Source organism: Mustela putorius, unplaced genomic scaffold (genome assembly GCF_011764305.1).
Source record: "Mustela putorius furo isolate JIRA1106 unplaced genomic scaffold, ASM1176430v1.1 tig00003896_pilon_pilon_pilon, whole genome shotgun sequence".
NCBI classification, from domain to species: Eukaryota; Metazoa; Chordata; class Mammalia; order Carnivora; family Mustelidae; genus Mustela; species Mustela putorius.
Window position 1 is genome coordinate 6,936,638 of NW_025422045.1, and position 122,294 is coordinate 7,058,931.

Genomic DNA, 122,294 nt, shown 5'->3' on the forward strand with positions numbered 1-122,294 from the left:
GTCTGTGGGGGGGGGGGGTACAAGGAATGGATAAATGTTTAATTATCTTCAAAATTAACATTGCCATTAATTGTTCAGTTAGGATTGTACACATTTTACATATTGCAGCAATTTGACGTTAGATATCTTATTTCACAAGACTTTCTGATCGTCTACAGATGTCAGAAATCATAGCTAATTATAAATTATATTAATTTTGTCTTAAAAATTTTCAAGTGCAAAACAATTTTTTAATGTTTTCAGCAAAAAGAAAAATTGTTTTTAATAAGTCCACATGTAACTTAATGTTTGATGTGGCGTGGCTCTGGACCTCCAGAAGTAAGAGATTTTTTTTTTTTTTCAGAAGTAAGAGATTTTAAAAGGGCCTTAGGGAAATGGAAGGAGCTGAAATGAGGCACAAAGAAAGGAAATGGCAAGAAGGAGTGAGTCCTAGGGGCCAAGAAGATGCCTACTCAGCGGCTGCTGTTTGCCAGCGCTGTTCCAAGAGCTGATGATCCAGAAGTAAAAATCACGACTCTCTAAGGAGGGCAGTCTGGTAAGTTCAATGAAACGAAGTGTTAAGTGTTATTAAGGAGGTGTGCGCGCTGACGGGTCAAAAAGGTGTGGCGAGTACTCCCATTTAGATGCCAACTGGGAGGGCTTCTCTGAGGAGTTGACACTTGACCCGAGCAGAGGCAGAGGGAAGAAAAGCTGTGTGGGGTAAGATGAAGAAACACTGAGACAACGCAAAGAGAGAAAGGGAAAAGAGGAGGAAAGGCTCGATGCGATCGACGCTCCGGCATCCGGCGTCGACTGCTAAGGTCTGCGCGCGGTACCGCCCCCTCCCGTCTATCTAGTCCCCTCCCCTCGCCGCGCCTCCCCCGCCCGCCGGCCTGCGAGAGCTCTGAAGCTGCCGGCTCTCGGTGGACGCCATGTACCGGCTCCTGTCAGCCTTGACGGCCCGGGCCGCGACCCCCGGGGGTTGGGCCTGGGGCTGCGGAAGGCGCGGAGCCCACCAGCGCGCCGGGCTGCCGCCGCTCGGCCCCGGCTGGGTCGGTGGCCTCGGGCTGGGGCTGGGGCTGGCACTCGGGGTGAAGCTGGCGGGCGGGCTGAGGGGCGCGGCCCCCGCGCAGTCCCCGGCGGCCCCCGACCCCGAGGGATCGCCCCAGGCCGAACCGCTGCCGACACAGGAGCAGCCCCTCGCTCCTTGGTCAGCACAGACCCCGATGCCGCCCCCATCCCGGCGCTTCGCCAGAGCCATCGACAGCAGCCGCGACCTGCTGCACCGGATCAAGGTGCGGAGACGCGGGCGTAGCGGCCGGGAAACCGGCGCTCCACCGCCCGCGACCCCTCGGAATGAAGCCCCTTGGTGATCATCTCCCGGGCCCGAGCGGACCCCATCCCAAGCGGTGGGATGCCCGCGGCCGGCTTCCGAGAAGGACTTCCCGTTCCCTGGCTCCCCGGCCGTGGTCGGAAGCTCCTGCGGGTTGCCCAAGTCGGGGCGGAGGTCACACCGCCCGCCCGGGGAACCTCCCCTACGCCCTCAGTGCAGACCAGGCACGCCCCTCACCGTTAGAGCCGGGGCTGGCGGAGCCGAGGTGGGCGGGGCCCGGGCCGAGGGGCAGGGCCCTGACGGAGGGGCGGGGCCTCGGGAAGGCCCCGGAGCTGCGCGGGGTGCGCTGTGCGAGGCGTTTCGGCTTGTGTTTGAACTGTGTCCTTTCCCCTTCGCTTTTAGGATGAGGTGGGCGCCCCCGGCATAGTGGTTGGAGTCTCTGTAGATGGAAAAGAAGTCTGGTCAGAAGGTGGGCTCAGAAAACCGTTACTTACTGGCTTGTTTTATGCCAGCTGATGAATGAAATTTTGATTTCATGAAATGAAGTGAAATTTACTGCTAGGAGTAGATCCCATGAAATGTTCAGTTTTCATAAAGCCGTACTTATTGTAGACAAAACATGTCTAACAGTCAAGAATCGGGCTTTCTCACAGTCTTAAATGTGACTCTTGAAGTCTTAAAGATGGCTTGTTTCTAAGGCTGGATTTGTTGTTCTGAAACTTGTATATAGAGCAATCTGTTACCTGCATATTTGTAGGTAACTCTTTCTTCTGGATAAAACGTCAGAAGTTTGTTTTCTTTTTTAATTAACAGTTTCATTAACAGGTTATTGAGTCCCCTATTCTGTAAAATCCACTGTCCCAAGAACTAGGGCCATTCATGATTCCTTGTCTAAAGGAGTTTACGATCTCCTTTATTACTTTTTTTTCTTTTTTTTTTAAGCCGGGCAGAGGTGTTAGCTATTTTTTTCGAACAAAAGCTAGAAGCTTTGGGAAAGAGATTTCTAATCATTTTATGATAATTTTATCAAAGTGTATTTTATAATTTGATTTACTTACCCATTGCACATAAATTGGTCCAACTGGTCATCCCAGGTTTTTAGGAACCCTACTTTTAGGAAGTGTTTCAGACATCATGTAAAGGAATTAGTACTTTTAGAAGGTTTAAGAGCAATAATGTTTTGAATTTAAAGAAAAATGATTCTTCCCCCAAGTATAGCCTAGTCAGCATACCCAATTTATGGGAAATGCTATAATCAAAAATTACATAAATGTCAGCTTTATGGGTGAGGGCTTTTTTCCCTGCAAATATTTTTCAGCATAATCTATATTTATAGTTTAAAAACAATTATTACGTATCTTTTCATTCTTTTTAGATCTCAGGTCTTATCGCTTAGATTTTCACACTTTCAGCCTCCAGAAGATGAAACCAGACTTTAAAAAAAAAGTCTCTAGGAGGTTTGAATTACTAGTACTTTTTTTTTCTGGCTTGCAGCTGAGGTAAACTGATGGTTACCAAGATTGGGTTTGCAGGACACCTTTTCACATTACCTTTTATTGGGTGGTTATTCTAAGGAATCTAGTGGAAACTCAAGAATCAAAGTAAATATAACCTGAAGAACAATGATGTTTTTTTTAAAGAACATAGAATAACTTATGTTAAATGTGGGATGACTAAATTGTCTAGATAAACTAAGAAAAATTAATATCTGAACCAGATGGAAAATTACTATTGTGCACAGAGTGCAATTTCAATTTAGTTATAAGATTAAGTTGTTAGGCTTACTGTTGCCAGCATTACTAAGACTTTCACCCACTCTTAATTAGCTTATAAAAGTGAAGTATCTTTTTCTTTAGATAAATACATGGGTTGTTCTAAGATAGAATTGTTTCAGTTTTTGAGGACTTCTTTGACCATGAAGCCTGTTATTAGTGAATTTTTGCTTTTCTTTTTCTAAAGGCTTAGGTTATGCTGATGTTGAGAACCGTGTACCATGCAAGCCAGAGACCGTTATGAGAATTGCCAGTATCAGCAAAAGCCTCACCATGGTTGCTCTTGCCAAACTGTGGGAAGCTGGGAAACTGGATCTTGATATGCCAGTACAACATTATGTTCCTGAATTCCCAGAAAAAGAATATGAAGGTGAAAAGGTAATGAAACTCACAGTTCATTTTACTAACCACATGTTAAATTGTTTAAAAGGTTTCATAAGATTCTTTGGTTTGTTTTTAACTATTGTTAATGGATTAAAGGGGTTTCTTAATTCAAGTGATAATCTATTGGGTATTTTTCTGAAACTTAAAGCTGAAGATGTGCATATGACATGTTTTTCAGTAACAGTTTAAAATGGAAAATATTACTGAGGCATTATTCCAAGGCCACTAATTTCTTATTTTTTTAAAGATTTTATTAACTTATTTGAAAGAGAGAGAGAAAGAGAACAAAAACAGGGAGAGATGGGGAGAGGGAGAAGCAGTCTCCCAGCTGAGCAGAGAGCCTGACGTGGGGCTCCATCCAGGGACTTGAGGATCGTGACCGAAGCCAAAGGCAGACACTTAACCCACTGAGCCACGCAGGCGCCCCTGCTAACTTTTTATTTTACAGTTTAATATTGTAATTGAATTTCCATGTTTTTATGATTAGGTTTCTGTCACAACAAGATTACTGATTTCCCATTTAAGTGGAATTCGTCATTATGAAAAGGACATGAAAAAGGTGAAAGAAGAGAAAGCTTACAAAGCCTTGAAGATGATAAAAGGGACAGTAGAATCTGACCAAGAAAAAGAGTTCAAAGAAAAAGGAGGCAAATGCAGTGAAAAGAATGACTTTGTTAAAGCTAAGATAGAGCAAGATACTGATGCCAAAGGCCGGAACTTAAAACCTGGCAAGAAAAAGAATGATTTTGAACAAGGCGAATTGTATTTGAAAGAAAAGTTTGAGAATTCAATTGAATCACTAAGATTATTTAAAAATGACCCTTTGTTCTTTAAACCTGGTGAGTGTTAATTCCTTCTCTTAACAAAGTCACCATTATTGAAGTATTAATTTTCAGAAAATCTGAAATGATCCCATCCTGAGGGCATTGGATGTGGTTGATGGTTGTAGCATGGGTTTTGTTGTCAGCCCAGTGTGTGCCTCCGTGTCTAATTCTTGACGAAGCCTAGCATGCAGGTAACTAGTTGTTTAGATTTAGAGCCTCAAATTCATTTAGTGGATTTTCCCGGATCAAGCTATTTGTGGAAAATTATGGAGAAATGTAATAATTGTTCTTCAAATAAAATCTGGACCAAAGAGGGCATGATAAAATATTGCTAATATGTCAGCATTTAGTTAGTGATCAATTTAGTATTTAAATTTCTCAACTTATTTTGTGCCTTTGTTCCTTAAACAAATTGGTTTTCGTCAACTAATTTTATTTCCAAAAAAACTGATCTATAAAAATAATATTTTAAATGTATTTTTTGATACAATGCCTATCAAAACCACTTAATGTCTTTCAATTTACCATAGGTCTATGTACTTGTATTCTTTTTTTTTTTTTAAGATTTTATGTTTTGTTTTGTTTTGTTTTGTTTTGTTTGACAGAGACACAACGAGAGAGGGAACACAAGCAGGGGGAGTGGGAGAGGGAGAACAGGCTTCCCCGCAGGGCAGAGAGCCCTATGTGGGGCTCCATCCCATCACCCTGGGACCATGACCTGAGCCGAAGGCAGATACTTAATGACTGAGCCACCCACAGGCCCCTCCATTTTCATTTTAAAAGTTGTTTTTTTTTTTTACCATGAATAGATATAGATATAATTAAAAAGGGCAAAGAAATATATTTATGGATTTTGTCTTAAAAATATAAGGTTCCAGTTATTAGTACAGATCATACACTCTATGTTTCTAGAATCCCAAATGATACAAAGGTATTTATTTGAAACAGTAGCTGTATTTGAGTATGTATTTGTATTTTAATATTTATTTGAAATTGTTTTTATACTTACATATACTTTGTTAAAATAGGAATGTGCACAACTAATTTATGCCTTGAACAATGAGTTTAAGATATATTAAGAACAAAATCATCAACTCAAGAAATCAAATTTGCTTTTCTTTCCCTTCCTGTTTTAGTACCTTTTTGAAGGATTTTAATTTAGTTTTGAGATAGGATTGATTTGCTTATTTCATTATCATGGAAAGGAGTAGAGTCATATTCTGATCAACATTAAATCATGGAATAAGCAGGGTCATTGCAAAGTTGACTAAATTTGTTACTATATCATCCGTGATCTATTTCTGAATGCTGAAGTAAAAAGATAAAGGTATGTCAATTTTCAGTGGGAAATATTTTACATGTTTTTAAATAATAATGAACCATTTTCTTTTCTTCCCCCCTTTGCAATGATGTCTCAAGGTAGTCAGTTTTTGTATTCAACTTTTGGCTATACCCTACTGGCAGCCATAGTAGAAAGAGCTTCAGGATATAAATATTTGGACTATATGCAGAAAATATTCCATGACTTGGATATGCTGACAACTTTGCAGGAAGAAAATGAGCCAGTGATTTACAATAGAGCAAGGTAAATGATACCTTTGGTGTGTCTCACTATATCACATTTTAACACTGTGCTGTTCATTAAAAGTCAGACTTTCATTGTCTCCATTCCAAAAATCATACTCACCACATTTTGAGAGCTTTTCTACATGTCTGTTTTTCCATCTATAAAGTAAGGGAAATTGAATGTATTTGCTGCAGAGTATTCCAGGATCCTTGGATGAGAGAGAGCAATAATAATTTAAACTCATGCATAATTAAACCAAAATTGCTCCTATCATGTGTATTTATCTATAATTTGCTCTCCCATCATCCCTTTTTTTATGTTGTAACTAATATTTTGTTTATCTGTTACTGTTTTTAACTTTTTAAAATTTTGAAATGATTTAACACTTAAAGATAAATTATAAAACTAAATACAAAGAATTCCCATATACCCTTCACCCAGAATCCCCAAATGTTATCCTTTTACCACATTTGCTTTATCTGTTATTTTTTTCTCAACCATTTGGAAATAAGTTGCAGACAGACCTTTCACCCATAAATAATTAAATATGTGTTTTTTTTAAAAAAAGGACATTCAGGAAACTAATATCAGCATAGTAATTATATCAATTCTGTAGACCCTATTCAAATTTTGCCAGTTCTTCCACTAATGTCCTTTATAGCAAAAGAAAAGGGAGAGAAAAAAAATTTCTGCTTCAGGATGTAGTCCAGGATCATACATTACATTTTGTTGTCATGTCTCTCAGAAGTCACATGAAGTCGTTTTGTCCCATTATTGGTGGTGGTGATTTAATTGCTTTGTTGAAGTGGTACCTGCTGGGTTTTCTCCCTGTAAAAGTTTAAGTCGTTTCTTTGAAATATATCAAATTAAATTTGATCATAATTTTTTCTAAATTATGATTTGTAAAAGGGGCATTGGGAGAGAATTTTGAGACTAATGACTACTATGAGTTTTATGGCTATGTTTTCCATTTTACTCATTATTATTTGGTTCACTAGAAAGGTAAGGTTTTTAACAAATCAACTGTTACTTTTACTTTGCATATTTTTCTTAGTACATGCTTTGCAGATGGCTTAATGGTACTTGAAATAGATGAAATTGTGGGATTATTTTAGCTTTATCTTATCCCTATATTAGGTTTGTTCAGTCTTCTGTTATATTTAGTTAAATTACCATTTTTAAATTACGAGTATATTTAAAAGGATTAAATATGCATTGCAAATCAGCCTGAAGGAGGTTTTTTTGGACTTAAAAGAAATTAGGTTAGCAGCAAGCAATGAATTTTAATTTTAAAATGGCCTGTAGTTCTCAACCACTTCAATTAGTGTTTATTATTTTGGGATCCAATATTACATTGTACTGGAAAGCATAAGAAAAACTGACAAATACTGGAGATTGTCAATTGAGTATAAAAAAATGCATACATTGTCAATTGAGTATATTTAGTAAAGGTGGTGTGGATGCATGATTTTTTTAAATCATTTTTTTTTAGATTTTTATATTCCATTGTCATACAACACATTATTTTTTTTTAAGACCTTATTTATTTATTTGACAGACAGATCACAAGTAGGCAGAGAAGCAGGCAGAGAGAGAGGGGGAAGCAGACTCCCTGCTGAGCAGAGAGCCCGACATGGGGCTCTATCCCAGGACCCTGAGATCATGACCTGAGCCTAAGTCAGAGGCTTTAACCCACTGAGGCCCCCAGGCTCCCCAGGATGCATGATTTTATTTTGATTTAAATCTAGGTGTTTGATAATGAATGCTTACACTTATATGTAAGGGAGAGAAGAACATTAGGTATCATCACTGAGCTGTTTTCTAAACTGAAAATTAAGACTCTTTGAATGTACAGAACTGCAAAGCAGTTCTTTTTTTCCTAATGAGTAATTTATGACTTGCAAAAACATCAAAATATGGCATATGATGGTGAGTTAATTTCATTCTATTGCCCATTCTTTGAAGAAAAAAAAAGACAGTGGGTTTTCTTTTCTTCTGTTAAAGGTTCCTATCAGCTCTGAGTTTGTTAGATTTGGAAGTATCGAATGGTGCTAAAGGGGTAGTTGATTCATATTAGTTATATTAAATGGGCTGCTGAAAAGGGCACTAAAAAAAGAAAGAATGTTACCTGTGAAAATGGTCTGTCCACTCACTTCACCTTTATTTTACTTGATGCAGTATCTACTTGGGACTCTAAAACTCTACTTTGATTCTTTTTTTGTTAATAATTATTTTAAAAGAACTTAAAGGCACCAGCTTTTTAAGGGAGTTCAGGGAGTAAAAGGAAACTTCAAAGACAAGTATTTAAAAAAAAAAAAAGCTTAAAGTAAAGCTTAGTAAATCCATATGTTTCTATTCGTTTATGTTTGTCATTTTGCAGGAAATAAAATTTCCAGCAAAAGTTTGCAGCTTTGTTAGTGTTTACTCACTCCTTCATAATAATTATAAATTAAATATAAATATATTATCCTAACCTAGGCTTTTTAGAGTTATTGTAACCCAAGAGTAAATACTTAGCATCTTTTTGCTCGTGTGTGTGTGTGTGTATGTGTGTGTGTGTGTTCAAAACAATCAGTCCTAGTGTCTGTCACCTTTTTAAGATATTTCCCTAGAATCCTACCCCAAAATACTACTTATATTTCTTTGGCCAGAATTTTAGCAACAGGCCACACTTAGCTGTAAGAAATACAGAGAAATTAGTTTTTAGCAGGGTACATTGTCCTGAATAAAACTGGAACTTTCTTAAATGGAAGACTAGGAATATTGACTTAGTATACACAAATAGATATATTGATTCTATATAACAAGTATGTTCTGTATAGGCAAGTAAACTAAAATAACCCTTGAAGCAAATGCCCATGGGGAGTGGACTGATTGTTCTTGACACTGAAAGACATTCTGTTGATAGGGGAATCCCTAATCAATGCATTAGCTTATTTTTAGACTCTGTTCATATTCCCTGATTTTAGCACAATACTTGCAACAAAAATATCTTTTATAATTGGATGGGACCAAAAGCAAATACAATGCATATTTTCTGAAGTGTTTGCTGTATTTTGGCACTATAGATATGGTCTTTACTTCCTATTATTACCTTTGTGATTATTATTATTATTTTTATTTGTGAAAGTGTTTTCTAAAATTAAGCATTTTTTAAAAGATTTTATTTGACAGAGAGAGAGTGCAAAAGCAGGGGGAGTGGGAGAAGCAGGCTCCCACTGAATAGGGAGCCTGATGGGGGCTTGATCTCAGGACCACACAGGGGCCCCTTAGTCATTGGTTTTCATGAGAGCATATTTAGATTCTCTGTGGGCTTCTTTTTTTCTTTTTAATCTTCAAAGCACATGCCTTTGGCCACCCTTGGTTCACCCAGTATTATGACTTGGACTTTTAGGGGACATGGAAGATTCTTGAAGGAAGAAAGGAGTAAGTTTTCAAATTATATATGCCCACAGACCTCCAAAGTTATGAATTTTGAGGGAAGGGTACATGTTGAGAGAGGAGGCCCACAGGTGATTCTGAAAAACAACTGTCCTACCCTTCTCCATACCAGATTTGAGAATTACTAATGCTAGTAGAGAATCTGATCGGGAAGAAGGGTTGTGGTACTAATGCAGACCTAAATTTTCTCTGTAGAAGGGAAGACCTGGGCACATGGGGCTGCAGTGATTAGGGGGATGTAGGAAATCATAGGTTTGAGATCTAGAAGAGAGAGCTCAGAGCTGCAGACTAGCCAAGATTGGGTATCAAGGAAGTGCTGGTTAACAGTGCTGCAGGAGGCAAATAGGATATCGACTATACAAGAGAATTAGAAGAACCTTGAAAATCCAGAAGAAAGCTGTTTAGTGATGGTGGACCAGAAGCCAGATTTTAAGGAGTTGAGTAGGACTAGAGAGGGTGAGTGCCTGGAAAACAGAAGGTCTGAGCTATTCTGTGTAGTTTGGCAGTAAATGATGAGGGAGAAAGGACTGGCAGCTGGAAGATATAACAAGGATAAAAAGATAAAAGTTGTTTTTCCTGGGACACCTGGGTGGCTCAGTTGGTTAAGCTGCTGTCTTCAGCTCAGGTCCTGATCCCAGGATCCTAGGATCGAGTCCCACATCGGGCTTCTTGATCAGTGGGGAGCCTGCTTCTCTCTCTACCTCTACCTGCCACCCTGCCTGCTTGTGTTCTCTCTCTCTCCCTGACAAATAAATAAATAAATTTTTTAAAAAGTTGTTTTTCCCTTAGGATACAGAAAACAGAGCATTTTTTAAACTGAAGTGAAGGAGTCAAAGTCAAAGCTTCTAGCATGGCACAGAGAGAGGACAAAGGACTTTTCCTTTGTGACCTGTCCCCTCTCCGCTCTTCCAGCATCACCTTCTACCACTTACCCCACAAGCTCTCTGCTATAGCCAAATGGAACTGCTTTGCTCCCCAGCTTGGCCTTTGTAATCAGCCATTTGAACAAGGCTCACTCTCACTAGCGCTCAGGACTCCTCCCATCCATCTTGGTAGTCACCTTACAACCTGTTCCTTGAAATGTGGTCCAGGCTCCAACAGTATTGACATTACCTGGGAGCTTGTTAAAATTGCAGGATTTTGTGACCCCTTCCCAGACCAACTAAATCAGAATCTTCATTTTAACAGGATCCCCAGGTGATTCATGTAGTGCTTTGAGTTTAGAACTGTCTGACAAGTCTCATAGTGCCTTGAAAGCAGCTACAGAGTATTTTTTACCTCCTTTAGTCTCTCCAGTGCCTTGCAAGTTGTCTCCATTAACTATTTGGCCAACAAATGATGCTTTCATGTATTGAATTTTTTTTTGTTTTTTTAAATTTTTTTTAAAAGTTTATTTACTTAAGAGAGAGAGCACAAGCTGGGGGAGAGGCAAAGGGAGAGGGCAAAGGGACTCCCCACTGAGTGCAGAACCTGCCACCACTGGGCTTGATCCCAGGACCCTAAGATCATGACCTGAACTGAAGTCAGATGCACCCCTAAACATGTTTAATGAGCACTTAGTGGGTGGCAGGTACTGTTCTAGGTAGGGGAATCATCAAGGAGCAATACTGGTAAGGCTCCAGCCCTTATGACTCTTACATTCTATGGGAAGAGACAAACATGTAGACTAAGAATTTCAGATACTGATATGAAGAAAATAAAACAAAGCAATGTTATATAGAGTAATAGGAAGAGAATGTAGGGGATCTATTTAAAATACATTTTAGACATGACTGATAAGGAAATCTAAATTGCCTTGTTGCAAATACAGAAATAAGTCTGACATAAAAAGAAGCAAGGCAAGATGTTGTAAGTGATGAGAACATGGAAGTAAGTAGGGGCTAAATTGCATTGGACAGTAACTTTCAATGCCATTAGACATCCCCCCCCCCTTATTTGAACAAGTATTTTATACCTCCTTTAGTTTCCTGAAATGATCTATTTGGTTATATGATCTATAACCTATACTCACTACTCCTTTTTTTTTCTTTTTTAGAGATTTTATTTGACAGGGAACACAAGCAGGGGGTGTAGGAGAGGGAACAGTAGGCTTCCCACTGAGCAGGAAGCCTGATGTGGGGCTCGATCCCAGGACCCTGGGATAATGACCTGAGCCAAAGGCCAATGCTCAACGACTAAGCCACCCAGGCGCCCCCATATACTCACTACTCTTTTTTTTTTTTTAAGATTTTATTTATTTATTTGACAGAGAGAGATCACAAGTAGGCAGAGAGGCAGGCAGAGAGAGAGAGAGAGGAGGAAGCAGGCTCCCTGCTGAGCAGAGAGCCTGATTTGGGACTCGATCCCAGGACCCTGAGATCATGACCTGAGCCGAAGGCAGCGGCTTAACCCACTTAACCCATTTTATTTTAACTAAAATAAAAAATAAGGGGCATCAGGGTAGCTCAGTCAGTTAAGCGTCTACCTTCAGCTCAGGTCATGATCGCAGGTCCTGGAATCGAGCCCTATTCCCTGCTTAGCAGGGAGTCTGCTTCTCCTCCTACCTTTGCCTCCTGCTCATGTTCTGTCTCTGTATCTTACTTTCTCTGTAAAATAAATAAATAAAGCCATTTTTTTAAATATGTAAAATAAATAAAAATTATAATTTATAATTATAGATATTTTGATATATAAGGTTTACTCACAACATTAGAAGACATGATAAAGTCAGATACAACCTAACACATAAAAGGATCATAAATGTAACAACTGTAAATGCAGACCAATATAGGTGTGTCATATTGGTGCCTTTGGTGGCTACCTCTGGCTAAAGCTGTGAGCGAAATCCAGTGCAGTCTTTCTTCGGTTTTCACCATGGTTACTTTCAAGAAAGTTAATGTAGAATAAAAATGTCCAAAGACTACTTTGTGTTTATAAATAAAATGGAGAGGATTCTAATCTCAGCTCATTATAAACAGAATCTTTACTTAAATGATTACCGGTAGGATAATTGAAGGTCTTCCACCATAAGGGAGAATATACACTACTGTGTGGGACTTTTCCACACGTCGTAAGACATTAGGACCCTTGAGCCCCCTGCCCACTAAATGTTAGTAAGAGCTTTCTAGTAATTGTGACATCTAAAAAAAAGGCCTCCAAAAATTTCCCTTAAAGAGTTGGCACTGCTTCTGTTGAGGACTGTTGATTGTATTGTAGGCCATCATAAGAAGTTCAGGTTTTGTAATTACACTGGTAATCATTGGAAGGTTTCAAACAGATGGAAGAAGGGTAAGACAAAATATCAGGCTTCCACATGGAGAATGGACTGGAAGGAGATAAAATAATCTATGAAGTATAACTGGCGAAACAAGGTTGTTCAGGCAAAAAGGCAGTCAGGGATTCAGGTAGTAGAATTAGTCATAAAAACAATGGGAAATTTTCTTAAGTGACTGGAGAGAAGGAAAAAAGAATGCATGATAATGTAAATGCATTTTATTTTTTTCTTTAAAGATTTTTCTTTATTTATTCGACAGACTGAGATCACAAGTAGGCAGAGAGGCAGGCAGAGAGAGAGAGTAGGAAGCAGGCTCCCCACTGTGCAGAGAGCCTGATGCAGGGCTAGATCCCAGGACCCTGAGATCATGAACTGAGCCAAAGGCAGAGGCCCAACCCACTGAGCCACCTAGGCACCCCCATAAATGCATTTTAAGGTAAAGATGGGAGTTTGAGGCCATCTAAGTTGTCTAAAGTACTCTGGAATCTTCACAGTAAAACAAAGGATATAGTCGTCTGCCGGCTGGCCAGAGGTGGGGCTGAGGACTGGAAGAGATTGGGACTAGCTGTTGTGAGGAATAACCAGGAAAAGAATGAGATTTGGTAGCAGCAGTGAAGACCCTTACCAAGTGTGAATCGATACCAGTCAGCTTTGTGATGTGAATATCTGCAGCTTTTCTCCCCAGATAAAGAACCAAAGAAAGGGGTACGTAGATTTATTCAGGATTGGCAGATTGGTGTTCTGTCAGGTTGGGTTGGAAGAGTGGGGAACCCAAAGATGCTAGTGAGACCACAGCTGAAACTGTTCAGGCTAGAACAGAAAGTTCAGTGAAATTAGGAACTAGAAGACCTAGGAAATTGGGAAGAGTTAAGGGGAATAGATGGGGGTCACAATGAGGGCACAGAGCAGGCTCAGTTGGAGAGTTGGCTGGATTGGATAACCTTAGTTCTAGGAAGAAATGTCTGAGTTTGAGACCTTACCCATACAGTGGGTGAAAGTGATGGTGAGATTCAGTCTGACAGTGCTTACGAACAGCCATGGTGGGATGAAGATGAAGATCCTTACGGATGAGACAGCACTCTGAAAACCTCAGGACACATTTTATTAAGAATCTTGAAAGAAAGGATTCTCTTAAGCTACATTTCATTTTTGGTTTAATTATTTTGTAATTTCATTTCATTTACATAATACTAGAATAGAAACCTTATGAAGTCAGGCAGTTTGTCTCTCTTGTTTAACACTTTATTCCAGCATTTCAAGCAGTGCCTCCCACACAGGAAGTGCTCTACCAGTAATTGTCGAATGCATGAGTAAGTAACAGCTGTCCTTTATTAGGTAGCTACCAGAAATATGTAACGTGATTGATACATGTTTTCCCATCTCTGCAAAGAAAATATTTTTGTCACCGCTTCCCAAATTAGGATGTGGAAGCAGAGAGGCAGCAGACCACCTGGGTTCAAATCCAGGTCTGCCACTTACAAGCTGTGTAGTCTGGGACAAGTTATTTCTACTGTCTGTGCCTCAGTTTTCTATCTGTGAAATAGGAATTATAGTGGTACCTACCTGTGAACCTTGTTACAAGAATACATTAGTTCATACTGATACAGTTCTTAGAACAATGTCTGGCACGGAGTCGGAGTAAGAATTTTCAAGTGTTAATCAGATAAAACCAGCATATTTTACTAGCTAGAAAGGGTATGCTGCGGTTCAAACAGGTTTGCAAGCTCCAGCTTCTCTCAGTACACCAAGAAAGTCCCACGTCACATCATGACACATCGTATTCCTATGGCATTTTTAACCAGGAGGTATAGTGTCCTTACAAATATTAATCTTAAGTGTCTCAGTGTGTACTCTTTTCGTTATAAAACTCACATGCAACATATGACTCACTGAGCCCAAGGACTATAAATATCTACCAGACAGTAGTGTTTCCGCATATGCACCAGGCAAATGTATCATATGTAATATTAATTCATTTTTATAGGGATTGAAAGTTTGATACACTCAAAATGGGCAAGCCATGCCAGTAGATAAAAAAACAACAACCGCTTTCTATACTTTAATTACTCAATTATCGATGTTTTATTAGAATCTGAATCAGACTGAAATGAATATTTTCTCAGAATGTATGATCAGTACATTGAAACAACCTGTCTCATGTACATATCTTCCTATTCGTCCTCATATGTAAAGTTCATAATAGACTATTAAGTTTTTAATGACCATTCTTATCTCATTTTAGATTTTATGTTTACAATAAAAAGAGACGTCTTGTCAACACACCATACGTGGATAACTCCTATAAATGGGCTGGTGGTGGATTTCTGTCTACAGTGGGTGACCTTCTGAAATTTGGGAATGCAATGCTGTATGGTTACCAAGTCGGGCTCTTTAAGAACTCCCATGAAAATCTTTTACCTGGATATCTCAAGCCAGAAACAATGGTTATGATTTGGACGCCAGTCCCTAACACAGAGATGTCCTGGGATAAAGAGGGTAAATACGCAATGGCATGGGGCGTTGTGGAAAAGAAGCAAACATACGGTTCCTGTAGAAAGCAGCGGCATTACGCCTCACACACCGGAGGTGCGGTAGGCGCCAGCAGTGTCCTGCTGGTCCTTCCCGAAGAACTGGATGCGGAACCTATAAATAATAAGGTTCCCCCAAGAGGAATAGTCGTTTCTATCATATGTAACATGCAGTCTGTTGGCCTCAATAGCACTGCTTTAAAGATTGCTCTGGAATTTGATAAAGACAGAGCTGACGTATCTTAACAGGTGCAAAAGGAGCTGTTTTGTTCTTGTTCTTGCTGTTGTTCGAAACATTCAAATCCCAAAATACATGAGATTTTTAAAAATAGATTTGTAATAGAGTATAATTGAATGCAGAGAATTATGTACTTCTAATTGCTTAATTTTGTAATTGTCTTTTATTGTAGGATTAGTTCTTTATACTCAGGGAAGTAACTATATTATTTTTACTTTTCAAAAAAAGTGTTAATTCTTGAAATAAAATATTCTGATAAAAAGAGATTTTTTGAATGTGTAATATTAAGAAAATCTCATTCAACAGGGAACTTTAAATATTACTATTTTAATATGACAGCAGAAACAAGTTAATGAGAAATGTATATTAGTTATGTATTGCAGCTTCAAAGAACAAAAAATTACCTCGTGGTTTCCAAGGCTCAGTAGCTTGACTAGGTGAATCTGATACCATTCTCTAATGAAGTTGCAGACAAGATGTTGTGATCATCTAAAGGCTTCTCTGAGGCTGGAGGACATGCTTCTAAAGTGGCTTACTCACTTGACTGGTGGCAAGTATCAGTCCTCTGGCTTGTGAGTAGCAAGAGGTCTCAGTTTCCCTCCATGTGGGCCTATCTGTAGGACTGCTTCAGTACCTCAGTGTCACGTTAATTGGCTTTTCCCAGAGCAAGTGATTCAAGAGACATTGAGAAAGGGAGGGAGGCCAGGAAGGAGAGCCATGAGCCAGGCAGAAGCCAATGTTTTTGATAACCTAGCCTCAGAGATTACATACCATCACATTTGCTGTATTCTCTAGCTTTCACAGACCAACCCTGATAACAATCTTGGAGGGATTACACTGGGTATGAATATCAGGAGGTGGGGATCATTGGGGGTCATCTACCATGGTCTGACCTCTGGTCCCTAGTGATTAATGTCCTTCCTACCTCCTCCCAAGTTTTCCAGAAATTTCATTCCATTATAGTATCAGCTCAAAACTATCACGGAAGTCTAGGTGTAGATGAAGTTCCTGGGGGTAGTTCCATAAGTATAGTTCCTCTTTATCTGAAGACCTGTGAACTAAAGACAAGTTACCTGCTCCCACATGGGCAATATACAGCAGGCAGCATACAATGGCACAACATAATGCAGTTACTGCTATGGACCCTATGGGGGGAAATGGAAGACACATTCTTGCAATTCTGAAATCCAACCAAACACAGGTTGGCAGCTCCTTGGTTGGTACTCAGGGCCTGGGGATAATTCTTGGCTCTTGGGCTATATTCTCCGGCTCACAGTTCTACCCTCTGACTTATTATTTTTTCATGAAAGGTAGCAGGTGTTTGTAGCTGAGTGGTTTTCCCAGCCTGCTTTCTGCTTATATAAATTTGGAGGTTCAAAGGCCTCTTTTGTATTCTGTCTCTCCTTTCAGTTTGAGTAGTGTTCCTGCCCATACAATTTGTTTAAACTTGGTAAGTATTCTACAGATATTGGGGGCCATGTTAGTAAACAAAAGGCATACCACCAAATGTCTTCAAAGAAGGCCCTTCTGTAACTTAGGATTCTGCTGGGACAATTGGAGAAAAAATGTTGTTTCTAATAAACCCTGTTGTTTATATAGCTCTCTGAGATATCATCTTGGTTCTTTTCAGCAGTCAAATGATTTTAGTCAGACCCTTGGTTTCATTTAAATTTTTTTAATATTTATTTATTTTATAGAAAGCAAGCATGTGTGAGTGCAGGGAAGGGCATTGGGAGAGAGAAACTTAAGCAGCCTCCTCACTGAGCTTGGAGCCCAACGTGGGGCTGATCTCACCACCCTGAGATCATGACCTGAGTCAGATGTTTAACCAACTGTGCCACCCAAGCACCCCTTCAGCTTCATTTTAGAAAATGTTTTCCTGGAAGTGCCCTCAATTTTATCTTTGCCCTGAAGCCATTTTGGTTTCATTCACCATCCAGAGATTCTGGGAATTTTCTAAACCATCCAGTATTCTTTTTGTCTAGTAGTCCTTCCTTTAGCTTATATCTCTCATGTATTTTGATATAAGCAGTAGGAAGAAGCTAGGAGACACATTCAACACTGGACATCTCAGCTGGATCACCCAGTTCATTGGGCACAAGTTTTACTTTTCCTGTCCCTGCAGGCAACAGTGTTGCTAAACTTTCTAACACTACAAAATTCCTTTTCCTCCAATTTCCAGTAAGATCTTCCTTACTCTCATTTAAGTCCACACCTGCAGCCTCTGGAAAGGCCATCATACTTCTGAACAGTTTCTTCAAGGCTCCTGGGGCTTTCAGTAAGACTTCAAAAGACTTCACTCCAACTTCTAACCACTGCTCTGTTCCAAAATCACTCCCATATTTTAGGTTTTGGTTAGAACCTCACTCTACTTCCAGGTAACAAATCTGTAATGTAAAAAATGCATATTTCAGATATAATTCCAAACTCATATACCTTAAAGTGTACAACTCAGTAGTTTTTAGTATAGCCACAAGGTGTATATCCATTCCAAAAAAACCAATATTCTACCCATTAGTCTTGCTTCCTGTGCCTTTCTCCTTCAAGACTCTGGAAACCACCAGCCTACTTTCTGTATCTTTGGATTTGCCTATTATGGACATTTTGTATCAACAGAATCCTACAATATGTGGCCCTTTGTGTCTGGCTTCTTTCATTTGGTATAGTGTGCATCAGTAATCTATTGTGTAACAAATTATCCCATCTCACAATTTCTGTGTTTCATAAGTTTGGAAGCAGCTTAGCTGAATTGCTCTAACTCAAGGTCTCTCCAAGATTTGCAGACAGAGTGTCAGTCATCTAAAGGCTGGAAGATCTTATTTTAATATGGTTCACCCAAGGGCTATAGGTAAGAGGCCTCCATTGCTGACTTAATGACTGTCCTATAACTTCCTCCAAATTGAGTAATTGAAGAGAGAACAAGGCAAATATCACAATGTCTTCTGTAAGTTAGCCTTGAAAGTCATACACCATCACTTACACGAAATTCTCGTGATCACACAGACCTGCGCTGATTCAGTGTATGAGACTGGCTCCACAGATGGCTTGCTAGAGTGTTGACATCTGAGGAAATTTTGTTGTAACAGCCTTGGATGAGTGTAGTGGAGATTACACTGAATTCAGGAAAATTCAAGAAGAAACCAAAGTTTTCCTACACTCTACTAAAGGAGGGGTTTTCTATATTTATGAACCCTAAACCTGTTCTTCACTTTCTGCTTTGATCTATAAAGGTAGATGGATGGGCAATTCTGAGTTGGTTGAAGTGTAGAGAAAGCAGCTCCCTAAAACAGATCTGCTTCATCTCCTCTGATTTCTTTCTGGCTTCTGATCTCTATGTCTTCTATTTGTATTTGTCAAAGTTTTCTATCTGTGCCATTTTTTTTATTAAAGATTTTATTTATTTATTTGACAGAGATCTCAAGTAGTGGAGAGGCAGGCAGAGAGAGAGAAAGAGAGAGAGGAGGAAGCAGGCTCCCCACTGAGCAGAGAGCCTGATGCAGGGCTTGATCCCAGAACCCTGAGATCATGACCTTAGCCAAAGGCAGAGGCCTCAACCCACTGAACCACCCAGGCACCCCTCATCTGTGCCATTTTTTATAAACATAAAAAGGTCATTCCTCCCTTTAATTTATTAGATTAAATTTAATATTTAAATTTTAAAATATGTTTTGACTAAAAATAAAAATGTTTCTGATAGTGAAAGAACCATGGTTCTAATTTGATCATGTGATATCAGTATAAGCTTTGAACTTTTATGTAGACCACAGAGTGAACTACTTGGAAGCTCCAGAGAGGGGATCTTTAAATTGGGAGAAAAGGATGAGGCAAGAGCATGATCTAGGTGTTGGGGAGAAGTGCACTGTGACTAAATTATAGGTGTGGGAGAGTCCACAGAGTGTGAAGATCCCCATGAATTTAGTGAATGTGTATTATGAACAAGGCACTTGCCTTCATTGTTTTTCATCTTTTTTAGGATTCTTGAAGCTCTGAGAAGAGATGGGAACTTTTTCAGAAAATAAGATGATATGCAAATGTCAGGGATTTACAGACCCTAGATTAGGAATTCCCGTTTCAGGTATTTCTGCCGTGATAACTTCTTTTCTCACTTAATATTGTGAGAAATTGTACTGATAAATTCACATATCTCTCAAAGTAGTATCTCGATGTGGCTGATCCTTAATATTAGGGGAAAGAACGTGGCACAAGTTTCTTGTGTTTGGATTTTTGGGGGGGGGGTTGTTTTGTTTTGTTTTTTTACCCCTGTAATTTACAAGTTGCCAAGGCTGTCATTAGCTACAAATGATTTGCTTTACCTCCCTGTATCAGACTGTTCTTTTATTTTGTGAAATTAAAAAGAAAATGCCAGAAAGCACAAAAGATTCACATGGCAGATGCTCAATATAGTCTCAATACCCTAAAATGTTAACATTTAGTTACATTTCTTCATTAAAAAATAATAAATATAACATAAAAGATAAAGCTTAAGACCCCTTTCACTGCCACCCAAAGTTCCAGTCCCTTTTGCCTTTTAGGCAGCGGCTATCAGGAGTTGGCATATACCCTTCCAATTCCCTGTTTAATTCTCTCATAGCCATGTATGTATCCATATCTAATAATAGTATTAATTTGTATTATTTACAGCCATACAAATAGCATCATAGTATACATGCTTTCTACATTCCCTTTTTAAGTTTAACATTATTTTGTGGTCTGGTCAGTGTATTTTAGCTGCTATAAAATACTACGTTTATGACTATTTCATACCGTTTTCTTATTGACAATTTTTTTTAATAGGCATTGCTGTAAGGAACATCCTTTTTTTGGTTGAACCATATGAAATTGTTTTTTTAGGTCAAAAATATTTGAGTAGGGACAATTTTTTGTGGTTGAACATAATTCTGTTGTTGTATGCCAACAGTAACTTATAATTTTGGACTATACGGTGAATGGGAAATGGTACCTGATTGTTTCTACTTGCATTTACCTATTGGTAAAGTTAGACTGTTTTCATATGCTCATTAGCCATTTTGATTTCTTCTAATGTAGATTTCCCACCTATATTCTGTGCTCATCTGGAATAGGGGAAATGAATACAGCATTTCTTTAAGTATTTATTGTGGACATGTTAATGGACCAGGAAATGAGTAACCTCGAAGTACTCCCAAAGTGTGGTAGTTTTCCAATGGCCATAAATTCCCCTTGTTCCATTGTGTGTACTCCTTTGTAATGTGCTTTTACCTTTCTTCCAAGCCAAAGATGGAATCTATTTCTCTACTCTCTTCAATCTAGGCTGGCCTTGTGACTTGCTTTGACCTATAGAATGTGGTGGAAATAATGTTGTGTAAGTTCTAGACGTAGTCTTTAAGAGCCCTTCCAGCTTCTCCCCTGAGAATACTGCCCCAAAACCTTGTTTAAAAAAAAAAAAAAAAAAAGCCAGATTAGTTTACTGGGGCATGGGAGGCCACACAAAGGAGAACCGAGATGCCCTAGCTGACAGCCAGCACCCACTGCCAGACCTGTGACTAAAGCCGTGTAGACCTTACAGTCCAGTAAGCCTCTTGCTCAATGCGGCTGCTTGAGTGAGCCCAAGTGAAACCAACCCACAGAATCATGAGAAAAAATAAATCACCATTAGTTTAAGTCATTAAATCTGGGGGTGGCTTGCTTTGTAGCAGTAGTTAACGTAACGGTGCTCACAAGTATCTGGTTGGCTCACTTGGTAGAGTGTGTGACTCTTGGTCTCAGTGATGTGAGCTTGAACCCCATGTTGAGTGTAGAAACTACTTAAAAGTAAAATCTCTTTTATAAAATAATTGTGTGGTAGCGAGATGGGTAAATAATTTGGGAGAGAAAAAGAGAACTTTGAAGTACTTGATTTTTAATGGTATCCTTTTTTATTTAAAAAAATGTTATTAACAAAGTGCTTATTATGTGTTACACATTGTGCTAAGCACTTTGTATATTATCTAATTTTATCTTCAAAACAACCATATTAAGTAGAAGTTATTCTTTATGATTTTATTTATTTATTTGAGAGGGAGAGAGAGAACAAGAAGCGGAAGGTCAGAGGGAGAAGTAGACTCCCTGCCCAGCGGGAGCCCGAAGCAGATTCAATCCTGGGACTCTAGAGTCATGACCTGAGCCGAAGGCAGTCACTTAACCAACTGAGCTACCCAGGCGCCCAAGTAGAAATTATTCTTATCTTGCTGGAGGTCATACAACCATTACCATTGGAATGGATTAAAGAATGAATAACCTCATATTTTCAGAATCTCTGTTTTCAAATCTGGGATAGCATTTTAAAATTTGGTTTTCTGTGATAGGCAGAACAGTGGCCCCCTACAGATGTCCTAATTCCCAGAACCTGTGAATAGGTTACCTTACTTAGCAAAAGGAACACTGCAGATGTCATTAAAGTGAAGATCCTGGATAGGGAGATTGTCCTGGATTTTCTGGGTAAGCCCAATGTAATCACAAGCATCCTTGTAAGAGGAAAGTAGGGGTACCTGGGTGGCTTAGTTGGTTGGGCATCTGACTGTATTTTGGCTCAGGTCGTGATCTCAAGGTCCTGGGGTTGACCCCCAGGTCAGGCTCTGTGCTGAGTGGGGAGTCTGAAGGATTTCTCGCCCTCTTCTCCTGCCCCTCCCCCTGCTCACACGTGCAATCTCTCTCTCAAAAATAAGTAAATCTTTTAAAAAAAATAATAGGAGGAAGATAGAGTCAGAAGAGATGTGAAGACACAAGACACTACAGGTAGGACGATGTAGTCCACAGACCAAGGGATGCAGGCAGCTTCTATAAACTGAGAAAGAAAGGAAATAGATCTTCTCCTAGAGCCCCCAGAAGGAGCATAGCCACACCAACACCTTGATTTTTAGCCATTTTGGACTTAAAAAAAGAGAAAAATCATATATATGTGTTGTATCTAGAATATATAATAATTCTTTTTTTGAATATGTAAGAATTCTTATGATTCAATAAAACCCAACCCTATTAAAAATGGGCAAAGGATCTGAGTAGACATTTCTCCAGAGAAGAAATATGAATAGCCAGTAAACACATAAAAAGATAATCAACATAATTAATCATCAGGGAAAGGAAAATCAAAATCAAAGTGAAATAGCTCTTCACCCATACCAAAATGGCTATGATCCAAAAGACTGACAAGACCAAATGTTGGTAGAGGGGCACCTGGGTGGCTCAGTGGGTTAAACCTCTATCTTCCGCTCGGGTCGTGATTTCAGGGTCCTGGGATCGAACCCCACATCGGGCTCTCTGCTCAGCAGGAAGCCTACTTCTCCCTCTCTCTCTGCCTACTTGTGACCTCTGTCTGTCAAATAAATAAAATAAAATAAAATAAACTGTTGGTGACGAAGTGGAAAAATTGTAACCCTTGTGTATTACTAGTCAGAATGTAAGATGGTGCAGCCTCTTTGGAAAATAGGCAATTCCTCAAAAAGTTAAACACAGGATTATTATAACCTCGCAATTCTACTTCTAGGTGTATTACCCAAGAGAATTTAAAATGTCTACATAAAAAAGTGTTTGGGGGGTGCCTGGCTGGCTCAGTGGATTAAGACTCTGCCTTCAGCTCAGGTCATGATCTCAGGGCCCTGGGATTGAGCCCCACATCAGGCTCTCTGCTCAGCAGGGTGTCTGTTTCCCCTTCTCTCTCTCTCTCTCTCTGCCTACTTGTGATCTGTGTGTCAAATAAATTTTTAAAAAGTTAAGAAAAAAGTGTACATACATGTTTGAAGTAGCCAGAAAGTGAAAACTCACTGTCCATCAACTGATGGGTAAATAAAATGTATATTCTTATGACAGATATTATTCAGTCATAAAAAGGAATGAAGTGTGATGGCCATCTTAAATATTATGCTAAGTCAAAGAAGCCAGACACAAAAGGACACATATTACATGACCCCATTTACATAAAATGTCCAGAATAGGCAAACTGATGGAGACAGAAAGCCTATTATTGGTTGCTAGGAGCTGGGAAGAGGAAAGGGGAGAGAATGCTAATGAATATGGAGTTTCCTTATGAAGTAATGAAAACTGTCTGGGATAACAGTAGTGATGGTTTACACAACCTGTGAATATACTAAAAATCACTGCATTTTACATTGTAAAAGGTTGAATTTTATGACACCTACATTATATGAATAAGAGCAAGAGCAGGAATAAGAACAAGATCAAGAACAAGAAGAATCTTTACTGATGATTTCCAGGAACACCAGGTAAGAAAACCATTTGTCATCTGATCAGGCCAGAAGCCAAGAATTCCATTTTCATTTTCAGTTATCTTTATGTAACCGGATTTTCTACTTATAGACATAGAAGTTTTCCTTTAAAAAGATGTTTACAGGGGCGCCTGGGTGGCTCAGTGGGTTAGGGCCTCTGCCTTTGGCTCAGGTCATGATCTCAGGGTCCTGGGATTGAGCCCCGCATTGGGCTCTAGGCCAACGGGGAAATTTTCAGGTTATTTGCCCTCTAAGTTAGTTATCATAGGTTTTGCTCCTTTCCATATCCATAGCCTGCCATCCCCACTGGTTCTTCTTGGGGCCAAGGTTCCTAAACTATGCAAGCTAAAGTGAGTTGGGGCACCATAGCAAAAACACTGATACTTGATACCTTTTGTATAGGATGCCTAATTCCAGTCCCAGGTAGTTCTGTTACATTACATGGTACCACGTTCCTTTTGATGATGTCATATCTTTGTGAAGCTGGGTTTGGGGACATTGCTGTGATAAAAAACAAGTACACCAGAGCCACTCAACACACATCTGTAGTCAGGAGTGCTCATGTGTCTGGACCAGAGAATTCCATGTCATCTGCCATTCTGAGCCAGTATATCCTGGCTACTCCCAATGCCTCCTCTCAAGTTGCCTACCCCAAAAGGTGCTTCCTACCATTCAGACCCCAGCTGCAGTTATCTACTAAATTATGCAATATGTTAAGGCCACATAAATCCAAGGCATTACACTGTAATTACTGTGTAATTATACTGATTGTTAACTGCATTAAATATGTACTTCTGGACATGTGTTTCCATAGTTACAATGGCAAAACTGTATTTAGAATTACCAAATAATGGACTTCTTTCCATTTTTTAATTATTTAACCCATTCACAGCAATTTGGAAAAGGTCTGATAATCAAATATTTATAGTTTCTACTCCTGAGACAGATCAGAATACACTTTTTTAAATGCTTATAACGAATCCACAGACACAGTATATATAAACATATAGCATATTCACACACACTAAAGATAAAAAGGGGAATTTGCCCATAATCAAAACTTTATTGAAAAACTGACACCAAAATAGGAGATCACTGTTGTAAACCTTACAAAATTAAACGTAATTACATATCTTGGTAGATTAACTGGAATTACTGAACTGATAAGGCTTTCTGCGATAGAACACAAATTCAAGAGGTTGTGTGGATCATTAGTGTTGCTTTCTTCTAAATGAACACCCTGCAAAGGAATCATGAGAACATGTTAAACACAAGTGTACACCATCTCTGCTATAGTTTTAATGACAAAAAGTATGTTTTCGGTAAAAAAACAAAACGAAGTTTTAGGAATATTAGAACAATATTCACATACAGGTTATTTATCCTTTTATGCCAGAAATTTACTATAATAAGTCTTGTATATTTGAATTTATTCTGATGTGACTATAACTGTTATTCCTGCTTCTCAAACGCTGTATTAGAGTCTATAAACCATGAGCCTAAATTCAACAGTTAAAACTTTAATGCAAGCTGTCAGGAAATGTAATCTTAATTTTTAGGAATTATTCTGAATTACTTTCCTAAGAAACTGATTTTGATTAGAATTCTCTTCAAATCTATTAGGAAAACAATAATACCCTATTAGTCATCCATGGGCACAAAACTCCAAGACACAAAGGCTGAAAACATCTTGCAAGTATGCTTTTGAGAGCAATGCTGCACTTAAATATCATATGCCAACTCTGTACTTACATCTCACCAGGACACACAAAACAGATCTTGGATTCACTGCCAAATCTACTTATAACTCTTCTGGTGAGAACATGGAATTTACAACACCCCTAAAATTCACAAGCAAACTTCAAGTATCATTATGAATCATTATAAATCTATAAGTACTACTATGGAAAACAATATACATAATTACTATTTTTTTCTTAATGCACAAAAGTGAAAGAGGAATTAAAATGGGATTTTTAGAGGCACCTAGCTGGCTCAGTCCGTAGAGCATGTGACTCCTGATCTTGGGGTATTAAGTTTGAGCCTCGCATTGAGTGTAGAGATTACTTAAAAATAAAATCTTTTTAAAAAATAAATAAAATGGGAATTTTATTTAACAATTAAGTAGATGCTCTGACAAATCAAACTGCTGGCATTTTGATTGATACCTTAGTTATCTGTTGCCTAGCTAGCAATGATAAAAACTCTTTAGCCAAATGTGTGAAATACATATAAAGCAAAATATTTACAAGAGAATTTTAAAAATTTATGGGTTTGGGGGCGCCTGGGTGGCTCAGTGGGTTAAAGCCTCTGCTTTCAGCTCAGGTCATGATCCCAGGGTCCCACATTGGGCTCTCTGCTCAGCAGGGAGCCTGCTTCCCCCGTCTCTCTCTGCCTCTCTGCCTAATTGTGATCTCTCTCTGTCAAATAAATAAATAAAATCTTAAAAAAACAAAAACTAAAAATTTAAAAATTTATGGGTTTGAAAATCCATTATGTCCTATTGTATGTACTTATTCTTTTGCTCCATTTGGGCTTACATTTAATATTCCAAATTAAGCAAACTAAATAACTATAGAGAATTAGGTGTTCCAAACTAAGAAAAACAAGTTCAATGCTTTGCGAAATTAAAGGCATAAACTTACCCATCTGAGCAGAGCACTCTTTACTGAAAGCATACAACTAATGGTACTAATGAATTTAAGATTTCTTTTAAACTGGCTTTTAATAAAGGCAGATATTTAGGGACGCCTGGGTGGCTCAGTTGGTTAAGCAGCTGCCTTCGGCTCAGGTCATGATCCCAGCGTCCTGGGATCGAGTCCCGCATCGGGCTCCTTGCTCCGCGGGGAGCCTGCTTCTCCCTCTGACTCTGCCTTCCACTCTATCTGCCTGTGCTCACTCTCGCTCGCTCTCTCTCTGACAAATAAATTAAAAAAAAAAAAAAGGCAGATATTTATAATAATAAAACATCAGCACTGGGTTAGAAAATGCCAAATGAATACCCTCTGTGAGTCTGGCCTTTCCTCCCGTTGGCTGGCACAGCACTGTTGAACAGCCTACACAAAGAACCACCGTCTGAGCATGGCTGAAAACCGTGGTAATCTTGTAGCAACCTAGAAAAAGGGCAATGTTAAAAGTGAGAAGCAGAAGAAAATAAATCCTATTGTTCACCAGAGTTCTAGCAAAGACCTTGTAAAAGATGAAGAACTTGAGTGCTGTGCAATAGCAAGCCACATATTTAACTTAAACTTTTCCAGTCATCACATTAAGAAAAAAGTTTTAAAAGAGCCAACAGGTAAAGTTAATAATGTATTTTATTGAACTCAGTATTTCCAAAGTATTATTACCATTTCAGCATGTAAGCAATATGGTTTTTATGTGTGTGATATTAAAAATTGGTATTAAAAATCCAGTGTATATTTTATACTTAAAAAGTATTTCCCACTGGGACAAGCCACATTTCAAGTGCTCAGTAGCTACATACAGCTAATGGCCACACACTGGGCAGCACAGCTTAACAGTAAAGCATCAACATACTTTTCACCGCATCATGAAAAAACTGATGATCAGAACAGTTTAATGACTTAGTAAGTCGAATGTCACCTCCCCTTTGGAGTCTCAACCACCACCCCCTCCCACCCACGAAGTTTCTACAATGGTTTGGGTAGTTCCTTAGGAAAATGTCCCTTTTGACATTTCCAATTCTGTGATCCCACTTCTACTCAACACAAAGTCCTAACACTTGTAGCTATCTAAACATAACACACCACACTACCAATCCCTTTAGAAATTTTCCTTGGGAAAGGAATTAAGATCTGAAATTTTACCTGGGCATTTTACATCCATAAAATAGGAATTTGGGCTTTGCACTAGCCGTTTCTTTTTATGTTTTTTCTTCTCCTCTTCCAAGGACGGGTGTAGTAAATCCCTAGCCAACTGAATAAAAAAGCATATTATTATCGCTAGAAGGAATCCACAGTTCTGGCCGATTTAACCGTATGTGAAAGATACATGCAAAACAAGGAATACCAGTCACACTCGGCAGATGCAACACGCCAGATGTTATTTATTCAGCCTGTTCAGCAACTTTAATCAGGACTTTTTACAATGCTCGTGTTCTCCAAGTCCCGGTAAAGGAACTCTATGACGATCAAGCAGCATATGGTACGGTTAATCCCGCTCTTCTTTATTCAGCGGAGTACTAGTCTCCGATAAACACACTGTGGTGCTAAGAACTTGACCCCAGCCCTGCGCCAGCCGAGGGCAGAAATCGCTGAGGCAGACCCGAGAGTGCCAGCGCTGGGGTGATTTCTGCCCCCTGCCCCCGGGGTTCAACATCTGATCTGACAGGAACTCTGCGTGGCTGAAGCGTGACTGCCCTGACGGAGTTAACATGCCAGGCAACTGCGAAAACAGTTTTTTAAAAAGGAAACCAGCCGAAAACCGCTTCCGAGAGGGGGCGAGAACCAACCAGCGCAAGAAAAGCAAAAAGACTCCAAAGACTGCAGTCTCACGGGCGCCCACCAAAACCCCAAATTGATATTCTGGGTGTCACCCGAGGAGCTGCCCCCTCCTAGTCACTGAGTCCAGACTTGAGCCCAGGGCGGCCCCGGGTCCTCTCCGCTCCACGCCCAGAATAGGGCCCGACACGCCGCGCTGCCCGGGCAAGTCCCAACAAGTCCGCCAGGCGCGGAGGAGCTGCGCGGCTCGTAGCTACCGAGCCGTGTTCGACAGAGACCTCTCCCCCGGCCCGCCGAGGCGCCGGGCTAACCCACCCCCGGGACCCTCCCGACACAGAAGCCCGACACAAACGGAAAGCCAGAAAGTAAACAACTCACAGGCATGTTGAACCTTTCGCAATCCCGGCCAGTCCAGATCTCTAAGGCGACACCTCTAGCGAGCAGCACGCGATCTGGAGAGCGGCATCAACTTCCGGGATGGAGGAGGCGGGGCGGGCGGGCCCGTCCGCTCTAGGCGCTCCTCTCGGTGGTGGGGTCAGCCTCGGCCGGGGCCGGAGATTCCCGGCCACGGGGGTACATGGGGGTCGCGTAGTTACGAAAGCTTGGACCGCGCGCGGCTCCGGGGCTCCCGGGAGAGGGCCGCTGGCCCCTGGGCTCTGCCTCGGACAAGTGGTGCCCGGGGCGAGGCTTAGGCGGTGTGGCCGGCCTGGGAAGCCGCCTGGGGCTTAGGTTGCGGAGAACGGATTGCCCTTGGCCACCCCAACCCGGCGGCGTAGCGGAACCCGGGGGGCCCAGTCGGGCGGTCCCTCCACGGTCCCGGCCGGCGGACCCCCAGCTCTGCGACGGTTCTGCGGAGCCGCAGGTGTCCGCTCGTTTGTTGAAATTGTAGCATTAATCAAAACTATTAATCCGTGTCCGCGAAATTATGAAAGTTTTGTATACTTGTACATCCAGCTTTCAAGGGACCGGTTAAGTTCGGGGAAGGCGGCTCTGCCTTGGGTTTGCATCGCCCTGAGAAAGTTTTTAAGCACCGGATTCGCTACCGAGCTTAGTTCACCGCTCGACTCCTTCATGCCTCTGAGAATTATACTTTACAGAGCGGACAACTCTGACCTGAAAAAAAAGGCACGGAGAGCCACACTTGAAAATATTTTTGATGAGGACGAGCTTGAGGGATGGGTGTGAGGGAATATGATCAAAGGCTAGGAAACCAGGCTCTCTCTGACAAATAAATAAATAACACCTTTAGACAAAGCGTAAGAGACTCTTAATCTCAGAAAACAAACTGAGATTTGCTGGAATGGAGGGGAATGGGAGAGATGGAGAGGCTGGGTGATGATGGACCCTGGGGAGGGTATGTGCTATGGTGAGCCCTGTGAATTGTGTAAGACTGATGAATCACAGACCTGCACCCCTGAAACAAATAATACATTAGATCTTAATTTTTAAAAAATAATAAAAGCTAGGAAACCAGGGAAATGCTTGACCAGAAGAATGTCCTAGATAACATTCTCCATCACCTTTTATTTCACACATTTTGGGAAATGCAGAAAAAAATGAAGAAAATTAAACACTTTTGACAATTTAACCTATAACCTTCCAAACATTTTTTATTTACTTGCATATAGGTTTGTTGGGAGTTTGGGTTTTATATATCATCTTGTACATATTCTTTTGTAGACTTGATCCCCCCCCCACTACTTCTAATGAACCATGTTATTATGTATTTTCCTAGATTATGACTTTTAATGAGCACATAGAATTCATTCTATGAATATATATCCTCCTTTCATCTGTACACTAAAGTGGACATTGGGTTTGGGTTTTTTAATATTTTGTATTTTAAATATGACAAAATATTAAATATTTTGAAGATAAGTATATGGAATAATACAATAATGTGTCAGAATAATGACCCCCCTCCAAAGACTTCAATGGCCTAATCCCCAGGACCTATTCATGGCAACTGGAATTAGGGTTGTTAATTAGCTAATTAGAAGTATTATCTGGGTAGGCCCAGATCACAAGGGTGATCTCAAAGTAATCAGAAGGGTCCTTAAACGTGGAAGAGAAAGACAGAAAATGAAGACTTAGAGAAAAAGATTCAGGGATGAAAGAAAGGTCTGAGAGATGCTGTGTTGCTGGATGTGAAGATGGAAGAAGTGGGGCCAGAGCCATAGAACGTGGGCAGCCTGTAGAAGCTAGAAATGGACTCTGACCTGGAGTTTCCTGAAGAAACACCGTCCTTCCAGCCCCTCAGTTGGAACCCAGAAGAACCCAGGTCAGACTTTGAACTGTAGAACTGTGAGATGAGAAATTTATGTTGTTTTAAGCTGCTAAATTTGTGGTAATTTGTTACAGTTGGAAACAAATGCAATAATGAAAACCCATGTAGCCAGTCCCCAACTCTGTCAAGTCTGACCATTCAATACTGCCTCTCTCAAGGATTTGTCATTTTAAAAATAATACTGTAGTAAATACTCTTGTCAGTAAGTCTCTAGGCACACCCTTGATTATTTCCTTAAGATAAATTCCTAGAGGGGGCTCAGTCGGTAAAAGGTCTGCCTTCCACTCAGGTCATGATCCCAGGGTTCTGGGATTGAGTCCTGCATCAGGCACCCTGCTCAGTGGAAAGAATGCTTCTTCCTCTTCCACTGCCCTCTCCTCTGCTTGTGCTAGCTCTCTCTCTCGCTCTCACTCTTTAAAAAGAGATAAATTCTCCCTCTAAAAAAAAAAAATCTTTAAAAAAAGATAAATTCCCAAGTCAAAAGTTATGTATATTTTAGGTTTTATAATATAAACTGACAAATTACACTCCAGAAAAATCAAACCAATTTACATTCTAATTGTTGTTGTTGTTGTTGTTTTAAATTGTATTTATTTGTCAGAGATGGGGGGGTTGGAGAGAGCAAGCACAAGCAGGGCTAGCAGCAGGCAAAGGGAGGGAAAAAGCTCCCCTCTGAGCAAGAAGTCTGATGAGGGACTCCATGCAAGGAGTCCAGAATAACGACTGGGGCAGAAGGCACACACCCAATCCACTGAGCCACCGAGGCACTCTTATCTTTCAGTTGTAAAAGTTTGAGAATGCCCTCTTTCTTTGTACCTTTGACAATAGTGATATTATGTTGTTCCTGACGTCAGTCAATCCTGAAGAACTGTATGGTATTTTATCATATTTTACTGTTATTTTAATTAATATTTTTCATGAACTTATTAGTGCCCAGCATATTTCTATTGAGAGGATCATCCATTACTTCCTTATGTATCCTCGTTGGTTTTTTTTTTAATTAGGTAGGCTCCACGCCCAATGTGGGGCTTGAAATCAAGACCCTAAGATTAAGAGTCACATACTCTACCGAATTAGCCAGTCAGGCACCAGCCCCCAGTTATGTATTCTTTCATATTAAGGCCATTAACCCGTAATCACATATGCTGCAAATATTTTTTCCCAACTTGTTATTTCCTATTAACTGTATCCTATTAATTTATGGGGTGATTTTAAAACTATACAGAATTTTTAAATTTCACATACATATATTTCAGACCTATTGGTGTTTCCTTTTTTGCATTTGTGTTTTAACAAGCCTTTGCCACCTTAGCATCCGTTAAACTTTCTGCGCATTCTTTTGTTATGATATTTATCCTTTAACTTTTTGGTACTTGATGCGTAGTCTCAGAACACTTTCCAATGATCACATTTAATTACTGCTTCAGTTCCTTACTGATGCCTGGGGCGGTGTCGAAACGCTCAACTTCTAGGACGCTATACCAGCAGAAGGAATAAAACTGAAGGTCAGGGAGACCTGGGCTCTATAACTCTGCCTCCTCCTCCAAAGCTCAGTGTCACCTACAGTGTCCTCAGGTCCTTGCAATGCTGGCGGAAAAACGGACCTGGAGTCACTTTGCCTTTGGCAGCCCGCTTTCAAGGATCTCCTGGAAGGATCTCGCAGAAGGATCTTCCACTGGCGCCCCCACGAACCATGAAGTGCCCGCGGGAGTTCTGTGTGCTGCTGAGAACTTCCCCGCTGTTCTATCTGGCCACGTGTGAGAAGGTACATTGTTATCTCCAGTTGTGCACCAGCCGCCTTCACCTGCGAAGTGTGCAGCCATCTCTGCTCCCTTCCGCCTTCATCAACTTCAGACATTGGGAAAGCTCACAGGTGTTCCAGCTAAGCCAGGAGCTTAACTGGTGCTAAATTTCAGGCTAACCCAAACCTGTTCTAAATAGCTCAGAGACCTATTTGCCTCTGGGCTGGCATGCCTACCTCAGGCTTGTGCCTTTCTTCTCCCAGAAAGGTGGTCGGAAATTTAGTTGTAAGAAATTCAGGGTGTGGGGGCGCCTGGGTGGCTCAGAGGGTTAAGCCGCTGCCTTCGGCTCAGGTCATGATCTCAGGGTCCTGGGATCGAGTCCCGCATCGGGCTCTCTGCTCAGCAGGGAGCCTTGCTTGCTCCTCTCTCTCTCTGCCTGCCTCTCTGCCTACTTGTAATCTCTCTCTGTCAAATAAATAAATAAATCTTTAAAAAAAAAAAAGAAAAAGAAATTCAGGGTGTGGGGTGGAGCCCCAAAGATAACTTTTCGCACTCCTGCCTAAGTATTGTTCTGAGAGACTCAGAGAAATCTGTGTCATCAGCAAACTCTATAACAAGGCTGCATTCTTTTTCTCTTCCTCTGTGGTTCATTTGTTTGTTGTCAAGAATCAAAGCATGTGTGGCTTATTCTCACGTTCCTGAAATCAACGGCAACTGCTGAAAGCCTGCCTCTTCTCTGCTCCCTAGTTCTCTGCAAGGTCACAACCTTTGTCCCAAAAGCTGCGTTGTCAGGTTGAAATCCATCTGCCACTCATGAAGATGTCTGACACGCTCAGGTAAACTCCCATCTATAAGGGGTAAGAGTCTCAGGTGTAAACGCTGTTGTCCTGTTTTTTTCTTTTCCATGCCAACTTAATTTCTGACTGAAGCTGAGCCAACTGGGGTGGTACTTTAGGCTGGATGTTTGTGCCCCCCTGAAATCCGTATGTTGACTCTTAACCCCCCAGGGTGATGGTATTGAGCAGTGAGGCTTTTGAGAGGTGGTTAGATCCTCAGGGTAGAGCCCTCATGAGTGAAATTAGTGCCATTATGGAAAAGGCCCCAGAGTGCTCCCTCACTCCTTCTACCCTTTAAGGATACAGTGATAAGACTTCTATCTGTGAGTTAGGAAGTGGGCTCCAAATGGGCCCACACTATTGATCTTGGACTTGCCACCCTCCAGAACTGTGAGAAATAAATGTCTATATTTAAGTCACTCGGTCTATAGTGTTTTGTTAAAATAGCCTGGACACACGAAGCAGGCTGGCCTGGTGGAAAATGTCACCTCATTCTTGGAGACTGTGCTGGGTTTTCTCCATGTGTCCCTCACCTGATCTGCTCTCCATCTGTCCTTCATCCTTCTCTGTGCCCACGAGGCTGATCTCGACGGGCTGCATCTGCTGAGTTCTCTTGTCCTCTGGTTTCTAATTGAGTTGGCCCAATGAGGTGCATCAATAGGAAATCACAAAGTGGGTGAGGAGAAATATTGGGGTATTTACTCCCCTGGTTCTATCCTTGGTGGGCCGTTTTCTTCCCTATGGTCATGTTACTCTGAAGGAAACAGTTGCTTCTGGTGTCCCTTTCCTACAGCTCGTAAGGGATTCCAGTCAGTACTTCCTCCCCTTTTGGTTCTTTTGCTTAAGGGGTGGTATTACATGGTTTTTTGTTGATTTCTGTTAACTGTGCTCAACCTTGTAAATATACCTACGTGAAGCTATCTTCCGTCATCTCTTTTGAGTGGGCCGTTTGCGATCTGCCAGTATCCTGACATGAGGATCCCCTGCCAGGATGTGCTCCTCTTTAGCCTGCAAGGCTTTGTAGATTTGTAGATGGGCTCTGTCTGCCCTTCAGCCATCAACCCAACCAGGTCACTGCAGGGATGTCCATTATCCCTGACTACAGAATCCTTCATGTGTAACAGGTTGTGGCTTGAGATGAAAATGGGAATCTTGAGACAGCCTAGAGTCCTAGCCATGAAGATCTTTTGCCACATTACAGACAGCATTGGGACCACCTAGGAACTTGTTGGAAATGCAGACTCGGGCCCCAACCCCAGACCTCCTGAGTCACAATCTACATTTTAACAAGAGCCTCTGGCAATATCATTCACATCTCAGTGTGAGAAACACTGTCCTAGGGGCGCCTGGGTGGCTCAGTCTGTTAAGCATCTTCGGCTCAGGTCATGATCCCAGAGTCCTGGGACCAAATTCCACACCCGGCTCTTTGCTCAGCCAGGGAGCCTGCTTCTCCCTCTCCTTCCCCTCCCTGTGCTGTGCTCTCTTCTGCTCTCTCTCTCTCATTCTCTCAAATAAATAAATCTTAAAAAACAAAGAAGGTCTTAAGAAAAAATAGAAAGGGGGCGCCTGGGTGGCTCAGTGGGTTAAGCCACTGCCTTGGGCTCAGGTCATGATCTCAGGGTCCTGGGATTGAGTCCCGCATCGGGCTCTCTGCTCAGCAGGGAGCCTGCTTCCCTCTCTCTCTCTCTGCCTGCCTCTCCATCTACTTGTGATTTCTCTCTGTCAAATAAATAAATAAAATCTTTAAAAAAAAAAAAAGAAAAGAAAAGAAAAAATAGAAAGAAAGAAACACTGCCCTAGATTTACCACCCCAGCATTCGCAGCATTCTCTCTGGAGTCTTCTTACGTTTCTGTGTGACTATAAGGAAGCCAGAACCTAGATTCCACGACTCCAGGTAACAAATCAAAGATGATTCTCTAAATTGGAACAGGGAACCCCCCTCCCTTCTCCAGGATGTTTTGTCCATTTCAGCAAATCTTATTCTCTCTTACTATGTTGAGGAAACCTTTAAGTCAATGATACTCAAACTTGGTTACACATTAGAATCCCTAGAGGAGCATTCTAGGTTAGTTTTAAAGCATTTAGGGGTGGTACCCAGGTGGTAGGGTTTGTTTGTTTATAGGGGGAATGGGGCAAGGAGGGGCAAAAGGAGAGAGAGAGAATCTTAAGCAGGCTCCAAACTTACCACGGAGCCTGACGTGGGGCTCAGTCTCACAACCCTGAGATCATGACCTGACCCCAATCAAGAGTTGGATGCTCAACCTACTGAGCCATCCAGGCGCCCCAGGCTGCAGTAGTTTCTAAAACTCCCCAGGTGATTCTACGGGAGGCAAGATTGAGAGCTACTATTCTCAGTTCCTCAGAGCGCTCAACTGTTTCAAAAGCAAAGCCCAGGGGCGCCTGGGTGGCTCAGTGGTTTAAGCCTCTGCCTTCGGCTCGGGTCATGATCCCAGGGTCCTGGGATCAAGCCCTGAGTCAGGCTCTCTGCTCAGCGGGGAGCGTGCTTCCCTCTCTCTCTCTGCCTGCCTCTCTGCCTGCCTGTGATCTCTGTCTGTCAAATAAATAAATAAAATCTTAAAAAAAAAAAAAAAAAGCAAAGCCCACAAGAACTATAGGCAACTCCTCCTGAAAGGTGGGGGGGAGGGGCGGTAAAACCATTGCTGTTCAGCTTGTCCAGAGCAGGTAGCCAGATGGGGTGTCCCAGCACTGCACTGCCTGCCTTGAGGATCAGGTGGCAGGTCTCCTGGTCTCTCCAGCTGCTGCTTCCTATAAACGCTCTCAGAGCCTGCCTGAGTCTCTAGGGAAGACAGTGAGCTATTCAGAGGCCAGAGGCCAGGTGCTCTTTCAAACTTTCTTGTCTCTCCACAGCATCCAGTGAAGACATTTTACAAAGATGCTGAGGTCAGCAAAAATGTATGCAAATGCAATTGCTCCCTTTACTGCAGCACTTACCACCTACATTAATCCTTTCTCAATAACCACTGCTGTATCCGGTGGTTTTTCTTTGCATGTTCTTGTACTACAAATTCATGATCCTTATGTCCATGTTTCCTTGGGTTCTCTTCCCTAAAAGTCCGTTGGCTTCTTAAAATCAGGATGTGTTCATTCCCCAACTTGCCTAAGTAGGAGAGCAGGTGCAGAAATCTGTCCCCTGAGCTCCATACTCAGTGTAACTGGTGTTATGATCTTTCTTTGAGAACTAACTAGTCTGCCTCTGATTTATCCAGAACTTTGCTTTTCCTGTGAGAACTTTCTAGGTCCTTCTTGAGGCATGCCTTTTGTTTTCCCTCTGCCTCCAGTTAATGTGATGGAAAGACTGAAGGACCACAGAGTCCTGGCTAAGCCCCAGTTTACTTGTTTCTAAAACTGGAAAAACAAGTCTAAGTCATTATAGGGTTAATGGGATATTATAGTGAGCTCTTCCCTTGGAAAACATGTTCTAGCAAAATAAATGAAAATCATTCTGTTTTCCCATTAGATAAAAGCTGATTAAAAGGCTAGTGGGTCAGCAGGCTCAGAGTATTTAGAAGAACGGTGCTCTATTTATTCACATTTTACAACATATTTATGATTTGTAGAATGTCTGCTATATACAAAGTGGAAGAAATGTAAGCCCTGTTACCTGGGAGCACAGAAATCTTTTAAGTCTAATAACCACTTAACCTTTGTAAGCTCTTTCCCCATCTGTTAAATGAAAATAATATGCATGTCTATTTCATAAGGTTATATGAATGCATAATGAGATACTGCTTATAAAGGGCATAGTATTCTACAGATGTTCAGTAAGTGCCAGCTGTAATTCCTAGAGCTTGTTGATGATAAAGAAAACAGTTGGCTCTGGGAATCTTGGGCTGCTGGTGATTTCCTTCGTGGTGACTTGTAAAATGCAAGGTTTATAGAATAGTTCTGACTTAGGGAAGATCATGAATTTGTTCCATCTGCAGAAAAGACTTGCTGGAGTCTTACCTCTTTTTTTTTTTTTTTAAAGATTTTTTTATTTATTTGACAGAAAGAGACACAGCAAGAGAGGGAGTACAAGCAGGGGAAGTGGGAGAGGGAGAAGCAGGCTTCCCACTGAGGAGGGAGCCCCATGAGAGGCTCTATCCCAGGACCCTGGGATCATCAGATGCTTATCAGCCAAGCCACCCAGGCGCCCCTGGAGTCTTACCTTTGAATAAAAAACGAAGAGATTGTTCTTTCAAAGTCCAATAGGTGGCACAAGGAGCCACTTGTCATGCAGGACAAGCACTGGCCAGTAGAGAGTTTTATCTTCCCTTTTCCAAAGGCCTTAGTCCTGGCTCTGTCCCTCTAGTCTGTTATTCAGTCACTCCCTAAGCAGCTGTGCATAATAGACTCCAAGTATACAGACAGGGGTTATTGTGAGTTTTTTTTAAAGGAAAAATACATATAAGACTGAGTCTAATCTCCAAATATTTTCCCCTAAAAAAATCCATTCTTCTGAAACTAGTTAACTGTATTAAACTATTTAAGTTCCAGATTGCCACTAGGTGAAAGTTAAATACCATTGGCTCTACATATATTTTTCATAGAGATACTTAGTCCAAAAATCTAGTAGAATTGTGCCAGCTTTGTGGTCTTTATGTAGCATAGACTCTAAAGCAGTGGGACACAAGGAGCTAGGGGAGAGATGGATTGCTGATCTGTAGTGTTTGCTGACTTCATAAATGTTTGCACCATGGTCAATTTCAAGTACTAAAGTGAAAGGACTTCATACAGAGTGGAGAAGAGAGGGACACAATCCTCTTGATCAGATAATGCCAGAGTCTTATTTTAGGAATATTTCCAGTAATCAAACTGCTAATAAAATATCCATATTGATGCTTTGGCATATCCTTTTCTCTTACATCAAAAGCAGGAATGAAAAATGGGAGGGGCACCTGGGTGGCATAGTGGGTTAAGTGACCAACTCTTGGCTTCAGCTTAGATCATGATCTCGGGGTTGTGGGATTGAGCCCCAAGTCATGCTTCAGTTTCTCTCTCCCTCGCTCTCTGCTCCTCCCCCCTGCATGCTCTCTTTCTCTGTGAAATAAGTAAATAAATCTTTTTTAAGATTTTATTTATTTATTTGACAGAGATCACGATTAGGCAGAGAGTCAGGCAGAGAGAGAGAGGAAGGCAAGCAGGCTCCCCGCTGAGCAGAGAGCCTGACGTGGTGCTCAATCCCAGGACCCTGGGATCCCGACCCGTGCTGAAGGCAGAGGCTTTAACCCACTGAGCCACCCAGGTGCCCCTAAATAAATCTTTTTTAAAAACAGGAGAAAGAATGGGCTATTAGACAAACCCACAAACTGGATGTTTGGCCTTGAATAAAGAAGAGTTGACCGACTTGATCGTTTTATCCACCTGAACACAGCCCATTACTCAGAACAAGAGCTCTACAAGCCATTGCTCTCAGGCTTGCTAATAATATAGTAATATATTAAATATGGAATTTCAGCTTAGGAAGGGACAATGCATTTCTCTTTTCAACAGCTTTAATTGTTCCTTCTATCATGTCGAAGTCGGCTTGCTTTTAAATTCACCTATTGAATTTCTGGCCTAGGAAGGGGACATAAAAAACCCATGTCATTCATTTTCCAACCAACAGCCTTGAGCTAATTGAGGACAGGGTTTAACCCCTTCTTAGAATTTACTTCTCTAGGATGCATATCATAGTATTCACAGTTTCTCATCACCCTTTTTATATTTCTTTGGACATGCTCCAATTTGCCCACATCCCTCTTAAAATAGGCCCAGTGACCAAACACATTGCCAGCTCTGAATCACAGGGAACTTGGTACTTGCCTTGTTCTGATCATCACATGTGTATCAGTTCAGCCCCATATCCCATATGCTTTTTTGGCAATGTGATGGCATCCCACTGTTGATTTACATAACCTTGTAGCTGACTAACACCCTAAGTCTTTTCAAGTGTTACTAAACCTCATATTTCTCATGCTCTAATTGCATTTTAAGAGATCTACATCCAGTGAATATTCTAAAAACCAGTGAATTGCACTCTTTGTCAGTGGGTTGTATGATATGTGAATATCAATAAAGCTGTTAAAAAGTATAAGTGCAGGAAAGAAAAGCCGATGTGTTTTATGAAATAACCACTAAATCTTGCCAAACACAGTATTTCACATAATCATTACAACAATCCTTTGGCGTTCTGGAGGAACTAAGATCCTTGTGTAAGTGGGGGAGCAGGGATTTGAACCTAGATCTCCTCAAGATACCCATGCTCCTTCCACCACACTGCTTCCCAGTCACCCTGCTACGTGCTAGGCACCGTGATCGGTGCCCAGTTGAAGTTAGAGGAAGGAGGTCTTCCAGGCAAGCAGGACCGCAGGACCGTAGGGACCCGCAGAGTGCTAGCAGTTGACAGGGTGATTTAGAGAGATTCAGGCACGAAAAGGAAGGTGTCCCATAAGTGAAGCAAATATGATTGCTGAAAGTGGGGGTGGTAGAGCTGGGGGAGGTATTGGCAATAACTGTGTGATTAACCCAGAGTGGCAGTGTGGGTCACACAGGACAGATTGCGGGTAATAGGGTCTCAGCTTGATCTGTGTTTCCAGTGGGTTACCAATGAAGAATAGCTGTATGCACACGGGAGTACTGATTTTGAAGGGGCCAGGGTCCTGGCAGGGTTATGGCGGCAGAGACTGAAACCTATGGCATCCAGGAGTCAGGTCCTACGACACAGAATCAAACTGACTCAATCCCGGGATGAGGCTGAAGCCCAGAATCCAGAACCAGAGCATTTGATGAAGCAGGATAAGTCCCAGAGTGACCTGACATTGTCCCCTGAACTTCTGTACCAAGGCTCCTTGAAACCTTCAGCTAGAGGAAGGATTTGCCACTGAATCTGGGGCAGAGCCAAAGCTACGGGCAAATGTCCAGTGGCCCAGAATGGGGACTGACAGAACGTTAAAGCGATCAGTGCCTATCCGGTGTTTGTTTTGTTTTGTTTTGTTTTTTCCCTAAAACATGCATGACCAACGACAGCTGCAGTTACACAAACCCCTGCAGACGTATTCAGGGTTAAAACATTCTGGGTGGGCTTTTCAGATGCCACTTTCTTCCCTACTACACAAGAAAGGGTATCAGGAAGTGACAAAAATGTATTTCAGGAGTAGCCGTGAATCTGTCCCATCCATTTCTGTCATCAGCAAACATGGCTGGTGTGCGTGTCCGGTTTGGGCAGCCAGTGTGATGGGCTCTCCTGGGTGGGCAGCAGCAGGCAGACCCTGCCTGTACAGCCAGAGTCTCTGACTTAGCCTCTCTCTCTCTCTCTGCCACCCACTCTGCAGCCAAGCCTCCTTGGGTTTCACGTAACAGATATATCTTCAGCTTGCCTGCACTCAAATGGAAAGAGTGCTGGAGGTAGGCCAGGGCAGGAAGGGCAGCAGGGCCTTGGGGTGGGGGTGGGGGGCCAGAACAAAACCCTCAGAGGCCCTGGGAGGGAAGACAATTCTTATCTTGCCACCTCCTTTTTCCTCTTAGGGGCGACCTGGTTTTTCATCTCTCTGTCTCCCTGCCACTCTTTTAACCCACTCTCCCAAACCCCAGTTTTTCTGCTTCTCAGGACACATAGTGACAGTGGCCATGCTAGTCCCTCATTATATGCTTTCCTCATCCCAGGGCCAGTAGTGACCAACCAGAAGACCTGGGTCCCAGTTCCAGATGTGCTGGCGAGGGAAGCTGGTTGTCTCAGCTTGGGTCAGGAGTGTGGGTTCCAGTAGTCTCTGGGCACTTGGAATTATAGTGACTCCTAGGGCCTACCCCAGTGGAAGAGAGTGGGGGGAGCTCTTAGGAAAGGAGGCATAGGTTGGACAGAGACTCCATAAGGTTGTCTACTCTCTCCAAACCATTGTCACTACTGCCTTTAGCAAGGCAGCTGGTGGTCTAAGTCCTCTCCTCAGGCTGCCTTGCTATTGCTCTGTCTTCTCCCTGAAGCAACAGGTTATTGGCTAGATGAGATCTGTTGACTAAAAACACTTTCTCCACAAACTTCAGTATTGAAGTTTGTATTCAGCAATGAATACATATGCAGTAACATTTTTTTCATGTAGAATAATCAAATCTAGAGACCACGTTCGAGGAGAGATACCATTTTTTTTTAAAGATTTTATTTCTTTATTTGAGAGAGAGAGAGAAAGGGAGAACACAGAGGGAGAATAAGAGGGAGATGCAGTCTCCCCACCAAGCAGAGAACCTGATGTGGGGCTTGATCCCAGGACCCTGAGATCACGACCCGAGCCAAAGTCAGATGCTCAACCGACTGAGCCACCCAGGTGCCCCAAGAGACACTATTTTTAAAAAGATAATTATTTTAGAGATAGAGAACAAAAATGTGGGCAGAACAAAGGAAAGAGACCAGTAGATTCCAGGCTGAGCATGGAACCTGATGCAGGGCTTGATCCCACGACCCGAGATCATGCATGACCTGAGCCAAAATCAAGAGTCCCATGCCCAACCAACTGAGCTACCCAGGCACACACACACACACACACACACACACCTTTTTTTAGAGAGAGAGACGGCAGCGAAGGGGCAGAGGGAGAGGGGAAGAGAGAACCTTAAGCAGGTTCCACCCTCAGGTTAACCAAATGAGCCACTCAGACACCCCCAATGGGATACCATTTTAAAGACATCCCAAGTACATTGGAAATGAGCCCACTTATAAGGATCCACACTGCCTGGCAATGTATTTTTACAACCAGCCAAGTGCCTTTTTTTTTTTTTTTTTTAGATTTTACTTATTTATTTGACAGAGATCACAAGTAGGCAGAGAGGCAGGCAGAGAGAAAGGAGGAAGCAGGCTCCCCACGGAGTGGAGAGCCCGATGTGGGGCTCGATCCCAGGACCCTTAGATCATGACCCAAGCCGAAGGCAGAGGCTTTAACCCACTGAGCCACCCAGGCACCCCCAGCCAAGTGCCTTTTAAAACAGTCCTCATGTTATGTCTGAATGAGAACTATCTTACCCATACTTCAAGTTTCTAAAGAATAAAATCTGCAAGCAGGGGCTAGGAGCAGAAGATTTGGAGTTTCTAACCTAAGCAGGTTCCTGCTTCATATTTCTAAGCCGGCATTGAGAGGAACTCTTGGGTAAGCAGTTAAATCTGACGGCTATCCTTGAAGGCTCTGCGAGCAACCAAGACTTCTGACCCTATAATCTCCAGTGGTGATGACAGTGATATTATCTGAACACTTATTTCTTGTCAGGTACTGTGCTAAGCACTTTACCTGGATTTACCTCAGATAATCTTTACAACATCTGTAGGAAATAAATAGTAGTGGTATTCCCATTTCATAGATAAGGAAACTAAGGCACAGAGCTTGTTAAGTACCATTCCCAAGACCTCATGAATGCTAACTTGCAGAACTAAGATGTAAACCTAGGTTTGGCTGAAGCTCAAGAATTTTGATCTTAACCAATATAATATACTTAGAAATTCAGATAAGAAATCTTTTTTAAAAAAATTATTTGAGGGTAGGGCACCTGAGTGGCTCAGTCACTTAAGCATCCAGCTCTTGGTTTTGGCTTGGGTCATAGTCTAAGGAGTCATGGGATTGAGCCCCGAGTCTCCATCTCCCTCTCCCTTTACCCCTCTCCCCCCATCTTTCTTTCTAAAAAAAGTTATTTGAGGGGTGCTTGGCTGGCTCAGCCCATTAAGCATCTGACTCTTAATCTCAGCTCAGGTCTTGATCTCAGGGTCATGAGTTCAAGCCTCGCACTGGGCTCCATTTTGGCATGGTGCCTACTTTAAAAAAAATTATTTGAAAATGAAGAAAGAGGAAGGAAGGAAGGAAGGAGCCCCCTAGTTTTCCATCATTTTCATTACTCCTTAGGTCTTTTCATTTTTCACTGTATTTGATTAAGTGAATTTTTGTGTATCCTATAAAGAAGGCACTGATGTCAGAAGGGATGTAAAGATGACTAAGACCCTCTTGGGATTTTCAAGGAGTTTAAGGTCATCTAATAATAAGGAAAGGGCTGTATAAACATAATTTCAATGTATGATACACCATCCTAGAAACATGAAGTCTAGAGGAGATTAAGGGAAGGGGCAATCATGTTTATTTACTGTATAAAAGTAGTGATTTAGGGTACCTCAGTGGCTCAATTTGTTAAGCGACTGCCTTCAACTCTGGTCATGATCCCAGAGTCCCAGGATTGAGTCCTGCACCGGGCTCCCTGCTCAGCAGGAAGTCTGCTTCTCCCTCTGACCCACTCCCTCTCATGCTCACTCTCACTCTCTCTCTCTCTCAAATAAATAAAATCTTTTTAAAAGTTATGATTTGTTGCACATGAATATTGTTAGATGAATTGTAGAAGAAAGACAGAATCCCAATGTTAACCAAAGTAACCAAATTTAACCAAAGTAACAATTAACCATTTAATCAAAGTAACAATTCTGAAGTGTGCTGCTTAGCAAGACTAGGGTGACTTCTGGTAAATCATGCAGTTATGTCTTAAGGAAACCATGGAATGTCACCCTTATAAATAAGACCATAACTTTAAAGGAAGAAATGCGTCCTCGATGGCTTGATCCTTGTTGCATATTTTCAGTAAACACCTCTAATGTGAGCTGTCAGCCAGCAAACCAAGGCAGGGAGAAGAGGAAGAGGGGGAGGGTTGATCTTTGGAAAGAGCTCTTTATTCAATGTGACCCTTTAGATCTCAAGAATCTTTCTAGAATGGTCCCAGAAATAAATGGATACACCTATTTCGGTACTTTGATTGCAGAAACTGGTCTATCATCTGCCACCAGCTGGGCCCAGTGGGTCTTGGTGCTGCCTGCTATCCAGGAATCTGAGATGTGCACTGATTCTTTGCCCTGTGCTCCACTCCCATTGCCAACCCTGCTTTCTTTTCAGGTAATGCAAGCCCAGCTGCTCCTCTCTGTCCCCCCTGAAGTGTGTAGCTTCACCATGGCAGTGTAAAGCAGGATGCACTCCAGACTTTGGAAAAAATAGCTATAGTGCTCCTTTTCATTTATGTACGACTTTACATTACAAAGCCCGTCACAATCATCATTAATTAAACCTGCCACTCATGGCCCTCTGAGGTAGGACTGAGTTAGTCTGCTTTTTTTTACTCCTGACAAAAGAGACAGAAAGGCTTAGGGATTTGCTGAAGTGAAGTGGTTCAATCAAGGAAGCTTGGCCCAATTCTTTTTTCTAGTTCATTCCTTTTTGCCTGGAAAGAGGCCTTCACGGTGCCCAGCTCTTAATTCCAAGCAGCTTAAGGAAGTCAACTGGGAAGAGCTTCTTGGCAGGGAAATGGCAGCAATCTAGAGCAGAGCAGCAGTGTGGGGCTTGAATTATTTGAAGACAGCCAAGTCATATTCTTCTGGTCCCACTGGATGTTAGATATGTGAGTACATGCACACACACGCACACGCACAATTTCTCCCTCAGCCCAGGGAGCCGGGCCAGGACACGGGGACATAGTTGGAACATTGCTTTTGAGTAATGCTACATCTGACCTGCTGACAAAGCAGCCCACACACCACCCATGTTTGAACCCTCTGTTACCGATCCTTTGTATTATGATTTTAAACAAACTCAGAATCAAACCTATTCCGAGAGCAGGCCTAGTCCCATAATTTGTGGGGGTTGAGGTGAAAAAAAAAGTGAAAACAAACAATAACAAGAAATAACAAACACAAAGAAAAGAGTGAAAATGGGGTGCCTGGGTGGCTCAGTCAGCTAAGGTCTGCCTTCAATTCTGGTCATGATCTCAGGGTCCTGGGATCGAGTCCTGCATCTGGCTCTCTGCTCAGTGGGGAGTCTGCTTTTCCCTCTGTCTCTGCTGCTCCCTCTGCTTGTGTTTTCTCTCTATCTCTCTGTCAAATAAATAAATAAAATCCTAAAAAAACAAACAAACCAACAAACTGAAAACAGGCCCACATATCTTGTGTCTAAATATTTAAAAATTGTAAGTGAAGATAACAAATTTCCTCCCTTGACAGATACATGTTTATAATGGCCTAAAGAATGATAAGAAATTTAGAATATTTTGGTTCTGCAGAACTCCCTACCAGAATGTGGTGATTCAGGGAGAGCAGTCCCAGTCTGCCCTGATGCCCTGCTTTCCCACCTCCAGGCAGGACATGATCACAAAGGGCCTCATACACAAACAGTGAGGATGCCAGACCATATGTTCAAGCTCTGGCCATGTTAGCACCCCCTTTTGGCCATTGCTTATGCCTGTGGGGCCACACCAATGGCACAGTGAGGAAAAGAGGCCCCTACCATTCCTGGAAGCAGGGTTTTTGGCAGGGAATTCTGAGGTCTAGGTACCTAGAGTAGGTTCTAGAAAGTGAACATGGCTCTGAATGAATACACCCACCTAGCCTGTGGATTCTTCACCCAGTGGGGAGTAGTGACCAGAAGAGGGCAAGAGTAGAGCTCTTTAAAGAACTGGCCCCAGGGGAGGGGCCCGTCTTGCTTAGACATAAGAGCAAGTAATATCTGGCTAAATAATAAAGAAACCAAAAGTGTGAGTTAATATTGGAGTCTGCACAAATCTGGATACCATAAGAAATTGCTACCTCAACTATAAAACACACGGGCATGAACTGCTTCAAGTGTTTTGCTTGCTCTCCTCCCACAAATAATTTATTCTGGGCAGTAGGCATAGTCTCCAGTAGGTATAGGGCCAGAAATCAAATGAATAAACTCCATAATCAAATATTTTACTGGAGAGGTTGTGCTCCCTTGAGAACCCAGATACCAAAGCTCTAGGTGGTAATCCTGGCTTGGGTGACCTTTTTGTTGCCTCCCCAAAATGACCAAGTAGAAAGAAGAAGAGCAGTGACTTCCCGGGCCCTGGGTGTGTGCTGCCCTGCTCTTGGGTCAGCCAAGGTTGCAAAGAGCTATGGGACCAAACCAATCCCTCCATCTGCCTGATTTCCCTCAGAATCAGAGTCATGATCTCAGTCTTGGCTTGACATACAGAAAAGTTAAAATTATGAGTTTCTTTGTTAACTCATTTTGATTTCATTTAACGATCTACAACATTTAATTAAAAGAAAACTGTCTGCTCATAAAAAAATATTTTTAGTCTTCAATTCTCAAGGCAAAAGAGGTAAAGAGTAGAATGTATACGATGTATACTTTGATGATAGTTTGTTGTTGTTGTTGTGTATTTCAATGGTAAGAGCCTTGGATTCTGGATTCTTGGCTCAGATAAAGGCTTTAGTTCAGCCTTCTCTGACATCATCGTTCCTAACGTGTGAAAGACCTATTTCCGTAATGATGTTTGGATGTTGGTTACATAAATAAATTCCTTAAAATTTTTTTAACGGAGGTAAAAACACAGCCCCAGTCAGAAATAAGGAGTTAATTCAAACCATCGGGTGGTGGTCACTTCTGGGGTGTGGACAGACAGATTGTCCTCTGGCTCTCCCAGCCTTCTCCCTCACAGATACACTTTGTTCAGACAGAGCCACTCTGTGAGCCAGGGACAATTCATGGTGCTTATGTTGACCTCATTTCTGGTTGTCACTTGACAACTTGACCCATCTATTACTAGATGATCCAACTGTTATGGCATTACCACCGAAAGTACCCACCTTCCTACAGGCATTGCAGGCATGCCCTCAGCCTCCCCACCAGTTCTGACTCCCATGGCATTGTGATTGATCCTCCTTAACCAACCGTTCAAGTGAATTATATGTCCAAGTAAGTGACTTAAGGCCGGTCAAAAGATCTTGCTGGGATGGTCCTGTCCGTCTCTCAAATAAGAAGCATAGCTCTCAGATGATGCTGATGACCATAAAGCTTGATGTCCAGGATGCTCTTTATCTAGAATAATCTGGGAATGGAGCATTCTAATACACTGGGGAATCTGCTGAACTATAGACTACCAGTTTTGAAAGAAAAATAAACTAATTAGGAAACAACTGCAAATTAACACAACAGTGCATTACTGGCTTATCATAATTTTACCCAGCATTGTAATTATGTTCACATGTGCCCCATCTCTCATGCAGGCTTCTTGAGGGATGGTCTGTACCAATTTCATCTTTGTTCCCCTTATAGTACCTATGGATCGCTTTATGTATTGTAGGTGCTAAAAAAAGATTTTTATTAAGTGAATGAAAATATAGAACACAAATTATAATTTGCCAACACCGACTTAATCCTTCTCTGATGACTCAGGCCTTCCAGGGTTCAGGCTTATTATTACATGTGTTATCTCTGGCAATATTTAATACAGGCCAAGTGGCTGACAGGGGAATTCGACAATAGCTGGAAGACAGGACTTGGTGTCTACTGATTTATTCCATTTCTAAGTCTATGTGCATGTATTTAAAAGTAAAACAGAAGTGATCCCACTTATTATTCCCTGAAAGAAAAGCCACATTACATAGAAGATTACAAATAAAGAGTGTTAACTAGCTTCTGCTTTTAAACCTTCACCAGGTCAAGGAATTTATCTTTGAGATTTTTGTAAAGGTAGGATGTCATTAGTACCATTAATGTATTGTAGCTGTTATTTTATTAAAGTCTAATCATCAGATTATAATTTACTAATGAATGCAAACATATTTATCGCTATGTACCTAGTATATGCCAAACCCTGTGTTAGTCATTAGGGACACAATATGAATATAATTTATACCCTCAAGAAATTTAAATAATTTATCTTTAAGAGCATTTTATTATACAGATTATTTTACAGAACTTTAGATGTCACTGTAGAAAATTAGCCTGGCTGTTATGTGACCCTCTAACATGTCCCATAACTCACTCAAAATACAGAATAATACAAAAGAAAAAAAGCAAATGTTAGCTGAATTACTTGACAGTAGCCTTTTTTTTTTCCTGAAAAACTCAGCCTCCAGAATGTTCATTTAAGAATCTAGTTTTTTGCATTTTTTGAATACTGGGTAAATTTCCTTCTGGAAATAAGGCGATTTTCATTTCCATTCAGAACCATGTCTGTCCCCCAGAACTTGGGGGCAAGGCAGCTGTCCCAGGGTGGGAGAAAGGAGCCATCCCATCAGCCCTGCCCCCTGGCCAGTCTCTCAGTGGGTGGGTGCAGTCCTGAGAAATGACAGGAGGGAGCCCTGCCCTGGGATTCAGGAGAAACCAGTTCAGTTTGTCAGCTTCCTGTAAACATGCTTATTTTCATCATGACAGTAGGAATTTACATTATTCACTCTTCATATCTGGTACTAAGGGTTTAGATGCAATCTAAACCAACATATATTTTGCTAAACACAGGTCCCAGAAGGTGTTCCATCAAAAAGTGCCTCAGAGCACAAGTGTGAGGAAGGCCGCGCTTTGCAGCCAGTTTGAAGAGTCAGTCACAGAGCACATCAGCATATTAAGGACTCAGAGAAACCATATCATCAAAACACTGTGAGAGCAGCATCTCTTGAAAGCATTTGGCCATGAAACCCATCCTTCTGACTTCACCAGCTGATGAACACTGGGTACTCCGAGGTACAAACTTTGGAAACAATAAGTGATCTCATATATTCATTGGTTTTATAGCATCTTAAAACAGAAAATAGTTTTAGAAATAGTCAGTCAGTGGCCAAATTAGGTCCCTTTCATTTGTCAATTTCTTACAGTCCATATGCCAATAACTCCAGTGAATGAAATTCTATTGCGAGGAGGACTCCAAAGAGCATCAGTAATTGAGATCTACAGATTTTCGCTAAGCTCCAGGGTTTCCACTTTGGGTTAAATTCTTGGTTGAGGTTATTCTTGATTAAACAAAACTAATGGTGCATATCCATAGGCTAGGGAGATGTTACTGAGCAGAGAATTATCCACAATTCAAGAAACTAATGAGAAGGGGGAAAAGTGAAACAAACATCAGAGTCCAAAGCCCAAGTAATTATCTCCTGGGTAACTAAGAGTAAATTCCTTTTTTTTTTTCTATTCTGACACTGAGTTCAAGGCAATCCTTTGATTTTTTTTTTTTTTTAACAAGTATTGAGTCATTTATTCCTTTGGTTTCAGGATTAAGAAAAGAGAACTGATATTTGCTATACCAGCCTCAAAGTCCAGTGTTCTAGATAGTGTCTCCTTAATGCTTACTTAAAAATAGTCTTACAATCACTTCGTAATGGACTTTGCCTTGAGTTTAAAGGACAAAGATAGTTTTAGGCTTTGCTTTCTTTTCCTGCTGTTTGGTCGTAAAGAATTCTGTAAGTTGGTAACTAAGTAAACAACTGTAGGCTCCTAGCGGTGAATTGGGTGTCCCACAGTACCAACTATAGTGTAGCCTAACCCCAAAGCAATTAAAGAAGCAAGCAATTTGCATTCTTTTTCTACAAAACTACTCTTGAGTAGCAGATGGCAAACACAAATGTTTTGCTCTAGAGACATATGGAAACCTCTCTGTTTCATAAAAGCCTCAATGAATATTAAACGCTGAATGATGCCATTCATTGCAGAAATAAGATGTTGTGATAATCTCCCAAACAGGCCTAATTAGGCCATATAGCTACTTGAGTTTCAGAGAGTAATACGTGGGAAATTACTATGTGATTAGGATTTCATTAGCAGTTTTTCTTAATCTGAATATTCATCCTGGCCCCAAAGAATCACCTATTCATCCTTATTTCTAAAACATTCTGTTGTATTGCAACCATCACTGATAATTGTAAATCTTAAAAATGAGTGATCAAAGACTTCTGCTTGATTTCATATTAACTGCTTCAGTTCTGTCTGAACAGTGATAGCAAGGAATTCCAGGAGAGATCTGGTGTTCTGTCATAGGTTCTGGAGCGATCGACATGTTCCCTAATTAACTTCGTTTAAGAAGACTTGCTGCTGTTAAATTAGGGGAAAAAAGGAAGTCTATGTGTAAGGTTGTTCAGGAAATGATTATCCATATTGGTAGGAATTGGAGGCAGGAATATGACTGGATATGGCTGAAAATACAAAGCAGAGCCTCATTTTTCTCCTAAACTTTTAGATTGGCACTGTCATAAATTGTTGTTGCCATCACAGAGAGGACTGAAACGTTGTACTCCTTGGAAAGAGAGAAGTACCGGTAACTGAGTCATAGGGCGAACTAAATTCTCTTTGGAACAAGGAACTAGGTATCTTGGGCTCCTTTCCCAGCACCACGCCCTGCCTGGCCTCCAAGAGACCTGCTAGGCCTTGAGGCTGTTGATAAATCCCCTTGATTCACCAGGGTGTTTGGTCGGCCTGGGAGGGTCACCTGTTATGGGGTTTGGATTCAAGAGCCAAAGTATTCCACAGATAGAAAGGGATTATCTAACCCAGCCCCCCCCCTCACCTTACAGATGAGGAAATTGAGGCATAGAAAGGTTGTTGTCCTTGTTTAAGGTCACAGAGCAGAGCTAGTTAGTGGCAGAGCTGGGAACAGAACTCAGGTCACCTGGGGCTTAGTTCAATCCTCTTTCTATTACAAAACCCAGAACTTAGAAAGTTCGAGCCTGAGATGCCTGGGTGGCTCAGTAGATTGAGTGTCCGACTCCTAATTTCAGCTCAGGTCATGACCTCAGGGTTGTGAGAGTGAGCCACTGTCAGGCTCCTTGCTCAACAGGCAGTTTGGTTGAGATTCTCTCTCTCCCTCTGTCCACCCCCCCCCCCCAGTCTCTCTCTCTCTCAAATAAATACAATAATCTTTTAAAAAAGAAAAAAGAAAGGTCAAGGCTGGCAAAATGGTTAACCTTTGCTGCTTGCTTTGAGTTGAGAAAGAGTAGAGAGGGGCCAGGTGGCTAAGTGCCTATGTTAATCTAGATTTGGATCACCTATCCCCTCTTTAGGCAAACATTTATTTGCTTCTTGCCTCTTTTTTTCTGGCTCAAAATCAATCCACCTGTTTAAGAGAACAAGTCAGAATTTTCCTGGATTTCAGCTCCATTACTTCTCTAGAAATTCCATCATAACCAATCACTTAACAGTACTCAGTGAACATATCAATGTGCATTTGACACTGAAACAGTTGGTAGTATTCATTTGTTGCTTCTGTAGTCTTGTCTCCTGTTTCCTCTGTTTCTCACAGAGACCATGACTTTCGTTGAGCTTGACCCTCTGCTCAGCCCCACCCCGGTTTGTCCAGGCCAGTCTCTTGGACGCTAGGATTGTTCCCTGGCAGGGCAGTCAGGTCCCAGGGAACTTGATTTTAGGGGATTTTTAAAGAACTTTTGAGGATGAGGATTCGTGGAAGCAAGGAGTTTGGGGAGTTTCAAGATGACATCTTGCAACCACATTGGGCTGGCCTGTTGAAATATGTGTTACTTTGAGGAAGCATTGCTAAGAAGATGAGAGAGAGAAAACCCAGGTCCCAGGCACGTTATTTGAGCTGCTGGATGACTCACCTGTCATTAGTTTTATATCTAATTATTTCAGTATGTGATTCAGTAACTATTTCCATTATTTAAACCATGCAGTGTTCTATTATTTATTGCCATAAGCATCTCGGATCTGTCATGATACTGATTGTGAGTTTCAGTGTATCTTCATTTTGCCATCAAATCAGAGTCCATTTTAAAGTTGGTCCTAAAATGCTTTTTTAAATTACTCAAGCTTACAAGGAACTCTACCCAAATGCACAAGATTTGTTGCATATGTCTTATTTGACACAAAATCTTGCATAGCAATGTCTAGATTAGTGAAAGGAATGGATTTTACTAAAATATTTTATCAATTTTGTAAAATATTTTATTGTCAGAAACTTTATATCAGAGAAAGAAATAATGTAAGAGGTGTTTTTTTTTTTTTTTTAAAGATTTTATCCATTTCTTTGACAGAGACAGATCAGAAGTAGGCAGAGAGGCAGGCAGAGAGAGGAGGAAGCAGGCTCCCCGCCAAGCAGAGAGCCCGATGCGGGACTCGATCCCAGGACCCTGAGATCATGACCCGAGCCGAAGGCAGAGGCTTTAACCCACTGAGCCACCCAGGCACCCCTGTAAGAGGTTTTTGAATGGATTCTTTAAAGCCCACCCTCTAGTTGAGTACAATATTATCCCAATTCTCTATGCAGGCTAAGCCTGACTTCCCCTTTCTGTCAGCTGGACCCTACCCAGAAATGGAGCCACTCAGAATTGTAGCAACGCGGGTGGCTTCCTCTGCATTCTAGATGATTAGGTATTCACTCCTGACACTCAAGAAAGAGTTTTACTTTCATCTGGGCATAACCATGGTCCTCGCCCATATTCTAAGGCCTATGCCCTTAGAATATGGCCTCCCATTCAGTCATGTTCATTAATGCATCCCCCCTCACCTCTGTTATACACCTACTGACTCTGTTCTAAGAAGCTATGTTTGTTGAAATGTGTTAATCAAGCAGATACCGTACTTTCAGGCAGCAATTTTTGGTATTATATCATTTTAATCTAACTTTTGCGTCTAGTCAAAATATTTAATAATCTATTTGGCATGAGCATTTGATCAATCAGGTTGGAAGCCTGACCAATCAGAATGTATGCCCAAATAATAAAAATGGACACCCAACCAATCAAAATGGATGCCGACCAGTCTGAATTAAAAGCCAACCAATCAGAATGAATACTTGACCCATCCGGATAAATGAAGTGTATACAACCAAATGCTTGTCTTCCATTTATCACTGAACTTTTCACTTGTGGATTCTCCTCTCAATTAACTGGGAAGCAAACTGAGGGCAGGAACCACATGATAGATCACTTAGTATTTTCCAAGTGGCCTTGCTGAGCTGGTTTCATAGTGAGCTTAATGGATATTTGTTTGAGTGGACATTATTCATCCTGTGATTACTCAGAAAAGATCAGTGGGTGGGAAGAGTACAGTTTGTCTCTCTCTGATGAAGGTGATTATAGAGTTATCCTACTGGAATATCACTAAACAAATAGCATGTTTTTGGATAACACACAGGTGATAAGAGAAATTGGTATTTTTGAGGGATTATCATTCAATATGATCTTGACAAGCTAGAGAAGTAAGATATAATCACACTGACTTCTTAAACACAACAATGTATAGTATACTTACAGAATGAATAACATTAATACAAGATAGCATACAACCAGAAAGGTATTTGAGAGGTCAAAAATACCTAGGTCTTACAGCGAATAATAAACTAAAGGTATCCCAGCTAGTTAAAAAATTAGAAAACTGGCATGATAGTCAGATCCAGATAGTTTATTCATTTATTTGACAACTTAATTGAGTACCTGCTCAATTACTGCATCATGCTAGGCATGCGGGGGACACAGTGAGAAATTAGCAATGTCCTTTCCCTCAAAGAGCTCAAGTTTTAAGGGAGAAGACAAAGAAGTACACAAAGTATTGGATAACAGAGAACTTTATTCGATGTCTGAGTCATCAGTCAGTGAAAATAATCACCATAAAGGACATCTTTGTAGCCCACCGGGGCAGCTGTGCTCAACAGATGGCAGAGGACCAGAATGCAAGAGTATTTAGACAGAAGTGTCAACACTGACGGGTGCAGGCTGATGACCAGAAGCTGCTTTGCCCCTAATTTTTCAGGACCATGTAAGCTCCTGATTCTTATACGGTGCAGTTAAGAGAAAAGCCCCAGTAATGATAGATACCAGTTTTGCCAGCCCTTGACACGTAGGGGTCTCAGCCAAATTTAATTTCATGTAAGCAGTTAAGAAAGGTAACTTTCCTTACACTCAAGTTTTACAGACCAATTTAAAACAGTTGAAGAATGCTTGAATTAATTTGAAAAATTTCCTAGCGAACACACCAACCCTCAAGAATATGTATAGATTCTTGGGGGGGGGTGTCTTTGATCCCCAAATGAATAAACTGTAAGAAGTGAATAATCCCTTGGCATTGTGAGACATGGGCAAAGGCAAGGCAGCTCAAGGACAGAGTAAACGTGCCGAGGAGGACAGGGAAAGAAAAAACAGGAAAATGAACTAAATCTCGGATCAAAACCAGTCTGAAACTCACACAGACCTCCTACCATTCAGACTTCCTTTCAGCATCTTTACCCCACCTCATTAGAAGATTCACAGGGAAGAATTCAGATTGAGCCAGCCTGGTCTTATGTCCATCTCTTTGGCTGGAGGAGTGAAGTACCATGATTCACAGCCATCAGAGGGAAAGGAGGAGCTTTCCAAAAGCAGGAAGAAAGCGTGCTGACCTGACAAAAATCACAGAGGGTGAGCTCCTTGGACATCCAGATTTCTGTAAGTCAAGCTGCTATACCCACGTTAACCTTATCAAAGGCTTCAATAATCATTTACGCAATCAGATTGAATGTGTTAGTCATCCTAGTGCTCTGTAGTGATGTAGCATTTCAAAGATGGGTTTGGGCAACTGGCAAAAAACATTGATGTGGTTTCCTCAGAGCACAGTAGCACGGATTTTTAGAAAGAGGGTCCTCCAATGCCATTTGGAGAAAGAAAAGAAGGTGGCAACCAGGAACCTGTTCCATGTGATACCCTCAGCTCTACAGATATATTTATTGTCCAATCCTTTGAGCAAAGTACCTTGACTTAGTAGTATTGTTACTACCACCAAATCTGTATTCTAAGAACATTGCTGTATAACTATAAAAATATTTATACAATATTTTTATACAATATTCATACAATATTTAAATATAAAAATAATCTATAAAGGGAAAAATTTGGATTCTTCTTGAAATAGTATCCATATATCAAAATTCTTAAACTATGATGCACAGACTTACCGCCTAGAAAGTCCCAAAGTTATATACACTTGGTAGCAAAGAAAAACCAGGGAAGTGAAAATAAGACAGAGTTGGGTTTTTTCCTTTAAATTCCCATCAATTAACAAAATTCCCCTAAGGAAATTTAGGGACTTTAAAATTCCTAACTAACTTCTTTCTGAAGTTCTGTACCACATCAGTGTGTTCTTACTCATTCTGAAAACGAATGCCAACAGTTGCATGCAGATAGTGGGACTGAAATTTATTTTAATCAATACACATTTTAATTTTTTTTTTTTTTTGACAGACAGAGATCACAAGTAGGTGGGGGGGGGGGCGGGGGGAAGCAGGCTCCCTTCCGAGCAGAGAGCCTGATGCAGGGCTTGATCCCAGGATGCTGGGATCATGACCTGAGCGGAAGGCAGAGGCGTTAACCTAACACTGAGCCACCCAGGTGCCCCAATACACATTTTATAAAAGAAAGATTTCACTGGTCTTGGAAAATTTTTTCTCCCTTCTTTTCCAGAATGAAGGTGAAGGTATAGAACTGAACTGTTCATGGTTGTTCAGCCCCAGTTGAGGCCAAATTCACAGACTTGTCCAAGAATTGGCTGGGGCAAAGAGGCAGAGGAAAGGGCCCTTCTCTTGAGGGGACAGAAAATGACATTGACATCCTTAGGAGCTTTGTTCCCATCTGTGGGCTTTAGGAATTAGTTATTAGATTAGCAGCAACTCTCTGGGTACTGTGTTATCAATAAGTGTGAGTAAATCACACATTTCCTCTTCTTTCCACATAAAAGGTGAAAGCCAGTACTAAGACCAAATGAATATTCTGACACAACAAGACCAAGAATGGAATATCACTGGCACCATACATGAAGTCACAAGGCACTCAAGATGTGTTTCAGAAAGCTTGTCTTGTTTAACTAATTGTCCCAAGTTTTTTCCTTGTTCCACTAATGGTTGAGCCCATTGCCTCCCTTAATACCCTCCTCCAACCTTTCAGAAAGTTTTTACTTAGATCTAAGGTAAATGCCTAGGATGGTGGTTCTCAAATATTTTGACTTCAGGACCCCTTTGTCCTCTTAAAAATTATTGAGGACCCTGAAGAGCTTTTGTTCATGTGGGTCTTATCAATAGATATTTGGCATATTAAAAATTAAAACTGAGAAGGGAGAAGAGATGAGAGACAGAGCCGTGACTGGATAGAGCTTCTGGTTCTAGACGTGTGTGGCCATTCCTTGCCCTTTGGCTTTATTTGAACCAGGAAACCTCCTCCCTTCTAAGAGAACTTGATCTGGATGGGTTTCTGTCACTAGCAAATGAAAAAGGGCTGACCACTATATCCACAAAACAAAGAATAGTCTAAACCAGTAAATAAAGTTGTAAAGTGAGTATAACAGAATGCACCCTCCCCCGCCTTGTCATCCATTGAGAGGCTCCAGAGGGTTTAAGAAGGTAACCTTCAACACTAACATTTCTACAATGCCTATGGATTTCAAAGTGCTTTCATTTTAAGCATCTCATTTCATTTTCTCTACAACCTTAGGAAGTAGCTTGCTTTATACCCATTTTACAGATGAGAAAACTGGGTCGCAGTTTTATGAGAGGGAGCAGTTAAGCCGCCGAACCAAAATCCAGATCTTGTTCTTTAGATTCCCACAGTCATAGTTCCTGCCTCACATAATGCATGCCACTTTATAGGACACAGTCTTGTAGCGCAAGTTTTAATATTTAAAAATCCCAGATTTTTATCCACCGTCTTATTGGGGGGAGGGGAGTGGTTTACATAACAGATCCTCTAAAATACCAATCCTATTTGCCTCTGGTCTGTATGGCGTGAAGAGAACATGACTGGGGTTCAAGTTAGAACGGCACTCATTCTTTTCAAGATCTGTAACTGAGGGGCTGAGGAAGGGGACACAGAGGTGGTGCCGGGCAGGAACTGCAGGCGAAGCCAGATAACGCACCCTGCAGATAATCCACAGGCTGCGCCACAGCCGCGTGAAGCAAAGAAAGCATCTCTGCTCCGGGTCCGGGCGGAAGAGATGCGGTAGTCCTGGGACTCAGATTCAGAGGTCTGGAATTGAAAGGCGCCCACACACAAAGAAACCGTGAAGTTGAGTTCCGGCGGCAAGACACGCAGAGTTCGAAATCGAGCCTTCCTTCCCGGCCGGGGTGGAAACGTCTAATCACCCACTCCCCCAGCACCCAGCGGATCTTCTTTTATCCCCTGGGGTTGCTCGGACAGCCGGTGCCGGGCACGCCCGAGGCTCCTCCAAGGAACTACAAGTCCCATCTAACCCGGGGACGCGGGCGATGATGACGTAGCCCCAGCCGATTGGCCGCGCGGGGCGGGGCGCGCAGGCCTTCTTCAAGGGAAGGGGCGGGTCGCAGGGCGGGGCGAGCGGCGGTGGCGAGGCGGACACGCCCCCTCGTCCGCGGCCCCCTCCCCGCCTCTCTCCGCCGCTTCTCTAGCTCCCGGGTCAGAGGGCCGGAGCGAGAAGATGGCGAAGACGTACGATTATCTGTTCAAGCTGCTGCTGATCGGCGACTCGGGGGTAGGCAAGACTTGCCTCCTATTCCGCTTCTCCGAGGACGCCTTCAACACCACCTTCATCTCCACCATCGGTGAGGGAGGGGCCGCGGCTGGGGACGGGGAGTGAGAGACATGGGGGGCGGGTGCAAGCGGGCCGGGGAGAGGGCTGGAGGAGAGCTTGGGAGCCCCAGGGAGGGGACCCCGGGGACGGCAGGGTGGCTAGGGCAGTAGGAGAGAGTGAAGGAGTGAGGGAGAGGGGCGGGCGGGGACGTGAGGTTGGGGGGGGCGGTTAAGAGGGAACTTGGGGGCAAAGAAAGGGGAAGGGGAACCAGAGCAACAAGGACTAGGGGTATTGGGGGAAGTGAGAGGGTTAGGGGAGTGACAGGGAAGGGTCTTAGCGGGACAAAGTGGGGGGCGGGAGACACGAAATCACATAGAGAAAGAGAAGGGGATAGTGGGTGTGAAATGGATTAAAAGACAGGAAAGAGGAAGGAAATGCGAAGGGGGAAATGAAGCTTCGGGAGGAATGGGAGGGACGTGAAGTAAAAGAACAGAGGACACAAGGGACAAGAGGCGAGGACCCAACAATCGGAAGGGAATTCAGAGGAATGAGCTATCTGGAGGTGAGGGATGAGGGGCACTGGCCACAAGAGGTCTGGATCTCTTGTCATGGAGGGGGTGCAGAACAAATATTGCAGGATGCGGAGAAGAGTTCAGAGGATCAGAGGTCAGAGCGAGGACAGGTGGTGGAGAAACTAAAGGAAAGCTGGGTGTGAGATAGAAAGGAAAAGGAGAAGCAGAATAATATACAGTCCAGAGGTTAAGCAGAGAAGACAGAGAAAATGGGAAAGGGAGAGGACGTGGAAAACGTGGGGCACGGGACTTTCTCCAGTACCTGGGAACCCTGGTTACCATTTTCTCTCTCCCTTTCCTTTGGCTCAAGTGCAGGAAAAAGATCAAAACGTGACTAATGGTGGAATAATGCCTACAGAGTGTGAAGTGTTCTGTGAGCATTAACCGGTGTTAGGAGAATTGGCGACTCTTGGGAATGGTGTGATCAGGAAAATACGGTTCACTCCTTTACTACCATCTCCTGAGAAGCAACACTTCTCAACTTTGTAAATTCTTGGGCTTGAATGTTTAATAACTTCTCAGCGGAGGAATTGATCTTACATTCTGCCTGACTCCCTATGCGTTTTGCCTTGGTTTTAATTATTACTTGCTGAATGAATCACAACACAACAGTGTACCCCCAATTACTTTGAATTGATTAATCGTTTTACCTGATCTTGGCGGGGAGCTGGCTTTTCTACTTTTGTCCTGGCTGACTTTGTGTTCAGGTAAGGAGATAAGTAACCATAAACTGAAGAGCAAATCAAGGCTGGTTTTAAACTGCCTATGCAAGTGACCTTAACATCATTTTCTTTGTTAAATAGCTGCAGTTAATTAAATACCTTAAGAATCTTATCTTTCAGTTGTCTGGGTGTTGTTTGTAGTTTCTAATAGTAGCTCACTTAAGCACCTTTCACATGGTTCTTATAGCATATTTCACTGTGAATTTTTGGGATTATTATGGTGCCTTGGTAACAATTGTATTTGAAGACTGTGTGTCTTAAGGATAATTTACCATTTAAAAAAAAGAATATTTAGGTATGAAGCGCTCTTAAAATTGAGAACTAGGGAAGTCTATGGTTGGTTTGTTTGTTCTGGCTTCTTTCTTACAGACTGAGTGCTCTGAAACCTCCCCGGTGTTATGCTGTCTGGGCTTAGGGAAGTTTGAGTTGCAAGTTCTTGGCAGTCATTCTTGAGTGGGACTTTTTCTTTTCTGAGGAAGCAGATTTTAAATGTCATGTCTCAAGTATATTCCTAAGAGATTTGGTGGGAGCTGTCACAGCAACTAAAGGACGTTAGTTTTGGATGCTGGTACTAATTTCAAAACCCCGAATAAACCTTTTACATTGTTGAATGCATAGTGCAGTCCAGATGGCAAAGGACAATTTCTAACAAGTTGAGTGGGTAGCCTTTTGTCGTTTCTCTCTGTGTGTGACCCTCCCAGAAGCATTCTCCTGTGTCAAAAGTGAGTGAGTCTCAATGATGCGGTTTCTCTTAAGCTCCTTGGTTGACTTTCAGTCATTTAACATAGCTTTATTAGCCCCCACCCCTTTTGCCTTAATTTTTGTCCCATATTTCCTGTAAGGGTATCTGCTTCCTTTTGTGATAGTAGCTTTTAACAATTACTTTTCTTGGGGCGCCTGGGTGGCTCAGTGGGTCGGGCCTCTACCTTTGGCTCAGGTCATGGTCCCAGAGTTATGGGATCGAGTCCCACATCAGGCTCGCTGCTCAGTGGGGGCCTGCTCCCCCCCCCCCGCCACCCCCTGCCTGCCTCTCTGCCTACTTGTGATCTCTCTCTGTCAAATAAATAAATAAAATCTTTAAAAAAAAATACTTTTCTTGCAGTTGGCTTAGAATCTTTTTTGTGTGGATTTTTTTTTAATTGAAATTGGTTCTGTAAAGGGTTGCAGCTATGAAGGCAGGAAAACCAGTGTCCTGAAACTGTGTTGAACAGAAGGCAGACATTAGTCGGAATGAGTCTCAAATGTGATCTTGGTCTTCATATTTTCTGTGAGGTGGATGTGGTTAAAAGAGGCTATGAGCTGCATTTTCAGTTGACATGGAGGAGGGGAAAGAGCCCTCAGAGGGGAAAGGAGCCACAGAGCCTGACAGGAAGTGGTATCACACTGCCTTCAAACAGCAGAAAATTTTTTTTACCTGAAACCTAATGCTTTGCATTTGAAATTAAGCTGGGAAAAGAAGATGAATATTAACAACATGCTCATGAACAAAGTTCTACACATTCTTCACTAACCGCACACGTAGGCATGGAGTGTCCACATCTTTAGCAGCAATATCCACTCCCTGCCCCCCTCTCCCCCATCCACTGGTCATCTGAAATTGTTGAGGTAAGAGTTGGGACTTAAGAGTCCCAGTCATAATTATTTTTTGAGATACCTAGGTGTATAAGTTCTGGGCTTCTCTGACTGGATTTTTGACAGGGTCTGCCACAGCCTTGCTGACTAAACTTGATAAGGTCAACATCACAGGAAAAACTCATTTCTTAATACCTGAGGTTTGTGTGTGTGTGATTTGGTAGATATGCATGTGTGCTTGTGTCTTCCCATGCAGATACGTGTTTAGTTTTGATACTGCTTTGTCAAAGTTCAAGTCATTGTTTAAAAGGCATTTGCCGTCTTTAGATGGTCTTTGATAGTGGTTAGGCCATCATGAAAGGAAGGAGACAGTCATTTTGATTACAGATAATGGCTCTCTCACAAGTACTTTCTTCTCACTTCTTTAAGGTTCTGCTACCTTCTCTGAGATCCCAGCTCTCCTCATTTCTTTTCTGCTTTTGGGGTCGGTGGAAGGTGCATTGTCTTCCACCTGACCCTTTGCGAATCTTTCAGTTTATCAGTAGGATAATACTCGTTAACTACTGAGTAGGGAGGGTATATCCATTTGAAATTATAGGCCCAGGGGTGCCTGGGTGGCTCAGTGGGTTAAAGCCTCTGCCTTTGGCTCAGGTCATGATCTAAGAGTCCTGGGATTTAGCCCCACATCTGGCTCTCTGCTCAGCGGGGAGCCTGCTTCCTCTTCTCCCTCTCTGCCTGCCTCTCTGCCTATTTGTAATCTCTGTCTGTCAAATAAATAAATAAAATCTTAAAAAAAAATACATAACCTCTTAACATGAAAAATACATGTTTCCAAAACAAAAATAATTAAAAAAAAAAAAAAGAAAAAAAAGAAAGAAATTACAGGCCCAGTGCCTATGACCAACCAGCCTTCCAGTTCAGAGGTTTGAGAACTGAAAGAAGTTTTTCTGTTTCTTTCTTTCTGTTAAGATTTATTTATCTATTTGAGAGAGAGAGAGACAGCAGAGTGAGAGAGAACACCAGTGGGGTGGGTGTGGGGGGATAGTGGTGGGAGGGATAGAGGGAGAGGGAGAAGATAGATAGAGGATAGAGGGAGAGGGAGAAGCTGACTCCCCACTGAGCAGGGAGACTGATGGAGGACTGGACCCCAGGGTCCTGGGATTATGATCTGAGCCTAAGGCAGAAGCTCAATCGACTGAACCACCAAGGCGCCCCTGAAAAAGTTTATTGATGAGCTCCCCCAAGCCTCCTGCATAATCATAATTAATGTTTTAAATGTCTGTCAGATGTGATGTTAAGACAACTAGGAAACAGTAATACAGTCACCTGTGCGTTATATTTCCTGTGGGACGTGGGAACAGTTTACTGTTGATAGGAGGCCATACAGACACCTTGGAATGGCCTGTACTGTGCAAGGTGCTGCTAGAACAGAAGAGAAAACCCAGCCCTGTCCTTTAACTGGACAGTGTGAGCGTCATTCCTTTGCTGTCTTTCCCCACCCCTCCCCCCTCTTCCTGTCAGGGTATTTCCTGAGTGGTTTCATTATTTAGTATGGTCGTAGTTTGACAGTAGAAGAGTTGGAGATTATCAACTTTCTAGCCCTGCCCCACTTTTGTAAGTAGGAAAGCTAAGGTTGAATTAACAGTGTCAAGATCACACAGCTGGTTGTAGCAGAACTTCCCATGAAGCCCCTAATTCAAGTCTGCGTGACTTCTCACTGCTGCTATTTCTGATCAGTCTGTCAGTCTGATCGTCTCCATAAATCCAAGTTGCCACCTTTCCTCGGGGAGGAATTAGGTTTTGCACTTACACTTTTCTGTGAGGATTTCTCCTAGGATAACTCTGCATATGATAGCCCTCTTTTGCCTGTTTCTTTTGTGTCCCTAGTTACAGGTTGGGAGATCAAAGTGCATCCTGTCATTAAAATTCCTTCCACGTGCAAAATAGCTAATGAAATCATGTTAATAGCAGTATGCTGGTTAATTGTTGCCGCCTGGTCTCATCAGAGCACTTTTAGATATTTTATTCTGTAACGTTGCATTTTTTTCTTGGATTCACTTTTCCTAAAATCAGGGGTTGGCAAAGAATGGCCCTGGGGCCAAATGTGGCCTGTAGTTTTTGTGCCCATTGACAAGCGAAGAATGCTTGCTAACATTTCTAAGTGGTTATTAAAATGTAAAACAAGGACTATGCAACAGAGACCATATGTGTCCTACAGAGCTTAAAAATATGTACTCACTGTTCCTTTACAGAAAAAGTTTGTCGACCCTAACCTAAAATTAAAAAACTTTTTTGGGTGGGTAACAATTCAAGGCTGTTATCAAGAATTACTGACTGAAAAACAAACTTTGTCATATTTACATTTTTATCCAAAATGTCATCAACATTTGACTAAGCATCAGCCAAATATGTAGAGTAAGTGGATTTTAATTTTCATACTTGTTTTCCTTGGTTTCAGCCTTTCACACAGAAATATGCAAGGAACATGCAACTTCAAATTGAACATTTTGTACATAAAGCCTAATTTTAATGTCATTGTGTTCTCTCGAAGCTGTCAGGAGATTTTCCATCCAAGCCGTAGCTTTCCTGACAATACTGTTTCAGAAAAAGTAGAGCTTAATGTTTGATAATAAAGGGTTAAACCTAACCTCCTCAATTCCTGTTCTAGTGAGGGAGAAAAGCCATTCAGCAAATAAAGAGTGGGTGTGGGGAAACTGAGTCTTGGACACAATATGGATATGTTTTAAGACTAAGCGTACTTTACAAAAAAGAGTTTTGCCAGCTGTTCTGCCTGGCAGCAAATCAGGGGGAAGCTTTGTTTTGGACCCACTGAGAAAGCTGTGGGGAAATAGGTTTGGATATTGTCTTCAAGGGAAATAAGCCTAGCCTTTGAAGACCAGAAAAAAATTAGCAGTTGATTTTTGAGTTAAATCCGATAACTGCATTTGAAAAGAACCATGGAACCAGAAGCAGAAGACCTCCGGGGAGCTGCTGGCACGGCCTGAGGCTGGGTCTTGTTGAGGCCTGCCTGCCTGCCCGCACGTGGAGCCATTCTGGGGACCAGCTCTCTTGTGTGTATTAGAAGTGGGAGGATTCTGCAGGAAAGAGATTTCATGCAGAATGAGGAGAGGCTTGGAGTGGGGATGGGGAAGTAGATTTCAGGTGGCGGTTAATACTGCGGAGCCTAACATAATAGGGAGCTTCTGAAATGTAAGTAGCCATTGAAGTGGACTGTTTCACGTCTGGTGTTAGGGAGAGAGCATGGTGAATTAAGGGGAGTAGTGGGTCTGCAGTCAGTTTACGTCCTGGCATCTGCCATTCCTAGTTTTCTGGCCTTGGTGAGTCACTTGTCCTTCTAGAGCCTTAGTTCCTTCATCTCTAATAGAGTCTAATATTATACCAACTTTTCAGGGTTGCTGTGAATTCCCTAGGGCAGAAATCAAGCCTTATTTACCTTTTAAGTCTCCAAGGCCCATGTTAAATGACTTTTTTTTTTTTTTTCATCAGCTGGATGAATGAATGCCTTGGTGGATAAATTGTGAAAGCCCTATATGAGCTATAAAGCATTGCTTGAATTTTGGTTATTATTCTCTTTCATAGTATTATAATTAGATTATGTCTGAGATACAATCAGAATGCTTAATTGGAATTCTTACCACAAGAATGGTATTTTCCCCAGTATAAAGTGTTATATATCTTTCTATTATCTGTTTTAAAGGGATGTTTTAGAATAGGTAAGATATCACTTATCTTTCAGTCTTCATAATAAGCTGTTTGACACCCGGCTTCCAATCCCCCACTGACATAAATACCAAATAGAAAATGAGTGAAATCACTGGGTTTGCTTTAGAAGAGCCATTTCAGCTTTGTCTCTGCCCATTAGCTTCAAACAATGCAACAGATGCCTGTTAACAGTTTCATGCCCAGTTTTAATTAGCAGATGGAGCTCTGTTTGTGTCTGTATTCTGCCCAGTGCTTGTTTGAATGACAGGGTAGTGAGTGGATTGGAACTGGGCTGGGCATTTGGGTTGAATAAAGCCAAATTCTGTTTTTAAAGAGATGAATATAAACATTTATTGTATAGAACTTCTTGTGTATCTCACTAGAATGGCACAGGGTCTAGAGTAAAATGAATGTTTCCAGTTATGTTTTCTGCTCTTATTACCATTCTAAAATTACATAAGGTAGAAAAAAATGACCACTTTATGGCTTAGATGAAGGGCTTTACTGTCATGAAGTGGCTTTCTTTGAAGACCCATTTCAGTATTTCAATATTGGGCAGAGTATGTTGAGAAATATGCAAAGCTGGGATGAAACAGACTTCAGCATGAATGTGAGCATGGGCAGGAGTGGTGGCGGCCACCCTCTGCTCTGTGTGGTGTAGACCACCGAGCTTGGGAGACCCCGGGGGAGACCAGGGGCTGACGGGTCCCTGACCTCTGCGTTGCTGAGGGAGGGAAAGGGCGGGAGAGGGCGGGTGGCTTTGCCCTACACATCGGCCATCTCTTCTTGCAAGGGAATAGATTTTGCTGTCCATCATGTGAGGGCTAAATTTCAGTATTAAAAATACTGTCCGTGGATGATAATTAGATGTGTTGTATCTGGAGATGTGTCCTTATCCTCTGTTCATTTTGTGTTTGGGGATTTTTCTTATTTTGTGTTGAATTAATAGGAACCTTAAAGAAAGTAGGTACCTGATTGTCTTTAGAGGAAAAAATGTCCGCTTTTTTTTTTTCTTTTTTTCCCTTTAAAGTTACTAAGTTACTTGGGACTTCCTTTGAGAAGCCACATAAAGTGGTGGGGCAATTGGAAACTGTTCTCTGCAGCAGACCCGTTACTTGGCAGTGATGAAATATCTCTTTTCTCGTTGTCGTACCTATAGCATTCTGCATCAGTGTGATTGGGTGCTTTGGTATTTACCTTTTGCTGAACCATTGGACATTTTCCAAGTAGCTCTCATCTTCCTCAGCCCTGAATGTTAATTCTCAATTCCTGGGAGAAAGTGCTAAAGCTCTCTATGTCCTCACGTTCATCAAATTTAGGCTTTCTTCCTCAGCCCTGAATGTTAATTCTCAATTCCCGGGAGAAAATGCTAAAGCTCTCTATGTCCTCACGTTCATCAAATTTAGGCTTGCTGTCCCTAAGAGAGAGGCTAGGACAGCTCTAGTTGCACCCAGTGACAGCATTGCAGGACTTTAAAGCGCTTGTTTGCAAAAGTCCGGTTAGGGATGGAATCCCACCTCATCACGATTGAGGAAAACCAACTGCAAAGCAATTAAGCAATATGTCGTGTTGCATAGCTTTCTTCTGGCAGAGCTAGGACTGGCACGACTTCCCCACATCATGTTGTGATTTTGCATATTTTGGCAAAGAACTTGGCATTGATTATTTTAATAACTTATCAATGTTTTCCTGATATACGAAGTAGAGGGACACTCTCTAAAATACCCAGTCATGTTTTGACATGAAATATCGGGTGATCTATTTAAAAGTTGAATTGTAAGAGTCTGTTTCTTATGGCCCTATGCAAAATTTTTCTGGAATAGGTATTACCAAATATTCCAATCTCATACACAAAAATACACAAGCTCCATCACAAAAAAATAAATAAAAGGGTTTGTATTGTGAGCAGTCAGTGACTAACCCTACTGTAATTTGTATGTTGCCTGTGAATTTGGATGGGGTAACTTTATGGTTTTCAACAAGGAATTTTTTACTTTTTCTTTTCTAAAGGTCTCTGAATAAAATCTTGAGATGGAATGGGAAACAATTTTTTATTGAGAGTTAACTCTTTCAGTTTTGGAATGATTCAGACTACTGTCTCAGTTCAGACTCCACTAATACTTCACCCTTATCAGTTTTTTGGGGGAGAAGGGTTGGATTGGGAAGGGGAAAAGAATGAAAATAACAGGGGCGCCTGGGTGGCTCATTGGGTTGAGCCTCTGCCTTCAGCTTGGGTCGTGATCTTGGGGTCCTGGGATTGAGCCTCGAGTCGGGCTCTCTGCTTAGTGGGGGGCCTGCTTCCCCATCTCTCTCTGCCTGCCTCTCTGCCTACTTGTGATCTCTCTCTGTCAAATAAATAAATAAAATCTTAAAAAAAAAAAAAGTTACCCAAGAATGAAAATAGTATTCTACCCTCCACCCATGTCCATTTCTTTGGCTACTCCTTCAGTCTCTTTTGCTTTTCTTAGTAGTTGGAGAAACTATTGGGAAAGGAGTTAGAAACCTCTGCCTGTGAGAGTGTGAGGACTGGGGCACCTGGTTGGCTCAGCCGATGGAGTGTGTAACTCTTGATCTCGGGGTTGTAAGTTTGAGCCCCACACTGGGGAGAGATTACTTAAAAATCTTTAAGAAAAGAAATAAATAAAAGGGTGTGAGGATTAGTAGTGACTTTTGACTTCATTGCTGTCTACATTGTTTAGAACTAGTTAGTAAAAATTTGGTGCTTGTTTCAGTCACAAACAGTAACAAACAGTGACAGATGAGGTTGTTGTCCACAAAAAAAATAATTTGAGTGCATTTCCCATTTTGTCTACTTACTATTGTTTTGAAAATTTCCAGTCTTACAGAAGCATGAAAAAATTGGTGGGACTGGCAAAATCTCTTACTTCCAGAAAATTCCATCATAATCAAATTTTAAAACATGCGTACATAATATCAGTTGTGTCTCTATCTTTGCCCTTCAACCTTCAGCTTTGACAAATACCATTACATCTGAAATTTGTATTGTGATCTAGAATATGATTTACCACAATTTTTTATTCAAATCATCTATTATTGCCAAATATGTAATACTGTGAAAAACAATTGGTGTGTGTTTGCAATCAGCCCTGTTTAAGCACTTCCCAAGGAGTGAGACTGGGCCTGTTTTCTCATTGTGAAAAGCAAATACAGGCTTCGATGGTTTTCATACTCTCTTCTGGCTGCAGCATTCTATGAATCTATGAAATCAAGTAGTGTGTGTAAAGAAAGAGGGTTTGTCCTTTATTTCTTCAGTTAACCACTATGGGCAAGGGTTCTTTCTGCAGGTGAACACTAGTGTCTTGATGTCATGAAGTCAGAAGAAAGAAATAGTAGCCCTAGTTAATTCCAGCCAAGCCTGTGTTGATCTTGTAAATCAAACGTTTTGTAGTCCTAAAGAGATTGCTTAATGAATTTGAATCCTGTGCTCAAAAAAATGCTTGGGTTCAGGGCGCCAGGGTGACTCAGTTGATTAAGTGTCTGGCTCCTGGTTTCTGCTCAGGTTGTGACCTCAGGGTCATGAGATTGAGCCCCATCTCAGATTCTACACTGAGCCAGGACCCTGCTTAAGATTCTCTCTCGCCCTCTCCCTCTGCCCCTCCCTCTTCTAAAAAATGCTTTGGTTTGAATAATAAAGCTGAATGTCACCAAAAATATAATCACATGAGAAGTTGGAAAAATACTTCTTTGAGAAGAGATGCATAAAGTATTTTCAACTTATCTCATTTTCTTTACATAAAACATGGTGAGGTAGGTGAAAAATAATCCAAAAAGATAAGAAGCTTTTTGCTGCTTAGGTTTGCTGGTACTGAACTTCCATTTGACAGATAAGGGACAGAGGCGTGGAGACATGGAAATGGCTCTAGGTCACACACAGCCAGACCTTAAGCAGCAGGTTTTGGATTCAAGTCTCCTTTCTCTTACATTTCATCTGCTTTTACTTCTCTTGCTATGAAAATACATATAGTATAAAATCTGGACATAGCCAACATCTGTAGAAAATTCAGGGATTGAACCAGAGATATAGGGTCCAAGCACATCTCTAGAGTCCTTGATTAATGGAATGCTTTTGGTCAAACCTTTTAGCTCCTTCTCATGATCTTTACTTTCTTACCAGTTAAAAAGAGAGGCTAGTGGTGGGGCGAGGTTGCTTGTGAAGTGCAGAGTGGGAATTGCAGAGATTTTGATAGTCATTTCCCAATGTAAGACACTAAGTCTTTTTCATTTTCTCTAAATTCACTCATTCAGCAATATTGTTTCATCCACAAAATTTTGAGAGGGGAAAGAGTAACAAGTATCCAGGCAATTTAACACAATGATGAAGAGGGCTCCAAAGGGGTAAAAAAAAAAAAAAAAAAGGTTGTGAAAGCTTGGAGGTGAGGTAGAGGAAAGTTTCTAGGAGGAAATGGCATTTAAGCTAAAATCAGAACCTGGAGGAGGACTTAGTTGGGTAGAATGAGAGAGTGTGGGGGGACGGAGGGCTCCTCCCGCAGGTGCACCAGACAGCACAGCCCTCTGGAGGAACTCAAGACATCCTGTTTAGCTGAAGCCTCAAGTGAAATGGGAGGTGAAGTTGAAGGTAATTAAAGGGCAGGTTGTAATGGGCTTTCAGACCTGCTCAAGAGTCTGGACTCTGTCCTGAGAAGGGCAGGAGTCACTGAGAATTAGATTAGCAGACAGTATCTGTTGCCTTCTACGTCACTTGGACCCTTATGTTCACCAAGTGCTTTCACTTATATTTCTGTTTAAACTCCTCAGTAATGAAATCTATGGCTAGACATTGCTATCTCCCTGTTCTGGAAGCTCAGGTCCTGAGAGAGTAATTGACTTGATCCAACAAGTAAATCTTAGAGGAGCCCTGACCATACTTTTGTCTACATCCACCTGCTCTTCCCAGAACAGGTTCTGGAGTTTTCCATGGGAGGGACTGTACTGGCACTGAGGCTGGAGTAACAACCATGTAAAGTGACTTGAGAAGTGTGTTGCATGGAAAGATGAAATCACCTTCTCCCCAGAGAAGCTCTTATACAGCTCACGCCAACATGCTTCACCTTGCCTGTTGACCCTGGGAGGTCAGTGGACCTGTGGCTTGGGGTTGTCTCCTGGCCTCTAACCCCCTCCCTTAGGAAGCAGTCAAATATGTGCACAGCAGAGTGGAGGCAGGAAGGGACAGAGTTTAATTATGAATCCAACTCTCTCATGAAAAGGGAACTAATTGTAATGGCAACGCAGCATTGCCTCTCCACATGGGGCCATTGGTTGTTACACTTGTATGTTGTTGGCCTTAGACTGTAATGTGCTAGGAATAGCTGCTTTAATTGTAAGCTTCTTTCCTTTGGCAAATTAAGTTTAAACTTTGTGCTAGCCTGTCCTGTTCTTTTCTGCAGGGTGAAATCATCTCTGCTCTGGGTTTTGTTTGTAAAGCCCTATTTGGCAGTTTTCCTCAGAATCTCAGGGCATTGTAGACTGGACTAACACCTGATTGGTTTGCTAGCCCTGAGTTTCCAGAATGTTGCTGTGAGCCAAAAAGCAGAAAGGCCGGAGCAGCTAAACCTGATAAAACAAAGTCCCATCTGCTAAAGCTCATGAAGTTGCCTGCTAGGGGAAGCCCTTGGTCTCTCATTTTAGCTTTGCATTCTGGATTTTTACAGTGGTCATTTGTTTCTCTGAGAGATTAGGAGCAGAGCTGAGGTCCTCTGAGAGGCAGGCCACCAACATCTAAGAGGAAAAAGTGGCAGTATGCCACTTGCAGCAGGGATACTCATTATAGGAGTGTGGGCAGCTCAGTAGTAAACTTCCTGGGCTTCCATTTCTTCAAAGCAAAATCAGAGTGTTGTGAGCAATACACTCTAAAGACCCTTCTAGAAAAAATAGTTCCTGAGCAATAACCAAAGGATTCACTGACAAAAGGAAAAATAGACTTAACACAAAATAACATGGTATGGATAAAAGAACTTGGGCTTCTGAGACAAGTTCAAGTTCAAGTCCTGTTTGAGAGCCTTGGGCAAATGATTTAAGCATTTTCTTTATTGATAAAGGAAGGATAGTAACTCCATTTCAGGATTTTGGTTTCATTTTATTTTGAGAATCAAATGCACCATCATGTGTATATTATCTTCGGCACATGGGACACACACATGAAAAGGCATGTGCGGGAGTGAACTCATTCCCAGTTCACTGAGGTAGGCCCAGACAGCTGTGAGGGAGGATCTTGGCAATCCCTGGGACTTCATTGTTAGAGCACTTGCTTTTAAAAGAGCTAACGTTTATTGAGTGCTTACTATACATACTAGGTACAGTTCTGGGCATTTTACATGACTTACCATTTTTCATGGATCGATCCAATTCGTTCATGAGACTACCTCTTAGGTACATTCTGTTATTCCCATTTTCCAGAAGAGGTATGGAGTCACAAAATGGTTGAACAACTTCTCAAGGGCACGTAGCTGGTGAGTAGTGAAACCAACCCAGATCTGAATCCAGGCAGTCTTATTCCAGAAACTGTTTTTAACCACTGTGCTTTTCTACACCACCAGTGACTCAGAAATATTGAAAAAAAAAAAAAAATTAGTTATCTTCAAGGATACAGTGTGGTGCCAGGTGTCCTGACCAGCTGGGCGGTATCACCAAGTCTTTTGACCTCCTTGGTATCAGTTTTCCTTTTGCCAAGAGGATGGCTGTGAGGTGCTGTAGTGACAGTGCTATAGTACAGTGCTTAGCACAGGGGCTAGTCTGCAGTGCGGCTCAGTAGTTGGTGAGGGGTTTTGTTTTTTCCAGGTAATTTAAGAGGCACTTTGTTAGAGTGAGTTCCATAAAAATTATGAATGGGAACATTTTGGTTACTTTATGGGGTGTGCTTCGGTTTTCTAGAAAATTCATTCTGAAAGTTGTGGCCCACATGGATTTTACAAAGCCAGAATTAGAAATATTTGTCTTGAACCTCCTTCTCAAAGTGAAGGGAATTGTCCCTTCACTGGCTGGCTTTAAGAAGGTGTCCAGGAGCAGCCCTTGACCTCAGGGGCAACATGTCAGTGTAATGTAAGGAATAAATCTTGTGCAGCCTTCTGGCTACTGCAGACTCCCAGGGCATCTTGAATTCTTCCTTGGGGCGAGAACAAAAACAAAAACAAGACACAGTGCTCAGTACCCTGTCTAGGAGGGACAAATGTTTCAATTTAAATATTCCAGCTCAATGTCCTCTGTTAGGGCCCTGAATTTTAAGTACAGCGAGTTTCTGAGTGAAGTCTCCTGAATTTTAATGAGTTTGTTTGCATACATGAATTTGAACAATACATTAAATCTTGAAACACCGTAGCTGATTTTAATGGAGTAAATTACCCAACTTGAAAGTTAGTTGATAGGCTTTTCTTTACCAAATAATCAAGATGATGATGCTTTAATCTCAAAAAAGTCATTAATCACATTTTTACAATAGCGATACATGCCATTAATTTTTTTTAATCATTGAACTATCTCATCAAGAGAATTAGGGGAATAAATGTGTCAGTATGAGTGTAAAGCATGATTTTTCCCCCTTGTGATAGTTAGTACTTAACAAATGATTACATGGACATGGTAAGCATAAATTTGAAATTGGGTTTGGTTTTGTACAGTACTTGCTTTGGATCAGGAAGGTGAGGTGAGATGCTCTTGGCTAACTTAAAGGTGTTTTTTTGTTTGTTTGTTTTTAAAGATTTTATTTACTTATTTGACAGAGAGAGAGAGATAACAAGTAGGCAAAGAGGCAGAGAGAGAGAGGGAATCAGGCTCCCTGCTGAGCAGAGAGCCTGATGCAGCACTGGATCCCAGGACCCTGAGATCATGACTGAGCCGAAGGCAGAGGCTTAACCCATGAGCCACCCAGGCGCCCCTTAAAAGTGTTTTCAAACATTAAAAATATACATATAAGGCTGGTACAGGAGGTGGCAGGGTCCACATGATGAAGGGCCTCGAGGGCTAAAGTAAGGAGCATAGATTTATTTTTTTAAGATTTTATTTATTTATTTATTTGACAGACAGAGATCACAAGTAGGCAGAGAGGCGAGAGAGAGGAGGAAGCAGGCTCCCCGCTGAGCAGAGAGCCCGATGCAGGGCTCCATCCCAGGACCCTGGGATCATGACCTGAGCCGAAGGCAGAGGCTTTAACCCACTGAGTCACTCAGGTGCCCCAGGAGCATAGATTTTATTCTGACTCTAGTTGAAAGAACATAGGCAGAGTGATGTGCATATGGTTTGTAATTTTAAAAGCTGCCATGGTTTTAAGAAAGTTCATTTTGGGGGCACCTGGCTGGCTCAGTCAGTGGAGCTCATGTGACTCTTGATCTTGGGGTTGCAAGTTTGAGCTCCTCCTTAGGTATAGAGATTACTTAAAAAGAAAATCCTTTAAAAAAAAAAAAAGTTGGGGGCGCCTGGGTGACTCAGTGGGTTGGGCCGCTGCCTTCGGCTCAGGTCATGATCTCCAGGTCCTGGGATTGAGCCCCCCGCTTCGGGCTTGCTGCTCCGTGGGGAGCCTGCTTCCCCTCCTCTCTCTGCCTGCCTCTCTGCCTACTTGTGATCTCTGTCTGTCAAATAAATGAAGAAAATCTTTAAATAAATAAATAAATAAATAATTTAGAAAGTTCATTTTGAGGCTTAATGGCACTGAAAAACCATGCTATTCTAGTCCATTCCATAACGTAATGTTGCGTCCAGAAGAGTATCTTGTTAACAACCTCTAGATGGCCAGAGGCTTACCCTATAATAAAGCGTAAAGGTTGTGATGGTGGGTTCGGCTAATGCTCCAGGCAATGAAATGTGCCAGATGGTGGAAAGAGCAGAAGCATTCAGATCATCACTTCTGACTGTGACCTTCTGGAGGACAGCAACCGTGATATGCCCCTTCAGAGCTCATTTTTCTGATGCTCAGGCACATAGGATTTGTTTGTGAAGTAAGTCAACTAACACCATCCATTTCCTTCTGAGGAATGGATCTTGGGCTCTGGCAATAGTGATGTCTCATCCATTAGCACATCCATCCGCTTCAAAGGATGTGTAATTATCACCTGTTACTGCTTATGGTCTTTTTCTAGATGCAAGAGCGAGAAAATCAACCTATTTCTCTTTTACCCAGAGAGCAAATGCCTGCTAACTTCATTTATGATCAGGCATATGTGCACACTCTCTTGCACATGGAAGGCCCTCAGGGAATGTTTGCTGAGTGAATGTCCAATTGATGGCCGATGCCCTCTCCCCAAGTCCCAGCTGCCCATGGCTACCTCACATCTCTTTTGTAGTTTCCAGGAAAGATCCCACCACCCCCAAACAGGAGTGTCCTCAACCTTTTTTCTTGCCATCTCTAATTTCTGGGTAATCTTCCCTCGCTTCCTTTCCCCTTCTCTCCAAAGAGGCAGTGTTGACCTGCTGGTTGATTTCTTATAATACCTTCCCTCTCTCTTGGGACTGCCCCCCCCACATTATCACTTTCTCTCTTACATCCTGTTTTTTTCTTTCTCTTCCTCTGTTGAAATTGTCCCCATTCTAGTAAGGAGACCTCATAAATGCATGACTTTCTCAAGTCACCCATCTCTCTCTCTCCTTTCCATTGTTGTTTGACTCCTTTAAAGAGACGTCTTGTGCGTGGGGGTTGGGGGGGTGGACATTGGGGACGGTATGTGCTATGGTGAGTGCTCTGAATTGTGTAAGACTGATGATTCATACACCTGTACCCCTGAAACAAATAGTACATTATATGTTAATTTAAAAAAGAGAGAGAGAGAGAGGTCTTGTCCCCTGTACTTTTTTCTGTATCCTCATGCATTAACACCTTGAAATCTGCTCCACCAGCTTCAACACTGTGTCTAGGTCATCCTGTCATCCTAATTGAACAGGCCAGTGGGCCTTTCTCCAAACTTGACCCCCTTGACTTCTCAGCAGCATCTGACACTGTTTATTACTTGCTCCTTGAAGCTCATTCTTCTACCAGCTTCCAGGAATTGTCTGCTCCAGTTTGCTTCCTACTCTTCTAACTGTGCCTTCTGTTTCCATTGGTAGCCTCATTTTGCCTTTTAGTTGAAGTCATTGTCCAAGTGTCTGTTCTCGATTTTTTTCCTTTTTTTTCTTAGAATTTAGGCACTTTAATTTGTAATCATGCTCATCTGTGTGATTACTGCACGAAGTTCTGTCTTCCTACCACATGGTCTCTCTGTGAGTGCAGGTAGCGGCTCTGTTGTTTTTCACCTGTCCCTACCGCCTAGTACAGTGCTTGGCTTGTAGAGTTAAAAAATCCCCAAGTGATGAAGGTGGTAGGCTTGCCCCCTTCTAAGTCTTCCAGGTAGGACTCCCCAGCTTCATATCTCATTACATCCCCAGCCTCTCCCAACCCACCCCAAAATGAAGTCATTTCCTCTTCCTATCTCGTACCCTTTCATGAATTTTCATGTGTCAGTTAACACTACCATCAGCTTTGTTTTGTCTTGTTTTCATTTATCTAGGCTCAAAAATCTTGCATATAAGTTGTTTCCAACCCCTTTCCATTATTTCTTCTACCACCCTCATATAAGGCCCTCCATGCCTGGACTTTGCAGTGCCCCCCAGGTGGCTTGGACACTTCCAGACTCGTTTGGACAATACCTCTGCCTCCCATTCTACCTGTGCATTTAGATCAATTTCACTGTAGAGCATAGCTCTAGATATTAATCATACTAATAATCCCTTACCTCTCCTCTTAAAAGTCTTATTTTTCACTTTGCCTAATTGAATGCATCTTTCTCAGTCTGTCCTTCAACATTCCCTGTAGTGAGGTGTCAGCTTGTATTTCCTTCTCTTTCTTATGGGAGTCCTACACTCAAACCCAGGGCCTCCTAAACTGGTGTACCAGCAGGCTGTGGCCAAGCTTTCACTTGACCAGTATAGGTTTCCTAGCTGTCCTTTTGTGAGAAAGAACGCCATTTTTCAGTCCCCGAAAAGACGTACATCCTACGTTTTTGGAATTCAAATGTTGTTTTACTTGTAAAATTCTGGTGATAATAGATGGTCATTATTTATCTCATTATCTTTTGCAAATTAAAAAGATAAATTGCAATGAAATTCTTGCAATTTTGTTTCTCTGAGGGAGAAAATGCTATTTCTAGCTCAGTTTTCTCTCCAAGCAAATTTTATGGGATAACAGTTCCTAGTTTAGTAGAGCCCTTCTTTCAACTTTTCCATTCCCCCTACCACCACCATCTTTTTTTCTTTCCAGTTCACAAATTTTACCAGTTCACAAAGTTCAAAAGTCTAGGAATCACTGCTCTACCCTGAATGGGTTGTTTCATGAACACACTTCTTATCTGCCTGTTGACGTCCTACCTTTCCTTCTTTGTTTTTGTTTTTGTTTTTGGGTGGTTTTTTTTTTGTAATGCATAAGCAGGTTTTCTGACTTTATTTATTTTTATTTTTTTATTTTTTATAAACATATAATATCTTTTTATCCCCAGGGGTACAGATCTGTGAATCGCCAGGTTTACACACTTCACAGCACTCACCATAGCACATACCCTCCCCCATGTCCATAACCCCACCCCCCTTCTCCCAACCTCCCTCCCCCAGCAATCCTCAGTTTGTTTTGTGAGATTAAGAGTCATTTATGGTTTGTCTCCCTCCCAATCCCATCTTGTTTCATTTATTCTTCTCCTACCCACTTAACCCCCCATGTTGCATCTCCACTTCCTCATATCAGGGTCCACCTTTCCTTCCTGATGCTCCTCAGGATGTTCCTTTCATGGGACACCATGTCATAGCCTTGTCCCTGCCCTCCCCCCACTGGAAGATGCTTTCTCTTTCCTCAGAGGTACTTTGTACCCTGTAGCACTTTGGACTTTTGCATGACATCTTCCATGTTCTTCCTGTGTTCAAGTAGAACTGGCCTCCTCTGCATCCCCACCTCCCCACTCCCACGATAACTTTCTTTAGGACAGAAGCTTATTTTTTCTCTGTGTTGTTTGCATTGCTAGATGTTGTAGTTGGCTCATAATTGGACAAATCATCCTAGGACTCCAGTTCCGTGATAATTCTTTTGAGCAAAAGAATTATCACGGAACTGGAGTCCTAGGATGATAGTGATGAAGGGATTAGGTAAAGCTCACATCTTCGGGGGGAAAGGATCTTTTAAAAAAGTTTTAGTTCAGACTTTTTTTTTTTTTTTTGATGACTCTGAAATTAAAATCATAGTTGCTTACTAAAACATGTTGAGAATTATTGCCCATTTATCTTTACCAACCTGGGGTTGACCCCACGACCCTGAGATCAAGACCTGAGCTGAGATCAAGAGTTGGATACTCAACTGACTGAGACACCCAGACGCCCCTGCCCATTTATCTTTTAAAGACAAAACCATCTTAGACTGTTGCTCTAGTTATCTCAAGCATTGGATCAAGGTCTGCTGTGGTTGTGGTGGTTAAAGTGAGAAATTACACATTTGACATCTTCTGTGAAACCTGTGAAATCTTTGTTGTAACGTTGATTTAGATTTCATTTCAACAGAAGAGGTCCTGAATATTTTCTTTCCCCTAGGTGATAGGCCAGTTTCTTGGCCTCTAGCCTTCTCTAGAGTTTATCAGCGCTCTGTGAACTTGGGCCTGATCTAGATAACGAGGCTTTCTCTGTGTCTGTGAGTAAGCCATCTATGAGCCATATATGAGCCTGTCACTTTCAGTTTTCTTTAAGACAATTTTTAAAAAGTGAATTAGCTTTTTCTTCCCACTTTGTCTGCTTCTACCCACTGTCCCCCTCTCAGATCTTTGGTTACTGAGTTTGAATTATGCAAAAGCATACCTAGATGAGAAATAGGACAGTGGCCAGGCCTCCTTAGTATATGTTTGAGGCAACCTTCAGTGCAAAACACCTTCCACCTTTGGGTCCTTGACCTGGTGAGGTTGGAATGGTGTCTCACCATTTCCCACAGAGGCACTGAGATCATTTTCTACTTGGAGAAGATGGCAGGATTTCTGACATAGAGGACCTTGGCAGGAGAAGGAAGAGCTTGCCACTACCTCTTTGGGCACCCCTTTTTTATTAAAGAAAGGCTGGAGGAGGGTAGCCAGGGGCACTGGCAGTGGTGGCAGCCACAGCTGCAGTCAGTGACCACTGGGCCAGATCGTGGCTGCCTTTTTTTAAGCTCTGCTGGTTTTCTATCATGAGTAACTGGTATGTAAATAAAAGATGAGAAATTGAGTTGTCTCTTGGGGAGAATGAAAGCTTAACATCATGCCACAGGCATTTTCTCGCAGCGTACTAACAGTACTATGTGGTATGGTTCTAATTAACTCTGAAGGGCCAGGCCTTAACTCAACCTAAGGAAAGTTCTTTTGCCAAAAGATACTGCTGCGTGGTGACCCACTGGAGCCCTTGCAGTATTAGAGGATAAAAGCAGAAACAGAGGTTGGGGGAGGACTCTGGTTTGTTGGAGATGGGTGTCTTATCTGCAAAAGCCCAAGTAAAAGACAATGATCAACTCTACTTTCATTGGCTTAAGTGTTTTACTTTAAAATCTCTTTTGGCTTCTCCAGCCTACCTTTTCTTTTTTGACTGGGGACCAGTAATTCAATATCCTTTGTACATCAGAAGTATAGAAATTGCTGAGATTGTGGGGAAATGATGACACTACAGTGAAGCTCTTGCCTCTTTATGTGTTGAGAAGTTGGGAGATTATTGTCTCACCTACTGGAATATTATAACTGTGCTCTGTTCCAGGCTGTATACACTCACTGTATCTCTCACTGACATGCTGATTTTACCCTGTAGTATCTTAACTCTGTTGGCTATTTGAACAGGGAAGAATGTGTAAGACCTTAGGGAGAGGCTTAATTTGAAATTTTCTTTATAAAACTTCTTGATACTGTGTTTGGCAAATACTTCCTTAAAATATGACTTCTAAAAAAATTATTTATTTATTTGACGGAGACACAGCAAGAAAGGGAACACAAGCAGGGAGAGTGGGAGAGGGAAAAGCAGACTTTCTGCAGAGTAGGGAGCCCGATGTGGGTCTTGATCCCAGGATCCCAGGATCATGACCCAAGCCCAAGGCAGACCCCCAGTGACTGAGCCAACTAGGTGCCCTGTCTTTTTTTTTTTTTTCTTTCTAAGATTTATTTGAGAGAGAGATAAAGCGAGAGAGCATGCAGGGAGGGGCGAGGGAGAGAAAAACTCAGGCAGACATCCCCCTGAGTGCAGAACCTGATGAGGGGCTCAGCGCTATGACCCTGAGATCATGACCTGATCCGAAGCCAAGAGTCAGACGCTCAATCAACTGTGCCCCCAGGCACCCCTAAATATCTTCTTAAAAGTAAAAGTGAGAGTGGTAGAGTTCAAAATTAACCTCCACTTAAATCCAGTTACGGTTTTGGTGATTTTTTTGCCAAGCACCACATTTTCCTTCATATTGCTTCATATTGACTGACCATATCCCTCATATATATCCTGTCCGGAGGTGAAATTCCCCTATTAACGGCATCCCTAGGAGCCCTGTCTTCCCAGCGCAATACATTGTGGCCCTGCCTGAGTTGGTATAAAAACATCCTTGGTGTGTAACAAGCAGTGCATGCAGAAGTAGTTCACAGCAAAAAAAAAAAACCCAGACAGCAACAAAAGCTTGGTACCCAGGTTGCTGTTGGATAGGTTACCGTGTTTGTCATTTTTAAACCCCCAGGTTGTGAGATAAGTTAAGGGAGGGATTTCACCAGCCCCTTTTCTGTTTCAGTTCATGTTCATCGTTGACTCATACTTATTCTAGTCAAACCCCATTTTGCTTGGAAATTTTTTATATTAGAAAATGTCACTTTCAACTAGGGGAGGGGAAATTCTGATTGAGCCTCAGAAGTGATTTAGCACTACTTTTGACTCAAGAAAAAAATTAGGGAATCCTTACAAAGAAAAATGTTGTAAAGTACAAAGTGATTCTTACAAATAGGGTAAAGAAAAGTCATCTCTGAGCTTTACTGGGAGAAGGAGGGGGGTGGGGATCAGGGAAATTATTACAATTTTTTTGTTATTATTAAATTATTTCAAAATTTTTCTACATGGTGGGGAGATAGCCTTCCCCGTGGACTTCCTCACATGTCCCTATTCACTAAAACAGCTCTAGTGAATTGCCTCCCAATTGGTGTATGAATAGGAAGAAAGACACCAGAACTCTTAAACTTGATCTTGAAAGGCCTGTCTTCACATATAATCACCCACAGATGTCTGTATGTGATTATATATTCCCATAGAGAAGGAATGATAAATGTAAATGAGAACCATGATATAATTTTGCCTTGCTTGCTTGCACATTTTCAGAATATAATTAAAAGCACATGCCACTGTGAGTAGTTAACTATGAGGTTTATGTTAGGTTTTTGTAAGATTCTGGCAGAAACATAAAGCATGTTTTAGCATCTAAGTCTTCCCTCTGTCCTCTGTCCCTCCCTCCCCACTCTTCTTGCCTCCCTTCCTTTTTCTTCCCTTTCTCCCCTTTGAAATCAAAAGGAAACTCTCTAGGTTCTAACTTACATCTCTTCAAAACTAGAGATCATTTAACCTTTAAGGCACAGATTTAAAAATTATTCATCTTCTGCTTCTAGCGGTACCTGCCATTGTAACTAAGTTGTACTAGATAATTGCTTTCTGACTTCTTTCTTCAAGTAAAATCCGATGAGGATAAATGTCTTGTAGGCACTATTTCACTACCCAAAACAAGTGGCATGTGGGAAGGGAGGCAGAGGTGAAGTTATGGGAGCAATCATGATATTAATTAGGTTGCTGGATTTAATAAATCATGGTCCTCCAAATAATGCCAAATGCCCAGAAAAGCCACTGTACTGCCTAAAGAATTTCTGGTTCATTTAGTCCCTCAATTTATGCCTAAAACTGTGACGTGTGTCTCTTTTAAATTCAGTAGGCTGTGCATTTATGACTTTAGATGATGCAGCTTTCACTTTAAAAATAATGGTAAAAGCTTAAGGTGTAAATTTAAATTGTAATATGGACACTAAAAAAAAATAAAGAAAAGAAAAGAAAAAAAAAAGAAAAAAGAAACCCATGAAAAAATAAAACAATTTTCACTGGTTAAGGGCAATTCTTACATGAGTTCTTCTCAACTGCTTTTGTGAGTATGAAAACTTGAATGAGTAAATTTTGTCGTCCAAGTAACTTTCTACATTTTCCACTTATTATCTCTATGTCTCATCTGCTCTTAAGAACAAAATAAAAAGTGGCTTCCTTTTCTGCACCAACTTTGTCAAATGTAGAAATTTCCAGTGCTTAAAAATTCAGACTGGTCATTCTTTCCACGGTGTTACAGCCTGGGAGGTAAAGGGTCTGTCTGATGTAACTCCCCAAGAGCTTAATTTCAGTTTGAAATAGGAATTCTGCAGTGGTGTTGAATTCCTTAGAAATGGGTGTGCTCAGTTTCTGACTCTTTCCAAAGCTTGTGCATCTGACAATGGATGTGGCCCCAGGCGGGATCTCCTGCCTCCAATTTCAGTTCAGCGGTTCATTTCTCTTTTCTTGTGTAACCCTTGTGATGCGAGTTTCTGCTTTTGAGAGTTCACCTTCCTGGTTTTTCCCTCCTAATTTAACAACTGTGTGTAGGGGTGGGTTGTTTATTGTTTTTTATTTTTTTCCTAAAGGAAAAATATTTTTATTTTTATTTATTTTTTTTTTTAAAGATTTTAGTTATTTTTTTGTCAGAGAGAGAGAGCGAGAGCGCAAGCACACAGGCAGACAGAGTGGTAGAGGGAGAAGCGGGCTCCCTACGGAATAAGGAGCCCGATGTGGGACTCCATCCCAGGACGCTAGGATCATGACCTGAGCCGAAGGCAGCTGCTCAACGAACTGAGCCACCCAGGCGTCGCGGAAAAATATTTTTAATGAAATACATAGTATTTATATGTATTTTTCTTGTTTAATAATTAAGTTCTTTCAAATTGAACAGGGTATCTAAAGCTCTTCTGTCCTTGTAACTTATGTCTCATTGTCACAGAGTCAGTCATCACAACTGCCTTTTCTATAGTTTCCTTATCCCAAACAGGGCGGATACCTGCCGTTGCTGTTTATGACCAAATACAACCAAATACCACGTTTGCCCCAAACCAGCAGCTGGGTCTCAGGGAATCTGGAAGTTGAAGACTGGTGTCTGCATAATTCAGTTCCAGGGCCCTTTCTCTTGCATACACATCTCTCCTCCATGCCTTGATTTGGACATTGCCTTCCTCCATCCAGAACTCATTTTCCTCTTGTGTAATATGGACACATTAGCCCCCTGGGCAGGCTTGTTATGAGAGTAGTGATAAAATACAGTAAGTTTGCCTAGCACAGTGCCTGGCACTAAGTGGACTCTTGAGAAGTGATAGCTGTTTTTATTAGTGATGACCTATCTCATTATAGTTGTCAACATCATTATCTATTGAGGGGGCGAGAGGTCTCAGGAGAGATTCTTGAGGGGTATTAGTTGATTCCATTATACAGAGTTATCTAATCTGATGCTCATTTTGCTTGACATTTTGTTCTTTGGTACAATTTGTGCTGTAGCCATTCTGGACTGATTTAAACTGAAGTCCATGATTTTGTAGTCAATCATTTCCCCATTTAAAAGGTTCAGTCCCATTCCATTCAATTGGAATGAGGTCAATTACCAATCAGGATTGAACTCTTCTTTTTTGTGATGGGCCTTTCTCTCTTTTGCTTCTTGGCCTGAGGCCGATGGATTTGAAGCATCTCAGGTGATGGAGGAAGCAAAACCTCTGGCAAAGTTATGCTCAAAAAATTGGGCATATGGCCCAGGCAGTATTTCCATTATTAGAATTCTCCTTTTTCTCCTTTAAGGATTGCTTGGCTCCCTGCTCCTTTGTATGTTTCTTTAACCACAAAACAGAAAGAACAACACGCATACACTCTCTTTTTAATGGCTTCTTACATTTAACACATTTTTCAGTCCTTAGTGGGCCCTGAAGTTGTCTTTGTTTTTTTCTCTTTCTGTCATTAAAAAGTGAAGCTAGAGTGGCCTCTCCTTATCAGCAATGGATTTTTTTAAAAAGTAAGAAAGAGGGCACCTGGGTGGCTCAGGTCATGATCTCAGGGTCCAGGGATAGAGCCCTGCATCGGGCTTTCTGCTCAGCCCTGCCTCTTTGCCTACTTGTGATCTCTCTCTCTCTCTGTCAAATAAATAAATAAAATCTTAAAAAAAAAAAAAAAAAAGAAAGAAAGAAAGAGCCTGTGACCTTTGGTTGACTTCCAGAATGATCTTTAGGCCAGCATTTTTCAGTATGGGTTGTAACCATTATTGGGTCATGAAGTCAGTTTAGTGTGTCCAGACCAACTTTTTAAAATTTTTTAATGGAGGGGAAGAGAATAGACCAGAACACAAGAGAACAGAAAATATAAGAGTCCCTTGTATGTATAAAAATAACAAGGGATGAAAGTCAGTTGCCGCTTTTGAAACTTTTGTTTCAGTTATATAACATGTGTAACATGCACACGTATGCATATATGTGTAACGTGCTGTGATGTAAAAAGTATTTCTCAAAAAAAGGTATTTCTCAATTGTGGGTCAAAAAGGCTAGAAATCTGAGGCGCCTGGCTGGCACATTTAGTTAAGGCAGCCAGCTCAGGATTCTGGCTTCAGTGGTGAGCTCAGTGCTGTGAGATCTAATACCACATAGGCTCTGGGCTCAGCATGTAGTGGGCTTGAGATTCTCTCCTTCTCCTCTCCCTTTGGCCCCCTCCTCTGGCCCCCCTTCTGCCCACACTCTCTCTGGGGAAAAAAAAAAAAAAGCTAGGAAGCCACTGCTCTGGTTGCATTTGTCACTGAAGAGTTAAAAAACAGGATTTTTTTTTTTTTTTTGGAACAGCAATTATCTGGAGGCTGTTTAATTGGATAAAACCCCTTTTTCCCATGAAAGAAAACTGGGCCTTTTAACTGTCAAGGCTTTTATTGATGGAGGGCTTTGGCTGATGGTTTGACTTGCTCTGTTTTTGTTAGGGTCTTTCGGGTAATGAGCCTGTTGTCTCTCTCCTCTTTTGGTGTCCTGCTTTCTCTTCTCTAAGTGGCCCCTGGAAGCCATTCTGGCTGGTGGAGCAATGGCAGAAGTTCTTATACAGCAGAGACTTCTGTGACATACGGTTTTGTGATTGTTGCCAGAGTTTGAAGAAAATTGTGGTTGGGGGAGAAAGTAAAACTCTCTAACCAAGATAAAATATCCAATTCTTTTTTCCCCCTGGTGGTAGCACTTGTATTATTGTTCCTTCTGATTTAATTACAGAATTGGTTTTTATTTACTTGCCTGTGGATTTTTAAAAATCACCTATGCCCCTAAACCTATCTAAATTAACATGTTACTTTAAGAATTAGAATTAAGATAATGTTAACAGAACTTTTAAAATTTTTTTTAAAGATAGATTTATTTATTTATTTATTTCTGTGTGTGTGTGTGTGTGAGAGAGAGAGAGAGAGAGAGAGTTTGTGTGTGTGTGAGTGAGCCCAGGCAGGCAGAGTGGCAGGCAGAGGCAGGGGAAGAAGAAGCACGTTCCCTGCCGAGTCAGGAGCCGGAAGTGGGATTTGATTCCAGGATGCTGGGATCATGACCTGAGCCAAAGTCAGCCACTTAACCTACTGAGCCACACAGGCATTCTGGTAACAGAACTTTTAATTCAGTCCTGTATCTCTAGAAGAGACTGCCTTGTTGTCTTTTTTCCCATTCTAAAATGAAAAGACATCTATATTATGTTGTGATTTGTTCTTTTAACAATAATGAAAATATTTTAGTGTATGTGTGTGTGTTTGTCTTTTCTTTAGCACCTAAAATTATCCAAATATGTAACTTAATTTGTCAGTCATTAAGATGGCATTCCAAGAGGATTAGTTTGGAGATGTGTGAACCTGATTGTATTCAGAAGTTATTAATCAATGTCAAGGAGTATTTTTTGAGTACCTGTAGTGTACTCAGCAAAAAAGAGGGAGGTTCTGAAAGAATTGCTATTAAGTAGAGGTTGAGGCTCCTGCCTCATAAGGACTTACCTCTCATTCACCCTGTAAACATCTTACTCTGCTGTATCACTGGGCTCGTTTGTCTGCCTAAATCTAGTTGGGAAGGCAAAACGTGTCCTGTGAAATAAAAAGAATAATTAAATGCCATCTCCAATGGTACTTATTCTAAATTCTCTAGGAATTTGGGGCAGAGAGTGAGCAGAGTCAGTTACGATAGCTGGAAGACAGAGAAAGTAGAGTTACTGAGTCTTGAGCCATTGTCAGCATTCCAATGGGAAGGATGGAGAATATTCCAGACAGTGGGGGAATCCAGACAAATGCTTAGAGGTGGGGAATATCAGAGTGGAGCATGAAGGAGGCACTTCTGAGCGTGTGTTCAGAGGAATTGTGAGAAGTAAGGCTGGGTATGTTGGGTGGAGATCTGTATTTTAAGGTGGATGGATAATTTTAGCATTTCATAAGCTGAAAAGGTACCCCACATCCTGAGGGTGCTTACAGTCTACTTTGGGAGAAGGGAGGGATTATAAATAGAGATGAGGCTTCCCTGTAAGTGCAGTGCTGGAAGCCAGTCCTGAGATGGAATTATTATAAGTAGGAAGCTTGGAGTCACCCTGTCCAAAGGCACCCTTGAGCTCTATTGGGACTGCTTGGGCTTGGGGCTTGGCAACATTGCTGACTCAGTGACAGACTTCCTTTTTGGAACAGGCCTGACTCCTGGCTTGCCAGCGTATGACACTCAGAGTTCCCCAGGTCATCCTATCCCCAACTGCCCAGTTGACTGTCTGCAAGATCGCAATAGCCAGGGCTGCCTCCCCCTCCAGCTGGGGGTCCTGCCGCATTCCTAGATGGGTTCCCTGAGGGCTTCTCCTTGAAAACCAGGGCATGGTTGCAGATCGATGCAGGTGCTTGCCCTCTGCCCCAGGCCCACAGATTAATGGTGGCAATTTTTTCCTCAAAGCACTTATTGAAAATAATTAATAACATTATCTCATGGTAACAGGAAATCATGTTTGATTATCATTCAACTTGCTGTTACTTGGCTCCCAGGTCTCTGGCATGTAATAGTAACACATTTCATTCATGCAGCTAAGGGTTAACCGTATCCTTGGTTATCTTTCCTTCAGCTCTATTCCTCCCTCTTTGCCTGCCCAGGCTCCTGGGTTAGGTGGCTTCAGACTGGGTTTAGACAGAGACACTGTCAGGAGATGTGAGGGGAGGAAACAAGGAGACACTAGGGTATTTCTCCTTTTGCCTTTGTGCCTCGGGTAGCTTCTTTAGGAGAGGAAGCTACTGTTTCTCTGGGACTCCCATTTTCACTGGACAGGACCACCCTCTTATTCGGCAACACCTTCTCCTTTTGCCTTTCCAGCTTAGCCCTGGTACTGGCTTCCTGCTGTTGCTAAACCCTTGACCATTTCCTCTGGTTCTCAGCAACTTCATGGCTTGTTGTCATCAATTCCCTGCATTAAATTCTTTATGTAGTAAATACTTGGAAGTGGTTTCTTTTTCCTGATTGGACTATAACGTATACACTGCTCCAAAAAATAAGTTTTTCTTCTATCTTTTACAGTGTTTTTTTTTTTCTTTTTTTCTCCTGTGGTGCAGCCTCAGAAATAGGTTTAAAATAACCCATTTCAGGGACGCCTGGGTGGCTCAGTTGGTTGGACGACTGCCTTCGGCTCAGGTCATGATCCTGGAGTCCCGGGATCGAGTCCCACATCAGGCTCCCAGCTCCATGGGGAGTCTGCTTCGCTCTCTGACCTTCTTCTCGCTCATGCTCTCGCTCACTGTCTCTCTCTCAAATAAATAAATAAATAAATAAAATCTTAAAATAACCCATTTCATTATCCAACTGTCTCCTGATGAAGCAGTGTGATGTAGTGAAAAGAGCACTGAGCTTGGCGCTTCAGTGATGTCACAGAACTGTCTATGGCCGTTAAAATTTTTATGAACACTTGTAGTTATTTCCATCATAGTTTCTTTCTCATTATAAACTCAGAGTTGGAAGTCCAACCACAATTAGATAGAGACGAGTTATGTAAAGCATTCCTCTCATGTTGGAAGACATTAATGTGCATTTAAAAGTTATCCTCCAAGTGGCCAGGAAGTACATTTGACCACTGATAATACCCCAGGCATCCCAAACTTTTTTGGTTCTTCCTAGCTTTCCTGCAGAACCACGAGCACGTTCCCTAGGGCAGCATACGTGTCACAGACCCAGTCTTAGAGACTAACATGAGATGGATTTCAGTCATAAGAGCAGACAATTGCCTCTTCTCTTTTCTTCTGAACTCCCCTTATTTGGTACCTTGCCTTGGGGGAAAGATTTAATTTAATTCAAAATAGACTTGCAGTGATGGTGTCTTTTCCAGTTTGGAAGATGCCAGGATGATCAGATCTATTTCAGATTAATCCAGAATAAGAATTTTTAATGCAGTGACTGCACTGTGCATACTCCAAGGACTCAAAGATTGAATATCTGATGTTCAGGTCTCCTCAGAGTGGACCTGTTTTTTCTTTCCTGATACAGAGAAGACCTGGAAATGGGTTCAGCTTTCAGTTCTCTGTTGGAAACTGGCTCCTCCCCAGTCCTTTGTAATCTGAGTTAGTAGCACGTGGTGGGGAGGGCCTCTGGAAGGTGAACCCCCTGTTCTCACCACTTGAGCCACAGAATTCTCGTCCTTAGCATAGTGGATGGCCCAATGAAAGGAGCTGGCCAGACCTAGCTCTGCCACTCACCAGCTTGTCATCTTAGACAAGTTACATGACCTCTTTGAGCCTCAGCTTCCTTCTGGGTGAAATGGAGGGAATGGTAGCTATTTCCTGGAGTTATACTTGGCACATAGTAAGTTCATAGTAAATGGTGGCTGTTTAATGTGATCTCATGGTGCATATCAGACAAAGGACTTTGGAGTCAGGAACTCAAGATTACAGCAGATCTGCAGAGGTTTGCTGAGCTCCCTAGCCTTTGCCAATATAAATTAATACTGGCAGAGTTTTTAATATTACCATTCCTTGTGAATATTATGTTTGCTCATTATGATTTTCAGCTCGTGTTTAAAGTTCTTAGAGTTCAGAGAAAATTTCAAACTTGACCAAGACGATAGTATCTATACTGGAGTATTGGCAGGGAATGTGAAGGTGATGGTATAGTGAGTACCTTTTTTTCCTTTTAAAGTTTACTTTTTTATTTATTTAAGTCATCTCCCTGCCCAGGATGGGGTTCAGACTCACCACCCCTAGGTCAAGAGTCGCCCACTCTGCTGACCAAGCCAACCAGGTGCCCCCTCCTTTTTCTTTTAAATTGTCTTGAAACCTTAAGTCAAATTGGTTTCTAAACAGTGAAAACTTGCCTTACCGTGTTTGCCATTTGTGATAGACAAATGCCACTTGTTTACTTTCAGCCTTTGGGGAGATAATTACACGCTTGCTTATGGAAGTGACAGAATTGAAGCAGGCAGTTCCCTATCTTAGGAAATTGTGTATTCTGTGGGTTCATCATCTGTCGTTGGTTCCTCCTGAGGAGCAGGCCTTAGAATGTTACCTTTTACAAAAGACAGAAGTGAAGCATAGGATTTTCCGGTAAGAGAGTGTAATGACCAGTCATGGCCTAGGAACTCTTTCAGGCCTGTAACTTCATCTCTGTATTGCTCAGGGCCTGCAAAGAGTCAAGCTCATGTCAGGCTCAAGACTTCTTATCAAATTACATATTGAGGGGCACCTGGGTGGCTCAGTGGGTTAAGGCCGCTGCCTTCGGCTCAGGTCATGATCCCAGCGTCCTGGGATCGAGCCCCACATCGGGCTTCCTGCTCAGCAGGGAGCCTGCTTTCTCCTCTCTCTGCCTGCCTCTCTGCCTACTTGTGATCTCTGCCTGTCAAATAAATAAATAAATAGTCTTAAAAAAATTACATATTGAAATTTGTCCTTTCATTAATTAACTTGATTTCCATTTGACTAAGCTAAACTTCACTGTGTGTCATATGTGGTTGAACACTCCTTCGTGGATCTTTGTGTAGCTAATCAGTTTTCTGTTTTGTAATTTGAGTAATAGACTGTACTCATACATAGAATTGGAATTGGTTGCACAGTTGAAAAAGGGCCAAATCTGACATTTCTCTGCCCTTTGTATCGTAATATCCAAATGTGGACTCTAGCCTTGAGGCCCATAAAGGCTTATCTGAAGTAGATTAAATATCAGGTTTTCTGAATGTACAGGTTTTTTTTTTTTTTTCTTTCTTCTGTTACTTTCAGAAATTCATGCAAAGAATTGCACTCCAGTGGTTATGATCTCTTCTTTTCTCAAAATGGCCAGTGACATTTTCCCTCATGCTCCTCAATCTGCTGACAGACTGTTTGGGGTTAGAAATACATAGTCATTGTGTATCATGTTTCTTATTTCTTAAGTCCTTTGTCGTACACATTTCCTGATCTAATGGCAACGCTGCCCAAACTGGGCGTACTCACATTGTAACCACCAGATGTGGAAATCCTGCCCCAGGCTTGCCTGAGGACATCCTTGAAATGACAGTGTGTCTGTAAAGTGATCATGTGAGTGGGGAGTTCTGTTTTTGCTTTTTATAGTGATAACTGAGGGTTACAGTTAGGGTGATGCCGGGGTACTTTTGGCTCTGCCAAACACTGGTTAGATGTTGGCAAATACCACCTTTTCATTTGCAGAGGTAAAATTTCCACCTCAGTGGTCAAGTGGATTATGTTTAGCTTTTTCTCAACTTTTTATATATGACAACAGTCTGGCTCAGTCTATATGCCATACACCTAAAGGCTGGAATTCTCTATCCACTATATCCCTTTATTTACTTTAAAATAATCTGTATACACCTGCCTTTTTTTTTTTTTTCTAAACCACAGTGTAATGTGGGGCCTCATGAGTAGAAAGATGAGTTAAAAATATACAAAGCAGGGGCGCCTGGGTGGCTCAGTGGGTTAAAGCCTCTGCCTTCAGCTCAGGTCATGATCCTAGGGTCCTGGGATCAAGCCCCACATCTGGCTCTCTGCTCAGCGGGGAGCCTGCTTCCCCCTCTCTGTCTCTCTGCCTGTCTCTCTGCCTACTTGTGATCTCTGTCTGTCAAATAAATAAGTAAAATCTTTTAAAAAATATATACAAAGCAGATTATTCACCAAGGCCACTTTTGCCCTTGTGTGTGTGTGTGTGTGTGTGTGTGTATGTGTATGTGTATGGGAATTTGCCTTGAGCCTCAACTGAGCAGCTTTTAAAGTCCAATGAGCTCACTTTTATTAATGCTAGCTCTGTTGCCCTTTCCTGTTTTACAGCTGATTAGATTAATTGAATATGATTAATAAATTATAGTACGGCAGACTCAAAATTATCTGCGTTAATTAAGGACAAGGATAGCATGGAAAAATGAAATCTTCAGATGTCTTTCTTCTTGGCTTTGTTTCTGCAGATGCCACAAAGACACATCACGTGAAAGCAAGCTCACATTTCCTTATCCCTTTCTTTGTCTTCCCATACGTTCTTTTGCAAGTGACAGCAAATAAACTGAAACTGAAGAAATTAGGGAAAGAGGGACAGATTTGTCCAGTCTCCTTGGTAGATAATGGTTACAGTCTTTAGTCTCCATCTTTCAGATGGAGTATGTGAATTAGTTATTTGGTGTGTTTTTTAAAATACCTTTTCCCCCCAGAGAAATGGCATATACTCATTTTACTTATTTAATCTAGAATTTGAAGTATAGTCCTAGTGAGTACTACTTCAGCTACAGCATGTGGAATTTTTTTTTTTTCAAATTACTGAATGTTATAGACCTAGTTCATTTTTTTTTTTTAAAGATTTTATTTATTTATTTGACAGAGAGACCACAAGCAGGCAGAGGCAGGCAGCGAGAGAGAGAGGAGGAAGCAGGCTCCCTGCTGAGCAGAGAGTCTGACGCGGGGCTCGATCCCAGGACCCTGAGATCATGACCTGAGCCGAAGGCAGCGGCTTAACTCACTGAGCCGCCCAGGTGCCCCAACCTAGTTCATTTATATCTTGTTCCTTTTGTAATGTTATAATGTAACTGCTTTCCAAGTTTCTTTATATATTCACAATGACCAAGGGTTACTTTTAATATATTAAAATATAGTACTCTTAATATATAATATATCTATATATACTTTAAAAATATTCCTTCATGGTGAAAAAGACTCAGCCTTTAGTGGCTAGTCTAGTCTTGGGAAGTAGAGGGTGAGGATGTGGGAGGTGTGTGTGTTATTTTCAAGAAAGTGTACACTCAGGGGTGCCTGGTGGTTCAGTGGATTGAGCCTCCATCTGACTCTTGATCTCAGTTCAGTTTTTGATTTCACAGTCGTGAGTTTGAGTCCACAGTGGGCTCCATGCTGGGTGGGGAGCCTACTTAAAAAAAGAAGAAGAAGAATACAAAGAAGAAATCACTCACTCTTCCGTATTCTGTAGTGGGAAGTAAGGGTCATTGCCCTCCAGGACCCAAGATCAGGCTGAAGACTGCCAACCGTCTTCTATATCTTACTTGCATGCCTGTCATTTGGGGCAACCTCCTGCTTATGACCTGTTAAAAAACACATTTTGTATTGGTAACTTTGAAAACTTGCCTGAGAAAGACAGGTGCTAACATTCAGTGATCCTTAATGTGTTCCTCCAGGATTGGGAAAGAGTAGTCTATTTTGGAAGAAGTGGGTAAAGACAAACATAAGTGAATAATTCTTTTATTCAAGATTGAGGGCTACAGAGTGGAAACTGTGCAGTTAGTTTTCTTGCTCTGATGCCTGGGTCCTTTTTTTAGTTATTGGGGGTGGGGGTGGAGAGCCTTGAATGGGGTGTTCCGCTTTGAAATCGGTTTAATAAAAATAAGCTGATAAAGTATAATTTGAAATTTTTTTGTCAATTTTAGGAAAATTATTTCATGTGGTACTGGGTGATTCTCTGAGCCATTCAGGTATCAGGATAGCTTTTTAGAAATGATCTCTTGTCCATATTGTTTAGATTTTTGTTCCTCCTAACCCCAAATACTGGGATTTGGAAATAGGGAGCATAATGATCAAATGAGAAGTCTGAGGGTAGCATATTTTGATAGCCAACTCATTTTATGCTTTGATAGAGTTATCATTCTTTGTCTTTTTAAAAACGATTTTTTTAAAAAGATTTTATTTATTTGACAGAGATTACAAGTAGGCAGAGAGGCAGGCAGAGAGAGAGAGAGAGAGAGAGAGAGGAAGGGAAGCAGGCTCCCTGCTGAGCAGAGAGCCCGATGTGGGGCTCAATCCCAGGACCCTGGGATCATGACCTGAGCCGAAGGCAGAGGCCTTAACCCACTGAGCCAGGCGCCCCCCAAAATTATTATTTATTTATTTATTTATTTGAGAACGAGAGAAAGAGTATGAGCAGGAGGTAGAGGAGGTGGGAGAAAAGAATCTGAAGCGGACTGTGTGCTGAGCCCAGAGCCTCCTGCAGGTTTTGATTCCACAGCTGTGAGATCATGACCTGAGCTGAAACCAAGAGTCAGAGGGTTAACTGACTGAGCTACCCAGACGCCCCTCATTCTTTTGTATTTGAAAGTTAAAGTGGCAATAGGTGGGGGAAGAGGGAAACAAAAGAAAATATGAAGTATTCTGTCCTTCATCAGTCCAGACTGCATCCTGTAGATCTGAAACGTGAGTAAGAGAGGATCTGGATTTACCAACCCAGTTGGTACTGGGTGTTGGTATCATTGTATTCTGTTAAAAGCCAACCCAAAAAAGTAATAGGTGACTATTATATATATATATATATATATATATATATATATATGTGTGTGTGTGTGTGTGTATAATTAAATTATATAATAATAATAAATTATATATTAATTAATTATATATAATTATATTAATTATATATAATTATATATTATATAATAAATATGATATAAATAATAAATATAATAATTATTATTATATAATAATTAAGGCATTTTACTTACTTTAGAGAGTGATAAACATTCTGCCACCTATTATATAATAATTATTATTATATAATAATTATATAATATATAATTGTTTAGATTTTCTTTCCTCCTAACCCCAAATACTGGGATTTGGAAATAGGGAGCATAATGATCAAATGAGAAGTCTGAGGGTAGCATATTTTGATATATAATTATTATATAATAGGTGGCAGAATGTTTATCACTCTCTAAAGTAAGTAAAATGTCTTAAGTATGTAGAGGTGGATAGCCATTTATATATATATAAATATATAAAAATATATTAATATAATTAAATAATATAATAATATATAATAATTATATATATATATATATATATATATATATATATATGAGATAGCATAGTGGGCCCATGGAAGTCTTCCTTTGCATGTAAGGTTACAGTGCTGTGAACTTTAAACTTTGGTATTGTGAGGGAGTGTGTTTACAAATCCGGGTGATATAATCATTTGTAGAAGTTTTTCATCTTTGACTGGGAAAAACTATATTCTGTTCCTTCCATTTTTATTGATCTTTGTGTCATCCTTTTACTTGCATATACTCCCATCTGTTTGTTTTAACCTTACTCATTAGCAGTAGCTTATTATAATTACCCATCTGTCACCCTGGCTACAGTGAGCTGTAAATGCTGCTTAATTTTACTATACTTTTGTGGCATTGATGCTGGTTTTGATCAAGAAAAGGCTTTTTGCTAACTAGACTCAGCATTATGAGTTTGCAGTTATGTTTTTTTACTTTATAATCTCTGATCACCTTTCTTTTATCTTGAGAACAATCAGTGGGAGAAGAAGGTGGGAAGGGGTGAGGTAGGTGTTGCAGGAAAGAGATTATGACTTTTGATGATTCTTCAGCCTGCTGTAATTTGGTATAGACGCTTACCCACTTGCTCCCCCATTAAAAAAGAAAAGTTGGTTTGTATTAACTTGGTGAGCAAAATTACTCATTTTGCGTTTTGGACCAATATAAGCTGAAATCTTTTGTAAATAAGTGATTTGGAAATTTTCCTGAAAAATAACAAAATTATAGCTAAAGTTTATTTCAGCCCTAGTTGTTAACTGATATATTACATCGATAAAATCTTTTTTGTTTTTCTTAAGAACTCATTCTCAAAGGAAAAAAAAATACGTCATTTGTTTTTAGTTAGTTGCAACACATAATGTTGTTACTTAGTTATATTATTTTAATGTATTATTTTCTTTTTAACTTTCGTTTGCCTCCAAGTGAATGGAAAATATTATACAGTCAATACTTGGAAAGAGCCAAAGGATCAGTTTTACTGCATTTTTGGTGCAACATCATTGGAATGTAGTTGTAATTTTTTCTAGTGATAATTCCAGTGATTTGGCGGTAGAGTTTTCCCACAGCAACAGTGTGTCAAATCAGGGATTTGCTTTTCTGTTTTCATTTTCTGAATAACCACAGTATTCCCTCACCCTAAATGAAACAGACCTGACCCTGAGTTGTCAGAGACAAACAAGGAAATTCCAGGTTTAGGAAAGTGATAGTGACTCAGACTGGTGGGGGGTTGCCTGCTACAGAGGTACACTTTCTCAGAAACAGTGGCTGGAGCAGAGGAGATGTGGCTGCTTTCATTTATTTGGGAGCAGTTTGGTTCTTGAGATGGTCATGAATTAATAATGGGGAAAGGAATGGAAATCTCTGAGGCATTCTGAACTTTTATTTTTCAAGAAAGCTTAATTCATATATTAGGCTCTTTATGAAAAGAGGTTTTTTTGAATGTAAAATATCTGTTCATTGAAGACCTCTAAAACCCACATTTTAACAACTTCAAGCACATTGCTACTTCCAGATTGAGTAACACTTAAAACACATTTCCTTTTGAAAATGCAAGATTTGCAAAAGGGACTTGTCATGCATTCATTTGGCCATTCTCAAGTGGTGAACTGAATGCTGGATAATCTCTGCTGGCCCCTTAATCAGATTTAAAATTCTTGTCCTTCCTAGGTGTTCCTGCATACTTCATCTGAGTGATAGCTGTCTTTTTGCACCTCATTTGCTATTTCCGGGTTGTTGTTTTTTTTTCTCTTGATATTTTTGTAGTTCTAGCATTGAAAACTTTTTGTCATTCAACACATAGCTTATTTTTAGCAGTTATCATTTGGTACATAATGAGTTGGTTTTTTACCTTTTATTTCCCAAAGACATTTTAAGGGTTAATTAGATCTTTATAATTTAATCTATAAAGCCCTTTGAGACCTTACTTAAAACTGTTCTTATCTGCACTGTTTTTGTATCTGCCGCACGTACATTTATGGCTCAAAAAGGTAAATTCTTCCTTATTTCTAAAATTAGTTTATGAGTTTATCTTTTGTTGGTATGATTAGATTGTATAGGTACAGCTGTCTTAACGCCAAGAATGCCAAGAGGTGACTTTAATTCGGCAACAAGCAGAAGCTTTTTTTTGTTTTAGATTTTATTTATTTGTCAGAGAGAAAGCATAAGCAGAGGGAGCAGCAGGCTGTCCACTGAGCAAGGAGGCCTATGAAGGCTGGGTCCCAGGGCCCTGGGATCATGACCTGAGCCAAAGGCATTAACCCATGCTTAACAGACTGAGCCACCCAGGTGTCCTGACATTTTAAAACAATGTAAAGATGTGTAGCTTTTTCTGTAGGAAGGAGTACTGTGTGTCGCTATTGATTTATACCATAAATGAGGTTTAAGTTATTGCTTCCTATTCACAGAATAGAGGAACTAAAGAAATCTGAAAACTTCTTTCTTCTTTTTGGTATAGTAGGTGTCTTTTTAAAAGGGCAGATTATATTCACAGACCACTATGTTCATTTAAACTGTTGTTAAATGCCTTCAGAGCTTACTTTTAATGTTTTTTTTCTGCTAAACTTTAAACTTTCTGATTTTCAGAAAGGAAACCACATTATAAATTTGAATATAAACAAAACAAAAAAATTAAATGATTCTGAATATAGGCGGCAAAATTGGTACTTGGTGAACATGCTTTTATGAACTTACAGAATGTGTATTTTCAAAAGAACAATGCCTTGAACTCCTCTCTTTCATTGTCATTCTTTTTTTATTTCTTTTCTTTTTAATTTTTTTTGGAGGCGGGGGTGGGGGTGGGAGTGGGGGCGTTGAGGGGGTAGGGCCTGCAGTGGGATGTGGAAGAGAGAATCTTAAGCAGGCTCCACCCCATCACAAAGCCTGAAGCAGGCGATCTCAGGACCCAGAGATCATGACCTGAGCTGAAATCAAGAGTCAGACACTTAACCGACTGAGCTACCCTGGGGCCCCGATCTAAGTTACATTTTTTTTTAAAAAGATTTTATTTATTTATTTGACAGAGAGAGATCACAAGCAGGCAGAGAGGCATGCAGAGAGAGAGGAGGAAGCAGGCTCCCTGCTGAGCAGAGAGTCCAATGCAGGGCTAGATCCCAGGACCCTGAGATCATGACCTGAGCGGAAGGCAGCGGCTTAACCCCACTGAGCTACCCAGGCGCCCCCTAAGTTACATTTTCTTAACTTTGTTTCTACTTCAACACATTTTCTCCAAGTCCTTTATTTTGGGGAAAAAAAATTTTTGAAGCTTCAATCTGTGACTCTTATTTTTTCCCATTTCAGTACTCTGTTTTTCTAATTAGAGGTTTTAGCTAATTGTCCTAAAGTCAGGTACTCCAAAACCCATGTTTAAAAGTCCACATTTAAAAGTCCACATTTTTTTTTTAAGATTTTATTTATTTATTTGACAGCGATTACAAGTAGGCAGAGAAGCAGGCAGAGAGAGATGAAGGGAAGCAGGCTCCCCACTGAGCAGAGAACCCGATGTGGGGCTTGATCCTAGGACCCTGGGATCATGACCTGAGCCGAAGGCAGGGGCTTAACCCACTGAGCCACCCAGGTGCCCCTAAAAGTCCACATTTAAAATTAAACCTCGGTGTTTAAAAGCCCCCCCCCCCAAAAAAAAGCCTAAGCAAAATGAAGTTGTCAAAGTTGCAAAATAGCAGTATCCATCTATACTGCATCTTCATCATTAATAATAAAAATCTCAAGGAAGTGAAGGTAGCATTTCTCTGAAGTAGATTTCAATATTTAGGACAGTTTTTTCTATTTCTGGAATACCTCTGACATGTAAATAGACCAACCACATAACCCATATTCTCATAGTTTGGGATCACAGATGTTTCTAAATGTACTTTTGAAGCAAAGTATATTTTTCCCCTTTTAATTGTGAAAGTGCAGTGTTGGACTTCTGCTTCTTAAAGTGGGTCAGAGGGGATAGATACCCTGTGTTTTTTGCTGTTGATACATGGCTCCATGAGCATTAGAATTTTGCATTGCTATCATTCACTGAAATGCTAAGTGTCCCAGAATTTTGACTTTTTTCCCCCATGGATAATTTGGCTGCAGCCCAAGTGGACTGATTATAAATGCACTTGAGTGGGAACCAGGTGTGAAACATGTCAGTAAAAGGTCTCTGCTGTTTCTCTCCCTGCCCTCCCCTCTCCGATTGTCCTGGGTCAGCCTACTTCACCAAGTAACCCAAGACCGTTGTAAGGTAGAAGAGAGAGCTCTGTGTGTTCTAAGCTACAGGACCCACAGGGCAAAAATGCATCCAGATCACTGCAAGCCTGATGGTCAGGACGACTAAGCTGGCTCCAGAGTTGTTGAGGCCTGGAGCCGATGTCCTTCATACTCTTTCCACACTCCCGCACAAACCCAGAACAACTTCCCTAGGCTCTGAAAACAGAAAAGGTTGTTAGTAAATAAACATCTGTTGGCTGACTAATTGACATCAGTGTAAAATAATTTTGTCATTCTGTTCCCTCCCTGTGTTAAATTATATCTAATTTGTGGAATGAAAGGGGGCCCAGTACTGCTCATTCCAACCTTCTTTGCCCTACTAGGTCTGTTAATTATGAACGTGGATCAAGTTCAAAGGTTCCTTCCCTCTGTTCTGCAGGCCAGGCCCTCCCTTCTTGGCTGCTTCCAACCACACTGCTGGTTTCTGAGAAATATCTGATAAGCAATGCTTTAGGCGAGCTCAGGCCACATCTCCCTAGAGCCTCGCTGCCAGGTCTCTACCGGCTCTTGTTAATGTGGGTCACCCTGGACAATGCAGAGGCCTCAAGTACAACTTTACCTACTCCTCAGAGGTACGGGGCACAGCTCCCTACCCGAGTTCTGAGGGTGGAGGGAGAATATCCTCTTCCTTCTCCCACTGGAATGGAAAATCAGATTTCCTTTGTTCTTCTCCTAGAGTGCCACTCCCAACAGTGACCAAATGTGTATTCTTTCATTATTCTTAGCCCAAACAGAACCTTCTTTTTCCTCCAGGCTGGGAAGGAAATGCCTCTGAACTCCCTGCATAAAATCGGAGCAGCCAACACTCCTTGCTACCCCAAGCCCCTAATCTGCCCCCTCACTTTCTGAACTTGATCCAGTCTCGCTATCGCCCACACCTGGTCACCAAGGCTCACAGGCCCTCTGTATACTGAGTAGCACGGTATGGAGTAGTGCCTGCCACCCACTCCCTCCACCACTGCTAGCTCCCACTATGTTTTTAAAGTTGCCTTTCATGTCTAAATTTGGTTAGATTTTTCTGCTATCATTAATGAATATCTTCAGATACCACTTTTTTTCAAATAACTACTTATTGCTTCTTAAAAATTAGTAAGAATTTCAGGCATACAGAGTATACCTACTATAAAACACTCCCACATTCAGATACCACCATGCAGTTTTAGAAATAATAAATGATTGAATTGAAGTCCCTCTGAACCTCTCCTTAATCACCTCTTCTACCATTTCTCTTCAAAGGTAACAGCTATATGGATTTTGTTGGGTCATTCTCATATGTTTTTATACTTTAATTACACATGGATGTATGTATAAATGATACGTTCTATAGTTTTGGGTACTTTTGAAATTATATAGGAATGGTTTGACTCTGGGAAATTTTGCAGTTGGCTTTTTTCACTTCATATTATGTTTTTAGATTCAATCATGTTGATACATGTGACTCTTGGTCACTGTTCCTGGATATCCCCTGTATACCAAGGTGTTCTCTCACTGGGGGCCATTTCCGTTGTTGCTAACCTTTTGCTATTGACCCTTAAAGAGCAGGCCTCCCCAGGGAGATACGGACATTCTTGCACACATCTCTTTGGAAGGCCTTTGGAAGGATCTTTAAATGACAAGTTTGATTTTAGACTCTTTTGAGTTAGTCTTTGTGAATCTGGGTAAGTTGCTGTGGCTCCCTGGGCCTCAATTTGCTTGGGCACACAGGGTGGACTAAACTAAAGAACCTCTAAGTTTCTTTCCAAGCCTAGAATTCTTTCTGGCTTCTCTCCCTCCTTACAGAGTATAGTATGTATCAGTGATGAGTAACTGCTTAGCATGAGAATCAGTTCAGGGGAAGGGGAAAAAAAAAAAGACTCTTGTGTGTCTGTGTGCATGTATTTAAATTCAAAATGAAAATGACATTGAGTCCCTTGGGAATGTTTTCTTACCATGTAGATTTCCTATTCTATTGACTAGATAAATATTAATGACAAAACTGGCACTGCTTTAAAGCCATCAAGAAGTTAATGGTCGGGCTTATTCTAGTAAACATGGAAGCAGTGTTGGAGTCTTGTCTCCTGAGAGTAGATGTTGGGCTGTGTTGCCAGCTGGGCAGGCCGAGGGATTGCTCATGAGTTGGGATGACTCAGGGTCGTCATTTTGAACATGAATTATTGTATTATGTGCTGCCAAGAAATGATGCTTTCTAAAAGACTGTTGAAATATGAAGGGCTTTTTTTTACTCTAAGCGTAATGCCCTTCAGAAGCTGTATTTTTGAGATCGTATGGTCTCTTTAAATTAAAAAAAAAAGAAAAAATGTTGCTCCCTTCCTGCCAGAATGAGCTGCGGTTCTTGCTGCTGTTGATCTGACAGCCCCCTCCTTCTTTGCAGTCTCTCATCACCTGAGGCTAGGATACAGGCCAGTGCTTTGGAACTATAGTCTCAGGGACTTGCAGGCTGTGAAGATCGTGGATTAGTGCAGAGATGTCGTGGCAACTACCTGGGTTGCTCATTGTCATTTTTTCCTTCATATTGTCTGTTAGTGGCTGAACGCTAGATGAAGTACTAGAGTTATTATCAAACCTGGTAACCTACACATCAGGCTGTTATGATTTGTCCATTTCCTATAGCTGTGAACACAAAATTTTACTAATTAATAGATTGGAGTATCATTCTAACAGATATCGTGATCAATTCAACAGCTTTTCCATTCTCTCCTATTTTTAGCCATCCTGGGGTCAGGGAAGTGACCCAGCTGCAGGGATGGGTCTTGATCAATCTAAATTTAGGGAGGAGTTTAGCTTAATCCAATCTTGGTGACTGCCGGTGGCAGAGGTTGGTTCCGGAACTCAGCATTAGCCTCTAGAACATGACATTCTCATGGCTATAGTTCTAGAAGTGAAACATGAAGGAAAGGTCGCTGGAGGCTTTGGGGAAACATTTCCTCACTTTGAAGTGAGAGGCACAGGAAGATGATCTCTTTTCTTCTCGGCATTGCTCTTGTGGTCAGGAACCATTACCAGTCAGGGGATGAAACTGACACTCCCAAGAGGGCAGAGCCAAAGGAGGTACAGAGAAATGAGCTGGAACTACTGGACTGAGCCATCCCTGAACCTCAACTCATCACTGGGCTTATTATATGAGTCAACAAATTACCGTAAGCTAGTTTGATTTGAGGTTTCTATTATTTGCAGCAGAGAGCATCCTAATTGATATAATTACATTACTGTATTATGGCTGGTTATTCTAATTCTGGAGTAGTCTCAGGAAGTTATCTTTAAAGTGAATATTAATCCACCTGTAGTCTACTGCTGTTATTGTCAAACTAATTATAAGATCTTGATTTTCATATTGTAATAGATTTCTTAGCATCCTTACTATTGTTACTACAGTATGCTAAGAAAACTTTGAACTTTCAAGTTGTTCTTAGTTCTCCCCATACTTAGTAGAATGTGACCTTTACTTACTGATTACTTAGATGAGAGTATTTAACCTTTTATTATCTACTGTATATGTGTTTCTGAATGCAGTCAAACTATCAAAGAGAGGATGGACCCTTTGCTTGATTTGAGAGTAATTCAGAGCAATATGGTAACAAAACCAAATAACACAGGATTAAGCCAGGACTTGTCATGTCAGGGATGGACGTGACCAAGGAAAGAGCTGAGGGAGGAAATGGGGGAGGACCCATGGGTGGAGTGTCATCTTCAGGGAAGGCTGTTGCATGAGGTAGCCAGGCAGAGGGGAGGAGGTGGGGGGGGGGCAGTTGGAGAGAGGCTCTGAGGGTGGCAGGGTCAGGAGAGCAGTGCCTCACAAAGGCTGTATTGCCAGGCAGAGGAAATTGACCCCACACCTTAATAGTGAGGTACCATTACCTCAGAGATGGTTGACAGTTACCCTGGAGAGGAGTTAGACCAGGGAGAGAGGCTGGCACCGAGTCCTGGGAAGCTGTTACCATAATTCATGTGTCAGGTGACAAGAGCTATAGGATAATAGCATCTGAATATGTAATATCTTACATTGATACGGAATTTCAGAGTTCCCAGAGCACATTCAAACATGTTATTTAATTAAGTCCCCTCGCCCTTTTTTTCTGGATGAAGATACAGGGGTTCAGAGCAGTTAAGAACCTCCCAAAAGGTGTCAGTGACAGAACCCAACCTATAGTCTAGGTCTTTGGACTTTCAGGTCTATTGCTTTTCAATAATAATATAAACGACATTTTCTATTATTAGTGAAATTCTAGTTGTGCTAATTTGGCTCTGCTCTGTGCATTTGTCTATCAGCTGGCTCCTGACAGCAGTGTAAACAGAAGCTAAATACCACTCGTCCCAACTCTTCTCAACACTGAACACCTCTGAATAGTGAAAAGATGGTGAAGTATTACAGATAATGGTAGAACCTCCTCAGATTACAGAAAGGTGATTCTTCTAACAAGTACAGAAAACAAAAGGCTGGATCGGGAGAAAGTTTCCTAAATGTTTTAAAGGAATGGAGAGTGACTGAGATTTTAGTGAGCCTCCAAGTTTTTTTGGGTACTCTCAATATTTATATGTAGAAACATTGTAGTAACATAGCTGTTGAAGGCTTTTCTCCTCCCAGCATAACTGCATTTAATGTTTAAGTCAATTTAGAAGATACGTAATTGACACGTTTTCTTGAAATGTCATGGAAACTGCTTTTAAGGGGTTCTGAACAGAATGCAAAAGAATAGAAAAATCTGAAAGCTGAGTGGCCAGATGATAAAGATTTAGCAAACTGCATCCAGGTTGTATTCATTAACTTGTCCCTTCAAAGAGTAGCAGCTTATTCCTGATAAGTGTGGAGCATTCTGATATTTGTCAAGGACTTTGTGGTTCTTTGTAATTGAAATTTCTAATAAGTTTCGAACTACCATAGTGCAGGGTTGCGGGGGGTGGATGGGTAAGAGAGGGTTGGACTTTTAACTGCCAGGGCCCCCAAACGTCTTTTACATGGAACCTGTCTGGCCCACCTGAGTGCTACTTACAGGTTAGAATTACCTGGAGAGCTTTTAAAAATTACCAATGCATAGATCCTACCCCACCTTTTTTTTTTTTTTTTCCTTTTTAAAGATTTTCATCCTTTATTTGAGATAGAGTGAGCACATAAGCAGGGGATAGAGGGGAAAAGAAGCAGGCTCTCTGTTGAGCAGGAAGCCCGATGTGGGTCTCAATCCCAGGACCCTGAGATCATGACCTGAGCCAAAGGCAGATGTTTAACATGCTGAGCCACCCTGGTGCCCCAGATCCTACCCTTGACCAACGAAGTCAGAATCTCAGAATTTGGGGAAAGGAACAGACCTAGTCATAAATAGTTTTTAAAGTTCTCCAGGTAATCCTACAGTTCAGCTATTTCAACTCCAGCCTGTAAGCAGCAGGAAATGTTTATTAAATTGTACATAGGATACTTGGTAGCTGTATAAAATAAATATGTAGGTTTTCCCGTCCCTGAGCAAAATAGGCAAGTTTGGGGCCTTAGGGTTTTGTTTTTCTCCTTAGCCACTTGTAGGTTTTAAAGAATACATGGCAGGAAATGGAGGAAGACATTCTAAAGAGGTCTCATGGCATTTTTTAGGGAAGACTGGGGCAGGAAGGGTAGGAATCATTGTTTGTGTATATTTCAGGAAGCCGAGAATATGGCATGTTCTCAGTCTATCTAAATTATGTCACTTCGAGGGATGTGATCCATTTGTATCAAAATAATGAGGCATATAATACATTGCATTTAACATGTGTGGGAATTCTTCGCAGAGTAATTAGCATTCCTTTCTTCAGCCTGTATTCAGAGGAAACATACCATTCACACCCTCTCTGTGTTCACATTTTCCAGTGCGTTGGAGAGCTTTTTTTTTTCAATAGAAATCTTTGTCCTTTTCCTAATAAGACTTGGATTATAGTTGGAGAAATTTAGCATTTCTTTTTCTTTTTCTGGCAGGAATTGATTTTAAAATCAGAACAATAGAACTGGATGGAAAGAAAATTAAGCTTCAGATATGGTAAGTTAAAAAAAAATTATACACAGAGTTTCTACCTTAATTGGAATGGAAAGTGGGAATTAAAATGTGAATTGTGGTAAGTTAGTGGTAAACTGTGAGAGCTAAAACATCTTTTCTTTACCACAACCAAGGGGGAGTGGGTGAGTATTGAAAGGTATCTCCACCAAGAATGGGAAGGTAAGGAATGGTCTTAAACCTGGAAGAGATCTGAGAACTCATTTTTCCCAGACACTAATTTTGTAGGAAGGAAAGAAAATCTAAAGAGTGTACACACTTTTTCACTGTACTTGTTGCAGCTTTGAAATCAGATAAGGCAAAAGTTGTCACATGGTAGGAACCCTAAGCAGGTTCTTTTTAAGTACAGATCTAGATTCTAGGTTCTGCCTCTCAGCTGAGGGCTTGGGCCGATTGCTTCTCTTTTTAGGTCCTGTTTTTCCTCATTGGTTAATTGGTTGGTGAGCCTGAAGATATCCAAGAGCCCCTGCAGATCTAACATTTTATTATTTGCTTTCATGTGGCTTCTCTTTAAATTAAAAAAAAAAAAATGAGGATCACTGAACCCATCTAATGTGTGATGATGACAGCAGTAGTCAAAGCTTAGAAATTCAGAGCAGGCTAGATTAAGAAGCAGGCAGGGCAAAATAGTAAAATAATATATATCAGCTTTTTCCTTAGGCCATTCTTTGAATCTCAGAACCAGGGTATAACTAGAGCATCATGTTGAAATCCACTGGTCCTTCTTTAAAGAGGAAGAACCTAGGACTTAAGAGTGGTTAAGTCCATCTGAGGAATTCTGTCTGGGTTACTGATAAAGCTGAGACAACTCCCCAGATCTGGAGCATCTTGACAGCTTTACATATCAGCCCAGGATAATAGTTCCTGGTATATTCATTGGGAAACATAGTGAAGGTTACCGCAGGTTGCCCTTTTCATCTATTGATATTTAGTAAGAGACCAAATATTTTGAAGATCTAAAGAAAAAGTCTAAGGGAGAAGCAAAGAGAATTTCTGACTCAATGCTGAACGGTCCTGACCATGAATAAGAATTGAATAAGAGTTGTTACTAGGAGCCTGTGGGTAGTCAGCTAATTAGAACCAAATATAATATCAGAGCATTCTTAGCAGCATGCTAAGTCTTCACAACCTGTATTTAGTATGGCAGGGGTTTCTCCTCTGTCCTCACTGCAGAGCTGATTCTAAATCCAGTAGTGTGTGAGACCAAAATATGGTTAACTGGCTCCAAGATGCTTGGCTTCTGTTTTCCGCATGGTGTGTTTGCCATATACCAAGCAGGTGCTCTGGGTATCTAATCCTGATCAGTGAGAGAATGGCAGAAGATGACTGTGGTGGGAAGCCTGGCCTTGCCCTAAACCTCTGAGACCAAGGATGCTTGAGGTTCATTCAAGGGGCTGAGCCATTTAACGGTTCAGTGGTAGACCATAGCCCAGCAGAGCCTGTTGCCTCTTCTACAGAATGAGGATAAGTGTCTTACTGCTACACTGGGCTATAGTGGGTCTCACATGAGCACAGACAAATGTATTTTCTAAGGTATAAATAAACATTAAGGTATTAATGTTTTTAATTTGCTGTATTTCCCTTGGGCCTCCATCTCTTATTTGGGTTGGTATACCAACGTGTATTTCTACAAATGCCTCTCTTTTGTGGAATTAAGTTGTACAGTTTCGTTTGCCTTAGTAGCACAGGGAGAGAATTAGTTCTGGTGGTGCATAGCAAATTTAGAAATACTGATTTTCCCAGATATCAAGGAAATTTGACTCCCTTTATAGGGATCACTTCAAGCAAAGTATGAGAAATTTTGAATTTTTCAGAATGAATTTTAAGAGAATGCCACCAACCAGAAAGCAAGAATACATGAACGTGTATATAGTCTTGAGGTGTTGTTCATATCTTAAAGTGTTCAGAAACATTTTCATCCATTCTGTGTGAAACTCCAGGCTCCTATTTAATCCCAGGCTCTACAGCTGACAAAGTTCTTGAGGAGATCCATTTTAGTGTGCTCTGCTGAGCAGAATTCACACAGTAGTAAGTGCAACCCCATTGCTTGCTTTGTACAGAAATCAGAGAGCAAAATGCCTTAATCATTGGGCATTTACAAAAAGGATTATAACAACTTGCAGGGGTCCAAGAATTTAGAACTATTCTCTGTTCTCTCCCACATGTATTTGACTAATAGAACATGCCAGTTCCTAGCAGGGCCATGTATTTTCTCGTTGCTGCTTTTATCATCAAGGTCCAAGTTTCCCACCAAAGTCATTGTGAGCTCCTGACAGGCCTCTGTGGCCACCTCCGCCTCCAGCTCACAGACACACAGCATGTTCCCTATGCGGCTCGTTCGCCTTGCCCTTGAAACCATTGCCTTTGTGAGCCGCCCAGAATTCTCTCTACAGCTTAAGGTCTCTCCTCAGCAATGCTGGTGACAATTCTAAAACCACTTTCTCCTTTGTTTCAAATTTTAGGGACACAGCAGGTCAGGAAAGATTTCGAACCATCACAACGGCATACTATAGAGGAGCCATGGTGAGTGTGTTTGAGAGTTTTTATAACTCTTCAGGTGAGAGTAAAACATGCATATTCATTTCTCAGGGTTTTAGGATCCAAGCTACAGTCTAGCATAATGCAGGAGATAGGTTTTGGGATGTGAAAACAAGACATTTAAAGGGTTTTTCTATGCTCTCTGTTCAGTAACTGCATGCTTTGACACTGGTCTTCGTAATACTCATCAGGTTATTAGTTTATAGATATTTTGGAACTCCTCCACACATTCTGAGCAGTTATATATCTTAGTGGAAGCTGGGAGACCAGTTAAAGGCAATGACGGTAATTCAGGCTAATAGACGAGAATAGGAATAAGACCGGGCTTAGGAGTTGAGGGGTCAGAATCAGGAGATCGTGTGGTTTTTGGGCCTATAACAGGTTTTAGTGACCCTGGCTGTGAGGAGGTAAGTCTCAGGGTCTGCTTGGGCTGGCTGGCAGGGTTGTATCACCCTTTATCAAAACAAGGGTATAAGGAGGAAGACAGGATTTGGAGGGGACAAAGACAGCCTTGTGTTTTACTTAGTTGAGTTTTTGGTGACCACACGGGACATTTGGGAGCTGCTATCTGGTCATTGGTCTCCAAAACACATCTGACCGTGTTTTCTTCGGCTTCGTCTTGTGCCGTTTTGCCATTGGATCTATGAACTCTTACCAGGCTGCCTCTTTCACTCAGTCCAGTGGGTTCTGGGCCATTCTCGTCAGCAGGGTACTTAACATTTCTGCTGTGTGCCAGGCACTGTGGGCTTTCCCTCTTCACCACAGCCTCAGCCCTATGGCCCAGTTCAAGTCTACTCAGACCTCAGGTCTTGGCTTTACTGTCATTTTCTCAGGGAAGCCTTCCCTGACCACCTCATCCCTTAGCCAGATTAGCCACATCTGTACTCAAAATTCCCCATACTACTTCATAGCAACTGTCAAAGTTGTAACTAATTGTGTAATTATTGGTTTATTGTTGTCTTTGCTAGCTGGCCATAAGAGGAAGGGGCCTTGTCTATCTTGTCCACTACTGGTAACACAAAGTATAAGATCAGGCACATAGTGGGGGCTCACTAAATATTTGTTGAATGGACAGACAGATGGGTAGATCTAGCACTTAATACAGGAGGGTGGTCTGGTGATACAGATTTTGGAATCACTACCATGTAAGTGTCAGTTGATAAATTTAGGAGATAAACTATTTAGAAATACCAGACATGGGGTGCCTGGGTTGCTCAGGGGGTTAAACCTCTGCCTTTGGCTCAGGTCATGGTCTCAGGTCCTGGGATCGAGCCCCGCATCGGGCTTTCTGCTCACCAGGGAGCTTGCTTACCCCCGACCTCTGCCTGCTGCTCTGCCTACTTGTGATCGCTCTCTCTGTCAAATAAATAAAGTCTTAAAAAAAAAACCAGACATGAGGATCTTTAAAAATACAATGACAATGCCTTTCATTAAACCTGTAAAACAAATGTATTATGTTTTAAGTGTCTGCAATTTATGTAGACGGATAGTGATATTTTGATCAGCCCATATTTGAAGAAATGATTTTATTTTTTAAGTATAAAAAGAAATAACTTTTTTTTTACTTTATTTTTTAAAAGATTTTATTTATTCATTTGACAGAGAGAGATCACACAAGTAGGCAGAGAGGCAGGCAGAGAGAGAGGGGGAAGCAGGCTCCCCGCTGAGCAGAGAGCCCAATGTGGGGTTCGATCCCAGGACCCTGAGATTATGACCTGAGCCAAAGGCAGAGGTTTAACCCACTGAGCCACCCAGGTGCCCCCAAAAGAAATAATTTTTAAAGCAGTATAGTTATGATCTTAGTATAGGAGTAAGAAGCAAGACATTTCTACTTGCAATAATAAAGTACACAATAGAAGTGATTACCTTTTTCTCTAGTCACTATCTCTGTTTTAACTGAAACACTCCTTTAGCTCCATTTGGTACTGATTCTTACAATGTGCAGTCAGGTAGAAAGGGTGTATCACCCTCACCATAATCACTAATTCATTAAAAGTAAACTGTAAAAAAAATGTTTACATACTATTCACACAGTGAGACAGTGGAAGAATTTGTTTTTCCTTCTTTGTACTTTAAAATTTTTATTATAAATCTCTTAATTAAAAAGACAAAGGACAAAGCAAAGATTTCTGGAGGGTAGGAGTACACTGACACTGTATTCTATAACTTTAAATGTATGACGTACTCAATAAAGGTTTTTCTTACAGGGAATTATGCTGGTCTATGACATCACAAATGAAAAGTCCTTTGACAATATTAAAAATTGGATAAGAAACATTGAAGAGGTATGTATGAAGGAGAATGATGATACAAGAGAGGAGTCCTTCTGGGTGCTTGCGGAGGACTCCTTTCTCTGGAAGAGGCAGCTAAGCTGCTGAGAAGTACACCAGGGGCAGCTGAGGCCCCCTTGCTCTGAGGAGCACAGCCAGAGTGATCTCTGGTGCCATAGGTCGAACTGCTGTATCCAATAGGGAGCTACACACAGCAGAGCAGTCTCACTAAATTTTAAACTTGGGTCGGATCTTGAAAATAATTTAATCCAAGTCCCCATTTTACCCATGTTGAAAACTGAGGCCAGAAAGAAGAGACTTGCTTGTGCTCCTCTAGCTTTAAAGTCTGACTCCCTGCCTCTTGCTGTCTGACTGGCAAAGACATCTCCCTGTTCCATCAACTTAGCATTTTTCCCTTCTAACCTTTTCTTTATCATTAGATATTTTAAATTTGGTTTAATTCCAGATTGACTGGTATTAAGACTTTTTTTTTAATGTCTTTAACATTTCAGAAAGAAATCTGACTTTAAAATCATTTTGTACACATTAATAATAACTGACAAGATTTCATATTTTAAGTAGTTCAGAATCCAGAATACTATCCTCATTGGCTTACTCAGTACTTACTTTTTTCCTTTTTTGACCCAAACTAGTATTTGGAAGTTTTGTTGTTGGATAACCAGAAGTTCTACTTCTGTTTGTTCATGTACCAAAGAAGGCACAAGAATGACTGTAAGCCTTTGGGGAAAAAGTTCACATAGGCTCTTATGCTGTACCTTTTCCCTCCTCCCATCTTTTAAATTTTTCCCTGCATCAGGCTTTGTGTGGAGCGAAAGATTATTTTTCTTATTATTAAATTTATGGATATGTTTCTGACAGGTTAGGATTTGTCTGTTGAATAGCTGTGTTTTGCTCTGGCTGTTTTTACAACGTACTATTTTCTCCCCATAGCATGCCTCCTCAGATGTTGAAAGAATGATCCTGGGTAACAAATGTGATATGAATGACAAAAGACAAGTGTCAAAAGAAAGAGGAGAGAAGGTAAATTTGAACAGAATGCGTAAAGATTAGAATCTATTCACACAAAGCAGTTATTTTCTTAGTATTACTTAATTATTGATTTCAGTTTGAAGAATATCTGTATTTTAATCCTTTAAAAAAAAACAACAAAGAGATGTAATCCATACTTGAATAGTATGAATTAGTATTCGAGATCCAGCTCCATATATTGTGTAGTCATGACTCATTCCTGAAGAATTTGCTGTTTTCTGGGAGATACAAATTGGTCCTTTTTCAGATTCCTGCAGCTGAGAGTTCAGGCTATTTCTTCCATATCCGTGTGAAAATGCCCAGTTTTAAAGGGCAAATAAATCATTCTCTTCAATTAAAAGCGATCAGATAGGTGAAGCTTAACCAGTAATCACATTCCAATTCATTATTTTTTGCCTAAAACTGTTTTACACCATATTAGATTTAGGTCATTATGATTAAACTACTTTTAATTCATCAAGCTATGGATGTCATTTATGGTGTTTTCTATTTTGTACCCTGCAAAAAAAGCAAGAATTTATTACATGTACATATTTATTTCTATAACATTTTCTAAATTAACTTAGAGTCTTCAGTTTTTAAGTCTTAGAATTTTGCTTTGGCCTTTTTTTAGTGATGCATGCAAAATGTATTTTGTTTTTAAATCTGACTGCAAACTATTTTTCTGTAAGAACATTCATTTAATCTTGCTATTTTAAATAAACTGGGAACTTTTGGGGAGTAGATGGAAATAGAAACCAAATAAAAACGAAAGCAGTGAGTACTTAGTTTTTTAAGCTTTCATTCTTTATGTACCATTTATTAAAAAATAATTAAAAGTCAGAATAGTAACTGTTAGAGAGTTGTACTTTGGGAGCAGGTGAAAGGGGTCAATGAATCCCAAATTAATGGTAGGAGCAAGTATCTGTCTCACGCTTTTTCTTGTAAGCATATTAGAGAACTAAAGCATAATAGAACAAAAGAATAATTTAAGTCATGTCTTGAGTGGAAGCACTGCCATTTTACTTATGATGATTAAGCTAGCTATCTACATTTCAAACACATAGAAGAAAGCAAAGAAATTTGAGAACCACAAGAGTTTTCAACTAGATCCTCTACCGTTGGGACTTTGAACAACCTAGAAAAAGGAAATGCTTTATATGTTGAAGCAACATGAACAAAATTTAAATGTTTCTGTTTGTCTTTCAGTTAGCTATTGACTACGGGATTAAATTCTTGGAGACAAGTGCAAAATCCAGTACAAACGTAGAAGAGGTAAGAACGAAATGTTCGGTGACCTGTTATGGGGTAACGTTAGAGCTTAGATGCTTATGTTCAAGCAACTCTCCAAAGTTGTCATTTTCTTAGTGAATGCCTTCTGTGAGCTCCCCCTCCATTTTGTGAATTTTTGTGCTTCTGATTTTTATGGGGACCCAGGTTGTTGAATTTCTAGCAACCAGCCCCCACATAGTCTATATGAGATTGCTTGATTAAGATTCACTGAGCAGAAGGTAGAAGTTCCGTTCAAGCTCAGCTTTGCCCTTTGTTTAGGAAGCTAGAAATCCTGCACTCGCCGAACAAGCACAGTGTTTTCTGCTCATTTATCATGGTTCGTGTCATCCTATAGTAGCCTGTAGCAGGAGAATCTTAATTACTTTCATGTCTGTACTCTCTCAAGAGAGAATTAAACTGATTATTGAACAGATTTCCTTAGATTGAGCATGATACATTGTAACACAACAGCATTTGGTAGAAATAAATGTGTTTATCAGAGAGTAGTTTTAATAAATTTTCAGTAAGTTGTTAAAGACAAATCATCTAGAGTCTTCTAAGACTAAATTTTCTTTACCAAGGGCAGTGGTTGATAATATTTTCTTTTTTAAAAACATTTTTTAGGGAAGCCTGGGTGGCTCTAATGGTTAAATATCTGCCTTCAGCTCAGGTGGTGATCCTGGAGTCCTGGGATCGAGTCCTGCACTGGGCTCCTTGCTCATCGGGGAACCTGCTTTTCCCTCTGCCTGCTGCTTCCCCTGCTTGTGCTCTCTCTCTTTCTGACAAATAAATTAATTAATCATTTTTTAGAATTTATTTGAGATTGAGAGTGAGAGAGAGAGCGCATGAGAGGGGAGAGGGTTGGAAGAAGAAGCAGACTCCCCACTGAGCAGGGAGCCCGATGCGGGACTCGATCCCAGGACTCCAGAATTATGACCTGAGCCAAAGGCAGTTGGTTAACCAACTGAGTCACCCAGGCGCCCCATTAATAACATTCTTAAGACTTGTAAAAATGATAAGTGTGTGTTAATACGTGCATCTGAATGAATAGTAATACTGATGGTTTCATTTCATTTCATTTCTTAGACTACCACCATCCACCATAACCATTATGGCTTAAAATTCAGATTTAAGTGACTTTATTAGCTAAGGGACACGGTCAGAACTTTTTCTTCGTGTTTTTAATATCTACCACTAATTGTTTCTGGTTGGCTAATGGGTGTTAGGAAACAGGAAGCTTCTGTTGATTTATTTACACAAGCATAGAGGAGCAGAAAAATGCTTCCTTCTGCTGCCACTAAAGGATTTCCTTACATCAGAAAGAGGGGAACCTCTTAAGTAGAAACAGGAGAAAACTTGTGCCCTGAGATGGCCCAGGTAGGGTTTCTTCCACAAAGTGAACTCTGTACCCTGGCTTAATGGAGCAGGCTTAGGTCTCTGTTTGTGGCTGCACTCTGAGGCTTACAGAGAGCTGTGAGCTATGCCAGTACAGAGCTGGGAGTTGCCCGAGCTGTTTATTCTGACCAGGTATTTGGCAGAAATTAGTAGCTTTCCCAGAGTTTTAATTTAGTGTCGCTAGCTTTTCCTAGAAACTGGGATGAGCTTCCTTCAAAACTTAGAATCACAGGTAACCAGTGTGACAGTGCAACATTGGTAATAAGTGAGGAGAGTGGTTATCATGCTGTTTCTCTTTGACTTGGTTGGACATAAACCTTCTCCTGAACATCTTTGGGGGCAATAGGGTGGTTGGGAATAAAGAGACCGACAGTTGTGGGTTTAGCATGGAGACAACCAAAGATTCTTTAAGAGTCTTGGCTCTGTAGAGAGGCACCTGGCTGGCTCAGTCAGTGGAGCATGTGTCTTTTGATCTTGGAGTTGTGAGTTCAAGCCCCATATTGGGTGTAGAGATTACTTAAAAATAAAATCTTAAAAAAAAAAAAGTCTTGGCTCTGTAGAAACAAAGTAGAAATGATAGGTTTAAAAAAATACTTCATTTGGCTTACAGCACACTAGGCACAAAATGTCACTGAGATTACTCAGATTTTTCCTCTTTCTGTTTGAACTTAATTCCACGGTAGGGAATTGAGCTGAGCTAAGACATAGAAGATGATACAATTCTCAGGTACAAGAGTGAAAGCAATTTGAAAGAGAGGATATTGGGGATAAAAGGTAGAGATTTTTGTGGAAACAGATTCTAGAGCTCTAGCATAATTTATTCAATTATTAGACATATTCAGCATCTCCAAGACAAGACACTGCACCCTGCTCTGAGGACCTGCAGTGACCTAGAGCCTCTGCCCCCACAGGTGCTTTTGTTGCACTGAGGAAGGTTCCTATTACTCAGCAAGGGTCGCATGAGGAACTTGTGCTAGGTATTATGTGCAGAAAATATTTGATGAGTGAATGAATGACAGGGTTTTAATTTAATTTAATTTATTTATTTTAGCAAGAGAAAGAGCATACATACACGAGCAGGGGGAGGAGCAGAGCAAGAGGGAAAAGGAGAGGGAGGTAATCTCCAGCAGACTCCATGCTGAGCACAGAGCTCAGTCCCACGACCCCAAGATCACAACCTGATCTGAAACCAAGAGTCAGATGCTCAACCTACTGAGCCACCCAGGTGGCCCATGATTGACAGTTTTATAATACTGGAAAGTGTTCATGATATCATTGAAAAATAAGATACAATATTCAGGTATATACTACAATTACAGTTATGTTCTTTTCTCAATTAAAAAGTGTCAAATGATATTTTATAATGAAATAATGATAACATTCTACATTTCTATTTTATAAAATATAAACATACATTAATAAAATTTTTGGTTTTACCTTTAGGCATTTTTTACACTTGCACGAGATATAATGACAAAACTCAACCGAAAAATGGTTCGTATCACTTTTTTTACTTTCATTATGCTATTTGTTAAATTTGTTTTTCTTATTTTTGCTGTTTATTTATTTGATTAAAAGGATAGGGCTGTTTGTAACATAGTCACAGTGACTCATTTTTTTCCTGACTCACATATTCACCTGATTGAATTTTGATTCTTATTTCTGTTTCTTATGAACGGTGGCTGCTTCCATTCTTTCATCTAATTCTGTAGGCGGTCCTTAATGGAATTTTGACCAGCATAATTAAAATAATAATGACACAAATTACATTTTTGCCAAGACATTTTCTAGTTTAGTTTTAACATGACAGGTATTTATATGTACATGTAATGATGATCTTAAAGTTACTAAAGTTCACTTTTTTTTAAACTTTTTTTTTTTAAAGATTTTATTTATTTATTTGACAGGCAGAGATCACAAGTAGGCAGAGAGGCAGGCAGAGAGAGAGAGAGAGAGAGAGAGGGAAGCAGGCTCCCTGCGGAGCAGAGAGCCCGATGCAGGGCTCAATCCCAGGACCATGAGATCATGACCTGAGCCGAAGGCAGCGGCTTAACCCACTGAGCCACCCAGGCGCCCCGCTAAAGTTCACTTTAATTAGAAATGATGTCAGTGATGAATTGTTAAGAGTACCTTGAAAGTTTGTTTTCGCCAGAATCCTTAATATAACTGCATACTTTTAATTAGCAACTGTTCTTACCTCTGGAGGATTGCCTATACCAATATCCTAACATTGTTTCCATCATTACCCTTGAAACTTTACACTCCAGTGGCTGTTTTTCTGAACTGGAAATGGGAGCTTCCCATCTAATACATTATTAATTTAAAGGTGCTAGCCTAAAATATGTTATGTTTCTCATTTTAATCCACAACTTCCAAAGATATGGACAACATCAGAGCCTGACAAGTCCCCTTTCTAATAAAATACTCTACCAAAGACACATTTGTGGCATAGTTTGACATTTGTACATTTTAGATAATCAGGATCAAACCATGAAACTTTTATTTCCTTGGTAACTTCATCTTCCCTTTCTTCCCTTTTTTAGAATGACAGCAATTCATCAGGGTCAGGTGGACCAGTGAAAATAACAGAGAACCGATCAAAGAAGACCAGTTTCTTCCGTTGTTCACTACTTTGATGAACTCAGTTTCTGAGAGACTGCAGCACACCTAAAGGACCTTTTCCTGCTTCTCTGAAAGCACAGGTCAGCCAGCCTCAGAATCACACCGCCTGGCTGCTGCTGAGAGCACCACTGAACCTAGACTTCTCGACACAGAATGCCATGTGGATTCCAGCCTCATGGCCTATCAAGTTAACAGGCTCCTTTTTTCAAACATGGAAGCAATGAAGTGGAGACATATGCAGGACTTAACTTGTTTTTCCTTTGGTTTGTCCCAGAAGCTGCTATCTTTTCTTTTTCACTTTGCACATCAGTGTTAGCCTATCCTTGCTACAGCACAGTTTCAGACTCATATTTGCACACTTTTCCTCATTATAAGTTCTAGACAAATTTGTGCACCTGGGGATGCTTGGAAAAGTAAAACATTTAAAGCAGGTTAACATACTAAAATTAAAAGAAGTTTAGTCTGGGTCACGTGGCCAGATAGAATTTTTTTAAGGGCTCTAATTTGTGATTTCCTTAAATAAGAATCATTAAATTCTGATAAAAGTGATCTTAAAAATTCATTTAAAATGTCCTTCTATTCATCAGAGGCCATAATTCCTTTATTTCTTCAGGTTATTTAGAATTTTGCTTCATTCCTGACCTTTTTGTTGGAAAGTTTGGGTAGCTGAATAAGTCACTTTTTCAATTGATTACCTCTCTGATCACTAGAAGCTACATTTGGAAATCACCTTAATATTGCGTTTCCTGGGGGTTATATTTACTGTTCTCTCCTATGTTTGACCTCTTGTAACCACTCAGTAATCAAAAACATAACGTATTTGAACATTGTTGTCTGTTTCTAATTGTGAACTTCTTGAGCTGAAATTTTACATAGGCAGAGAGATGTACCATTTAGATCTTATTTTAGCATCTTATTGTCGTTCTGTCATATCAGCATCATAATACATGCAATGTATTTTTTCTTAAGTTCACTCTTTAACTTGCTGGTTTCGTTTGTAATACCCAGTCTCTACTGTGATCCCTGTCTGCAAAAGTTAACAAGTATTGGATTTAGATTTTTGTTTGTAGAAAGCTTACCTATAGGGAGATAGATTAACTTGTTGATATCAAGTGTAACAGAGGTAGCTCTTGGTAATGGTAAACAGAATGATTTTTTTGTTCTGTTTTTACTTGAGCTCCCTTCTTCTTCTTCTCCCTCTCCTCCTCCTCCTCCTCCTTCTTCTTTAAACAAAGGTAATTAGGCCTAGTACAGCCTCTAGGAAAAGTCTTTCCTTTTTGTTAGAGAAAATAGGAGCAAGGCTTTCCATTTTAAAACATCTGTTATTGAATGTGTAGAACCTGGTTCCATCTGTTTGGGTTTATTGTTATAGAACTCGGTCCAGTCATTTGGGCCAAAACCAGCCAAAAGCTCAGCTGCCTTTCTAACCAGACAGTGGTACTGGGATACCTTTTGTAGATGAAACCTTCACATAAGAAAAAAATAAAAAGCTATTTAGCGTTAACTTATGTGCCAAATTCAGATCATGTTGTTGTTATTCTAGCCTTCGATGTCATAATACAGCAGGGAGTAATGAATAGGTGATTAGGGAAATGAATTCTGCCAATAATTATCCTTCCTGTTAGGCTTTTTTTGTTTCATGAAGGTTACCATCATGCTTGAGAGTTGAGAGTGGAGATGAAAATGGAAATGGATTGCTTGTTCAAGCAATGGATTCAAGCAAATGGATTGCTTCAGATCAAGACATAACTAATTGGAATGCTTGGACCCATCAGACCTTTACTGTTGTTTGAAAACTTGTGTACAGTTTAGCAGCTGCAAATATACCAGAGCTATTTTTGATGGATACACTAAACTTCATGTTGGCAGATCTCAGCCTTCTTGATTTTGTTTGTTTGCATTTACCTATAGGCCTACAGGCACCTGGTTATGTCCCAGTCTAATCAGTAGTTGCTTGATTGAAAGTTGATTGTACATCTACCATATTAAAATTAGCTCAATTTTTGGAAAGAAAATATAATTTCTTAGAACCATCTCTTATTGACTAATTTTCTGAAAAAGATCCAAGCAGTTAAGCTTTCTGAATGGTAACGAAATACTTTCTAAAAGGCAAGTGCTAGGACACCATGTATGAATGTAATTCTCCTAGTAATTTACCTCTGACTATTTGGTGTCTTAACACTTTGGTTTATATCTCAGGGGTTGTCTGCAAACCAAAACTGACATATTCTGTGGTTAGCTTTTGTTTTTTTGTTTTTAAATACAATGCTTTGCTTTTGTTTCATTCCTTCTCTCTTCTTTTGTCTGATGTGGGTTAATAGTTAGTCTCCACGATCTTCCCTTTGAAAGAGCCTGTAAAAGTTAGATGAGTCTAAAAGTGCTCTTTGAAGTAGCAGCAATTTGGAGGTAGATCCTCTGTTATATAGAAATAAATCATCCTTGCTATTTTCTTATGTTTAGCTTTGCTAAATTGTATATAATTTGAGCTAAGACCATAGGAAGTTCACTTTCTGCATGGTAAAATGACCCAATAAATATTCCACTTTGCTTAATAATGTACATATAGTGCATTATTTTTTCTATGTGTAGATGAATTTAGTGACAGATAATTGTCTGTTCCCTGCTGAAACTGAAGAAAGCTAGTTTGTGTGAACATGTTTGTGGTCTTATGGGCAAGGTACAGAAAGGCGTTGGCAGCAGTATTTGTGGTTCGGGGGCTGCACGTGACTATCAGTGTGCTGATTCTTGACAATGATTGGACTAGACCTTTTCAAGTAGAGTCTGAGGATTTCAGACACTGAAAATGTGCTGTAACTCAGTAGCATGTAAACCAGTTGATTGTAAAACGTTTCACTGGGAATTTATTTTAGCTATGTTTTACTTCGTACAGATTATGAGAAAATAATCCACCTGTGCATCGGTTAGGAGGTGCTGCAGGGTTTCTTACTATTTACATGAACATTTTGTGCAGTCTTTGTTATAAATGTTCAGAAGACTATACTCTTTACTTTGAAGGACTATTTTTTCATTATACCTCATTTAGCTAACTAGTATTCTAATACCTGGTAGAAAACCAGTGAGCCAGCCTTGAAGCCTCCAACACCATTTAGATTATATGTTTTGTTTTGGACTAAAGACATCATTGGAAAAGGTAGGAGATAGCTTACTCTAGAATAGAACATACATGTCATAGCCACTAGTGCGAACAAGGTATGATCTCCCTGTCTCCCTTAAGAAATTTAGCTGTGCAATATAGATGAACGTTTGCAGAAATTTCTAAGTAAGAGATTATAATTCCATTTTACAGATTCTGAATGCTGAGAATCTGTATTAAGACTTATAAAGTTTTTCCTGTGAACAGTAAGTGATGCATTTAAGCAGATTTTTTTTTCTAGTTCATGACTTAGCTTTCTTTATAAATTTAGTACTTAATCTTTAAAGATGAGCTTTTAAGCTTCAAATTTTAATACAGCATTTCATTATGTTGGTTTACTTATCTCAGATTTTAAACACTCATTTCTGCCATCAGGTTTTTTAGAATTTTTCTTCTAACAGAAAAGACATTCCTTTTCCCTTCTTGTTATATGCAAAGAAGGGGAGGGAAATGGAATGTCCAAAAAAAAAAAAAAAGAGAGAGAGAGAGAAGAGAAATTTCTTGTCCTAGAGGGACCTAGAGGGAATATGCTAATAAAATTTTAAATCCCAGCACAATTTTACAGAGAATCAGTCTTTTTTTTTTTTTTAAGACTAATAAAATTAATACGAGTCCTGTTCAGTCTGAAAAAATTCTAAATGACTGAAATTTACAGAAGTGAATATCAGCAAATAATTATTTTAGGGATATTTTCAAATTTTACTTCATTTTTTGAAATGCTTGTGCCATATGCGATTGCATTTCTTATTGCCAAGAACTAATAGAACTTCTGGTTTCATTTTCTTACCTTTTTAAAAATGTGAACTTAATTATTATAATTCATTCCTATGGCCTTACAGATGGGTTATATTTTGTTTTTTGCAGCTGACACTGCAGTTCCTTTAGTGCAAAATGCCATAAACTATTTTACTAAAATCATGCCCCCAATGGGAAATACTAGTTTTTCCATAGATTTATCCTTCTGTATATGTTTCAGCATATTTTATTTTTGCTTCAACAGCTTAATGTGAAAAGCTCCTGCAGATAAAGTGAACCTGTCATGTGGTTAATCTTGTTTAAGCCAATTCATTAACTGTATACTGATACTGATGCTGTGGTTTTGTTTTGTTTTGTTTTTAAATGGATTTTATTCCAGGTGAACTTTTTTTTACAGTAATGTTCGTCTAAAATAAAAACTACATAATGAAAATAACTCATGACTCTGAAATGAATTGCACATTAAAAAAAAACGTTTCTTCAGATTCTTCAGAATCTACGTGTTTGATTCAAACCATGGTAGGTTTGAGATATTTTAGCAAACTTATCTGACTTGGAATTGCTTAAAGACTCAGAAAAATTGAAGTGCCTGGCTGGCTCAGTCATTAAGCGTCTGCCTTTGGCTCAGGTCATGATCCCAGGGTCCTAGGATCGAGCCCGCATCTGGCTCCCTGCTCGGCAGGAGCCTGCTTCACCCTCTCCCAGTCCCCGTGCTTGTGCTCTCTCTCTCTTGCTGTCTCTCTGTCAAATAAATAAAATCTTAAAAAAGAGAGAGAGACTCAGAAAAATGGCAGATCTCCTGCTCTTACCTAGATCAGAATACATTGAGGTGATTCTGTTACAGAATTGTTACAGAATGGCAGTCTTAAATTGATCATCCTTCCCTTCTTAGTCCTGTCAAGTTTAGTTTCTGTTGTTTGGTTTTCACTTCCAAATGCCACAGATTGAGACTCCAGCCCTGTCACTATTCTCCCACAATGGTTGTGCACATTCCTGGTCGTAGCCTTTCGCATTCATCCCCAGCACCATTTTGAAACTTCACTGTTCTCAAGTTTCCCACTTCTCTGCCTTTACTCTTGATTAGTCTTTCAGTTCTTGTTTCCCGGAGAAAAGCATCAGTTAGCCATCTCTTCCTCTCTATCCTATGGCCTACCAAGGTCCAGTACCCAACGCCACTCATCCTCCCTCCTTCCTCTTGGGGCAGAAGCATCCCTTCTCTTCTGTGCCTTTCTCACCACTGCCTCTTTTCTGCACTCATCCTCCCACCTCTGCCCTTCAGAGAACTTGAAGCTCTTTCTCTTCCACCTTCACACTCTTATCCCATGTTACACCTGGCCCCTCATCTGAGCACCCTAATGCCACAGATGTTGGCCTCGTGTCTCTCTCCCCTATTGCCCTTTTTTCTCTTCTTCCTGTTGTAGCTAAGCTTCTTCAAAGAGTTGCCTACAGTTACCATCTTCACTTTTTTGTTTTTCCTTCATTTCTCAGCCTGCTCCAGTCTGGCTTCCTCCCCAGCCACTTCACTGACAGTAGCCTAGTTGCTGAAGTCGCAGACAATTTTTCATCCTTATCTTGGCTAACCTCTTGGCGGCATTTGACCAGTATATCTCTTCCTCCCAGAAATGTACTCATAGCTTCTGCGACAGTATTCTCCTGATTGTCCACTTTTCCAAAAATAATTTCATCCTTTTTCATGGCTCTAAATGCTCATAACTTCTGTGATCGGGGGAATAATGGCCCCCAAGGATGTTCATGTCCAGATCCCTGGAACCTGTGAATGTCACTCTACATAGCAAAAAGGACTTAACAGATGTGGTCAAGGTAAGGCTTTTGAAAGGGGGGGATTGTCCTGGATTATTGGGGTGGAGTAATATGTAATCCCAAGGGTCTTTATGGGAGGGACACAGGAGGAGTTGGAATCAGAAGGAAACTATGAGATGACAGGGAGTGAAGGTATGAGCATGCAGGCCTGTGAGCTAAGGGAGGTAAGTAGCCTCTGGGATTTGGAAAAGGGAAGGGGAAGAGATTCTCTCCTAAAGCCTCCAGAAGGAACCAGCCTGGCCCTGACACTGGCTTTAGACTGGAAAAGTCATTTCATAATTCTGGCCTCCAGAACTCTTAAGAGAATAACTTTGTGTTTTTTTAAGCGCTACATTTGTGATTATTTGTTACAGCAGCAATAGGAAACTAATACGGCTTTCAAGTTTATATCTCTAGCCCCGCCCTCTTTGCAGACAGGAAGATTTCCAAATTGATCTGCCTATTGGTCATCTCCCCTGGGATCTGCTACAGGTACATCAAACAACATGTCTGTGTCTTAACTCTGCTCTCCATCTTTCTTGCTCCCCAGCAGTTCCCACCAACAATCCTTAAACCCAGGAGGAGAACGCTGTTCTCTTTCCTCTTTTCTCCCTCATGGTAGATGTTAGCACAATCATCTACTTAGGTCAACAAGTAGCCTCCAAGTCTTATAGATCAAACACCGTTATCTCTTCCTCATCTATCCACTTGTCCATTGTTTCTGCTCCTGTCTGTGCTCCATCTTTTGCCTGGATCTCTGCAGCCTCTCCTAACCAGTTGCCCAGTCTCTACTCTTAGTTTCCTCCAAGCCAGTTTTCACAGCACCAACAGGAATCTTCTGTCACTGCCAAATTTAATCCTTCTGTGGTACCTCACAACCTTGGGGTAAAAGCTAAACTCTTTAGCCTGGCAAACAACGAGCTTTACCACCCCCACATCTTTTCTCTGTGGCCTGGGATCTTGTCATACCCTAACTCATACCCATTTTGCACATCACCAGTAACTGCAGTTTCCCGAACATACCACCATGCTTTCTCATTCCTTCGCTTATGCTGCACCTTTTACTGACTTCCTACTCTTTTTCTAGCTAACTCTTCCATGTCTTTCAGGACTCAGTAAGGGTTTCTCTGGGAATACTTTGGGCACAACCCATCCAGGTTAGGAGCCCCCTCCCATGTGTGCCCAGAGTTTCAATGCACTGGATTCTAACTGTCTGCTTATTCTCTTCCCACTAGACTCTAAGTTCCTGTAAGCATAGGGACCACACTTTAGCTTTGTATCCATAGTATCCAGGAAGGAGTCTGGCACATAGTAGGTGTTTAATAAGTGTTAGAAGAGAATCAGTGAGCTTTAGCGATCATCAAAATTAACATGTTGAAGAAAGCTATGTCATTTTGGAAATTTTGTTTTCCATTTACTTCTTAATTGAAAACTTGAGGAGTAGGGATGCCTTGGTGGCTCAGTTGGTTAAGTGTCTGCCTTTGGCTCAGGTCATGATCCCAGGGTCCTGGGATCGAGCCCCAAGTTGGGCTCCCTGCTCAGCAGGGAGCCTGCTTCTCCCTCTGCCTGCCGCTCCCTTTGCTTGTGCTCTCTCTCTGAAAAAAATAAAATCTTTTAAAAAACCAACCAAGCAAACAAAAGGAACTTGAGGAGTCAATGGCACTGTTACTTAGCCTCAAACTCCTCTCTTATAAACAGCATTGTTGAAGTCCATGTAAAAGGGCTTTTTAAACAGCAATGCCCTATATAAGTGTAAGGTACTATTATTTGGAGAAAACTTAAAATTAGTTTTTCTAGTAAATAACCATGAATGCTGAAGAGGACTATTTTACTGGTGACTTTGTCAGTTTGGTCTAGCTGCTTTCTTCTTTTGTATTCCAGAGGACTTCATTAAAGATGTCTTTACTGATTGGGGGGCCAAACTCATTACATTTTGCATTACCTCCCCCCCCCTTTTTTTTACAGATCTTATTTATTTATTTGACAGAGATCACACATAGGCAGAGAGGCAGGCAAAGAGAGAGGAGGAAGCAGGCCTCCCACTGAGCAGAGAGCCCAATGCAGGGCTCTATCCCAGGACCCTGGGATCATTACCTGAGCCGAAGGCAGAGGCTTTAACCCACTGAGCCACCCAGGTGCCCCTACCTTCCCATTTTTTAAAATTAGGTTTGAGGACTAAGATTGAATTGATATATGGTCAAGATACTATGAATACAAATTCCCTCAACTTATAGTTCTGCGTGTTGAGTTGCCTACTTCCAAAATATTTGAAGCAGCTTTAACCAAGACACATGAATCTAGTTACAGTTGGGGTAATCAAGTCATTAAAATAAGGCTAAAAGAGTAACTCATTTTCTGAAGTCATTGCAGTAAGTATAACAGAAACCCAGAAGATAGATTTAGCTTCTGGTTTCTTGGAGTCAAGGCCTGAATATGATGAGTTAGCACTCAGAGCTGAGTGTATGCATTTGTCAGGAGAAAACAATTTTTTTTTTTCTAGCTTCAAACTCAAATAAAGCATGGGTCTATTAAAAATATTCAATGATAATTAAATGTTTTCTTAAAAAAGATTTTACTTATTAGAGAGTGAGCATAAGTACATGTGCATCAGCAGAGAAGGGCGGAGGGAGAGAAAGAAGCAGATTCCCTGCTGAGTGGGGAGCCCCATGTGGAACTTGATTCTAGGACCCTGGGATCATAACCTGAGCTGAAAGCAGATGCTTAACCTACCGACCCACCCAGGCACCTGATAATTAAAGTTTTATCAAATGTACAGGAAAAATATAGATGGTTGTTTGTCGGATAAAAATCTTAATTTATGCTAAGGACCTGAGTATATTATGCTTCTGTGAAGGTATTTCTGCATGGAGTTGAAGAGATGGAACTGCATTTCAAAACTTTGATTCAGCATAGAACCAAAAGAATCTACATAATGGTGAGTCTATCATTTTGCACTGTTGTCTCAGCCTGAGTCTCAGTAGGTGCTGTATAACCCATTTCAAAATGAAGAAGGATTTTGTGGAGTGAATGAGGTCAGGTTGCAAGATGGGGCTCCTTAGTGAGCCTGGAGACTGCTTACAATTCTCTTCCTCTCCCCTGCTCCCCCCTCTCTAAAAAAAAAGCACAACTTTTCCAAAGACTTGGGGGTGTGCGGACAAAACACACACACAAAAACAATCCTGAGGACAGCTTCCCTTATTGCTATTTCATTCTT

General features: G+C 41.0%; 3 protein-coding genes across 4 annotated transcripts; 2 read left to right on the top strand and 1 right to left on the bottom strand.

The window, feature by feature from the left end:
• The first annotated feature begins 837 nt into the window (after positions 1 to 837).
• On the top strand, positions 838 to 16,917 carry LACTB (lactamase beta). 2 transcript variants are annotated; one of them, XM_004758756.3, is made up of 6 exons: positions 840 to 1,274; positions 1,715 to 1,781; positions 3,272 to 3,462; positions 3,956 to 4,307; positions 5,712 to 5,877; positions 14,796 to 16,917. In XM_004758756.3, the coding sequence occupies exons 1-6, from the start codon at positions 912 to 914 to the stop codon at positions 15,325 to 15,327; spliced, it is 1,671 nt and encodes a 556-aa protein (XP_004758813.1). In that variant the 5' UTR covers positions 840 to 911; the 3' UTR covers positions 15,328 to 16,917. The 2 variants fall into 2 exon arrangements, with proteins under 2 accessions (XP_044923366.1, XP_004758813.1); XM_045067431.1 differs by lacking the exon at positions 5,712 to 5,877 and having other exon boundaries at positions 838 to 1,274; positions 14,796 to 15,044.
• A 7,685-nt stretch (positions 16,918 to 24,602) lies between these two features.
• On the bottom strand, positions 24,603 to 28,538 carry RPS27L (ribosomal protein S27 like). Its single transcript, XM_004758755.3, has 4 exons — positions 28,398 to 28,538; positions 27,387 to 27,495; positions 26,562 to 26,672; positions 24,603 to 24,799 (listed from the first exon to the last, which is right to left on the bottom strand). The coding sequence occupies exons 1-4, from the start codon at positions 28,401 to 28,403 to the stop codon at positions 24,771 to 24,773; spliced, it is 255 nt and encodes an 84-aa protein (XP_004758812.1). The 5' UTR covers positions 28,404 to 28,538; the 3' UTR covers positions 24,603 to 24,770.
• Positions 28,539 to 56,928: 28,390 nt separating this feature from the next.
• RAB8B (RAB8B, member RAS oncogene family) lies at positions 56,929 to 117,716 on the top strand. The gene is made up of 8 exons (XM_045067527.1): positions 56,929 to 57,149; positions 102,169 to 102,229; positions 104,707 to 104,767; positions 106,990 to 107,067; positions 108,004 to 108,093; positions 109,291 to 109,356; positions 112,192 to 112,242; positions 113,292 to 117,716. The coding sequence occupies exons 1-8, from the start codon at positions 57,026 to 57,028 to the stop codon at positions 113,382 to 113,384; spliced, it is 624 nt and encodes a 207-aa protein (XP_044923462.1). The 5' UTR covers positions 56,929 to 57,025; the 3' UTR covers positions 113,385 to 117,716.
• Positions 117,717 to 122,294: the final 4,578 nt, after the last annotated feature.

What these genes read in the sequence shown, in the direction of transcription:
- LACTB (XM_004758756.3), top strand. Translation starts at nt 912, where the DNA reads ATGTACCGGCTCCTGTCAGCCTTGACGGCCCGGGCCGCGACCCCCGGG. An exon ending in AAAAGAAGTCTGGTCAGAAG is followed by an intron (nt 1,782 to 3,271) that starts GTGGGCTCAGAA and finishes CTTTTTCTAAAG; the next exon opens with GCTTAGGTTATGCTGATGTT. An exon ending in GTGATTTACAATAGAGCAAG is followed by an intron (nt 5,878 to 14,795) that starts GTAAATGATACC and finishes ATCTCATTTTAG; the next exon opens with ATTTTATGTTTACAATAAAA.
- RPS27L (XM_004758755.3), bottom strand. An exon ending in TATGGATGTAAAATGCCCAG is followed by an intron (nt 26,673 to 27,386) that starts GTAAAATTTCAG and finishes CCCTTTTTCTAG; the next exon opens with GTTGCTACAAGATTACCACG. An exon ending in AAAGGCCAGACTCACAGAGG is followed by an intron (nt 24,800 to 26,561) that starts GTATTCATTTGG and finishes ATTCCTTTGCAG; the next exon opens with GGTGTTCATTTAGAAGAAAG.
- RAB8B (XM_045067527.1), top strand. Translation starts at nt 57,026, where the DNA reads ATGGCGAAGACGTACGATTATCTGTTCAAGCTGCTGCTGATCGGCGAC. An exon ending in AAAATTAAGCTTCAGATATG is followed by an intron (nt 102,230 to 104,706) that starts GTAAGTTAAAAA and finishes TTCAAATTTTAG; the next exon opens with GGACACAGCAGGTCAGGAAA. An exon ending in CAAAACTCAACCGAAAAATG is followed by an intron (nt 112,243 to 113,291) that starts GTTCGTATCACT and finishes TCCCTTTTTTAG; the next exon opens with AATGACAGCAATTCATCAGG.